The sequence below is a fragment of the Talpa europaea genome (assembly GCF_964194135.1).
Source record: "Talpa europaea genome assembly, chromosome: 16".
Classification (NCBI taxonomy): Eukaryota; Metazoa; Chordata; class Mammalia; order Eulipotyphla; family Talpidae; genus Talpa; species Talpa europaea.
In genome coordinates this window covers 46,730,750-46,867,353 of record NC_140084.1, presented here as the reverse complement: position 1 = coordinate 46,867,353, position 136,604 = coordinate 46,730,750, and the positions used below count along the sequence as shown (strand labels likewise).

Sequence of the window (136,604 nt, the reverse complement as noted above, 5' to 3'; positions counted from 1 at the left end):
TGACTTCCTTCAGTGATCTGTGCCCAACATGAGCCAGGCATATGGGAGCTCATGTGGGGTCAGCAGGGCTTGTAAGTCAACAGAGTCGACCTGTCAGGTCACCAGCTATTTATAGGCCCAGTGACTTGGGGCTTGGGGACAGTGGTGTCCCAAGCAGAGCGTCCCTCTTCCTGAAAACATAGGGAACAACAGATTTTATGTCCAGAGGGTCTGTAAGGGGTGGGCAGGGCAGGCAAAAGATCGAATGCCTAAGCCTGACCCAGGGAGAAAGGGTCTCAGAGAGGGTAAATAACAGAAGGAAGGGTGGAGGGCAAGGAGGGGCATCCCAGGAGCTCACCGAGCCGTACAGTGTCCCGTCAGGCCCCTGGCACAGGAACCTGGATGTCCTCACACCGAATATCTGAATGACCCCTGGCTTCAGGGCTTTCAGCTCCAGGAGACCTGAGGGGAGAAAGTGGCTGTGGACTCAGAGGCTCTTTTCCCAGCACCCTCTCCCCATCATCCTACAGTCCAGGCCTCCAGCTCCTCCTCCCTCAGACCCAGGAGTCCAGGTCCCAGCCCCTCCTCCCTCAGGGCCAGGTCCTGGCCCTTAACTCACTTTCGGCACTCCTGCGGGCAGCTCCCACCACTGTACCGTCGGCCCTGATCTCCAAGTGGGCCTCTACCTTCTGGGCGTCATCTGTGTAGAGGTACCGATGCCGGACTTGGCCTCCGAATTGGAGGAGGGGACTGGAGTCAGGGATGGGGTGTGCCTGGGAGGCTCCCAGCAGAAGGGCGACCAGCACAGGGACCCACAGTCCCTGGTGCTCAGACCTGGCCTCGGCCCAGCCCATCCGCAGGCAAGATCAGGGGTCTGAGCTTTGAAGTGCTCAGGGATATAGGTTCTATCAGCTCCTGTTTGGCTGGGAGAGCAGATTCACAGTGGCCGATCCGGTCACCTGGATGCCTGGGTCCTCCTGTATGTGGATTCCCAGCAGACAGTACACCCAAGTCTCTTGGGATGGATGCAGAAGTTCCAGAATTTATATCTAGACAGACCCGCCCAATCACCTTCTCCACGCCTGACCCATGATATTTGACCCACTTGGCAGGAGCTGGGATTCCACCGTGGCCAGGTCAACCTGAACGGATGATGCAATCAGGGGGTCCTTTCATCTGGGGACCTGGACTCTTGGCTCTGAGGGATCAGGGAAGGAGGATCTGATTAACCGGAACCAGAGAGAAAGTGACTGGGGGCCCAGAGTCCTGGTGTGAGGGAGGAGGAGGCTGGGATCTGAGAAAAGAGGGGGGTGGGGGCCTGGACTCCTGGGCCTGAGCAGGGAGGAGCTGGGGCCTGGACTCCCAGGTCTGAGAAAAGCCTCTACCTCTGAGGAGTGATGTAGATTGTGCCTCACTACTAGAATGTCTGAATCCCATTTTTTTTTTTAAAAGATTTATTTATTTACACATGCAAGAGCTGGGATACAAGCCAGAGATGCAGAGACAGAGTGGGGAGCAGAACAGGCAGACTGACTGAAATACACTGCTGAGGGGAGGGGAGGGTGAGTCAGGAGAGGTCTGCTGCGCCATGTGGGTTGCTCCCTGGCCGGCCGGGGATTGAACTCCTGCTGCAGAGGCTGGGATTGAACTCCTGCTGCAGAGGCCGTGGATTGCTTCATAGTGAAGTGCTTAACCCCTTGTGCCACCAGGGCGGCCCTGAATCCCATTCGAGTCAGACACTGAGGTCCCTGACGAGCAGGAAAGCAGCAACTCCACGTGACAGAAGAGCCCTCAAAGGAACACTGGTGTCCTGGCCTGTCAGCTTCTCACCTGACCAAGAATCAATCTCCACCTCACCCATCCCTGCCCCAGGGCCCAGAGACAGAATGTCCCAGCCTCTTCCTTCTCTCTGATACAGTCCTGTTCCTTTCACCGGAGAAGCTACTTCAGGCCCAGATAGTATCTCCCAAGATAGCCGGGGAGGGGGGAATGGGAAATTCTGACTCAGGGTTGGCAACTAGCCAGTCTTGGAGCAGGAGGTTAGACCCAGGTGTCCCGGGAACAAGAGGCTGGGCGCTTTCCTGGAATCCCTTAGAGTACACACTAGACAGCTGGCTTCGGTGAGGAGGGGGCCTGGACTCCCGGGTCTGAAGGAGGATGCCGGGGGCCTGGACTCCCCGGGCTGACAGAGGAGGCCGGGGCCTGGACTCCTGGGTCTGAGGGAGGAGGGCCTGGGGCCTTCAAAGTCCCGAGTCTCTACAATTTCTGGCCCAGTCAAATGCCTGCGTCTTTGACCTTGGCGTATGGAAAGACAATGACCAGACTTCGGGGCCGGGTTTGGGGTGGGACTGGGAAGCGTCCGCAATGGAAAGAACCTCGGGTCCGCCGAGAGCAGAGCGGAGGGCCCGGGCCGGGTAGGCAGCCTCGGGCCAGGCCGGGAGGATCAAGTCTCCTCCACTCGGGCTCCCTGAGCGCCCCCTCCCCTCCTCAGGCCAGGCAGCCTCCAGGAAGTGCCGGCCAGAGCGCAGCCGCCAGGCACTCGACCCTGGAGCCCCCCAAAAGAGAAGATGGGGTCGGGGCTCTGGATTTCGCGGGTGGACCCGCGAGAGGGGGGATCTGTCGCCCCTGGGGGGCTCGGGGCCGCCTTCGGGCTGGAGGCGCTCAGGCCCCGACCCTGCGCGCAGGGGGAGGCGCCTCCTCCGGGAGCGGCCAGGCAAACAGGTTGTGCCGCCCGTTCGCCGCGGCGGGCGCGAGGATCGCCCGCCCCCGCCCGGCCCCCGCCCGGCCCCCGCCCGCGCCCGGCCCGCGAGTCGCCCAGCGGCTGGGGCGGGGCGGGGCCCGGCGCGTCCAGGTACCGGGGCGCAGGTCCGGAGCGGGGAGGCCCGCGGACCCGGCTCCCGGGGCCCGGCCGGTCGCTGCGCTTCGGTCCGCAAGTTGGCGGCGGGATGCGGGCGCGAGGACCCCAGGCGGGCGGCGCCGGCGGAGCCTCCCCGGCCGGGGGCGCGGGGCGGGCGCGCGGAGGCGGGGGCCGGCCGCGGAGCTGCAGCTCTCCGGGGGGAGCCGCGGCGGGGGGAGGGGAGGAAGCTACCACCCTATCCCGGGGCGCCCCGGGCTCGGCGCCAGGGAAGGGGCGGGCCCAGCCGCGGAGTTACCTGGCTGGCCCGGGCAGGGCGGAGGCCGCGGATGCAGACCGCGCCCCTTTCCTTCCACCCCTCCGGGAGCCCTGGCGGCCGGTGGCGCGGGGCGGCCGCGGTCGAGCCAGGGATCCCCGGGCCTGGGGCTCCGGCGGCGGCCGGGGCGGGCTGCCCTTTGGGCTGCGCGCTGAGGGCGCGCCGAGCCGCACGTGGACCTGCTCCCCGTCTGCTCAGGTGAGTGGGGACTGCCCGTGCCTGGGCTCAGGAATCTCGGCCATCGGTTCCTGGAGGCCTCTCTCCAGCCTCTCACCTAAGGCGCTCGCGAGGCCCCTCCGCCCCCAGCCCCCAGCCCCTGCTCCTGAGTCACTTGGGGTCCCTCAGTCAATGCGGGGGCTCCCAGCCGCTCACGGTCTGCTCGGCCTGTAGCTTCCAGTGACCTGTGGAGGACTCTGCCCCTCCCACAGGGACTCCTGAGAAAGGAGCTGGTGGAACCGCGGCTTATTCCAGCGAGCCTCACAGGTGGGAAGAGATTCCAGGATGTGGGGAGCTGTGTGGCTCCTGGGATGTTGCACTATGGCAAACACCAGATTTCAGGGGGGGGGTGGTGCAAGGGGTTAAGTCTCAGCACTATGAAGCTATGGGCAGCCACTGCTGCAGCAAGAGTTCCATCCCCTGCCAGCTGACCCACACGGCGCAGCAGACCTCTCCTGTCTCCCCGCTGCTCCCCTCAGCAGTGGATTTCAGAAGATCCGCCTGTTCTGCTCCCCACTGTCTCTGGTGATTCCTCTCACCCCCTCCCCCACCTCTGGCCTACACCCCCCAGCTCTTGTATAAATAAATAAATAAAATATTTAAAAACAAAACAAAACACAGGTTGCATCCTCTGAAACAACAGGCCTCCTGCCTCTCCTCCCTCAGATCCAGGAGTCCTGAATACTGACCTCCTGTTCCCTGAGACCCTGCGTCCAAACCCTTGGCTTCCTCATTCCCCGGGAGCGAGCATCCTGGCCCCCAGGCTCCTGCTCCTGCCCTTCGTCTTAAGGGTCCTCCCTAGGCTCTGGAGAATCTGCTAATTTACCTTTCCTCCTCTGCAGCCATGTGGGCCCCCAGTCACCGGCGCCTGTGTCTGGCCTTCCTGCTAGTCTGTGTTCTCTCAGTTTTCTTCTTCCTCCACGTCCACGAAGCTCTCCTTTACAGTAGCCTGAACCTGTTCACCCTGTGTGCGTGTAGTGCGACAACCCGGGTGGCCATCTTCTGCCTGTCAGGCACACCGAAGGCAGCCAACACCTCTCTCTCCTGTCCCGAACACCCTGCGTCCCTCTCAGGCACCTGGACTATCCACCCAGACGGTCGGTTCGGTAATCAGATGGGACAGTACGCCACCCTGCTGGCCCTGGCCCAGCTCAACGGTCGCCGGGCCTTCATCCTGCCTGCCATGCACGCCACCCTGGCCCCCATGTTCCGCATCTCCCTGCCAGTGCTGGCGCCCGAGGTGGACAAGTCCACGCCCTGGCAGGAGCTGGAGCTCCACGACTGGATGTCGGAGGACTACGCCCACTTGACGCATCCCGTGCTGAAGCTCACTGGCTTCCCCTGCTCCTGGACCTTCTTCCACCACCTCCGGGAGCAGATCCGCAGCGAGTTCACCCTGCACAACCACGTGCGGGAGGAGGCCCAGGGTTTCCTGAGGCAGCTGCGCCTGGGCCGCACAGGAGACCGGCCACGCACCTTCGTGGGAGTCCACGTGCGCCGGGGAGACTATCTGCAAGTCATGCCCCAGCGCTGGAAGGGTGTGGTGGGTGACCGTGCCTACCTCCAGCAGGCCATGGACTGGTTCCGGGCACGGCACGAAGCCCCCATCTTTGTGGTCACCAGCAATGGCATGCAGTGGTGCCAAGAAAACATCGATACCTCCCGGGGGGATGTGGTCTTTGCTGGCAATGGCCATGAAGGATCCCCGGGGAAGGACTTTGCCCTGCTCACACAGTGTAACCACACCATCATGACCATTGGCACCTTTGGCTTCTGGGCTGCCTACCTGGCAGGTGGAGACACTGTGTACCTGGCCAACTTCACTCTGCCCACCTCCGAGTTCCTGAAGATCTTTAAGCCGGAGGCTGCCTTCCTCCCTGAGTGGGTGGGCATTAATGCAGACTTGTCTCCACTCCGCTTTAACCTTTCCTAGAGGAGATATTTCTTCTACCCTGGTTCCCACGGAACTCATAGATGTTGTAGAGCAAGGTGCCTTCTACCGATGCCCCGTCTGTATTTCTGGAGTGATTCTAGAAGGGGGATTTGCTCCACAGAGACTGGTTCAAATGCCTGTGAAGACCTCTGCAGGGTCCTTGTAGACCAGATGGGGTCTAGCTTACCAGATAGCTTCAGAAAAGAAATGTATGAAGGCACAGCCAAAATAAGCTCGGTGTTTCTCCATCGCCAGAAAGAGAGAGACATGAAAGGTAGACTCTGTAGCAAAGGAGCTGGGTGTGAGCAAGACTGTACAACTGTTTAACCCATGGGGGGAAAATCATAAAGACTTTTTGCAGGGAGAAGGATGGCTGCAGAAAGGCTGCCATCTCTGAAGCAAGACTTTCTAGAAATCCTGGGACACTTTGGCTTTTAACATCAAAAACTCAAGACGGTTGCATGTGTCAAAAATCACCAGAGACAGTTGGATGCTGCATATGTTGGCTCTGAGTTTGGGTTCTCTTTTCTCATGAAGGAAATTTCCTCCTGGACATTTAGACTGCTAGGAGGGTGGGGGGGTGGGTAGTAGGGGGAGTCATTTTCTAGAAGCTAGTTCCACAAATGTGTCCTCTGGGCTTGCAGAAAGTCACAGGTGCTCCTTGCCAACCATTGTCTGACTCTGAATTCATAGAAACCCTTCATGTGGCTTCTGACAAGTCAGGAATGAGAGGACCCAAAGGTATACAGACCCCAGAACTAGCCTCAAACCCAGGCAGGAGCACAGGGTCTGACCAAGAATTGGATTCTTGAGTCATTTCGGGAGTCCTTTGACATTTCTTAAGAGTGAAGGAAGATATGAAATAAAATATTAAAAAAAAAAAAAGTGAAGGAAGAGAGGTTTTTTTTTTTTTTTTTTTTCCATAGAAGAACTGGGGTGTAGGCCAGAGGTGCGGGGAAGGGAGGGATGAGAGGATTCACCGGAGACAGAATGGTGAACAGAACAGGTGGATCCACTGAAGCACACCAAGGGGAACAGTGGGTGAGATAGGAGAGGTCCGCCACAGCATACCTGGACCAGCTCCCCGGCTGGGGATTGAACCCAGGCTGCATAGGTGACAGTGCTGAGACTCAACTCCTAGGCCACCAGGGAGGCCCAGGAAGACACTTTTGTTACATCAACTGTCCTCGTCTTCCCTATATGCCCATCTAAAGAATATGAACCCCTTCATCTAGTCTTTGCAGGGCGTTTTGGGGAACCACTCCCCACTGGGCTCCCACAGATCAGGGGAGGAGGTATGCATTAAAACGGCCACAGACCAACCCTGTCTCTGCAGGTTTTTTGAGTCTTGTGTGCTTGTGTGAGTAAGAGGAAAGGTGTTCAATGTCCAGGGACTTGTTACTCATGTCTGCAGGTACTGGCCCAGCTCGGACCTGGCATCCTCTTGTGTGTGAGTAATTTTTCTAGTCACCTGTTTCAGTGTGCAGAAAGATAAAAAGAGAGAACATTTACGACTCAAAGCTCTGGAACCCAGTTCCTTTCGCTGGGACCCACCGTATCAGGCCCCTTTCCAATGGGATCTTGGCACCCAGCTCCATAAGCTGGGGAAAGAAGATGCAATAGGGAGTGAGCAAAGAGTATAATTCTTGAACTACATTTCCCGCAAAGTTATAGGGTTGCTGCTCTAATCTGGTGGGAACACCCCAAGGAGAGACCACGGGGTCTTCTGGGAGTCCTAGGGCTAGAAAGGACTACTCCCCACACCTTTGTGGCTGCACGCCAGGGTTTCCAAAGGGCCGTGGGCGTCTAGCCGGAAGCCTGGGTCCTCGCGCTCCGGCTGGGGAGGAAACCGAGGGTCCGAAGCCCGTCCCTCGGCTCTGGAAACCCGGAGCAGACAGGGTACTTCCCTGGGGTAGATGCTAGTAAAGTGCCAGCCTGAAAAGGCGACCCCACTCTGTGACATCAAGGAGCGATAGGCGGGTCCTCCCTTTGTTTTGGTCCAATCAGATTGAGAGTCGGGATTCTGGGCGGGGCCAAGGAAACCCAGGGGTTTTATCTCTCGGGAATTCGGGCTCCCCTCGGCATAGACGGTGGCGATCGTGGGAGGTTCTGGTACCCAGGCGAACTATGACCTGACCCCAGTGCAAAAGCTCTTTATACCGCGCAGCCAACCTCACCCTCGCCCCCAACAAAATCTTTAATTTTGGTCGGGGGAGAAAGCAGAAGTTAGCCCACGTCCTCTCCAAAAGCCGTCGGGACCTGGATTCGGCTCGCGAGCGAACCCTGGTGTTGGAAGGAACAACAGTCAGGATCAAGGTGGCTCAGCGGCTGTTGCAGGTGCACCAGGACTCCTGGGTTTGCTGGGGAGTAGGGGCCTGTGGTCACGGAGAAGAGCTTCTCTCCGTTTGGCATTCACCTCTCGATTTGGAGTCTGACGACCCTCCTTGGGGGGTCTGCACGGAGGCCACGCTCTGGCCGTCATGGGGCTGAGGCTTCCCCTTCTGGTGGCGGCGCTGGCCAGCTGCGTGCTTCCGGCCCCGGGCTGTGTCATTTGTGATCAAAGGGTGCAGCAGGCGATACTGTCCCTGGAGAGGGAGTACCTGCCTCGTCACCTGCCTCCAGTTAAACACAAACCATTTATGGACGACGTAAAGGAAATGCTGAGGGATTACAAGGACTGGCCAATCAACAAAAATGTCTCTATGAGGGCCATTGGTGAGTGAGAGCAGTTGCAAACTCGGACTCCCAGGTCCTGTCAAAGGAAGAATCTGGGACTAGGATGACTGGGTGCAGGGAGGAAAGCTGGAGGCCGAGGCTCCGGAGTTCTGGAATAGAGAGCTGGGATGCAAATTCCAGATTTCCCCAAGGCTAGCAAATTCTGTGTTATCTCTCCCCTTATTTGCAATTTTGTGTAATAAAACAGCAACTCCCAGAAGGGAACTGCTGGGTAATTCCTTAACAAGGCCTGTCCTTGCTAGTGACTCCATGGGAATTGTGGTTTCTAAGATTAGGTGCCTAGAAGACAGTAATGGTGGAATCTGGAGTTCTATCTCCCTCCACAGATGATGCCACACAGGAAAGGGCAGTTTTGATTTTCCTGAAGGATCTGAAAACCATCACAGACAGTGGCGCAAGTGGTAAATTCGTGGAAAGCGCGGGGGCGGGGTGGTGGTGATGGTGGTGTCCCAGAGCCTCCCAGGAAAGTGATTGCTGGTGATGCCTGGATGGTCTGGTGATGGTGAAGGCAGACTGCCTAGCTACAAAGTTCAGCTCTACCTCTTCCGACCTGGAGAGAGGGATTTCACGACTCCCTCATCTCGAAAATGACGATCATAGTGAACTGTCTTCATCCCACTTGTTGCTTCTACCCAGTGGCCAGCGCCCTGTGGTCATTCAATGGCACTGTCCTTTTGTGAGAAGGCTCTGCAGACAGGGCCAAACTCACTGTACCTGGGGTAGGGGTGGGGGGGCGCCTGCAATATCCTGCCTCTTCCCAGGCGAGCTCTTAACAAATGAAGTCACCTGGATGTTGGAGCTGGGAAAGGAAAACTTTGCCCGCCTTGCTATTCAGTTCCAAAATGAAGGTGAGGGAAGATGGGAGTCTGGGGCCTCGGTCCCCTTTTTCTACCACCCACGAGTCCCCGTCCCCAGCCCTTTGCCTTTCTGAGTTTGGTCCTTCATGTGTCACAACCCCTTCCTCCCTCAGACCCAGGGGTCCAGGCATCCAGGGCCTTCTTCCCTGAGACTTGTACGAGGACCCAGCTCTAGCCTTTCCCTTCAGCTCCTCTCTCATCCCCTTTAACTCAGAAATCTGATTCTCGTTTCTTTCTTTTTTCCGAGGCAGATTTTTGTCCCAACGAGTGTGGTGAGTTCGCATTTTGGTTCTCTGTCCCTCATCCTGACCCCGCTGAGTACCCAGCACGTGTCTTCCTCCTTTCGCGTCTCCGAGTCTCTTCATTCTAGTATTTCTTCTGCACTTCGCACTTCTTGGGGAGCAGGTCGTAGTCTCTTTGCACGCTTCACCGAGCTGGGTTCCATCCTGCTTTGCACCCCGCTTCGCCTAGAGCTGCCCCTGGGACTGACTTCCTCAGGATTCAGCCCCTGGCCGCTCCAACCAGCACTTGGCCCTGCCCTCCTTTTAGCCCCGCCTTTTAGTGGATGAGGCACAGCCTTGGCCCTGCCCCTTCAGGTCTCATGTTGCAGTCTCTGCTCTTGTGTGACACCTGCACGAAGAAACTTCAACTTTGCAAAAAGAAGGACTTTTGCGGGGGTGAGAGAGGGGTCTTGGCGCCAGAGGAATGGAGTCAGGGGAGGGCTGGAGGGATGCCAGAGGGACGGAGTCTAGAGAAGGGGGAGACTGGAGACCGCAGCAAGAAAAAGTGGGGTCGAGACCAAGTGGAACTGTTCCCCCAAAGCTAGACCTCGAGCTCCAGAGGTCACAGAGGCCTGGAGAATTCACAAGCTGGGGGAGGATCAAGAATGGTTGTCCCCCCTCCCCCTTCCCAGAGCGCAACGTCACTATCCATGAGATGGAAGACTTGATCCTGGACTGTGAGCTGAACTGGCATAAACTTTCTAAAGGCTTGACGAATTACAGATTTTTCAGGGTGGGGCCCTCCGACTCCTGTAACCCCAGAACTGCAAGTCCGGCAGGTCCCTGCCAGCCCCTGGCCCCTGTATCCACCTGCCTGCACCGCAGACCCCCCCATGACCCCATCACCTAGGTTGGCTTTTACTGGCCCCCCCCCAAATCCTGTGCCCTGACCCTTGCTCTCTGGACTCCCACCTCTCCCTACTGAGGCCCGTGATTTTCCCCTCCCTGTACACCACCCCCCCCTGAATTCCCCAGGCATCTGTGACCCCTTGAGCTTGGGTCTAGGTTACGCACGTCTACACTGAGAACTTCTTGTCCGAGGGGAAAAACCCCATTCTGACCAAGCCCATGGCGACAAAGAGTGATGCAGGTTATTACGTCTGCGATCTGGGCCTCAAGGGATATGGCCAGGCCACGTTCATGGGTTTTCGCGTCACAGGTCAGTGCTGGGGAGTTGAGAGAAGTTTGGGATCTAGGGTTCTGGGCGTTGGAGGCTGGGGTTCGCTCGGGGTCGTGGCCTCTTGGGGTGCAATTTACGGGTTCGAGGTGGTTTCAGGTCGGGGGTGTGGCTTCCCGCTCTGGGCGTGGCCTCAGGCCAGGTAACAGACTGCCTTTTCTGGGTGTCCCATCTTCACGCAATTGGAGGCATGACGAGGACCTGGAGGTCCTGGGTCCTGGGTCCTGGGGTGGGCGGCAGAGGACTTGCCTTGGACAGAGAGGCACCTTCGCCCCTCCTGGGACTGCTCCCTTTCCTCTTCATCAGTGTTGCCTAGAAGAGTCACCCCGGAGGTTCCGGTAGACATCGACTTGCCAAATGATGGGTTCCCGGATGGTGCGGGTAACCCCCAGCAGCCCAACACCACCACCGCCACCACCACCACCACCACCGCCCAGATCCCACCGACACCATCTTCGAAGAATATGCTGAAAGGCCGCTTGGTAGGGCTGCTGATCTGCGCCACTGTCGTGCTGATCGCCGGCATTGCGACCGCGTGAGCTGTCCTCTGAAGAAGGCAGGGCTAGCAGAGAGGGGCGGGCTTTCCCCTAACCACGTAAGGTGGAAGGGGTCTGGGAGCTCTGGAACACTGAGAGCTGGACTTCCATTCCGAACCAGACTTAGGAAACAAGGTGGGGCTTACTTCCAAGGGCGAAGCTTGGAGAATTGTTGAAGGTCAAATATAGGGGAGCTGGGAAGTTGTGTCTCTCCCTCGGCTGACACCTAATCTGGCTCCCCTATTTGTACCCCCAGGATACTTTACTTTCACTCTGGGAAGTTCATCGATTTCATAAAGACTTGCCAGTTTGGTGGTGGCAGTGAAGAGGATGATGAACCTGAGGTTTCAAAGAAAGAGTCAGAAGATTTAGGGGAAAAATAAAAATGTATCTAGTTAAGTAACTGACTCATTTTTCTAGACTGATTCTCACTTTTGTGTCCCCAAGAGGAGAGCTCTGGGGATGGTCTCCTTTCTGAAGGAGGAGGTGACAGGAACCAGGTCTCCCTCCCCAGGTCCTGGAAGGGACCAACTGGCTGTGACGTAATTCCAGAATCAAGGAGTAAGCAGGGCCAGCCCTACCCAGATCTCCTCCCCCAGGCCCAGTCCCCTCACAGGACGCCCCCTCCCCGCTCTTCCTGCCGGGTTTCCTCTTGCCTTTTCCTGTCCCCCACCCAGTGCTGGCAGCTGGGGCAGAGGCAAAGGCTGAACAGGAGCAGTGGGGTCGGGAAACCAGCCCAGGCCAACGGCGCCAGCCCCCTGGGTGCTGCTGGGACCTGAAGCAGGGTAAGAGCAGGGGGCCCCAAAGCCCACTCCTCCCTCAGACCGGGGAGTCCAGCTCCCCATCCTCTCCTCCACCCCGGCCTGGGAGTCTGGGCCCCTGCCCCTTCCTCCCTCTTACTCAGAAGCCAGGGTCACCTAGTAAGGCTGCTGATCTGGGGGGGCTCTATGGTGCTCAGGCCCCGATCCACCCACCCCCACCACTCCAGACTTCAGGAGTGGGGGGCTTCACCTATCTTCCCTTAGGGCCATGCTATCTGGTGAACGGAAAGAGGGCGGAAGCCCCCGCTTCGGGAAGCTCCATCTCCCGGTGGGTCTGTGGATCAATTCTCCCAGGAAGCAACTGGCCAAGCTGGGGCGGCGCTGGCCCAGCGCTGCCTCTGTCAAGTGAGTGCCCTCCTGCCCCGGCCCCACCTGTCCCTGCTGAGGACCCAGTTGATGAACTGGACAAGGCTAGGAACCCCCAGATGGTTGCCTCTGGCTCCCGCGGGAATGGGGCAAGGGAGCTGGTGAACGGGAGGAGACAGTGAACCACAGCAACACAGGACTGGAGGGGGGAGAGCTGGGCCTGGACATGGGCTTAGGCCGGACGGTGTCCGAGATGGAGACACCGAGGGACCAGGGGCTGAATCCACCTTCCTTCCTGTCCTCCCCGCTCACCTCCTGGAATTTCCTTCAGGGGGACCCGCCTTTACTTATTTTTTTCCCCTCTCTTTCTCTCTCTGCCTCTGCCCCTCCCCCCATCTCTGTCATTCCGTGTCTCGGAACCTTCTGGGGGGACCTGCCTCCCTCCTCTGGCTCTCCGCACCCCCTCTTTCTCTGGGCCTCTGTCCCCCTCTTTCTTCTCCCACCTCCCCCTCTCGCCCGGCGCGCGGCTCCCGGCGTGTCTGCCGCGCCTGCCCGCCGCGCCCTCCCAGGTCCTCGTCCTCCGACACGGGGAGCCGCAGCAGCGAGCCGCTGCCCCCGCCGCCGCCGCACGTGGAGCTGCGGCGAGTGGGCGCGGTCAAGGCGGCCGGGGGCGCCTCGGGGAGCCGCGCCAAGCGCATCTCCCAGCTCTTCCGGGGCTCCGGGACCGGCGCCGCGGGGTCCGGCGGCCCGGGCACCCCCGGGGCCGCGCAGCGCTGGGCCAGCGAGAAGAAGCTGCCGGAGCTGGCGGCGGGCGTGGCGCCCGAGCCCGCGCTGGCCACGCGCGCCGCGGCGCCCCCGGGGGTGCTCAAGATCTTCGGCGCGGGGCTGGCGTCGGGCGCCAACTACAAGAGCGTGCTGGCCACGGCGCGCTCCACGGCGCGCGAGCTGGTGGCCGAGGCGCTGGAGCGCTACGGGCTGGCGGGCGGCCCCGGCGGCGGCGCGGGCGACGGCGGCTGCGCGGACGCCTTCGCGCTGTGCGACGCGCTGGGCCGGCCCGCGGCGGGCGGCCTGGGCGGCGGCGAGTGGCGCGCGGAGCACCTGCGCGTGCTGGGCGACGCCGAGCGCCCGCTGCTGGTGCAGGAGCTGTGGCGCGCGCGGCCCGGCTGGGCGCGGCGCTTCGAGCTGCGCGGCCGCGAGGAGGCGCGCCGCCTGGAGCAGGAGGCCTTCGGCGCGGCGGACGGCGACGGTGAGCGGGGCGGGGCCGGGGCGGGGCCGGGGCGGGGCCGGCGGCTCGGGGGCGGGGCCGGGGCGGGCCCAGGCCTGCTGATTTGACAAACCCCAAATGGGCGGGAGGCAGGGCCCGAGGGACCCGCCGGGTGGGGCCTGTGAGGCCGGGGCCTCGCCTGAGGAATGGAGAAGCCCGGAGCCAGGGGTGTTGGATGGTGACAGGGGGTCGCCGGGCAGACGGACTCTCGGGGCAGTAAGGAGAAGCGGCTCGTGAGTGGCAGAGCCTAGTGTGAATGGCGCTTAGAAGTGAGAGACCTCGGGAACAAAGCTAGACCAGAACCGAAGAATGAACAGGTGGTTCTGCTCCCTGCTCTGGCTCGGGTGAATTCTCTCACCCTCCCGCACTTCTGACTGTACCCAGTGCTTGCATAAATAAATAAATAAATCTTAAAAAAAAAAAAAAAAAAGAACAGCTGGCCTTAGGCTGGGTTGGCCATGAAATGTTTGTGGGAGCTTGAGGGTAGCGCATGGGAAAGGAAGAGGTATCTGTAGAAGCTGCAGGAGGCCTGGTTTTGAGATCTGGCCTGGAACAGAAGGTGGTTTCCCTGATGAAAGGGCAAGTGCAGAGCAAGCCTGGTAGGGGGCGCCTCCAGCTGCTTTCCTGATTCTGAGTCATCCTTAGGGAGATAGAGTGATGTAACAGTTAAACTCGTGGGTTTTGAACTCAGGCTTGGATTCTGATCCATTCTGAGCCAGTTAAACGCAGCAAAATCCTAGGGGAAGCTAAGTGCAGCTCAGCCTCCCCAAGCAGGAGGAGCCCATTGTGTGTGACTGGGTGTCCCCTTCTCTCTGCTGGCATAGGCACTCCCATGGATATAAAAGATTATAGCACAAGGCGTGGCAGAAAGTAGGTGCTTAATGAAGAATGGCCATTGTAGCCATCATTGCCCTTCCTCCCCCAAGTGCATTCAGTGGGCACCGACCCAGGGCCACACATTATTTAGGATCCTTGGGGAATACAGTGGGGACATTAACAGGTGAGGCTCCTTTTCTCCTAGATTTTACAGTCTAGCAAGAAACATCATTCATCCATCTCATTTCCACAAGGCACCTACTATGTGCCAGGGCTGTTCTGGGTCCAGAGTGCCCAATGGTGTCATTCAACTTGGAATGTCAGGGAAGGGTATTCAGAAGGACGTGGTTTCTGCTTCTCTAAGAACAGGTCTTCTCTGCTCTCTGTGAAGTGTCCAGTGCCTAAAATATTACCTGGCACGTGGGAGGTGCTCAAAAAAAAAAAAAATACTGGTTGAAAGAATATATTTCTGAGTCGAAGTTGGCAAGATGGGTAGGAGTCAGGCAGGAAGTGTGTTCCACGCGTGGGATCAGCATATGCCAGAGCCCGTGTTTGGGGAGCACTCATCTCTCTGTAGCCAAGTCTTTGACTCTGTAATTCTAAGTCTGTCTCCGGTCTTTTCCAGTCGCAAACTCATGGAACTCCTTCCCTCTCTGCAGGCACGGGCGCCCCCTCTTGGCGGCCACAAAAGAACCGCTCCCGGGCTGCGTCTGGCGGGGCTGCGCTAGCCAGTCCTGGCCCAGGGTCCGGATCCGGGCCCCCAAGTGGGTCTGGGGGCAAGGAACGCTCAGAAAACTTGTCCTTACGGCGCAGCGTCTCAGAGCTCAGCTTGCAGGGTCGGAGGCGGCGGCAGCAGGAGCGCAGGCAGCAGGCACTGAGCATGGCCCCAGGGGCAGCTGACAACCAAATCGGACCTGTAGACCCAGGAGACTTCGATCAGTTGACCCAGTGCCTTATCCAGGCTCCTAACAATCGCCCCTACTTCCTGCTGCTCCAGGGCTATCAAGACGCCCAGGTAAGTGCAGCCTCTTCTACAAGAGACCCCTACGCCAAGTCCTATGCCTCCCTGTGGGCTGAAGCGTGCCAAAAAAGATAACTTCCAGAAGTCTCTGTGTCACGGTAGTCTCAAGTACGCTGGAAGACCAGCCTTGCCGGCCTCAGCAAGGCTCCAGAGTAGGAGATACCATTGTCAGAGATGAGGGGGAGCGGAGGACAGATGGCAGAAAAAGATATTAGTGGAGGGTCAAGTAAGGAACGGTGTATTTCATTCAAAGTTGGGAGGAAGAAAGCGCAGTGTTCCTCAAGGAGAATGGAAGAGTCTGTTGTGGTGAGCTCTTTGGCAGGGTCCATTTCTTGACAGGGAGTAATGGAAAAGTCTACCTTCTGGGGGATGATTGGATTGAAACCTAGGACCTTGTTCTGGGTAATCCTGTTTTCATGAGGTATGGGGACAGGGTACATTCGCTGTGAAAAGGGGTCTGCAATGTTGGAGAGTGAAAAGGTCTATTTGGAGAAGGTAGTCAAATTGGAAGGATCTATTCTGGAAGTGTAGCTGTGTGGGAAGACGGGGAAACATTGGAAACACCCATTCTTCAGGTGGGGTTCACAAGAAATTCCTTTCTTTTTTTTTTTTAAGATTTATTTAATTATGCATACAAGAGCTGGGGAACAGGCCATGTGTGGGATGAGAGAATTCACCAGAGACAGAGCGGGGAACAGATCAGGCAGACGGACTGAAATACACTGCTGAGGGGAGCATCGGGTGAGACAAGAATGGTCCGCCTCGCCACATGGGTTTCTCCCCGGCCAGCCGGGGATCAAACTCATGCTGCAGAGGCTGTGGATTGCCCCATAGTGTGGTGCTTAACCCCTTGCACCACCAGGGAGGCCCAGAAATTCCTTTCTTAGAAACAGGCTTCATGGGCCTCCCTGATGGCACAGAGGTTAAAGTCTCAGTGCTATCAAGCTATCTCCAGCCAGTGCAGTTTGAGTTCGATCCCCAACCAGGGAGCTAACCCAGACCTCTCCTGCCTCCCCGCTGCTCCCCTCAGCAGTATATTTCAGTCAGTCTGCCTGTTCTGCTCCCCACTTTGACTCTGTTGAATCTTCTCACCCCCTGCACCTCTGGCCTACACCCCTATTCTTGTATGCATAAATAAATATTAAAAAGAAACAGGTTCCATTAGACATGTCCATTCCTTGGAACAGAAGTACAAGGTGAATCTATTGTAGAAAGGAATTTGCTCTCATCTGTTCATGGATGGCGGTTACCCGACTGTTCATTATAGGTACTGTGAATGTATTCCTTCCTGGGTTAAGGAGCAGGAGAGCTCATTTTAGAAAGAGGCTTCATGTATTTTGGATCATTCCATTCTTCCAAATAGGGGAAATGGGGCCTCCCCGGTGGCGCAGCGGTTGAGCGCTGGGTTGCGAAGCTGCCCGCGGCCTCTGCGGTGCCGGTTTGATCCCCGGCTGCTCCCCGGCCACCGGAGGAGGGTCCCACATGGCGCGCAGACCCCTCCTGCCGCCCGCTGCTCCCCTCAGCAGTGTACTTCGGTCCTTCTGCCTCTTCTGCTCCCTGCTCTGGCTCTGGTGAATTCTCTCACCCTCCCGTGCTTCTGACTGTACCCAGTGCATGTGTAAACAAAACAAACAAACAAATAAATAAATAAAAACATGCCTCTGTTTAAAAAAAAAAAAAAAGAAAAAAAATAGGGGAAATGGGGGATCTACCTTTTGAAGATTGTCAGACTAGAAAGGTCCCTTTTTCCAGAGGCAGGTGAGAATCTCTTCCACTGCAGGAAAGGATCTCTTTGGACATGTCCATTTCTAGACACAGGGAGAATTCAGTGTAAGAAGGGAATTTATGTACATTTGGACAACTATTTCCTCACACAGAAATGGAGAACAGAAGAGTCTGCTTTAGAAATGGGGTCAGAAGGAGGTCCTCCATTTTATAGAAGAGATGGGAGAGTCCACTTTAGGAGGGGATTTTCTGGGATGTGTCTCTTCATTTGGCCTATGAAACAGGACACTCCAATATAAGAAAAGGTCTCCTTGAGAACATCTATTTACATGGGGTTACTGGAACTCACCATACTGACATCTCCTTGGAGGTGTTCTCTTGGGGGACAGGAATAAAGGGGGTCATTAAAGGAAGGGAGAGTGTCTTTAGAATCCTCCATCATGGGAACAGAAGTAATAGCTCAGTCCACTGTAGGACTGTCTCCGTGTCAGTAAGTCCAGCATGGGGTGGAAATAGTGGAAGTAATCTTTGTTCAAAGGGGATTTTCTTCAAAGGGACTGATTCCTTGCTTTGGGACTATTAAGAGAAATTATTTTGGAAAGGGCAAATGCCTTTGGAGGCCTCCATGGGGGTGGGGGTGAGGAAGGGACTAGTGGGGACAGGGGAAGGAGAATGGGAGAGTCCCTTAAAGAAGGGTTTGCTTGGAGGTCCATTCTTTGAGGGTGTGGTCCGTTCCTTGGAGCAGTCCATTTGGTAACAGAAGTGAGGTGTCCTTGGGAATACCAATTCTTTGAGCTGGACTATGGAAACTCACTGTAGGAAGAGATTACTTTGAAAGGGTTCATTCAGAGGCGAGAGCTCCTGAGAAGCATCTGTCCTTTGAGGGAGGGACGCCCTGTCAAGGAAGAGGTTTTCTTGTAAGTACCCAGTCTTCAGAGTGGTGCCATGGGACAGTGCACCATAGGGAGGGTCACTGCAGAGGCCACCCACAGAGGGGCACATGTAGTTGGAGAAGCCTTTGGGATCACAGGAGTTTTTGTTGGACGTGTTCCTTCAAGGGAGGTGTGGATGGGAGAGTCGATTGTGGAATGAGCTGTCTTTGGAAGCGTCTGGCGCATTTTGTGCATCTTCACTTTTCTGTCCAGGACTTTGTGGTGTATGTGATGACGCGAGAGCAGCATGTGTTTGGCCGCGGAGGGAACGCCTCCGCCCGTGGTGGATCCCCGGCCCCATACGTGGACACCTTTCTCAATGCCCCGGACATCCTGCCACGTCACTGCACAGTGCGCGCGGGCCCTGAGCCCCCAGCCATGGTGCGTCCATCCCGGGGAGCCCCGGTCACGCACAACGGGTGTCTCCTGCTGCGGGAGGCCGAGCTGCACCCGGGCGACCTCCTGGGGCTGGGTGAGCACTTCCTGTTCATGTACAAGGACCCCCGCAATGGGGGCTCCGGGCCGGCTCGGCCACCATGGTTGCCCGCGCGCCCTGGGGCCACGCCCCCAGGTCCGGGCTGGGCCTTCTCCTGCCGCCTGTGTGGCCGTGGCCTGCAGGAGCGCGGCGAGGCGCTGGCTGCCTACCTGGACGGCCGTGAGCCTGTGCTGCGTTTCCGGCCGCGCGAAGAAGAGGCGTTGCTGGGTGAGATCGTGCGCGCCGCGGCTGCTGGCGCCGGGGACCTGCCACCGCTCGGGCCCGCCACGCTGCTAGCGCTGTGCGTGCAGCACTCAGCCCGGGAACTGGAACTGGGCCACCTGCCGCGCCTGCTGGGCCGCCTGGCCCGTCTCATCAAAGAAGCAGTCTGGGTGAGAACCCAAACCCCGCAGCCCCACCTGCGCTCCAGTCCTTCCCTTTGCCACCGTCGACCCCGGTTTGGTAGTTGCGGGCGAGGAAACTATGTCTCCCAGGACGCCTCTGGAGGGGCCTCAAGGCATGCTGGGAGTGGGCTTTGCAGCTGTGGGTTTATGTTTTAGAAAGCACTGGAGGAGCTGGGCGGGGGGGGATCCTTCTGCATAAGAAATTGGAAGAGACGATTGGACAGGCGAGGCAGGCAGCCCACTGGGCTTGAAGATCGAGTACAGTGGCTGAGCCCATTCCTGCAGGGCGGCGAGAACAAACCTTCCTGGAAATGCCAGGAAGAACCCATTCAGAGTGGAGGGACAGCGGTTGAGCGCTGGGTTGCAAAGCTGCCCGCAGCCTCTGCAGCGCCGGTTCAATCCCCAGCTGCTCCCTGGCCACCGGAGGAGGATCCCTCATGGCGCACAGAGTGGAGGGAAAAGGTTTCATGCTATGGAAGACCTAGTTGGAGAGGTTTAGGGATTTTCTTAGGGGCAAGAAGAAAATATTTGAGCAGAAGCGGACCTGACGCTCCTAATCTTAGGGGTGTAGGTGTTTAAAAGTAAGAAGAGACCAATCGGGAGCTTGAGGATTAGATTTCATTTGAAAAGCAGGGAGAGTGTTTTCTGTCAAAAAGTTGCTTCGAGAAAAATACAGGGAGTTAAACCATAGGCTTCGCTCCCCCACTCCCTTATGTTGATTTTCATCTTATTGTTCCACAGGAAAAGATTAAGGAGATTGGAGACCGTCAGCCAGAGAAGTAAGAGAAATCCGGGGGAGAAAGGTCTACAGGAAGGCGGGGGCTGGAATTTGTAGTCAGTCCTGCCTTCACTCCATGTGTGTCTTGGCCTAAGCTTCTGCTCTTCCTTTGGACTCAACTGTAAAATGGGGGTTGAACTGGGCCTCCAGTTAGAGCCAGATCTCAGATGTGGATACTAGGTGGGCTCTGGGCAGGAATTACAAGTCCCTTTTTCTTTCCCAGCCACCCTGAGGGGGTCCCTGAGGTGCCCTTGACCCCTGAGGCTGTGTCTGTGGAGCTTCGGCCTCTCATGCTGTGGATGGCCAATACCACAGAGCTGCTGAGTTTTGTGCAAGAGAAGGTGCTAGAGATGGAAAAGGAGGCTGACCAGGAGGGTGAGCTCTGACCCAGGTCCAAGACTGTCCAAGCTCCTTGCCATTCCCTCCACCTGGGGACCTGCCTGCCAGCGTTTGATTCTCTCTCTCACCCCCAGGCCTGTCCTCAGACCTACAGCTCTGCAATGACTTGGAATTATGTGATGAGGCCATGGCCCTCCTGGATGAGGTCATCATGTGTACCTTCCAGCAGTCTGTCTACTACCTCACCAAGGTCAGCCTTGCTCCTTGTTTCCTGTTTGATATAACATCACTTCCTATTTTAACTACATCACCTTGCTCTGAAGTCACGTCCAATTTGACCTCACAAGATTTCCTGCTTCTCTGATGTCATTTCCCATTTCACCCCAATATTTTGCTATCCTGACACCACTTCCTGTTTTAGCTTGTATCACTTCCTCCCTCCCTTTCTGGCATCTTTTCCTATCTCTGAAACTCTCCCCTCTTGTCCAGCTGATTTCACCACCACTATCAAGCTCCACTTTTGTTAAGTTCACTCTTCTGTTACTGATAAGTTTACACATACATATATGTGTATTTATAGAGCAAGCAGTGCTAGTGGCTGTTATTTAAATTAAAGGTCCTCTTTAATCAATGCTTCACTTCCTGTTTCCTGATCTCATTTCCAAGAGCTCTGAGTTCACTTCCTTTTCTAAGCCACAGATCTTTTTCTCCCTAGATTGCCTGTCACATAGGACCTGCTTTCTGCCCCCAACACCACCCTTGACTTCAATATTGCTTCTTGGAATTCTCAGGGTTTCTGGCTTGTGGTAGGCCCAATTCCCTGTCTGTAAAACCAAGTGGGATCTTTTGAGATGGACAATCTCTGTGTTCCTGGAGTAACACTTATCCGTGAAGCCCTCGCCGCCAAGGCTTCACTTCCTGTACATCCCGGCCAACTGTGGTTTTACTTCTTTTCCGGCTCTGACCTCATTTCCTGTCCTTGCTCTGATCTCACTTTCCCTGGCTAAGTGCCACACCACTCCCACTTCCTGACTCTCCATTCTTCTCTTCCCTTCTGGAATTCTGGATAAATAATTTTTGATGAAGGGTTTCTCGTTGTTCTGTATTCTGTCCTCCTTAAGCTACCTCTATGGAGAATTACAAGTCCTGTAAGGTACCAGAGAGGGTCTTGACATGCCTGAGAAATTTCTAGAAAGGCTTTAAGACTTGAAGTGTCCCTGCTGAGCCTGATGCATACTAGAAATCCATCTGGAAAGTGGACATTTGCAAATGGAGACCATTAGGGCTTTGAAAGTGAAATGGACAACAACTCCCAAAAGGCTTTGGTGTAGCTCCCCATTATCGTCATGTCCTATCACCCTGAAGCTTTCTGGAAGTCATAGTCTGATCACTTGTTTGCTCTGTCTTCTCAGACTCTGTATTCAACACTGCCTGCTCTCCTGGATAGTAACCCTTTCACAGCTGGGGCAGAGCTGCCAGGGCCGGGGGCAGAACTGGGGGCCATGCCTCCAGGATTGAGACCTACACTGGGCGTGTTCCAGGCAGCCCTCGAACTGACCAGTCAGTGTGAGCTGCATCCAGACCTCGTGTCTCAGACTTTCGGCTACTTGTTCTTCTTCTCCAATGCATCTCTTCTCAACTCTCTGATGGAACGAGGTGAGGGTTGGAGGGGGAAGGAAGGGAAAGGAGGCAGGTGCCACTGAGACCCACATCAAATCAAATAAGCTCCGGAGCCCAGGCTGAAGGATAGAAGGGGTCCGGAAGGCAGGATCCACATACCTATTACCCCTCATGTTATTCCCCCACAGGTCAAGGCCGACCTTTCTATCAATGGTCCCGAGCTGTCCAAATCCGAACCAACCTGGACCTTGTCTTGGACTGGCTGCAGGGGGCTGGGCTGGGTGACATTGCCACAGAGTTCTTCAGGAAACTCTCTATGGCTGTGAACCTGCTCTGTGTGCCCCGTACCTCCCTGCTCAAGGTGATTCCTGACCCCTGACCTCTGGCTCCCCAATGCACTCAGCCATCATTTGTATTCAGTTTGCCTGTCCAACCTCCCCTTGGACTCCATGTTATCCCCAGTCCCAGGCCCACACTATGCGTTGGAGGCTACAAGAAAGTCAGCAATGATAGTGTCTGGCTGCATCTGAATCTTGATGTGACTATGTTGATTTAGGATGTTTGGTATGAGATCCAGGAAAGTGATAGGTTCATGGTCACTGAACACAAACTATATGCCAGATGCAGTGAATGTTGACAAAGCCCCATGGGGTAGGTGACGGAGGATTTTTTTTGTTCAGACGAGGAAGCCAAGAATCAGTTAAGATAGGTCACAGCTTCATCTATTTATTTTCACTTATCAAATTTTTACAGTGCATTAATAAGTACCAGGCAGTGTTCTCAGTGCTAAACAATCTTGTCATATATTGGGTTGTCAGAAAAGTTATGATGTCTTTTCTCTATGTTTTTCAAGCAAAAATGAATTATGACTTTGCCAACAGCCCAATAGAACCCACATAACAACTCTAGGGGATAGCTCCTGTTCTCCCCCACTTAGCAGGTGAAGAACTTGAGGCACAGTGACCAGAAGATAGTAAGTACCAAGTTGGGGTTTTTGAATGTAGGTAATCTGGGTCCAGAGTCTGATTTTAAACCTCACCAATGGTTCTGAGGTCAGCCAGATTCAGCATAGAAAATTTCAAATATAAAAAGCAGTGACAACATCACACCAGCTTCAACAATATAAATGAATGGCCTGTTTGGTTCTCTGCCCCGCCTACTCTTCTGTTTTCATTTGTTCTGAAGCAAATATACATTTTTTTTTTTAGAGATTTATTTGTCTATGCATACAAGAGCTGGGGTACAGGCCAGAGATGTGGGGGGTGAGAGGATCCACCAGAGACAGAGTGGGGAGTAGAACAGGCAGATCTACTGAAATGCACTGCTGAGGCGAGACAGGAGAGGTCTGCCTCGCCATGTGGGTTTCTCCCTGGCCCACCGGGGGATCAAATTCGTGTTGCAGTGGCTGTGGACTGCTCCACAGCGCAGTGCTCAACCTCTTGCGCCACCAGGGAGGCCCACAAATATACATTTTTTAAAGCTTAGAGCAAGTCCTTCCTCACCATCACTTTGGTGACAACCAGGCCTCCCAATGTCCAAAAGGCATCGCAGACTCCACTGTCCAGCACTAAAGCCACTCCCTTTATGGAGAACCTTCCACTTAGGATTGCTCGGCTTCCCCATAGCGACCGTGGCCTTGCCCCCTTTTTCCCCACCAGGCTTCATGGAGCAGCTTACGAACTGATCACCCCACACTGACCCCTGCACAGCTCCACCATCTACTCAGCCACTACCAGCTGGGTCCTGGGCGCGGGCCACCACCTGCCTGGGATCCTCCCCCTGCAGAGCGAGATGCTGTGGACACAGGTGAGGAGACATGGGGACGCCGGCGTTGGGCTGTCAGCTTTCTCCTGTCCTCACAACCTAGGAATCCAGGCCCTCCGGTCCCTCGCTTCTCCTGAGGCGGACCCCTAACCCCGTCCTCCCCCAGGCCCTCCGTGCGCCAGTCCCCATCGACCCCAGGGTACAGGGGTCGATGCTGCCAACTCGCTTTTCCCGCCAGGGTGCAAGCGCCCAGTCTCCTCCAGTGGTAAACTCACCTCTCTCACCTAGGAGACCAGGTTCCTCCCGCTGCCTTCCATTTTCTCCCTAACACAAGCGAGAACCCAGCTACATACCTGTTGCCCAGGCAACCGTGGCCTTCACAGATCAGATTTCCACGACGCGCTCCCGCCAGGAGGTGTTTGGGGTTGACGTTTTTCTTCTCCTTGGGAAGGATGCAGCCTCGGCTTCTCCCCGACACTCCTCCCGCCTCGCGCTCATTTTCAGGATTTAATTCTGTCTCCTTCGGTCTCACAGGGGATATCTTCGAAAACTTCTCTTCTCACCCTCCCCTCATCCTGCCCCTGGGCAGCTCCCGCCTGCGCCTCACGGGTCCCGTGACCGACGACGCTCTGCACCGTGAACTGCGCAGGCTCCGACGCCTCCTCTGGGATCTTGAGCAGCAGGAACTGCCGGCCAATCACCGTCACGGACCTCCCGTGGCCACGCCTCCCTGAAAGCCAATTACAAACGAGCGCGCGAACCTTGAAAATTCTTCGGCTTCGGCTCACTGGAGCCCGCCAGAGCGCAGAGTTTTCCGGGAGTTGTAGTTCTCTCCCCGCGCGGAATGCTGGGAGTTTGAGTTTTCGGGTGGCGGAGGATGGGATGGTGGGTAGAGGGGCTTGGGATTTGAGCGACAGGAGCAATAAAGGTCTCTGTGGTATTGACAGCACCTCATTTTTTCAAGACTCCGGAGAGCTAGTGATACGATTTTCTAGGTAATAAATCAGCAGGGCCCCTGCCTAGAGCATTGGGCTCTTGCGGACTCCAAGGAGGTATTTATAGCCATGGCCTTGTCGTGTCCTCTTGCCTGTAACCCAACCCAGGAGCACTGGGCCACCTCGCGCCTCCAGGTCAGAGCTCTAAGCATGCTCTGCTGGTGATCGGGCCCTCAGTTCTGCCGGTGGGAACCAGCCAACTCTCCCTTTGACCCCAAAAGTCCATTCTCCAGCCCCCTCCTCCCTCAGACTCAGGAGTCTGGATTTCAGACCCTTCTGGACCTTTTTGCCTGTCCGGCACAATATAGCACCCCACCACCTTTCATCCTTGTTCCTAGCATCCCTCCTCCCGCACACTGGAAGTCCGGCATCAACCCCCTCCTCCCTTAAACCCAGGAGCGCGGGCTTCTGCCCCTTTTGCTTCAAAACCAGGGATCCAGGCTCCCAGTTCTCTCCTCCCCCAGACCCAGAAATCAGGGCTCCAGTAAGAACTTTTCACTTCCCCGAATCTGACTCCTGTTGCTGCGTCAGGGAAAAAGTAAGCGACAGGTGGCACCTGCGTGCGGGGCCGGGACGCGATCACCTGCCGCTGCTGCTCACCCCGCGCCCCTCTCCCCGCACCTGCTGCTGTCAGTCCGCGCGCGGATACGGCCGGTTCCCGCAGCCCGGGGCGGGCGCGGAGGAGGAGCGAGCCAGGGAACCCCAACGCCCGCCCCGCCCCCGTCCCGCCCAGATGCTGCTCCCGCCTCTTCTCAGGGTCCCAGGCGGGGCTCCCGGCCCGCCCGCCTTGCTCCACGGGCTCCCAGCACGCCCCAGAAAGGGGGGTCTGAGGCGGTCCCAGGCGGGTAGGGCGGAGCCAGCGACCTCCAGCCCAGACCTCTGGACTCGATCCGCCCAGAGCCCCGCTGCGCAGACCCACCAGGTGAGAGCCCCAGGGATAGAGGGGTAGGGGAGATCCGCCCTGCCCTAACTCTTCCATCACCTCTGGTCCCGTTTCCTTCCCCTTGAAACCTTCGTTGCTGACACCTCACCCACTCCCTTCTCCAATGCAGGAGGCAGAGACCCTCATATTCCAGGGATCTGTCAACTCCCCTTACTCCCCTAGATCAAGGATGTAGGAATCTAGTACTCTGGAATGATTGCGTTCTGGCCTTTCGCCACCATCTTCTTCTGCTCCTTTCCTGGCTCCCGGCCTCCAGCGCCCTCCTCATAACCCAGAGGCCCCAGATCCCTCCTCTCCCAAGGTCCAGGAGTTGGGGCCTTCAGCCCCTCCTCCCTCAGACCCAGTAGCTGGCTCCCTAACCCCATTCTCTCTCTAACCCAGGAGTCTGGGCCTCCAGGCCCCTCCTTCCCCAGAATGCAGCATAAGTTCCCAAGGCCTCTCCTACCGCTAATGTCCTCAGGCCCTTTCCCTGCTTCTTTTGCATGAGGGGACAACCTCCTGACCTCCACTCTGACGCTGCCTCCTATGGGGACCCTCCCCTCTCCCAGTCCAGGTCCCCATTCCAGCCTTGGCAATGACCCTGGTGGCTTCCTCCCAGCGCTCCCAAATCATTCGCTCCAAATTCCGATCTGGTGAGAGACTTCTCTGCTTGTAGGGAAGGGATACTTGGGGTCCTGGGATACTCTAATTTGCAGAGCATGCATGGAGGGATACGGTGGCAGGGGGAGGCGTGTGTGGAGAGGTATGGTGGCTGTGGGAGGCATGTGTTTCTAGGCAAAAGGTCACTGGTGCATAAAGGTGGCCCCAGCGAAGGGGGCGAGTTGTGTGTGAGGAGTGGATGGCGAGGGGCAGGTGTGCAGAGGGTCAGACACTGCAGAGGAACAGGGGTTTAAGTGGACAGATGTGCAAAGTGGAGAAGCACCCAGAGCAGGGACATGGCATTGACCAGTGTGGGGGTGTCCATGAGGGGACCACAAAGCCTTTCAAGCATCCAAGGTTTTATTTTAGGTCTCAATGCAGGTAGAAAAAGTGTGTCAGTAGATAGAAATGGAGGTCAATTCCCGAGGAAGCAAAGGGTCCTTGATTGCATAAATGAGCGTGCTTACATGGTTGGGGGGTGCACAGACCCCAGTCACCCTGGAGCAAACAAAGAGTGCGCATGCATTCAAAGAGCGGAAGTACATACAGAGAGAGCCTTGCTTCACAGCTAGGGGCCAAATCCTGAGTGTGCAAATGAGTGTGTTAATGTGGCAGGGTGGGTGGAAAGAGAGTGAGCCAAGGGTGAACCCTATTGAGGGCACAAGTGCACGAAAGTAGCACACAGGCAAAACTAGAGCTAGAGACTTGAATATGTAAAAGGTGGGAGTGCAGGAGGCAATTACTACGGGGAGGCCCAGAGGTAGCACAAAAGGGAGTAAGTGGGTGCTAAGCGGGGTGCCCAGATAAAGAGAGACAAGGTTTAAATGGGCCAGGCTGCCAAGATGGCGATTGTGCAGAGTGGGGTGGGCACAGGCTGGTGCAGGGGGCAGGTGGTGCTGGGGGCAGGGCTGCCTCCTGCCTGAAGACTGGCTGGCTTCTAGCCCCAGAACATCTCTGGCCCTGGCGTAGTGCTGGCAGGAGCAGCTGGGAGGCCCGGGAAAGGGAGTGGGCTGCCTGCCCACTGCCTGCTCTGGGTGTGTAAGGGGGCTGGGCACATGTGTCCCGCCAACAACTGCAGCTCACTACGCCTGCCAGGCCAGGCTCCTGGACACTCCCTTCCCGCCTTCTCCTCCCACTTCTCTCATCCCTCCACAGTCCTCCAGCTTCGGATCCACAGAAGGTATCAGGACCCTAGTAAGTGTGGGCCCTGCCAGGGAGGGGAGGGCGGCCCCACTCCCCTGGGGCCCCCTGGAGAGCCACCAGATAGCCTGTGTTGGTTCCCAGTCTCAGTCCCTAGGCCCTGCTTTACATTGAAATCCTATCCCATCTGTCCTTTCCAGAGGCCCCAGGAGTATAGTTCTCCCCCACCCCACCCCCCGCCTCTCCTAGGAGCTCTACTTTTCCCCCTCAGCTTCTCCCACTGAAATGTAAGATGTGAAATGTATGAAGCTAGATCTTTGGAGTCAGACGTCCCAGTCTCTACACATCTGTCCTTCATCTAGGAGTCTTGGCATTGGGTCCCATGACTGGGGTTTTGCAGCCTGGGCCTCCCACATCGTGGGGGCTGGGGCCTCAGGGTCTTCTTCCCCAGAAACCTGGTCACCCACATCCCCTGCCTGGTTTGCTGCTTGCAGGCCTCTCAGGGTCCTTCAGCTCCTCTCTAGCCTCAAATCCAGATCCATGGATCTCAGCCTCAGGCCCAGCTCTGGCCCCAGCCCCGGCCTCGGGCCCTGCCCCTTTCCTCTTCAGCCCTGGGGTCCTGCTCCCTGAGCCAGAATACTGCCCTTGGAAGTCCCTGAAGAAGGTAAGTCTCCACTGGAGTGAGGGGAAGGCCTCCTGAGAGTCTAGCTTGGGTCTTCCTTGCTGCCGCCCTTTTTGCTTCTCTCTGGAAGTGCCAAGCTGATTCCATAGGTTGCATGAGGCTTTGGGGCAGCAAAGGGGAGCAGAGCTGGAAGCTAAGACATCACGCCTGCTTTTCCAGGAGTCTCCCAAGAACTCCCGACATTGGAGGGAGCCCACGCTTGAGGGAAACTTGACATACCACCAGTACATGCCCCCAGAGACAAGACAAGGGCCCAGGGCAGAGTCCCAGGCCCAAGGATCAGCCCTGGGTCCCCCGGGGCAACCTCTGTGGGAAGGGGCAAAGTCACAGCAGCCGCGTCCTAGGTATGATCCCCATTTTCTGTTCTATGGGAAGTTCACATTCCCAGCATCCTCTTCCCTCAAACCTAGAGTCTATGACCTGGGAAGGTGGTCCTCCTGCCCTGGGACTCAAAAGTCCAGGGCCCCAGTCCCTCTCTCTACAGTTCCCAGGAACCCTGGGCTCAGACTCAAGAGTGAGCCCCTAGCTCCTCCTCTCCGAAGCCCAGGAACTAGCCTTCTGGTTTGCTCCTGTGGCGACCAGAACTCTGGGCTCTCACTTTCCTGAATCTTGGCGTTCCTACCTTTGAGGGCAGAGTGCCTTTTCTCTGTCCCTACTAACCTGTCTCCCTCTGCCTATCGGCAGGATGAAGCCCACTCCCCTCACGCCCTCCCCACCAGGCGTCCCCAGCCCCTCGCCCCCTCCACACAAGCTGGAACTTCAGACCCTTAAACTGGAGGAGCTGACGGTGAGTTTGGGGATCAGCCTCCCAGCCTAGCCCAGCCCCTAACTTTCTCGGTGGGGTCCAGTCGTCTAACCCTGCAGCCTCTGTCCCATCGGAGATCAGTGGTGGGGTTCCCCGCCCCTTCTCTCTCGGTTTCCAAATGTCCAGTCCCGGTCTGGCCCCGGAGCCAGCCCAGCACGGCCTCTCCCCGCCCCCTACCCCAGGTCTCAGAGCTCCGGCAGCAGCTGCGCCTGCGGGGCCTCCCGGTGTCGGGGACCAAGTCGATGCTCCTGGAGCGCATGCGCGGCGGCGTCCCGCCCCGCGAGCGGCCGAGGTCGCGGCGTGAGGACAGTCCTGCGGGTGGTCCTTGGCCGCGACTCAGGCCCAAGGCCCTGGGAGCCGCCCGACGGCAGGGTTCGGTGAGGGCGGGGCCCCTCGCGTGTGGCCTAAAGCGGAGAAGACGCCGCGGAATGGGGTGGGAAGGCGATGGAAGGCAGCCAAAGTACAGAGGGGCGCGGTCTAGGGCGAGGGGCGGGGTCTTAAGGGAAGAGGAGCCAATGAAAGAATAGGGGGCGGGGCCGAAGGAGGCGGGGTTGGTGAGCGAAAGGCCTGAACCGGAAGGCAGGGGTGGGGCCACGGATCGCGAGTGGGAGGGGCTGCGCCCAGTGGGCGTGGTTTATAGGAACTTGCCTTCGCGGTTCCAGCGCAAGCCGAGTCCAGCATCTCGCTCGCCGCCTCGTCCACGTGCCGCGGAAGCCCTAGCGTCAGCTCCAGGCCGGGTTCCGGCCGAGACTGCGACGCCAGCGCCATCGCTGGCCCCTTCCTCAGCACCAGCCGCTGTGGCCCTGACTCTGGAGGAGGAGCTGCAGGAGGCGATCCGCAGGGCGCAGGTGAGAGGGAGCGAGCGGGCTGAGGGTTAAGAGCTCAGATTAGAATAGGGGCCGGCGCCCCAGGTTCACCCCGCTTCTGCCCGTCCGTCCGTAGTTGCTTCCGAACCGAAGCATCGACGACATCCTGGAGGTGGAGCCAGACGGTGAGTCGAACTCCTAGATTTTGGGTCCCTGGGGTCGAAGGGGTTGGGGGGGCAGAGTTTTGACTCCAGGCTCCGAAGGAGGCGTGGGCTTGGGTCCTGAACTCCCGGAAATGAAGAATAGGGGCCTGGGGTCCGCATCCCTGCCTTCTTAGCTCACACTCCGTTCCTTCCCCTGCAGACCCACTGCCCCCCATCCCTCTGGACTTCCCTGGCCCCTTCGACGTGCTGTCTCCCTCGCAGGATTCTGAAGGCCTCTCATCTGTCTTCTCGTCCTCGCTCCCCTCCCCCTCGAACTCTCCGTGCCCCTCTCCCAGGGCCCCCACTGACTCCTTGGACTGGCTGGAGGCTCTGAGTGGAGGTCCCCCGCTGGACTGTGGCCCCCCAGGTCCCAGTATCTTCTCTGCTGACTTATCTGACTCTAGTAGCACTAGGCTGTGGGACCTGCTGGAGGATCCGTGGTGATGGATTTCTGGGGTTTCCAGGGACTGAGAACTGGTGGGGGTGGAGGCCACATAAAGAGGCTCCCTGAGGGGTGGGGTGGGGTGGAATGACCAGCAGATCCCCTCCCACCAGAGTCAGCGAGTACCCTCATCCCCACTTGGCCCCTGAACTGCTGCTGACAGGCCACTTGCTTTGCCTGCCTGATCTCCATGGGACTCCCTCCATTTTGTGTGGGTGGGGGCAGGGAGGTCTCATTTGCTGCTGACCTGAGCAAACAAGCTGCTTGCTGCTTCCTTCAGAGTCCTTGCAGATGTTTTTGTTCCCACCTTCATCCCCCCACCCCACTGACCGTTGCCTATTGCTTGGGAATCTGGAAAGTGGTCTATCTGTTTTGGATTCAGAAGAGGGGCTTGGAAGAGTGGGAGGGAGAATAGGGAGCCAGACAACTGGCTTCCGGTCCAAGGTCAGTTTCTCTTGGAAGCAAAGGCTGAGGCAAAATTCATGTGCCCACGATTTAGTACAGAAAAGAAATGCTCCTAGGAGAGACCGATAAGGCAGTGGAGGGAACAGGACAGTGAAGAGGAGGATGGATAAGAGTGTAATGTTGGGTGAAGTCCCAACATCCTGATGGGTGCTCTGGAGGATCAAGTTGCACCAGGAGGTAAAGGAGGATCCCTGTTTGGGCTTATTATTGCTGAATGACAAGCTGTCCTAAAATTTGGAATCTTCAAACAATAACCACTACCACTCACAATTCCTTGGGTTGTCTGTGCTCAGCAAGCAGTTCTCCAGCTCCTGTGATATCAGTTAGGACTGAGGTCATCTGGGGACCCTGCTGAGCTAGAACAACGCGGCCCAATGTGTCTGGTCCCTGAGTTGGGGCCCACAGTAGCCTGGGCCCAAATGGGCCAGTCTAGTTTTCTCTTTCTCAGTGCTCTCTCTCCGTGTGGTCTCTCCCACAGGGCAGCTGGTAGCTCAGGGCTCCCAAAGTGAGCATTCCTAGGGCAGAAAGCAGAAATGGCCAGTCTCTTAAAGACTAAGCTTGGAACTGGCACAGTCTCATTTCTACCTCATTCTCTTGGTGAATACAAGTCAGGCCAGCCCACGTTAAATATGGAGGTACACAGAGGTGTGAATATCAGGGGCATGGTCACTGGGGCCATATTTGGAGACTTGCCACTACACCCCTCCAGTCTGTCATGGGCCAGGAGTCACAGTGGGGATGGGACACTTTGGGCCCAAGGAAGAAGGTCACAAAATAAAGCAAAGGGTTTTTTAAAATGTAGGTTTCTTTATAACTCAGGTATGGTGAGACCAACAGATTAGGAGTCAACTGCCATTAAAAAGACAGCTTGTTATACTCACAGATCCCAAGAGGGCGTAAGCACACCACCCAGGCGGGCCATACGGGGAAGCATCAGGGTCAGTCACGAGGCCAAGGAGAGAGGGGAACTGGGCATTAGAGTTTTCGTTGTGGTTTCCACAGGAAGGAATGGAGGAGGTGGGCTCAGCTGGCTTGGTACTGTCTAGTTTGAATAATTTCAGCAGGTTCTGAGACATGGGGGCTGCTCCTAGTTGTCTGAGCCCTGGCCGCTGGGTGATTAGGCAGAGGGATAGTGGCCTGGAGTATAAGCTCCACAGAGGAAGTGGTGGGGGTCTCTGGATTGGACGATTTTCATGTGAAAGGCATGCTCACAAGCGAGCCCTTTAGCATCTGTAGGAATTGGGAGGGACTATTCCTCCAAAGTCAGCTAGACTCCAGCCATCAAAGCACCAGGAATAGAGAAAATAAAAAGGCATGACGCATACACAGAGAACTCTGAAGTTGGGGCCTGGGTGCAGAGGACTGATGAAAGGAATCTGAGCGGATCTGGGTAGGCCCCCAAGAATGTCGAGGAAGAAAAGAATAGCAGTTCAGGAATATAAAGCAGGACTTAGAGCCAGTGATCGCCCCTTAACTTGTTGTCACGGTCCTCTTCTGTACCTACAGCTCATTGTGGATGAGAGTGTGTTAAGTGGCCCGCAGCGGCGCCTATGAGGTGTCCTGGTCCATGAATCACCATTATAACTGCTGGTTAACAATTCTGGTGCCTCTGTGTGTGCAAACTCTGGTGGACACGCAAGAGCCAGGATGAAAAGGAAAAGTAAGGGACAAGTGGGCCAGACCGGAAGCCAAGACAAGCCTATGCAAGGATTTGTCATCCTCTCTTCCCAGATGAGATCATGGGAGGCGAGAGACAGGGAGTGATAGGTTCGGTCTTCTGCAGAAAGGAGATGTTGGAATAAGGGCTGAACCCAATGCATCAGAGTCTACAGTCTGTGTCTTCAGAGTTGAAAAAAACAAAGAAACTCAACCTCTGCTCTGGCGAAGGTCATGCATTTGCAGTGAGAGAGTCCCAGGGCAGAGTGATGTGTATTTTCAAGTGGTAAAAGAGATTGGGAGGCCATGACTTCTAGAAAGTCCCAGAAGCTGTGGAGGAATGGGACAGAGTGGTCAGAGAGACAGAGAACCTACCTGCAAGGGCCCGCAGGTGTGAGTTTGGGGTACTGGAGCAAAAGTGAGTGGTGGGGCTGGAGAGGTGACCTCAGAACTGGGCTGCAGAAACTTCAATGTCAGGCTGAAAACTGGTGGGGGAGGGGCACAGGAAACAGCAGGAAAGCTTGTGGTGGGACTTCCTCTGTCTCCATTTACCTTCCAACCCTTCTACGCCCTTAGGACATTTGTATTGGATACATCGAAGATCATAAGTATCCAGAGCACATGGACCCAACTAGCTTTCTTTACTCTGTCTGCAATTAATTAAAAAAAAAATCTGGAGTATGGAAATGGTAACTAAAGTTATAGAAGGTCCAAGATTCAGAATAATTGCAGATGCAACTACTGTGTTTGCTGGACATCAAATTCTACACTAGGGCCTTCTGGGTGGGGCAGGGGTTAACGTTTCAGCTCTATCAAACTACTGCTAGCCACTGCGGCCTGAATTTGATCCCCAGCCAGGGAGCCCACCCTGATCTTTGGCTCTTTCATGCAGGCACACAAGACACCTGATAGATAATCTAATATAGAACTGGTTTTAAAAATTTGTTTTTATTAGTTTATGCATACAAGAACTGGAATATAGGCTAGAGGTGCTAGGGATTTACCAGAGACAGAGTAGTGAGCAGAACAGGTAGATCCACTGAAATACACTGCTGAGGGGAGCAGCAGGGAGACAGGAGAGGTCTGCTGTGCCATGTGGATCAGCTCCCTGGCTGGGGGATTGAACTCAGGGATCTAACTCATGCTGCAGTGGCTGGTAATAGTTTGTAGTACTGAGACTTTAACCCCTGTGCCACCAATAAGTCTCATTTATCTGTTCTTAAAACCTCTAGTCCAGGGCCTCCCTGGTGGTGCAAGGGGTTAAGACGCAACCTACGAAGCTGTCTACAGCCTCTGCAGCACAAGTTCGATCCCCAGCCGGCCAGGGAGCTACCCACAGGGAGCAGCAGACCTCTCCTGACTCGTCTGCTGCTCCTCTCAGCAGTGTATTTCAGTCAGTCTGCCTGTTCTGTTCCCCACTCTGTCTCTGGTGAATCCTCTCACCCTCCCCCCACCACACACACCTCTGGCCTGTACCCCAGTTCTTGTATGCATAAATAAATCTTTAAAAAAATACAAACCTCTACTCCAGTACTATCCAAGATGGCAGCTACCAGCCATGTGGGTCAATGGCATTTAAAGGAGAGCAAATGTCAGTCAATAAAAAAATTCAGTTTCTCAATCATTCTTGCCATATTTCACATGCCCAGCAGCTACATGTGGTGAGTGGCTACCAGTTTGGACAGTCTGGATGGGCACCATTTCCCACAATGAGAGTGTGTTAAAAGTGGCCCGACCAGGAAGAAACAGATCAGGGTAAGGAGACTGTCAAGTTACAGGACTTCACTGGTAGAAATCCCGTTCCTTCCTGGTTGCGCAGCAATTAAGTCTAGTCGCTAGAACTTACAGCCTGAGTTCGATCCCCGGCTAGGAAGCTGACCCACATGTCGCAGCAGACCTCTCCTGTCTCCTCGCTGCTCCCCTCAGCAGTGGATTTCAGTGGATCTGCCTGTTCTGCTCCCCACTCTGTCTCTGGTGAATCCTCTCACCTCCAGCACCTCTGGCCTACAACCCAATTCTTGTATGCATAAATAAAAATAAATCTTTAAAAATAATATCTCCTTTCACAAGCTGTTCTTCAACTACAAGGTAATCTTGTGGTTGCAGATAAAGAAGTCCAAAAGGGGCAGAGTGGAAGAAGGGGAGCCTGATGCAGAGTACCAGGTCTTCATTGGCATGGAAATGACACTCTCTAGGGCAGAGATTTCAAATACTAATGAACACAAAGCAGGAGAAGTCTTGCTGTGCCACTGCCCCTGCACAAAGAGGAGCCGCCCAGCAGGGCCACCTGCCAGGCCAAGCCTCCCCCAGGACTCCTTGTTCATAAAAGCGAAATGACAGGGCCTTCCTGGTGGCCCAGGAGTTAAGTCTTAGCACTATCAAGCTATTGCTAGTCACTGCAGCACAAGTTCTATCCCCAGCCAGCAGCAGACCTCTCCAGTCTCCCTGCTGCTCCCCTCAGCAGTGTATTTCATAAGTTCTGCCTGTTCTGCTCCCCACTCTGTCTTTGGTGAATCCTGTCACACCCCATACCTCTGTCCTACACTCCAGCTCTTGTATGCATAAATAAATAAAATAAATAAAAACGAAACTACACGTGTTCAGGGACGAAGTCCCTGCAGCCTGCTGCTCATACAGTAAATTCCTGTAACTTTACAGTCTTTACAGTCTCCTTATCCTGATCAGTTTCTTCCTGGTTGAGCCCCTTTTAACCCACTCTCATTGATGGAAATGGTGTCTATCCAGACTGTCCAGAATGGTAGCCACTCACTACATGTGTCTACTGGGCTTGTGAAATATGGCAAGAGTGATTGAGAAACAGAATTTTTTTTTAAAGATTTATTTATTTATTTACACAAGCACTGGGTACAGTCAGAAGCGCGGGAGGGTTCGAGAATTCACCAGAGCCAGAGAAGGGAGCAAAACAGGCAGACTGACGAAGTACACTGCTGAGGGGAGCAGCGGGTGGCAGGAGAAGTCTGTGCGCCAACAGAATTTTTTAAATAAAGATTTTTTTATGCATACAAGAACTGGACTATAGGCCAGAGGTGTAAGAGGTGAGAGGGTTCACCGGAGACAGAATGGGGAGCAGAACAGGCAAATCTACTGAAATACACTGCTGTGGGGAGTAGCGGGGAGACAGGAGAGGTCTGCTGTGCTATGTGGGTAGCTCCCTGGCTGGCGGGGGATAGAACTCATGCTGCAGTGGCTGTGAATAGCTTCACGGTGCTGAGACTTAACCCCTTGCGTCCACAAGCAGGCCCCCACTTAGCTCCTTGACCTACCATCATTGCTTCCTGGGAATAACAGAGTATCTTCTCGCTGTCCTTTTCACCTGCATCCTTACCCCTACAGCCCTTTCAACACATAACAGACACAGAAAACCAGGTCATGTCACTTCCTGATTAAGAACCTCTAAAGGCCTCACATTAGTCCTGGAAGATAACGCAAAGTCCTTGTCATGATCCACAGGGCCTTTCACCATCTGACCCTGTTAACTTCTCCACCTTCCTCTGGGTCCATGTGCTCCAGCCATGGATACGCTCCCATGTGTAACTACATATCTCATGTGTAACTCCCATATGTAACTACATAACTCATGCCACAGGGCCTTTGCATGATGGATCTCAAGTCACATGGGGAAGTTCATGTTGGCCTAATTCACGTCAAAGCCATGAAAGTTTCTGTAAATGCAGAGAATAATTTATTTTCTTTGTTGTAGTTATTCATGGTTGCATAGCCGACTACCCCCAAAACTCAATGGCATTAAATAATCATATTATTATGCTCCCAAAAATCTCTGAATCAGCTCAGATGCTGCTGCTCACTGAGGAGCCTCAGCTGGAACATCACTTTAATTGAACACCTGCAGAAACATCTGCAGCATTCTTCCCTCATATATCTCTTGGCTGGGCTGGAAGTTGACCTCAGCTCAGTCCATTCATCTGAGCACCTACACATGACCTCAGCGGGCTTGTGCTTTCTCACAGGAGAACTTCCTTACACCAGAGAGTTGGACTTCTCACATCTCAGTGATGACAGAGTATTCCAGCAAATAAGTTGAAAGCCATGTTGTTGAGGAAGCCAAGCCCAAGGCCTGCTGGGCAGGCCACGTAGTTGCAGATGCGCCATCTGAGCTCCACCAATTCAGTCAACATTGCATGTAGCAGAGAAGCACCTACTTACCCGCAGAATTGCAGGAAATACATCATTACAATTATAAGCTGCTATGTTCTGGGTGGCTTGTTAATAGAGCCCTTGGGAGCAGGGATCCTATATGTGAGGTTCAGTGCTGCACACATTTCCTGAGAGAATGAATGGCTTCTCAAGGTCACTGAGCCAGGCTGGTGATAACACCTGTGATCTCAACAATACACACCCCAGTTCCTAGGAAGCCAGAGCTGCAGAGGTAAGGGTTATGGTCTTGGACGTACAGGCACTAACCGACACGGTGCTTTTAAGAAAACAGGAAATAAAGATCTCCTGGCTAGCAAAAAGTGAGCCCTCTGGGTGGAGTAGTCCCAAGGACACATGACTTGGAGGGTGGACTGTGGGCTCTACATCAGCCTCAATTTTCCTCCGTGGTCTGGTGCCCTTGTGTAGTGACCGACCTGTACAAATCAGAGCTTCCAGGTTTTGTACTCCGCTGCCATTTCTGGGCAACGGCATAATCACCCGGGGCTCTGCCAGTCCTCTCAGGACCATGAGGGAGCTAATCTGAGAGAAGACAGCAATCAAGATCGGGGAGACTGGGGTCACTAACAATGTTGTTGAGTTGCTAAATTAACTAGCTTTGGAGATATGCCCTTCTGGCCTTACTGGGCAAAACACATGAGCGTTATTTAAATAAATAAGTGGGGCTTGTGTTACTTGGTAACAGCATCCAGGTTTGTTTGTTGGTATGTTTTTAAATGTGAATTACCATATCCTGCCAGAGGCTGGTCAGCTCCCCAGTTGTGGGGGCCAAAGATTTATGGATCTGAAACAAAGCCAATCTCAGTCTCATCTGAGTTGCTTCATGAAGCACGACAAGGGCATGCAACACACCTCTGTCAAGGACATAGAGGGGAAGTTTCTGCAGGGCTTTGGAAGGTTCCCCTTAGTCTTTAAAGGAACCCAAGATAAGAATAATCTCCACTGCCTTGGAAAGAGAGTGTCCACATGTGCCACCCGGGGCTCTGCCAGCCCTCTGGGGACCAGGAGGGAGCCCTCTGGAGACCATAAGAGAAGACGGCAATCGAGATGGGGGAGACTGGGGTCACTCAATGCTGTTGAGTTGCTAAATTAACTAGCTTTGGAGATGCGCCCTTCTGGTCGTATTGTGCAAAACACGCCAATGTTATTTAGATAAATTAGAGGGGCTTGTGTGACTTGCAGCCCGAAGCCTTCTGCTTGCAAGAGGGAAGGGTTCTGGTGATGTGACAAGGTATTCCTTGTGTTTTGGTGGAGCCGGAAAAGGAGGGGCTGCGGAGGACGGTTCCGGTCAGTGCTTGAGCAGTGGGGACAGGTCTGCTGCGATCCCAGTCCACTCCGGCAGGAAGGCTGCCTCTGGCTTAAAGAGTTTGAGGAAGGGAGAGTCTGGCAGGGTATAATTGGCCAGATAGATGGTCTCTCCACCTGCCAGGTAGGCGGCCCAGATCCCAAACGTCCCAATGGTCATGATGGTGTGGTTACACTGCGTGAGCAACGCAAAGTCCTTGGCAGGCGAGCCCTCATTGCCATTGCCAGCAAACACCACATCCCCCCGAGAGGCATCGATGTTCTGCTGACACCAGGCCATGCCGTTGCTGGACACCACAAAGATGGGGGAGCTGTAGCGAGTCCGGAACCAGTCCAGGGCCTGCTCTAGGTAATGCCGATCTGCCACCACGCCCTTCCACACATTGGGCATGACATGCACGTAGTCCCCGCGGCGCACGTGGACCCCCACGAAAGTGCTGGGCCGGCTGCCGTTCACCCGCAGGCCGCGCAGGAACCGCTGCGCCTCCTCCCGCACGTGGTCGTGCAGGGTGAACTCGCGGAGGATCTCATCGTGGAGGTGGTGGTAGAAGGTCCAGGAGCAGGGGTAGCCGGTGAGGCGCACGTAGTCGCCCTGGATGTGGCGGTACTGCTCCTCCATCCAGTCGTTCAGGTGGTAGTTCCGCCAGGGAATGCTGCTGGCCGTGGCGTCGTGCAGGACCGGCAGGCTGATCCTGAAGATGGGCGCCAGCGTGCGGTGCATCTGGGAGGGGATGAAGGCGGGCCGCCCGTTCATCTTGGCCAGGGCATACAGCGTGGCGTATTCGCCCATCTGGTTCCCCAGGCGCCCTATGGCATTGATCGTCCACATACCCCTGGCTGGGGGACTAGAGGAGCTTTTTGTGGGTGGGTGGCTAGTGGGGCTCCTGGTGGTTGCTGAGGCTGGCCTGTGTAACTCCTGTGTGGACTGGAGCGTTGCTATCCGCTGCTGAAGGTGAAAGATGGTGGAGACGGTGAAGACAAAGAGGATGAAGTGGACCATGGGGAAGGAGAATGGCATCTGAAAGCTGAGCATGGCTGCGAGGGGAGGGAGAGCAGGGAAGGTTAGGTCAGGGAAGGGCCAGAGCTGTGCAGCTGCGGTGAAGCAGCTATAGGTGCAGACACTGGGGGGCGGGGGGTATGTGCATGACCGTTTATCTGTGTGTACATGTGAGTGAGTGTGAGTGTCAAAAGTCGCCATCAGGTGTACAGGTCGTTCACTACACAAGTGGCTGGGGCAGGTCACATGCAGGCTGGAGCAGAGGGAGCCAGTGACCAGAAGATTCCTGAACAGACGTGCAAATTCTATAAGAGAACTTTACTCCCTGGCCAAGAAATGACAGGAACTCCCCTTACGTTTGAGCAAATATACAACCTGTTCTTGTCAACTCCGGACACAAAAGAAATCGATCCCAGGAGTGAGTGGTATGGGCCAGGACAGACCTTCAGAGAACAGGCGGGACTCACTGTGCTGCCAGAGGAGGTGAGGGACATTGAGAATTCGCCATCCTGGGGCATAAAACCTGAGCCTGTGGTTTGTAGAGCGATGAAGTTAATTCAGCTGTAACCTGAGCTTTCTTAGGAAAAATCAAAGCACCAAGAAGGATGTAACTTTGAAGATCTGGGTGCTGAACATAAGCAGAGAAATTGTAAGTTCATGAAAGCAGGAAATGAACTGGTCCTGACCCCCGTGAGGTGACTGGAAGCAGAAAATCAGTCCAATTATCTGTAGAAATGACCGATGTGTCATCCTGCAGTCTGCACTGACAGATTGTTGTGTCCCAACGACCGTGACGTGCAGCCCCAGCCAAATTCCAGGTGTGGCTGCTGACTATCAGAACTGAGCTCTGAGTGGTGGGAATGAGGTTGACTGGAAGGACCCAAGGGAAGGTGAACCTACTTTCAACTCTTCCAAAGACTGTCCCTGTCCTTCCTGTGACTGAGAGGCTCGCACCCATTCTGAAAATGCTTCCTCATCAGGTGACTTTAACCACAGCATATCCTGGAAACTACAAGAAGGTAGATCAGATACAAAGGTTTCGGTTGACCTGGTTCAAGACTTGTCTTCCGGGTCCAGGTATTGAACCCGGCCATTAAGAAGGGAACTTTGAGGCTCGATCTAGCAGGGTGTGATCTGATTCACCTGGGAAGTTTCCAGAAGCTATGCAGCTAGAAGCTTTTAGAATTATTTATGGCCCATTACGATTATGTGAGCACTGCCTTTGCAGAAGCAACTCAGGGTAACTAGACACTGGGACCTGCACTGAACCTACTCAGCTGGGGTCTGGGCCCACTGAGGCTGAGCCCAACTGGAAGTGACTCATGGGTGGAACCAAAGGGTAGCCCCCTTGGGCTTGAAAGGAAGCAGCCAGGCAGGCAGTGTTGGCTGAATTAGTTTGACATCCCAGCTAACCTGATGCTCATGAGATCAGCCTTATTGCTCACAGTCCCTCAATAAGGTCCCTTCCTCCAGGCCTCTGGAAATCAAGGCCCCTTCACTAAGTCCCACAAGGAATGTGCTTCACCAGGTGACTCTGCCAGGACGAGCTCTCTCTGGTTAAGTCCACACACTCTGGTCCTGGACTGCTGACTTCTGGCTCAATTCATTAGCTGTGTGTCCCTGGGCCAGTGTCTTCACCTCTCTGAGGATTCAAACACAATTGTGTGATACTATCAATAAATTTATTGATAGTCACACAAAGGTGTTGTTCTGTATGGGTGATGGGGCAGTGACAAGAATAGAAAGGCAAGAGGAGAGAGAGAAAGAGATGAGGGTGAGAAATAAGGCAGGCAGGAAGGCTCTGTTCTCTGTCCCATATCTAGCCCCTGCTCAGTCCCCATCTGTGTCTCAGTTCTCTTTCCCCCAGCCAGTCCCTTTGGGGCTCTCTCAGTCTCTGTCGTGGCTACACACACAGCTCAGTGAAGGGAGGGACACAGCCCCCTGTTCCCTGCGTATTGCCCACAGCCTTGGAAAGTGAGCCGCACATAACCTTTTTGTGTGTGCCTGCAGTTGAGTCTTATTGTAAGTCCCTTTTAAGCATGTGGGTGAGGACCCACAGTCAGGCAACCCATATCATACCCGGGTTGCCCTGTAACAGTTAAGTGCTAGGAGCTATAGAGATGATGCCCATTTCCTGACAAGCCACAGAAAGCCCCATCCAGGCCCCAGGCTCTGCACAGACTAGACTCGGGTCTGGGGCCTTAAATGTCCACATACCCCCCCTTAATTATCCTGCTGATGTGGCCACCCCCAATGGAAAGCTGTTAACATGTAGGACGCCTGGCTGAGTACAACCACCTGCCCCTCCTGGAAATACCCAAAGCTTCCCTGACTCGGTGCATATGTATCAGCTCTCCACAAATGACTAGGAATACACAGAACCTCCCCATCAGAACACAACATACCCTACCAGCCAAAGACCCAAAGGCTTGGGACCCAAAGATCACCTTGCTCCAGATTTGAGCGAGCCAACAAATCCCTTTCTGCGGACAGCCCTAAGGGTGTCTTTGTGTGCCCACTGGCAGCCACAAGAGATCAGGACTATCGTGGTTTTGTTGTGTGGGTTTTTGTGGGACCCGGGCTCTGAGGGAGGCAGCAGAGAGAGGAGAGGGCAGTGGGCCTCACAGGGGGAAGCCCCGAGTATGGGAGTCAGGGAGCCTTGCTAGAAGGTTCTGAAAGATTTAGGTTTGGAGAGAAGCTGCGTAGGGTACAGTCACCAGCCTCTGATGAACTCTGTGGCCTTGACCCTTCAGTGTGGTCATCCCCAAAATGGGCTAATAACAGCCTTTGCCTCCAGAGCCCACCGACCCCAAGATCAGTTACCCTGAAACACAGCTCGCCAACATCAAGTTTGAACTATGAGCCGTCTTGGTCCCTCCGCCCGACGCCCCAGCGTTGACTTACTGAATTTTAACCAGAGCTACGCAAACTAGAGCAAACGGAGCTCTCCGGAGTCTGGTCAGGGAGAGGGTGCGCGGCAAGCTTTGCAAAGGTGGGGCCTGGGGATGGGCGCTGGGGAAGCGAGTTGGGGCTGGGAGCGGGCTGTCCCTTGACAGAAGGCCCGCGGCCAGGGCAGAATCCGGGCCCCCACCCCACCCCACCCGTGGTCAGGGAACTGGGAGGCGCCTGCACCGCCCCAACCCGCCCCACCCCGTCCTGTCCCGCCCGCTGCAGCCACCACCCGCGGCTCGGAGGTCCGGGAGTGCATCTCTTATCAGCCTCAGCCTTTGTAGCCGCCTCCCGTGCCGCGGCCTAGGGGGCCTAGCAGGGAAGGGCAAGAGTCCAGGCCAAGGGGCCTTCCTCCATCCGGTGTCCTGCGGCTCACCACTGCGGGGGCGCAGCAGGCAACTGGAGCAGGAAGGAGCCCCCACTTGGAAGAAGAATCCAGCCTCCAGGTACCTCAGAAAAGCGGGGCGACCCGTATCCGCAGAGCATTTCTTTTAAATGTTGTCCCTCTCGTCCACTTCTCTGCGTCCCTGGCCGGCCTATTCCCGGCCGGAACCCTTGTCCCAACTTCCTAGCCACACCCCCCCCATCTGTCCCCCGATCTGCTGGCCTCATCTCTGCTCCCGGGGCTTCCCATTCCCCACCCCACGCCGCCCCCCTACACTGCGCCATCAGGCAAAGTCTGATGGCAAAGTCGGCGCAGAATGAATCCCCTCCGCCCCCTTTCCCAAGCCCGGTTTGGTCACACCCTACGATTTGCTGGTGTCTGCCCCAGCCCCGTCAAGGCCATCACCTCCTAAGATCAAGGTCTCAGTTCAGATCCCGCCCAGCTCTCAGCTTCCTTTCCTTCCCTTCCCGGGTCTCCCCCAATCTGCGCCAACACCACAGGTCTGGGGAAGAGCTTAAGCCAAAAAGTGAGGCCACCCCTATGAAATCCCCCACTTTATTCTCAGGATAGCGCCCAAGCAGTGACACGGTTGATATTAGAGATCTAGGGGCCAAGTGGCCTCCCCCCAGGCCCCTGGTGGGGGCCGAGGGTTAGGTGCAGCCTTCTGTTCCCAAGGTAGGGGAGCAGGCCTCAAGACCGGAACAGAAAATTCTGGTTACCACCGGCTGGGCCCAAGTCCTTTCTTTTAGCAAGTTCATTTTCAGGTTGGGTGGCACTGTGTGGGGAGGGCGGGAGGGAGGGAGGGAGGGAGCTGGTGGCCAGGTGTGCAGGAGTGCGCAGGTAAGCAAGGGTGTGGGGGTTCTAGTTACAGATCTGCAGGGAAGGGGTGAGGGGCTGGCTGGCTAGAGGGTGAGGTGGCACCCAGTGGGCGCTGTGCTAGGAAGCAGAGGAGGTCGGTGCCCACCTGATCTGCCAGGGATGGACTCTTGACTTCAGAACCCCCCACCAAGGCCTGGGATCGGGGAAGTGGAGAGTCAGCCAGTCATGTCTAGGTTTCCTAGAAATCTAACCCTAGACAAGACTGGCTGACTCTCCACTTCCCTGATCCCAGGTTTCTGTTTTTCCCCAGCTGTGGGCCCTGTGGGGTGTGTGTGTGTGTATCTGTCCGCGCGTGCTGTGGGTGTGAGGCACCCCCTCACCTGGTTCTGGCTGCAGGAAATCTGGGAGGTGGCTCAGTGGGCAGCTCAGTTGGCTCCCTCCCCTGGGGTCACACTCTTCACAAAGAAATCTCCTGAACTGTCCTACACCTGCAACAAGAAAACCCCGCCCAGGATCGACCTGGCTTTCCAGAGCCATGAGGGGTGGAGTAGCTGGGCTGCTCGAAGCTCCTCCTTTCTCCCCAGGTAACTACCTGGATGCAAGTCAGGTGGGAAGCCTGGAGGAAGGGGCAAGAGTTCAAATAGACCAGGTTCTTACTGACTCTGAGCCTTTTTTTATTTAGGTACTTCCCAGGCCTACTGACCTCATTCCATTTCCATAACAGAAGTAGTGAGGCCACCCCTCTGAAGTCCCCCACTTTATACAACAGTAGTCCTATTGTATAGATAAGTGAAGGAACTTGCCCAAGGTTACACAGCTTGAAAGTCACAGAAGCTGGATTGACAGCCAGGAAACACCAGATTTTCCCTTATTAAAAAAACATTCTCTTGGAGGCAAGCATTACTGCTGCCAAAATCAGGGGTGAGATTGGTGAGGACTTCTCCCTGGGGCTGGGCAGAGGGGGGCGCCTCCAGAGTGCCAACCATCCTAACACTGGGATCCCGCTTGGACCCCTGAGTGAGCCGCAGGAGTTCATGCACCATCTACAAATCTGCACCACCCTTTCCTCTCCTCCAAAATAACGTGAATCCCAGCAAGATTTTCACCAGTTTTCAGAAAACAGGAGGATACAGTTGTGGGGAGTCGATACCCCGTGGATCCAGGCGGCTGAGTGAGGAATATAGGGTGGTGCACAGCACAGGCGGCCTGTCCGCCCCATGAGTCCCCAGACGGCGTGATAGCAGCAAGGGGACCTCCTAACATAGGCAGAGCAGGTTCTGGCCTCAGAACTGGATAAACTGATTTATCGCCCAGCTGAATGCTTGACCTGAGGTTCAAAAGCCTGGGGATTCACGTATTTCCTCACTGTGTAGCTTTTAGCATCCCTGACCCCCAGACACTGAATGTGGTGCTAGTGACCGACAGGCATGTGGCAACAGAAAATCTCCCCTGCCCAGGATTCTAAACATGCCTGTGTGGGAGAACACATTCCATTGTTGGGGTGCCCTGGAGCCAGGTCTCTGAAGAAAAGCCTCTTCATGCTTCTCAATGCTCAATTCATACATGAATTCTCAATTAATGTGTGAATCGCCCTATAAGTAGCCCATGAGCGTCAGCCAAGTGCACGTTTCTTTGTCCTTTTCCCATACTTCATTTTTTAAAAAGATTTATTTATTTATGCATACAAAAATAAGAGCTGGGGTACAGGCCAGAGGTGCAGGGGGGGAGGTGAGAGGATTCACCAGAGACAGAATGGGAAGGAGAACAGGCAGATTGACTGAAATACACTGCTGAGGGGAGCAGCGGGGAGACAGGAGAGGTCTGCTGCGCCATGTGGGTAGCTCCCTGGCTGGGGATCGAACTCGTGCTGCAGTGGCTGTGGGTAGCTTCAAAGTGCTGCGTCTTAACCCCTTGCACCACCAGGGAGGCCCCTCGTTCCTTTTCTTAACCGAGAGGCAGATTTGAATTTTTCCTCCTAACTCCTTGTAATAAAATCCCTTCTCACAACTGGTGTCCTTGATGTAGGGCCCCTGGGAAAACATAGTTTTCTTAGAGTTTCTCAGACTGTTTTTCACCGTGACCTTCCAGCACAGGTGGCCTAGCAGATAACATGTAGCCTTGAGATGTGTCAGCCTGGGCAAGAGCAGCAAATACTATGTACCCTTGATGTACAGTTTCCCATGAGCTAAACATACTTGTGTAAACTAGGCCTAAACTTGGCCCTGTGCCGGCTTTATCTATAAATCCTATAAAGCTAAAAGCTAACAGGGCCCTGGGGATGGGCAGGGACTCTCCCTGTTGCCCTGTTGCCATTGCTGCTGGCACTGCTGCCTTTGCTGCTGCTGCTGGGGGAAGGGGGAAGGTGAGGAGGAAACTCAGGGGGCCTGGGGCCCAAGGAGCCTGCGACCACCAGGCTGTCATGGGCACAGGACTGCTGCCGCCTGAACCTCTGGGCGGGGTTGCTCCCACCGGGCCAGCCACACAAATAATGCTGTTGCCACCATGTGTGTCCTATTGCTGTAATAATAATAAAGATGTGAGCCTCCCTGGTGGCGCAAGGGGTTAAGCACGACACTATAAAGCTAGTTGCAGCCTCTGCAGCACAAGTTTGATCCCTGGCCGGCCAGGGAGCTACCCACATGGTGCAGCAGACCTCTCCTGTCTCACCTGCTGCACATGGTGCAGCAGACCTCTCCTGTCTCACCTGCTGCTCCCCTCAGCAGTGTATTTCAGTCAATCTGCCTGTTCTCCTTCCCATTCTGTCTCTGGTGAATCCTCTCACCTCCCCCCCTGCACCTCTGGCCTGCACCCCAGCTCTTATATGTATAAATAAATAAATCTTTAAAAAATAATAACAATAAAGACTTGTTTCTGCTCCCTACACATGGGCTTTGTGACCTGCTTTCTCGTCTGCCACCATCTAGAATAGGACAAGCTTGTAGCTGAGGCCCTGCGCTGACAGGGACTCGGAGGTGTCAGGCAGCTAACCCATCCCTGTGTGACAGAGACCTCAGACAACACCACACAGAGAGAATCACCAGGGCATCCATCTACCTGTGAGAAAGTGAACTCGCAGCTGAGTTGGCTTGTTACCTGGCATTAGCTCACCGAAACACCTCCCATTTCAGAGAGGACTCCTTGAAGGCAGGAACAGGTCTCTATTGTGAGTTCCCAGAGTTGATTTTTCCTTCTGGAATGCAAGTGCATGATTTAAGCATCCAACTCTAAGGTGGCTATCTTAAACTAACAAGCCAGACACACCCCTAGCTGAGAGTCAGGTTACACACACCCCTGCTGAGGTGCCTCTGCTGTACAGATCCTGTTTGATTTAGATATCTAATCATTTGGCACTGGTGTCTTTTTCCATTTTTCTGATTTTTCATTTTTTTTAAAAGATTTATTTATTTATTTATACAAGCACTGGGTACAGTCAGAAGCGCGGGAGGGTGAGAGAATTCACCAGAGCCAGAGCGGGGAGCAGAGCAGGCAGAAGGACCGAAGTACACTGCTGAGGGGAGCAGCGGGCGGCAGGAGAGGTCTGCGCGCCTTGTGGGACCCTCCTCCGGTGGCCGGGGAGCAGCCGGGGATCGAACCGGCGCTGCAGAGGCTGCGGGCAGCTTCGCAACCCAGCACTCAACCGCTGCGCCACTGGGGAGGCCCAGATTTTTTATTTTTTAACTTTATTTACTTATTTTTAATGGAGGTCTTATTTGGATACCCCCATCAGGTATTACCACTATAGGGCACTTACCACCATCCTTTTTCCTTTGTTTATCTCTCCCCAAGATTTAAATTCCTGCTCTTATGATTTAAATTCAACAATTAAGTGTGATCCTCTTGAGGTAGAATAGGAATTCAGCACAGAGGCTGCAGCTGAGGCTGTCCCCCACCCTCCCCCCCCCATCCCACCACATTCAGTAAGTGGGAAAAGCCCATGTACCTTCCACAGCAAAGTGACCCAAATCCTACTTTTTTTTTTTAAAGATTTATTTATTTATGCATACAAGAGCTGGGATGCAGCACAGAGGTGGGGGGGGGGTGTGTGTGAAAGGATTCACCAGAGGCAGAGTGGGGAGCAGAACAGGCAGATCTACCGAAGATATTCTGGCTCTCTCATGAATTCTTTCCTGCAAGAAAGTGAAGAACTTCCAGGGTCCTTTGGTACCACCCCATGCTCCATCACTGGGAAACCCTAAACTCACCCCATCTCAATCCCAATAAAAGCAGGAGCCCAGGCCCATGGGCACTTTCCCCCCTATTCCCTTGACTGCACTGTGGCCTGAGGGGTACTGAATCATTTCCAGATCTTATAGGTAATAAGCCTCATTTTTTATCCGTTTCATGATGATTTTTGCTGAAGTGCCTCTTGGAATCAGAAGAATCCTAAGGGTGGTCCCCAGGAAAAGGGGAGGTTCCAGGTTCCCTGCCCCACACAAGGGAGGGTGGAGCTGAGCAGGACAGAGAAGAAGCTGGAGAGGAGACTGGAGAAGGAAGGAAGCAGGATGGAGCCAGAAGGAGACCTGGAGGAGACACGTGGAGCAGAGACATGTGAAGAAGCTGAGCTTGCTTCCTGGTCCTGGACTGGGTGACACAGATGTGGGTGAGAGACCCATGGGGAGGTTAACAATCGCAGCTTTTATCTTGGTTTTGATTTTGCTCTTTCCCTCCCACACTTGCCTGGTTGTTTCTGATTCTTTTCTGTGGGTCCCCACCGGAAGGTGCTTTAGACTTGTGGCAGACTTTCGGGCCTTGCTTTGGGCCAACCCTGGTTAGCTGGACATTTACCCACGAGGGGATGGGTAACCTTGGGTGCTTGATTTGGAAACTATATTCTTGGTTCACTAATTGTATTAAAGTTCCTTTCCATTAAAGGTCTTACATGTTTTGTCTTGATGTGGCAGATGGCAGAACCTATTTAGAGGGGGCAGGTTTGGGAGTTCTGGGGTGCCCTTCTCCCTGTCCTGTAACAATAGTTTCTGTGTAAAGGAGGAAACATCCATCAGAAATTTACCTGTGTCCAGGTGAGTGGCCTTAGGCATCTCATTAGCATTATTATCAATAAGTTGAGACCAACATGAATAATGTCTATTTTGTTTCCTGCTATGTCCCCACTGCCTAGAATATTTCCTGGTAAACAGTAGGTGCTCTACACATATTTGTTGAACGAAGGAATGGAAGGATTTGCAGAACTCCGTGGCCTGAGATAATCTTCATGAAATGTAGGTAAAGCCAGTAATTGTCCACCAACCGCTATGTACATATCTGTAGTGTGTATGTAGGTAGAAGCCACTCATGAAATTTGAGATAGCCTAGCTAAAAGAAATTGTGAGGGCCTCCCTGGTGGTGCAAGGGGTTAAGTCTCAGCACTAAGAAGCTATCCACAGCCACTGCAGCACAAATTCAATCCCCCCACCAGGGAGCAGAACCACGTAGGGCAGCAGACCTCTCCTTTCTCCCCGCTGCTCCCCTCAGCAGTGTATTTCAGTGGATCTGCCTGTTCTGTTCCCCGCTCTGTCTCTGGTGAATCATCTCACCCCCCGCATCTCTGGCTTGCACCCCAGCTCTTATATGCAAAAACAAATAAATCTTTAAAAAAAAAAAATGGGCCTCCCTGGTGGTACAGGCGGTTGAGGCCACACTGTGAAGCTGTCCGCAACCTCGGTAGCATGGGTTCAATCCCGGCCGGCCGGAGAGAATCCCACATGGCACAGCAGACCTCTCCTGTCTCGCCCGCTGCTCCCCTCAGCAGTGTATTTCGTCAGTCTGCCTATTCTGTTCCCCACTCTGTCTCTGGTGAATCCTCTCACCCTCTCTTGCATCTGCCCTGTATCCCAGTTCTTGTATAAAAATAAATAAAATCTTTAAAAAAAAAAAGAATGAAACATTAGAAACTCCCTCCAACCTGGCCACCGTGGGCTCTGCCAGGTCAGGAGATACTGTGTTTTCAAGGACAATTTCCAATATTCTCCCAGCCTCCCTGTGAGGACAGGAGCCGCTCCCCCCATCAAGATTGCCTGGGGCCTCTGCCATCAGACTGGGGGTCCTTACTGGGTGGGTGAATCTTCACTCTCTCTGGGGTTTCTCAGACGTTCTCATGGTCTCTCCACTGCTGTCCTCCGCTCTCTGCCACACCATCCTCTGCTGCCCCGATGCGCTCAGTATCTGGCTCAGGTGTGCCCACTTACGCATGCTCTCACCACACTCCAGGTGTCCATCATCAGGCTTGCGTGCCCCAAGCCCATGCTCCCAAGTGTCTCCTACAGTCAAGGCCTCAAGTGATGGCCACAGAGGCCTGTGGGGCAAAAGGCTGAGTTGATCTTCCTTTACCCCACAGCAGAATTGTACTACAAAACCTCATTAACCCTTTGCTCAGCTTTCAACATGGTGCTAGTCTGGCTTTGTCTGCAACTTGCCTGGCTTTCTCATTCAATCTGTAGACATTTTGTATGTTTCCCCCACTGACAGGAATATTAAAAAATTGAAGATCAGCACCATGCTGTTACTAGCCCTATAGCAACCTCTGAATACCACATCATACGCAGCCTAAATTGTAATTTCACGGTAGCCCTCAAAGTTATCTCTTTTTCCTTTTAACCATAACCAATTCTCCCTTGTGAAAAAGTAGAAATCCACTGGCCCCTGCTCAAGAAATCACACATCACACCACCTTGTGATTTGCATAGGGTGGTAACTGCCACTCACTATCTGTATATGGGTGCTGCGTTCTTATTTTCTTCCTTCTTCTAATAACAGCTCTGTCATTGATTTTTTTTAAAGATTTTATTTATTCATGCATACAAGAGCTGAGGTGTAGGCCAGAGGTGCAGGGAAGGTGAGATGATTCACCAGAAACAGTGGGGAACAGAACAGGCAGATCCACCCAAATACACTGCTGAGGGGAACAGCAGGCGAGACAGGAGAGGTCTGCTGCACCATGTGGGTCAGCTCCTGGCAGGGATCGAACTCATGCCGCAGTGGCGCCGATAGCTTCATAGTGCTGACGCTTAACCCCTTGCGCCACTAGGGAGGCCCTGTTGTTGATTTTTTACTTCATAATCATAAACTTTGCAATCCAGCTAGACTTGGAAGGGGATAGGAAAGCATGGAGCCCATACTCCCTCTGTAGGGCGAGCACAAAGATGATTGGATATTTTGAGCAGATGAGAGTAAAGGGGAATGCTCTTGAGCTACAAAAAGAATGTTCTCGAGGTTAAGATAGAATATAAGTCAAATGTATTAGAATTGTCCTTGGTCAGCAATGACGATCTTGCTGGCCTTGCCATTCCTGGGCCCACAGTGCTCGCTGATGTTCACAGTGCTCACGGCTTCACTCACCTGGCCAAAGACCATGTGGTTGCCACATGGAGCAAGAGCCACTTGCTCTTGGCAATGCAGAGGAAAAACTGGGGACCCCTTGTGTTGGGTCCAGCATTTGCCATGGACAAGATTCTAGGACCTGTGTGCTTTTGGATGAAGCTGTCATCATTAACTATACCCCCACAGTTGGAGTTGCCACTGCTCTCGTTGTGGAATGGGAAGTGACCACCTGGCTCTCAAATCCTGGAGTCAGTCTGTGAAAGTAGGAACCTCCATAATCAAATCCTTTCTCCCCAGTGCTCAGAACAGGAAAGTTTTCTGCTGTCTTTGGAACTTTGGAAACAGTTCCAAGGAGATTGCACCCTAAGGCCTCACTGTCAACAGTGACATCCAAGAACAGGAAGTGGACCATCTGGCAGCTGCAGTGCTCCCTGGCCTTTAACAAGCTTTATTGATCTATAATTCAGATAGTATAAAATTCACCATTTAAAGGACAGTTGTCGGGGCCTCCCCAGTGGCACCAGGGGTTAAGTCACAGCACTATGAAGCTATCCCCACCACTGCAGCACGACTTCGATCCCCGGCCAGGGAGATACCCACATGGCACAGCAGACCTCTCCTGTCTCCCTGCTGCTCCCCTCAGCAGTGTATTTTAGTCAGTCTGCCTGTTCTGCTCCCCACTCTGTCTCTGGTGAATCCTCTCACGTCCCGCATCTCTGGCCTGTACCCCAGCTCTTGTATGCATAAACAACCATACCCAATTAAGGAGTCGCTCCCAATTTCTTTCAATGCTTCCCCCCAACCTGGTAACCACTAATCTGCTTTCTGTCTCTGTGAGTTGGCTTTTTCTGACCCTTTCATACAACATGTGGCTCTTCGTCCAGTCCCTGTTTGAATCCTTAGAGAGGTGAAGACACTGGCCCAGGTGTGGGTTCCTGGCTCTACCTGGAGCAAAGACCTCTGACCAAGCAGCCAGAAACCTGTCCTCTCTAATCTGCTTTTGAGCTAAATCAGAAGCACTGGCCGGGTGCCTACTTAATTCAATTAATACAGGTTAAACACTGTCATTTCCTGGGCCCTGCTGTGATAACATGGTGGGGAGTGGGTGGCTCAACACAGCTAATGAGTTGAACCAGAAGTCAGCAGTCTGGGACCAGAGCGTGTGAACTTAACAGAGCGTGTCCTGCTGAGTCACCTGGTGAAGCACATTCCTTCAGGGGCTTGGTGAAGGGCCTTAATTTCCAGAGGCCTGGAGGAAGGGACTTTATCGAGGGGCTGTGAGCAACAAGGCCGATCTCCTCATGAGCATCGGGTTAGCTGTGAAGTCAAACTAATTCAGCCAACACTGCCTGCCTGGCTGCTTCCTTTCAAGCCCAAGGGTGTTGGAGGGTGAGGTATCAGGAGTCACTTCCAGTTGGGCTCAGCATCAGGGGGGCTCAGCCCCCAGCTGCGTGGGTTCAGAGCGGGTCCAAGTGTCTAGTTTCTTCTGCAAGGTAATGCTCGCGCAACCATAATGGGCTCAGGGTGTTACTTGTTACAGGTTTCGCATGACCTATACCTTTCTAGCTTCTAGAAGCTTCCTAGGAGTGAGCAGGTCACATCCTGCTTGATTTACCACATTCTCCTCTCAGTGGCCCCTGGGTTCCCGGCTCTACCAGGAACAAAGACTTCTGGCCAAGCAGCCAGAAACCCGTCCTCTCTAATCTGCTTATGAGCTAAATCAGAAGCACTGGCCGGGTGCCTACTTAATTCAATTAATACTGGTTAAACACTGTCATTTCTTGGGCCCTGCTGTGATAACATGCTGGGGACTGGGTGGCTCAAAACAATACAAAGTTATTTTCTCATAGTTCTGGAGGCTCAAAGTTAGTTTCTGCCTCTGTCATTACAAGACTGAGTCACTGGCAGGATGGATTAGGACGCACCCCACTCTAGGGCACCCTCATTTTACCTCATTGCATCTGTGAAGAGCACTGTCCTAGTACATTTCAGGTACTAGGGCTTGGGATTTCAACATATCTTTGGGGGCACAATTCAACCCACATATACCTACAATGTACTTGGATGCTGTCTGAGGAGCGGCCAGCCCTTGAGCAATGTCATTTTATTCAAGGTCATTTTATTCTTTTTTAAAAAAGATTTGTTTATTTATGCATACAAGAACTGTGGTACAGGCCAGAGGTGCAGGCGGGTGAGAGCATTCACCAGAGACAGTGCGGAAGGGGTTAAGACTCAACCTATGGAGCTATCCAAAGCTTCTGTAGCATGAGTTCAATCCTGGCTGGCCAGGGAGCTACCCACATGGCGCAGCAGACCTCTCCTGTTTCATCCGCTGCTCCCCTCAGCAGTGTATTTCAGTCAATCTGCCTGTTCTGTTCCCCACTCTGTCTCTGGTGAATCCTCTCACCCCCCCCCCACCCTGCACCTCTGGCCTGTACCCCAATTCTTATATGCATAAATAAATAAATTTACCCAAAAAAAAGAATTTGACTCTTACTTGTATCAATAGCCTATGTCAAGGTGGTTTCGTTAGACATAGGTTTGCTTAAGTTGCAGTTTCCAAGAACCAAGGTATTAGTGCGGACTTGGCCGACTGGGTGAGGTACCGGATTCCAAGATACCGGACTTCCTTGTGTCGCCTCTGGGGAGAAGCAGGGGAAGGTCTTTGAAGGGCTACATTTTCTGCTCTGAACTTGCAACCTCATCAAAGAGCTCAGCAAATATTTGTTGAATGAATTGGTGCCATTTGTGGTTGATAGCTGGCTAACTCCTACTTTAGAGCTGTCACCTTCCTTTTCTAAACACAGTAAGCAAGGCACTTTGAAGACAGGAAACAGCACTAGGTAGTGTTAGTGTTATAGAGCAACCCCGATATTAAACGGGTTCCTGGCTGTGGGTCCTCACCCGCGCGCTTTAAAGGGACTTATGAATACTCTACTACAGACACACACAAAAGGGTTAATAAAAGGTTTATTTACAAGAGGAAAGGATATAAGGAAAATGTACAACTCAGGGAGAAAATAGGGAAATAAAGTCTTTAATGCGTCCTACCCGATCCGACGACCTAGAAACCCAAAGTCACTCTCAGAGCTGGCCGGACACTGCGAGCTGGCGGAGAGCCCAAAATGGGGTCCCCCAAAGCCCACGTGTCTGCCTTTTCTATCCACCTGGCTGCTTAACCCCACCCTCAGGTCCCAGCCACCTTCCCTTGGGTGGTGTTGGGATTTGGAGTTCCCAGTGTCTTTGGCTTTGACCTGGGGTGGGGGTGGAGTCCACAAAGCCTATATGGAAATAGCTTTGGCACATCCTTTTCTTCCTAACATTAGCATTTAAACAGAACTAATTGTAATATACCTGTGCTACCCAGCCAGCTCCCAGGAGCCAGCCCAGCTCGGTCCACCAGGGGGTCTTCCTCTGGGTGGGGACCTATTGGGAGACATTGTAGGAGGGTGGCTATGAGGATGGGTCTTCTGAATCTCCCACCCCTTTCCAGGACCTGCATCACTCCCAGGATGTTTTGCGGGGAGAGGGAAGCCCAGGGGTGATGGCTGATGTGGGACAATTCACTTGAGAATGAATTCAACAAAGTGCCTCTAACCAGAGCAAACAGCGTGTTTATTATGAAAAAGAGAACTTTGTATAGACACAAGTTGGACCATTGCATTTGGAAAGCCAGGTTTATAAAGAGAAAAGGACATTTGCATAGACACACACGGGCAAAGCGCTGTTTTTAAAAGGACTGGGGTGGACTTTCATATTGTTCTAGGTGGAATTTCTCACTCTTTTTTGTTCTTCACATTTTAAAATGACAGGTTTATTAGGCAAAGGAGAAATAGGAGAGGCACCAGCAGTCACAGGCCGGCAGGAGAGGTGTGTTGCCAGTGCAGAAATTGTACTGATAGAGGGTTCTTCTTTTGGAGAGTTCATGCCTTTGTGTGATTGTTCCCTGTTGTTCAATTCCTTCTAGGGTGTGATTAGGTTGATCCGTAAGGGCCAAGGATTCTGTATAAAAGCCCTCAATCTCCATATCCCACTTCTGGTCTGCCCCCTCTGGATACTTTCTGTTGCAGCCTGACACTTGCTAGAGCGGTTGGCGCCTAAAGAGTTTTCATTTCTAAAGCTGGTTTAACAACTATGGTTATCACTTCTACCCCCACCTCCAGTGCCTGGTGTTGTGATGCCTCCATCCTCAATTTTCTGCTCTTAGCCTGGGTTGGTATCCACGTCCTTCCTCTCTGGGATTCCTAGACTGTGCTTCCAGTGACCCAGCCAACAGGAAGTCTCAGGGCGAGGGAGCTCACCGATCCTCAGTCTGTTTGGGCTGTTACCATAAAAATGTGAGAGATGGGGTGGCTTAAACAACAGAAAACTCTTCCTCCCAGTTCAGAAGCCTGGGAATCCGTGAGCAAGGCGCCTGCTCCTTTGGTCTGTGGTGAGAGACTGCTTTCCCGGCGCGCACACCTTCCTGGTGTGACCTCTCGAGGAGGAGGGAGAAAGAATCACTCTTGCATCTCTTCTTCTTTTCATTCGTGAGGGCTCCACCTTCATGACACCTGACAGCGACCTTCTACTTGGACACCCCAAGGTGAAGCCCCTGTAAAGCCGCTCTCCAACTCCTGATCCACAGAAAGTGGAAGACAGAATAAATGCTTGTCGTTTTAAGCTGTTGTCTGGGGATAATTCATTACATAGCAGGAGTGCCCTAACCCAGAGGCCCCTCCCCGCCTCTGTTTTCTTGAACACCCCCTCCCTCATCTCCACACCCATGATGACTGCATCGAGGAGGTAAGGAAGTAGACTATGCGGAGACAACTCTGGGAATATGCAGTATTGTTTGTTTTTTTTTAGACTATTTTTTTTAAGATTTATTTTTATTTATTTATACAAGCACTGGGTACAGTCAGAAGCGCGGGAGGGTGAGAGAATTCACCAGAACCAGAGTGGGGAGCAGAACAGGCAGGCTGAAGTACACTGCTGAGGGGAGCAGCGGGCGGCAGGAGAGGTCTGCGCGCCATGTGGGACCCTCCTCCAGTGGCCGGGGAGCAGCCGGGGATTGAACGGGCGCTGCAGAAGCTGCGGGCAACTTCGCAACCCAGCGCTCAACCGCTGCGCCACCGGGGAGGCCCAATATGCAGTATTGTTAACACGCGATAGAAAAGGTGTGCAAGCTCAGTAGCCGCCCCGGAAATGGGGCTTCAAATAAGCAAGACACTTGGAAAGAACTGAAAACAAATGACAAGCTGCCATTGAAATGTCTTCTAAACCAGCACACCTATGTTGAGTGGACATTTTGAATACACATAAATGACCACATTCTAAAGAGTTTTTGCAAATATATAGATCCCAAAGGAGGATTACACTGAAACAGAGCGCGGGCATCTCTGTGGGTCTGCTAGACTTAAGCAGCCTGTTCAGCCACCATTCTCTGTTACCTGCAGTTCTGCATTCCTGGACAAGGCCAGAACTGTCTGGCCAATCAGCCATAGGATCCTAACCTTACAAGGTGCCTTTCCAATCAATCAGAGCAGAAAGCTTGATCACCCTGGGAAGGGTGTGCATCACCAGATGTGACTGGGAACGCCCTGGGGGCCGAGGACCAATGTATGACATGGAACCCCAGAAGGTGATCAGTGGAATGCCTTGTTGATAAGATTGGAACCATGGCCACGGGTCTGGGGTTTGGTTTTTTTTTTAACATTTATTTATGCATACAAGAACTGGGGTACAGGCCAGAGGTGGGGTGTGTGTAAGAGGATTCACCAGAGACAGAGTGGGGAACAGAACAGGCAGACTGACTGAAACACACTGCTGAGGGGAGCAGCGGGCGAGACAGGAGAGGTCTGCATCACCATGTGGGTCACCTCCCTGGTCAGGGATCGAACTTGTGCTGCAGTGACTGCGGATAGCTTCATAGTGCTAAGACTTAACCTCTTGACCCCTTGCGCCACCAGGGAGGCCCCTCTGGGGTATGGTTTTGATGGTTGTCAAGCAGCTAAGAATTATCTGGTCAGCAGGCTCATGTCCCCCCAAGCCCTACATGACAAAAACACATTCTTTGGTGTCACTCATCTTTTTCTCCTTGTCCTCCTGCCCCACGTATCTGATGCCATGTGATTATTCTATCAATGAGAAGGCCAGGATCTTGTGTGTGCAGCAGCATTCTGCACCTTGCAGCCTGCTCCACGCCTCCTGGTTATCAGTGTGGTGTTGCCCACGCCACATATCTCTACACTTGAAAATACACTTAACACAAGACAACCACTTTGTCATGCCTTAATCCAATTTTGGCCCATACTGGGCTTTCTCATGTCACCATTAGAACCCAGGGTGCAGGAGGTCAGTCTGTCCAAACTTCCTGGTCTCTGTTACCCCTTGGGGATAGCTGGCTGCTCCCTCACTGATGGCCTGTGGGTGAGTAGACAGAGAGTCAGTGTCACCGTGAGGCCCTCTCTGCCCCCGCAGGCTGCCTGGGCTCAATACCTGTCTCCTCAGTTTTAGGGATGTGCCCCTCCCCCCCAGGTTCATCCCCTATATTCATTCAGGATAAGGTCTCATGTACCCCAAAGCCTGAATTCTTAGCTACTAAACACACACACTGAGTTCCCCTTCACCTGAGGACAGGGAACCTGCCTCTGGACCTACAAAGGAGAGGACAAAAGCACCTTAAAGCAATGAAAAGGTTCAGGGTGCACCAGCCCCACGTGGGCCAGTACCCCCCCATACACACAACGAGTGCCACTAAGCCAATTCCTCTGGTGCTCCCAAGAGCTGAGTAAGCAAGTTCTCTGTGAGGTTCACTTTTCAGGGGGCAGAGTAAGCACAAAGAGGTTAAGCCAGTTGTCAGAGGTCACCAGGTGGGCAGCAGAAGAATCTGGCTTTAAATTCAAGAATCTTGATCCCGGGCCCAGGCGCTGCATGCCCCTCACCCCAACTCTCTGCCTGTGTGGGCGGGGGTGAGGAGGGGCTTGGGGGGCCAGAGGAGTCTATCTCCCGCCAGGCCTAGGTCAGCCGCGATGCCCACCCACTCTGGCAGGAAGGCCGCTTCCGGCCTGAAGATCCAGCGGAAGGGGGAGTCGGGCAAAGTGTAATTGGCCAGGTAGACGGTGTGCCCACCCGTCAGGTAGGCCGCCCAGATGCCGAAGGTGCCCACGGTGATGACGCTGTGGTTGCACTGCGTGAGCAGGGCGAAGTCCCTGGCGGGCGAGCCCTGGCGGCCGCTGCCCGCGAGCACTACGTCCCGGAGGGAGCGGTCGATGTTCCGGCGGCACCAGGGCATGTCGTCGCTGGAGACCACGAAGACCGCGGCGCGGTAGCGCGCCCGGAACCAGGCCAGGGCCCGCCGCAGGTAGCCCGGATCCGCCACCACGCCCTTCCACACCCTGGGCATGACCTGCACGTAGTCCCCGCGGCGCACGTGGACCCCCACGAAGGTGCTGGGCCGGCTGCCGTTCACCCGCAGGCCGCGCAGGAACCGCTGCGCCTCCTCCCGCACGTGGTCGTGCAGGGTGAACTCGCGGAGGATCTCATCGTGGAGGTGGTGGTAGAAGGTCCAGGAGCAGGGGTAGCCGGTGAGGCGCACGTAGTCGCCCTGGATGTGGCGGTACTGCTCCTCCATCCAGTCGTTCAGGTGGTAGTTCCGCCAGGGGATGCTGCTGGCCGTGGCGTCGTGCAGGACCGGCAGGCTGATCCTGAAGATGGGCGCCAGCGTGCGGTGCATCTGGGCCGGGATGAAGGCGGGCCGCCCGTTCGTCTTGGCCAGGGCGTACAGCGTGGCATACTGGCCCATCTGGTTCCCCAGGCGCCCTCTGGAATTGATGGTGAACATGCCCTCCTGGGCCAGGTATCTGGGGACCAGGGCCACACGGGCCGGGGAGGCCCAGGGGCTGGGCACCTGAGCCAGGCGCTGGTGGCAGTGGAAGAGAGTGGACATCAGGAAGATGAAGATGAGGAAGCAGACAGAGGACCGGCAGGTGGCCCAGAATCTCAGGCCTGCTGTGGAGAGGAAAAAGGCAAATAAGACAGGAGAAACCCAGTTTCCTCAAGTTTGAGGTAGGGATGATCAGGTGGAACCTTATAGAAGTGCCAACCCTGGATTGCATTTTACCAGCAGGAACAGTCATGCCTGTGGCCCAGCCCTTCAGAATTACCTCATAGGATTACAGAGGTAACTTCTGTAACATTCTTGGGATAGCAGGGTCAAGTGTCTGAATAAATCCTTCTAGGGTATCTATTCCTTCAGCCTTGCCCAGGGAGTGCAGTCTATGAGGGTGGCACAGTGTGAGCGGAGGATGAGAGCTCCAGGTCTGAGGCGGGACAGCCCAGGCTCTGCCTCCTGCTGGCTGGGCAATCCCTGGGCCTCAGCGTCCTCTTCTGTAAAATAGGGTTGACCTTAGCACCAGCCATGGAAAGGGCTAGGTGATAGTCAGTGGCAGTGGTGGACCCCACACAGTCTTTGGTGCTTTTTCTCTGGAATCGGGGCAGGCCTGTGGCTGCCATCCATGGGCAGAAATGACCTGTGTCCTCTGGACCAAGGACAGGCCATTCCAGTGTGCCTCTGAGACATCCTCTCTGCGCTGCCATATGTGCAACTATAGTTTTTTATTTTAAAGAATTTTTTTAAATTTATGCATACAAGAACTGGGGTGCAGGCCAGAGGTGCAGGAGGTAAGAGGATTCACCAGAGACAGAGTGGTGAACAGAACAGGCAGACTGATGAAATACACTGCTGAGGGGAGCAGCGGGGAGACAGGAGAGGTCTGCTGCACCATGTGGGTCACCTCCCTGGCTGGGGATGGAACTCATGCTGCAGCGGCTGGTGGTAGCTTCATAGTGCTGTGACTTAAACCCTGCGCCACCAGGGAGGCCCTAGTTTTTTATCTTTAGGCCTTCCGTGTACCCTTCTTTTTGGAAGGGGCACCCACAACATTTAGAGATGAATTTAAACGTCATACAATTCACTCATGTAACATCTACAAGTGAGTGGTTTTTAGTCTACTTAGCGCTGTGCCACCCTCAATTAATCCTGGGAGATGCTTATCACCCCCACCCCAAAGAAACCCTGCACCCCACCCCTCAGCTGTCCTTCCCCCAACCTTCCCATCCTCCCCACCGCCTCCCTCCAACAGGCCCATTTCTGTCTCCGTGGGTTGGTCTCTGTGTCTGCTTCGCAGAAACGGATTCTGGCCTGGTGCTCTTGGGACTGGCTGGCTGCTTCCACACAGCTCAGTTTCCGGGCTCACCGCCCCGCGGCTCAGCTCAGTCCGCCACTGACCGCTCTGCCTGTCCCACTGACATTCCTTGTGTGGATGCCTCCTTCTGCCCATCAGTTTGTCGGATGGAAGACATTTGGGCCGGCTCTGCTTTCGGGCTGCGGCGAGCGTGGCTGCTGTGAGCAGTGTGCACAGATATCCTTGTGGACCTGTGGGCCCGTGAGTGGAACTGAGGATCTTGGGCACGTCTAGGCTCTGCAGCCCCAGGAACTGCAGGCCCCTGTCCATAGCAGCCACCTCCTTCCCTGCCCACCTACAGCACAGGCAGGGCCTGGCTCATCTGTCTCCTGACAACCGTGCCGAGGTCTGCGTTTGTGGTCACAGTGGGTGCCAGTGGCACCTCAGCCTGGAGCCTACACACCGGAGGCCCACCCAGGTCATCTCCGCGTCTGGCCAGCTCCTCCGGGCTCTCATCAATCTCCCCTTCCTGGTCAGGTGGGGTCAGCCCCTTCGAGGACTGCTTCCCTCTGAGTGTTCCCAGAAGTGGCCTTTTCAGTCTACGCTGGTCTCTGATGCCTCCTGTCCAACCTTCTCCTCTCCTCTGCCCCAGTCTCCACCATCCATCTGTGGGTTTCCTGAGGCCAGTGCAGTGGCGGCAGCTCAGGAGTCCCAAGGCTCATGCAGAAATGCTGCGTGGACCCTACTCTCCCTCATCAGGCCTCCCCTCCAGGTCCCCACTTTCCCCTTCCCTTTAAACATTCGGGTTCTGTGGGCCTTGCCTCAGCTCTCCTCCTCCTCCATCCCAGAGTTCCTCACTTTATTCCTCTGCCCTCTTTGGGCGCCCCTTGAATGCGACATGTTTAACACAGGTCCCCAGGGAGGCCCGCTGGCTCTTGCCACCTGAGGACTTAGTACAACATCTCATTTCCTGTCCAGGAGCACAAGAAAGGTCCTAATGCTTTAGTTTCTGAAGAGCAAATGCAGTCTGCCTCTGAGTCCCGCTTCTCACTGGGCTGGGAACAGTCCTGTGCCCACAGTTTTCATGTCGCCTGCCCAGCCCAGGTCCTGTCTGGGCTGCTGCATGAAGGACTTGGGCTTCAGTGTCTGGCCAGTTCACTCCACCCAGAGGAGCCCCAGGCAGGTCCCAAAGCTGGGGCAGGGCCTGGGCTACAGTGCTAAGTTCCATGTCACCAAGGTTAGACTGACAGTTTGGCCTCTCCCAGAGAAGGAATTTTAAAACCGGTCTATGATGAAGTTGTGATCTTTGAGGTAACCTACCTGCCAGACCCCTGTCCGCCCCTTGTCCCCACCAACCTGCCAGTTGTTACTTTAGCTTCCTTGTTCCTGCTTCCTTCCGCCCTAGAAACACCTTTCATTTCCTGCAGCGTTTGTGGCTCCTTTCTACCTGCTAGAGGGAGGAGAGGCTGCCTGATGCATGATCGACTGAGGAAAAGAGTAAGATCTTGAGCATTTGCTCAGTTGAATTTTGTCTTTTTTGACAGGACCGCCCTGCAGCGCCACCTCCGTGCAGTCCCATGAGGCACGCTCAAAAGGGCCCAGCGCTAGGCTTAATGCTCTGTTCTAGAAAGTCTCAATCCGTTTGAACAGGGCACCCACCGGGCCATTTTGCACTCAGCTGCTCTGTGAATCAAGCTCTGACCCTGCCTCGCTGCGTCCGGGAGCCTCGCAGGCTCCCTCTGCTGGCCCTCCATGGCCTAACCAAGTAAAATGCCAAGAGCTAGATCCAGGCTGACCTTCCTCCCTTTCCTCCCGCCTCAGGCCAGGCTTCCCCTTCCGCTCCACAATTCTTTATGGGCCGTCTTGCTAAAGACAGGAGTCTAACCCAAGCTGAATTTGTAGGCTTGGTTTCTGTTTGTGTGAGCGCCTGGGTGTTTTGCTGCAGAGACAAGGATGCTGCCCAGACTCCACCAGCGGGTGGGGAAGCCGTTTCCTAATATGTGGACTCGTTACCCACAATGCCAAAATATAGACAGAAGGTTCTAAAACACCTCTAGCCAAAAGAGTTCCTTTCAGACATGAGACTGTAGGTCTGTCTTTGCTCATTGAGTTCTCAAGAGAATGTGAGGAAAACAGTCTTTTAGGTTCATAAAACAGACAAGGAACCTAAGGCACAGAGATGTTAAGACACTAGCTTTAGGTCACACAGCAAGGAGAGAGGTGGAGGCTGGGTCTGCACCCAGGCAGTGTGGTTCTGAAATCTGAGCTCTCAATTACTGTCCTGGACTTTTCAAGACTGTCCTGAGGGAGCGCACTCTCCATCCAGTTCCACATGGGGTTGGGCCTGCCCGGCTCCATGGGGCCTCTGTAATTGCTGGGTTGTGGGGGTGGGGATAAAGAATCCCTGGAAGCCTGGAGCTGTGAGTCCTACTCTGCTGAGCTCACCTCAGAGAGGTACCACCCCTCAGAGGTCCTGGCTCTTTTCTAGAGCATTGTGAGGGTGAAGGTGGCCAATATTTGAGGAACACTGTGCCACCCCCCACCCCCACTATCCTCCTGGCAAAAATGAAAGTCTCCTTACAAGAAAAAAAAAATTGGGGGCCTCCCCGGTGGCGCAGCGGTTGAGCGAAGCCCACGGTCTCTGCAGCACCAGTTCGATCCCTGGCTGCTCCCGTGCCACCAGAGGAGGGTCCCACATGGCGTGCAGACCTCTCCTGCCGCCCGCTGCTCCCCTCAGCAGTGTACTTCGGTCCTTCTGCCTGTTCTGCTCCCCGCTCTGGCGAATTCTCTCACCCTCCCGCGCTTCTGACTGTACCCAGTGCCGGTATAAACAAAACAAACAAACAAACAAACAAATAAATAAATAAAAACATGCCTCTATAAAAAAGAAAAAAAATTGGATTTTTTCCCCTCAGCTGCAATATCTCCTACCCCACCATTCCTTGCTCCCCAGGTATCTTTGGGGTGTTAATTGCCCCAGGGAGCTCAGGCTATTAAGAACAGAAGTGAAGAATAGGACCTCCCCTGGTGGCTCAGCAGTTGAGCACTGGGCTGTGAAGCTGCCCGCAGCCTCTGCAGCACCAGTTTGATCCCCCGCCACCCACTGGGTGAGGGTCCCACATGGCGTGCGCAGACCTCTCCTGCCGCCTGCTGCTCCCCTCAGCAGTGTACTTCGGTCCTTCTGCCTGCTCTGCTCCCCGCTCTGGCTCTGGTGAATTCTCTCACCCTCCCGCGCTTCTGACTGTACCCAGTGCTTGTATAAATAAATAAATAAATAAATAAATATTTGAAAAAAAAAAGAAAGAAAGAAGTGAAGAACAACACTCCCCGCTGGGTATCATTAGCTTAAGAATCTTCTAGTCCCAGGAGGGGGGGGGGGATGGTGGGGATGGTGGGGAATACCGCCAGACAGAAACTTCCTTTCTGAATTTTCTCTGGCAATAAAACTAACCCCTGCTCTGGCTGTCCCCTCTGCCTAGGTCGCTCGCCAGGCTCATCCTTATCTCCCCACTCCTGCAGCATCCTGCACCCATGCACTTCCCTATCAGCTTATTTCATCACTTGTGACTTCTTTTGAGGCGATATCCCCTGGTTTTGCCCCACCAGCACGGGGATCCCATATACCCCTCTGATTTGGGGGTGTCTCTCTGCCCCCCAATCCCTTTCTTTTGCTGTTAATTACTCCTCGTGGCTTATTTTCAAAGCCATGTCCCTGTCCTGGTTCTCACCAGGCTGGCCCCCCACCCCAATATGCAAGCAGAAGCCTTGGCTGTGCTCCCCTACACCCGCCCCCAACACACACACCCCCTCAAAGCTCCGGGCAGTGGGTCCCCAAGTGCTTGCCAGGATCGGTCCTTGTCTGAAAATACAAGCACTCAAGGCCACAGCAGCAAACATTGTGCCCCCTCCTCCCGCAGCCCTGGCTTTACTCAGTGAGAAGAGATGGAAAAACATGATTTTTTTGAGTCAAAACTACTGGGGAGCGTGACAGATCTGACAGGGACATTCTTGTGAAAATTTCTTGATTGAGGTATTGTCGGCCATGGGAAACGGGCCATGAGAAGACTAGCTTTGAGCTTCTCCCTAATGGGGATCCCAGCTTTCTCCCTGCAGCCCTGGAACTACGGAGGTCCTAGGAATTCTTGCCACCTCCTTCCTCACCACCTTAGGAAGTGCCCCCAAGCTATAAGCTTCCTGGGGAGGTGGGACCCTTCCAAGAGCAGAGTGTTACAGCGAGGGACTGACCTTGACGCTTGGTTAAGTCACAGTCGATAGAAGGTTCCAGAAGGGTGAAGGGGCAGACTGGGGTCCCACAGCCAGTGGCCAAGTGCCACCTCAGTGTGAGCAGTCCCGACTGCCTGGGCAGGTCAGCCCCTGCCCGATCAGCAGCTGCTGGTGGGGGAGCTCGGAGCTGGGAGTGGGTGGGGCAGTGGTGTGAGTGCGAGCATGAGCCGAGTGGGATCCCAGACCCAGAAGCCCATCCGGCCCTTGTCCAGTCCTACCTGCCTTCATCCTCCTGGGCCAGGCTGCTTGGGGCTGTCTGGCTGCGGGCCCCCCGGGGGCTCCGGCTCTCAAGTCCCACCCGGTTGGGGGTAGTGTGACTGGCAGGGGTCCCTGCAGAGAGAGCAGGCTGCTGTTGGTGAGGGGATTGGGGGTGGGGGGCGCCCTGGTGGTGTTGGATTCTTCAGGCTCTGCTCGGAGCTCCCGCCCAGAACCCCCACGAGCCTGGGGCCTGAGAGCAGCCACTCGCCACGCACGCCCCAGAGCCCACACTGCCGCTGGCTCCTGCGGGAGGGCAGGACTTGCTTCCACTCGAGGAACTGATTCCAGAGGACGCTCTCTTCTTGGGCACAGGTTTGGCCCAGTTTAGGGGTGAATGGTGGGTGGGGTGCATGCCCAAAAGCTGGGGAAAGGAGCCTGGTTCCCATGTGGACCCCCATGCTACCCAGGCACCGGGCCTCACTGCGGGTTTGGTGGGAGCACAGGCAGTTCTGCTTCTTAAAGGGGGCTTGGAGTAGAGGGGCTCCAGTCCCCAGAAGGGCGGAGGCTGGGGACACGTCTCCGGGTTCCCCAGTGGCAAGGGCCGACTTCTGGGTTCCCCAGGAAGGCTGGGAGACTCGGTCGAGTCAGCCAAGGTATTAAGGGCCAGAAAGTGGTGCCCCAAGGAGTCACTTAGGCTGGAAGGGAGGAGTGGGGATGGGGGCCGCTCACTAACCAGGGTGGTGCTGAGGGCGCCTGGAAATGCCCGCCACGGGAGCGCAAAATGGCGCCCTGGGCTCCTGGGGAGGGGCGAGGGCTATGCCCTTCCTCTGGATCAGGAGGAGGCGGTCTCTGCACAGGGCAACTGCAGTGGGGACACCGGGGTCTGAGTGGTCAGACTAGGGGAGTATGGGGCCCCACCTTGCACCCCCAGGTGCCTCATGCACTCCCAGTTCCCGGTGGGGCTGCGTTCCAGCTTCAGAGCCAGGGGCCTGGGCACCGGGGACCAGAATGACGTGAGGCTCCCAGGCCTGAATGAGCTCCTTCTCAGGGCTGAGGCCCAAGGGGAGGGCCATTTCAGTGGCAGTCCTTCCTGGCTCCTGCCACCCCGGGTTCCGGTCTTCTGGCCCCCGTACGTCTGGGCTCCTGGCTCTCCCTGTCCTGCCTGCTTCGCTCCTCTCTCAACAGCTGCCACCCCCAGTATCTGTTCTTCTGTCTTCTCTGGGGACCTGTGAATGGGTACATAAAGTGGGGGCTCTGATCCCTAGGGAGAAGCCTAGAGTGGCAGGCAGGGGACTGAATTACGAGAAATCTAAGCACACAGCCCACAGGGACCCTGTACCCAGCACCCGCTGCCCAGGCCCACAGGGACTCTGTACCCACTCCCCAGCCGTCCTCAGGCTCCCAGCACCCCCAAATCCCTATCTGGTCCCTTAGCATGGCTCTCCGGGCTTTGTACCCGGGTGGGAAAGGGTTAAAGGCGGGTGGGGTTGGGGGTGGGTGGCAGGGAGGCTGGCTGTTTGGTGATAATCCCCTCCGTGCCCTGGGTGTGGAGAACAAGGTTAGGCCCCCACGTGGGAAAGGGCCTCGCTCTGATCCGGGTGGGCCGGGGCCTGGCCTCCAGCTTCTGATCCGCCGCCGGGCAACCCACTTAGCCCTTCCCCTCTGCCCCCCCACCCCCGCCCCACTCCCAGCCTGCCAGGCCCTGCTTTCTGCGTCTGTTCTCTTTCTGCTCCCCAGGGCGTCTCTGCGCCCACCTGCCTGATAGTCTGGACCCCATCCCCCCAAAGCCTGTGGACGCTGGGTGTGCTGCCTCTATTTGTCTCAGCCTCCCAGCCTCCCTGGCCACCCCTCTGGCATCATGGTTCCTTCCCTTGCCTGGCCCTGGCCCTGGCCCTGCTTGTGCTGCTTCTTCTCCCTTTGTCTGTCTTTGCTGTCTGGACTTTGGCCCTTTTTCTATTTCTTTGCGGCCGGTCTTCATCTGTCTCTACCTCCCCCTCCAGGGCCCAGGCCCGCTCTCTGCCCCCCCCCCTTGTGTCCTCTCTAGGCTTCCCCAACTGTCCCCCAGGTCTCCCCAGGGCCCCCTGCCCCTCGACACTGAAGGAGAGCTCTGGGGTGTTAAGCTGCGGATTAGTTCAGGCAAAATTCTCAATTTTGCTTGCGTTCTTTCCCCTCTGGGTTATGTAAACAGTAATTCTCCCCAGATGGAACTATTTTCCTCGCTTAGAAGCAGCCGGGGAGGGGGCCTGGCAGGGCTGGGGTGGAACAGGGTTCCTCAAGGAGCCTCGGAGAGGGGTGGAGCCTCCGCATGCAGCCCGACCCCAGCCACTGCTCTCCTCTGCAGGTATACTGGCCTCTGTTGGGACCATGCCCGTGACCTTTGCTCTCTTGCTCCTCCTGAGCCAGGCCACCGCTGACCCCTGTTACCATCCAGGGGGCCGCCCCCGCTTCTGCCTCCCACCAGTGACCCAGCTGGCAGGCCTGGTGGCCTCCTGTCCCCAGGCTTGCACTCTCTCCCTGGGGACAGACCCTGGTCTCCGGCCCACCTGCAATGGCAGCCTGACCCTGGCTCTGGGTGACCCCTTCCTCGTGACATCCGTCAGTCTGCGCTTCTGTACCCCAGGACCCCCAGCCCTTATCCTCTCTGCTGCCTGGGCCACCAGAGGTCCCTGGAGATCACTGTGGCGCAGACCCGCCTGGCCTGGGGCCTTGGGGGGCCCTGAGCGGGTGACCTTCCGAGTCCCTCCAGGCCCTAAGGCCAGCGTGGTGGCCAGTCACCTCCGTGTGGAGTTTGGGGGCCCAGCAGGGCTGGCGGCAGCTGGAGTGAGAGGCCGCTGCCAGTGCCATGGTCACGCAGCTCGCTGTGCTGCCCGCGCCCAGCCCCCCCGCTGCCGCTGCCGTCACCACACCACAGGCCCCGGGTGCGAGAGCTGCCGCCCTTCCCATCGCGACTGGCCCTGGCGGCCCGCCACGCCCCGGCACCCTCACCCTTGTCTGCGTGAGTCCTGGGCCCCGCTCAATGCCTCTCCCCACAATGGTGCTCCAGACCAGAGCTTTCCCATCTTCCAGCAGCCCCTTGTCGGGTCAGTCCTGCCTCTGCTCCCACCTCCAGCAGCAGCCCTTGGTGTAGGGGCCTACTGAGTCACCAGGTCCTAGAGGCAACTTTACTGCATGGACAGATAAGCGTGCATGCGTGCGTGTACACACACACACACACACACACTCACACACTCTGTTCCTCTCTCTCTCTCTCTCTCTCTCACACACACACACACTCTCTGTTCTTCTCTCTCCTCCCACACCCCTCCTCCTCCTCTACTTCCTGCAATGTCACAGTCACTAACTTGTACCCCAGCCCACTGCCTCCCCACTCTGTCCTCATTCCCATGGAGTCTTCTCTGGAGGCCACCATCCTCCTGGGGCCCCTGCTCCACCACCATGGGGCCTCTCGGTTTGGTGGCCCATTCCCACAGCCAGATTGGATGCCCTGTAGGGAGGAGGGGAGACTCACGTGGCCTGCGGGTTGGGTGGGGTTCATCCTGGAGCTGGACAGGGTGTGGGGGTGGGGATCGCCGTCCCTCAGGGACCAGCACACGCCCTCTGCACCTGGGTAAGACGCCAGCAGAGTTGTGATGGGGAAGGGTCTGGGCAGATGGGGGAAGCTGTGGGCTTTGCAGACCTGGCAGTCTGAAGCCTTCCCCCAACCTGGTTTCCAGAGGGGAAGTGGTTCTTCTTGGTCAGAAAGAATCCCAAGTGTGACTCTCCCCACAAATCTCAAGCTGAGTAGCACTGCCACCTTGGACGGACACCATCAACACCCTGGAGGAAACAGTCCTCACTGCAGGAGAAAACTGCAGCTCAGAGAGGGGGTTATTTTCTGCTGACTCAGTCCCAGGCCTCCCCACGATCCTCTGGGCTCTCAAGACCTCCCATTCTGGGCCTCTCAAACTTCTTGAGCCAAAAGTCTCCTCAAATCTCTCCAAAGAATGAACCCCCTAAGCACATCTCTCTCTGGACACTGGCTAGACAGACAGATCCCTGGGCCCAGCAGAAGCCTGCGGGTGAGCCAGAATCTGTGATGTTCTCAGATGTTCTAGGTGGTTCTAGTAGGTGGGAAGGCTTGAGAGCAGCCTGCTTAGAAAACCTGATCAGTGTTCTCCAGGAAAATGTGCTCACTATCTAATCCTCATTCGAGAACCATGAGAAACATTGCTGAGTGCAGCTTGCAGTCAGGAGGCCTCCCTCCCATCTGGCCCCTGCCCACCCTTAGCTGTATTACCTTGGGCAGGTGACTTCACCTCTCTGCGTCTCACTGTTTGTGTCTGTAAAATGGGGGTGTGGGTAGCCCATTTCACACAGTGCAGGGATGGCGAACCACTTCAAGGTCCCTGGCCTGGCCAGCGGAAGCTCTAAGCCAGCAGGCACATGGTGTGTCAGGCCCTGGGTCACTTTCTATTCAGTTTCATTTAAACCTCATGAAGAGACTGTTATAAATGTCACTTGCAACAAAGGAAATGAGCTAAGGAAAGAAGGTACTTGCCCCAGGAACACAGACAAGACGTGCACTCAGGGTTCTGACCACACCCCAGACCCCCTCTGCTTAAGCAACCCCCCGTCTCACATTCACTCAGGAGGCTCATCATTCCCCAGGGCTGACCCCACTTCAGGGCTGTGCACCCATGTTAAAGTTGAGGATGAAGAGGTTTTGGGACCCAGGCTGACCCAGGGCCCCCACAGCCTCTCACACTGTACCCCACTTCACTTCCTTTCCTGAGAGAGTGGGGAGAAAGCTGGGACCCTGGGAAGGGAAAGCCCAGGCCTGATGTGACCCCACTCCATTTTGCTCCCAGCCTGCTCCTGCAACCAGCATGCCCGCCGCTGCAGGTTCAACTCTGAGCTGTTTAGGCTGTCTGGGGGCCGGAGTGGGGGCATTTGTGAGAGGTGCCGGCACCACACAGCTGGGCGGCACTGCCACTACTGCCAGCCAGGCTTCTGGAGGGATCCTAGTCAGCCCATCACCAGCCCCAAGGCTTGCAGGGGTGAGTGCAACCTGAAGGCTGATTTAGGGAACAGGAGGCAGGACCAGAGACTGGGGTTTGGGGGAGGAAGGGGTGGAGCTTGGACTTCTGGCCTGAGGGAGGAGGGGCTGGGGGCCTAGACTGGGGTGGGGGACCCTGAGGGAGAAGGGGCTGGGGAATTGGGTGGGAGTACCTGAGGTCCAGCCACCCACATTCCCAGCTCCTCTCCTCACATAGCCTGCCAGTGCCACCCTATAGGGGCAATAGGAGGCACCTGCAATCAGACCAGCGGACAATGCTCCTGTAAGTTGGGGGTCACCGGCCTAACCTGCAACCGCTGTGGTCCTGGCTACGAGCAGAGCCGCTCCCCCAGGATGCCCTGCCAGAGTGAGTCCTGAGGGTCACAAGTCCTAAGGGGGCAGGAAGGAGGCATGCCAGGCCTGCGGGGGTTGGGGGGGGGCTGTAGGTTGAGTGCTTGGTCCCTGAGACATGGCAGCATGAGGCTGGAGCCAAATTCTGGTTGGTTCAGTACCACCCTTCCCAGGTGGGACTGAAATTCCGGACTCCTCAGTCTTGGGGAGAAAGAGGCTAGGGGCCTGGACTCTTGGGTCCGAGAGAGGAGGCTTGGCCTGGACGCCTCTTCTAGGTCTGAGATAAGCAGCAGCCAGGGACCGGACTCCATATCTGGGAGAGGAGCGGGACAGTGTTTGCCTTAAGAGACTAGACACTTGGGGTTCAGATGCCTGGATACCCTGGGGGAGGGGTGGGTGTGTGGGGTGGGGGGTGAGGTTCAGTTTCTCCTTTGGTCTCTCACAGGAATTCCAGAGGCAACCACCACCCTTGCCACAACCCCTGGTGCTTACAGCACTGGTAAGTCAGGGCTAGCTGGAGACCCCTGCTAGCAAAGGAGAGGGAAGGTGGGGTGACTGGGGTCCCAGGTAGGGGACACCAATGGAAATGGCCCGTTGAGCTCAGTGATGGCAGTTTGGGCCTCCCAGCTGATTTAGGGGATGGGCAGGGGCAGGGCTCTGCGGCCCAGGGCTCAGGAGCCCGCCACAGACAGCCTGACCCTCTCCAGACCCTCAGTGTCACAACTACTGCAATATCTCGGACACCAGGATACACATGAGCCTCCGGAGGTACTGCCAGCAGGACTATGGTGAGTGAAGGGAGAAAGGGCTGCACTCTAGATGACTCTGGCCTTCAGTTTTCTCATTTTACATGGGAAAAGATTTTGGACTCTGAAGGGCCCTTCCCAATCTGGAATCTAATGGGACAGAAGACAAATGGGGAGCAGGGGCTTTGGGGAGGGGTGTTCATTACCTTCCTATATCTCCTGTTTCCTCATGTTCTTGCAGTTTCACTCTCTTGTGCTTTTGTGACGGAGGGAGGTAACCTCCTGGGGGTGGGAGAAAGGGGAACGGGAGAATGAAATGGGCCCTGCCCTCTCCTGCCCCTCTTGGACACTTTTATTCCACCTTCAGGGTCCCAGATATCTGAAACTTAGCCCCACTCCCACAGAGCCTCCCTAATTCCTCAGCCCACACCAGTGCCATGATCCCCAGACCTGTGAGCTCAGATATCTCAGCTCTCTCTGGAGGTCAGCCCAACCCATGAAGTCAAACCAAGCCGCTACTCCCCTCGATGGTACAGGATCCCGTGACCGCTCCTCCCTGTGGAGCATCATGTGGCGACTAGTGTCCTAGGCCTTGCATTGTGGAGCCTTCTCCCCACACCTCCCACTGAGGTCTGCTCCATAAACCCAGCTTGCTAGCCAGAGTCCTGCCCCCAACACATCTTACCTCACTTCCCTCAGTGGTACATTTTTCTGAATCACTATTAGTAGGACCTCAAATCTTGGGTTCTAGGGACTGGATGCCTTCTGGTCTCCCCCAATCTATCCCCAAATCCTACCTCCACAGCACCCCTCTTTTCTAAGGGCTCTGTTCCTAACATGTTCTGACCCTGCCATATTAAAGACCCCTGGGTCAGCATGTTCTGCTTTCCACACACCTGCTCCCCATGGGTCCCCCTAGTCACTCCCACTTTAATTAAGTCCTGCTTCCATCAATTCTATTTATGATGACCCCCCCCCCCATGGCTCCTTTTTGCACCACCTGACAGATCTTAGGCTCCTGGGCCCCTCCTCTGGAGGAGACTCCCATTGCTCCCCTGTCCCAATCACAAGTCCCCACTTCACTCTCACAATCCCACCGTCCTTCCCTTGACAATGTCTCCTCCAGCAGGCCCGTCCATCTGCACACCCTCAGAGGCCAGACTCTCAGCCTCTCACCCCCAAAGGTGCAAGGTCTGTCTCTTTACTGACACCAACCCGGAAGGCCACCCTCAGGTCCCCGGCCCTTCCCCGACAGGACTGACACCACCAGGATCCCCACCGCCCAGTCCTGACATTTCCCTCCTGCAGTTCTCCGCGCCCAGGTGCTGGCATCCGAGGTGGCAGGCCCTGCGTGGTGGCGGCTGGCCTTGCGCGTAATGGCCGTGTACAAGCAGCGGGCGTGGCCCGTCCGCCGTGGCAGCCAGGACGTCTGGGTGCCAGGCGCCGACTTGGCCTGTGGCTGCTTGCGCCTGCGGCCCGGCGCCGACTACCTACTCTTGGGCAGCTCGGCCGGCGGTCCTGACCCCAGGCGCCTAGTCCTTGACCGCCATGGCCTGGCGCTACCCTGGAGGCCGAGCTGGGCCCAGCCGCTGCGGCGGTGGCAGCGGGAGGCGCACGCTGGAGGCTGCCGCGTGACACCAAGCCCGGAGCTGGAGCCGAAGCACCAAGGCCGCAGCTCGGCGGCCTCCAATGCCAGTCAAAGCACTTGGACGGGACCGTGAGCGCAGCCTGCTCACTCGATGGCGCGTCCGGGAGAGCCAGTGAGAGGGCGCAGAGCCCCGACGTCACGCTCATGCGCCAACATCCTGCCTCACCAGGGATAGTTAGCCAAAGGCCGCACACCTCAAGCAGGACCTTTGGTTCCTGACTAGGACAATTGGCCCGTTGAGCCATGTAGCTTTTTCCCCTCAATAAAGTCTTAAATCTTGAGGAATTTTGTCCACAGAGCCCTGGTTTGTGCTGACTGAGTCTCTGAGAGGCAAACGGAGGCCTTGAGTCCATCGCAGAGTCCAAGTATGGCAGTGCTCCCTGACAAATGGCCAGTCCAATGAAAGCGCAGATTCGTGTTGCCCGACGATCGGTCAAAAGCCTGAGGCATCAGGTGGCTAGAAAAAGCGGGGAATATACCAAAAGGAAGGATAGCACTACCAGGCTTCCAGAAAGTTCCAGATTTTGGACCGTTTGGTTCCTACTGAGGCTCAGGGTGGTCTCTGAGAAAAGAATAAAGATTCTTTTTTTAAAAAAAACCTTTATTTATTTTTATACAAGAATTGGGGTACAGGCCAGAGATGCAGGGACGGGGGGGGGGGGGGGTTTGAGAGGATTCACCAGAGACAGAGCCGGGAACAGAACAGGCAGATAGACCGAAGTACACGGCTGAGGGGAGCAGCGGGCGAGACAGGAGGGGTCTGTCCCGCCATGTGGGTTTCTCCCTGGCAAGCCGGGAATCGAACTCGTGCTGCAGTGGCTGCGGATTGCTTCATAGGTTGTGTCTTAACCCCTGCGCCACCAAGGAGGCCCAAGAATAAAGATTCTTGAAGTAAATTTGAGAGTTATAACTGGCATTCACCTGGTTTTGAAGCATAGCCTTAACACTTTCCTGAGAGAATAGCCAATTTGGAGATACAGAGTGGAATGACAGCATTTGATGCAGAGCAGAACTCTATTCCCACTCAATAGTTGGTTAGCAACAGGCCAGAGGTGTGGGGCTAAAAAGGCAGGAAGCTGTAATAAGTGCTATGAAATGGAAGATTGGGGAGGCCTTGCACCTTTCTTGTTTCCCTGACCTCTGCTTCCTGTACTTATAATCAACAACACAGTTTTAAATTTGGGTGACCTTGGTAGAATCATTGAGAGAGTACTTTGAGGGAGTCTCAAAGGAAGGGATATGAGTTAAGGTCCATTTGGGTGGACAGAAAAATGGGCCTCAATGGGGAGTCAGAGCCTCATTGGGTACTGGGAAGAGAGATCTGTGCCCTGCAGGAAATAAGTGTTCTGGGTAAACTCCTGATAGGACTGAAAAAGGCAGTAAATAGCCTTTAGGCGGTGGCTGACTCCCAAGCTACCAATAACATCTTATATCTAGAGAAGCTTGCCTTTGGTGTCAGTTGGGTGGAGGCAACTCTGAAGCAGGACTTAGGAGTCTTCAAGGGATTTTATGAGAAGTGTTCTCTAGTCCATCAAAACTCTATTCCTTTGCTCTTTCCATCCTTTCTGGAAGCTAGTTCAATTAGGCATCGACTCCATCACTCTGCCCTCACATCCAGTCCAACAGCAAACTGTGTACTGTTAAATATGTTCATAATTCTACCATTTTTACCATCTCCATTACTACCACCTTGGTCCAAGCCATCACCACTATTTGCCTCTTTTATTGCAGTAGTCTGCACACCACTCTCCCTGCTACCCCCTTACAGTCTTCTTTGGAGACAGGATAAGGGCTTTAAAACCTAAGCCAGAGGGCCTCCCCGGTGGCGCAGCGGTAGAGCGCTGGGTTGCGAAGCTGCGCGCGGCCTCTGCGGCGCCGGTTCGATCCCCGGCTGCTCCCCGGCCACCGGAGGAGGGTCCCACATGGCGCGCAGACCTCTCCTGCCGCCCGCTGCTCCCCTCAGCAGTGTACTTCGGTCCTTCTGCCTGCTCTGCTCCCTGCTCTGGCTCTGGTGAATTCTCTCACCCTCCCGCGCTTCTGACTGTACCCGTGCATGTATAAACAAAACAAACAAACAAACAAATAAATAAAAACATGCCTCTATAAAAAAAAAAATAAAACCTAAGCCAGGGCCTTCCTGGTGGTGCAGGGGTTAAAGACAGTGCTATCAAGCTATTGCCAGTCACTGCAGCATGAATTCAATCCCCAGCCGTCCAGGGAGCAACCCACATGGTGCAGCAGACCTCTCCTGTCTCACCCGCTGCTCCCCTCAGCAGTGTATTTCAGTAGATCTGCCTGTTCTGCTCCCTGCTCTCTCTGGTGTATCCTCTTACCCCCCACACCTCTGGCTTACACCCCAGTTCTTGTATGCATAAATAAATAAATCTCTAAAAAAAAAAACCTAACCCAGATCATGAAAGTAGTATGCTCAAAACTGTTGACTTCCCTTCTCTCTCAGAATAAAATCCAAAGTCTCTACTTTGCTCTACAAAGTCCCACAAGATCCACTCCTATCATGTAACTGGCCTTACCTCCTGCAAGCTTCCTTCAAATAATAGCAAGCTAGTTCCATACTTCATTGAAGCTCTCCCTTAGTCAGGGTAGGCTAGCTCTGTTGATTTAACACAATGAAAGTTGATTCCTTGCTTAGGTATATGTCCCGAACAAGTCAGCAAGAAGTGGTTTTCCACAAAGTTGTACAAGGACCCAGGCTAAGAGGCATCTAACATCTTGCTACTACACCAATTGCATCTACTGGTATTCTTGATCATTGTGACAGGGAAAGAGAGAGCACACAAGAAATTGATGGCTTGACTCAGGAGTGACTCCGGCCCTTCTAGTCACAGCTCATTATTCAAGTGGTTCCACCCAATGGCATGAAGGAGGGGAAGAAACATCTGTATATTAGTTTTCTATTGCTACCATAACCAATTACCACAAAGGTAACAACCAAAACAACGAATTATCTTACAGTTCTAAAGGTCAAGCACCCAATACTAGTTTTACAGAGCAAAAATCAAAATGTCAACAAGGCTAAATTGCTCCCAGCCTCTAGGAGAGAATGTCTCCTTCCCATTCTCAATTTCTAGAAACCACCCACATTTCTTGGCTCATGATCCCTTCCACAGTCTTCAAAGCCAGCAGTGGCATATCAAGTCTCTTTCACACTTCAAATTTCTCCTGCCTCTTCTCCTGTCCTTACATCTTTTTCTGACTGCAGCTGGAAGAAGTTCTCAACTTTTAAATATCCATGTATCAAATGGGTCCCACTTAGATAATCTAGAATAGTCTTTCCATCTCAAGTTAAAAAAATCACAGGCCTCCCTGGTAGCACAGGGGTTAAGTCTCAGTGATATCAAGTTATTGCCAGCCACTGTGGCATGAGTTTGATCCCCAGACAGGGAACTGACCCACATGGCTCAGCAGAACCTCTCCTGTCTCACCTGCTGCTCCCCTCTGCAGTGTATTTCAATAGATCCTCCTGTTCTGCTCCTGACTCTGTCTCTGGTGAATCCTCTCACCTTCCCACTCCTCTGGCCTACACTCCAGTTCTTGTATGCATAAATAAATAAATCTTAAAAAAAAAAAGAAAGGTCTGGAGATAATCAAGCTATCAGGAACCTTCTAGCTTTCCTCTCCACCATGAACTGTTCTTGTGGTCCAAAACAGCAGCAAATGCTCCAGCCATCATATGAGTATCCAATCAGCAAGATGGAGAAGGCCAAATAAAAAGGCGAAAAAGCCCCCATAGTTGTCTTATAGGGATGTATTCCAAATGCTGCTACACAACCTCTCTGTTTTTATTGGCCAGAATTTAGTCACATGACCTGACCTAGCTGCAAGTGGGGGCGGCTATATTGTCTTTAATTTTGGACTGTCTTGGATCCAGTTAAACAGGGTGTTTTGGTATCAAGGAAAAAGAAGAAAAAGCCATGAGGGTGGAAATTAGCTGATCTGCCTTGATGTCAGACCCTCAGCCAATCAGAATCCAGAGTAAACTATGACATCATGAGATGCTTAGCAGAGCAGCCTTATAGGCTTTCTAGGAATAGAGAGGCTGAGACTGGAAATAGTTAGTGTCTTGGCCATGGCATTCCCTTCCACCTCCTGCAGCCCTGACCTTGGATTTATGTGTGTTTTGTTCAATGCTTTTATCCCAGGTACTAGGACATAATATGTACTCAATAAATATTTATTGAATAAATAGGTGTTATTATTTATTCATTATTTTTGAATATTATTTTGACTACCATTATTGAATAATAGTTGTTATTATGTCCATTATACAGATGAAGAAACTGATGGGGGCTCTACTTCAAGGTGGGGGCAGAGATTCAAACTCAGTTTGGGGGGCCTCCCTGGTGGTGCAGGGGCTAAAGACACAGTGCTATCAAGCTATTGGCAGCCACTGCAACATGAATTCGATCCCCGACCAGGATCTATCTCATCTGCTGCTTCCCTCAGCAGTTTATTTCAGTAGATCTGCCTGTTCTGGTCCCCACTCTACCGCTGGTGAATCCTCTTGCCCCTCCCCCCCACCTCTGGCCTACACCCCAGTTTTGGTATGTATGCATACATAAAAATAAATCTTTAAAAAAAGTAAAGAAACTCAGTTTGGGTTGGGCCAGAATACTTAATCACCTTTTCAGTAAAGAAACTGCCACTCAGAGAGACAGGGAGACTTAGCAACAGACACAACAAGATATTCAAATTTTGTTCTCTAGAGCTGAGCTGCCAATACTGTAACTACTGGCTGCAAGAACTATTTGAATTTAAATTGATTAATATGGAAACAAATATAAAGTTTCTCATTTGCGTTACACATTTCAAGTATATTGAACAGAGCAGATATAGACATTTCCACCACGGTAGAAAGTTCTATAGGATGGTACTGCTCAAACATGAGGAATCAGGGGCCTCCATGGTGGTACAAGGAGTTAAGACAAAACCTATGAAACTATCTGCAGCCTCTACAGCACGAGTTTGATCCCCAGCCAGGGAGCCACTCACATGGCACAGCAGGACTCTCCTGACTGGCCCGCTGCTCCCCTCAGCAGTGAATTTTGGTCGATCTGCCTGTTCTGTTCCCCACTCTGTCTCTGGTGAATCCTCTCACCTCCCCCCTGCTGCACCTCTGGCCTGTACCCCAGTTCTTACATGCATAAATAAATAAATCTTAAAAAAATTAAAAAAAAAAAAAAGAATGAGGAATCAAGTCAAGGAACAGTCTCCAGAGAGCTCTGGGGAAACTGTCCAAATTCTAAGCCTCACCAGGAGAATTTTACGCACTCTGCAAGGAAAACATTTTACATTTTTAAGGATTGATATAGGGAACAAATTTTCCCTATACATTTTTACATTTTCAAGGATTTGTCTGGGCAATTATCGGGTCAATGTATCTATCCAATGTTGAGGAAAACAAGGAAGTTTGTTAATATTTTACCTGCCTCTTTAGAGCCTTGTTTACTGGGGACTGGGAGTTTTAGCAATGCCATAAGCCTTAAAGTCTGTCTTTATTTGAGGGTACTGATTTGCCCAGTGGAAGCTTTTTTCTTACTGTTGATGCAGCTTCTTCACAAAACCAGTCCACAGCTGTGGCATTTTTTTCTTTGTACCTCTTAGCTGAAACCAGGGTGAGAGGTATCCTTTTAATTGTTAACTGTAGTTCACAAGGGCATTTTCAAGAAAAATCTGAATTCTGGAGTCAGATTGCCTGCCTGGATTCAAATCCCTCTGTGTCCCTTAATTCTCTCATCTGTAAACTGGGGATGATGATGTGGATGATAACAATAGGAAGTAACCCACAGGACCTATTATGAGGATTAAAGGAGTTATTGTGTATATGGACGGGGTTGAGAACACTGTCTGGCACAGAGTTAGGGTCATTTAAGTTTGCTGTTATTGGACAAATCTCCATGGGAAGAGACAGAGCACTGAAGGAGAACAGAGACCAGGAAGATTTTGCTGGGCTCCCAGAAGGAGTGGGAGTTGGCAGCAGGGACAGCAGGTTAAGGAGGCCAAGAGGGCTATGGGAACCAGCCAGGCCTGGAGAGTCCAGGCCCTGTTGTCTCCCACCCAGGGGCCAGGGAGGTAGGAGATGAAAGTGAAGAGCGTGGCAAGCCCCATATGTTCCTTAGGACCCAAACTTTGTTTCTAGTGCCCGAGACAAATAGGCATGAAATTCACATCTGGGACCCACCTCCGGCCTGGCTGTGGCCTCCGCCTCTGGGCACCAAGCCCAGTCTGTGCTCTCTAATGGAGGCAGCACAGGTGGCTTCCAGAGCCCAGGGGAGGACCTTGTCCACCTCAGAACTGCCGACAGCTTCCTGGAAGAGCAGACTCCTGAAGCACACAGGAGTCCAAATAGGAATTTGTCCAGCAGGAAAGGGGGCGGGGGATGGGGGAGAGAAAGCCTCAGTTAGAGGGGCTTGTGCCCTTCTAATTCCGGGCCTTGTACAAAGGTCCAGAGTCCAGAGGGCCTTGAGTAATAAGAGAGTATTATAGAAAACCCAAGTGATTCCCAGGAGGCATATGGCAGGGGACCAGAATCTCTAGGGAAAGACAGCAGGAGCTTCATCTCATTCAGTCATGCCTGATTTCTCTCCTCAGGACAGCTAAGTGCCTGCCTGCATGGGGCAATGCTGGCGGCTCAGAGATGGGCTGTCCTCGCGGGAGGATACACAAGTACACAATGCCTTACTAGTAAGATCAATGGGCCAATGAAGGCGGAACAGGGCATTGAAAACTTCCCCAGATGACTGCAGCCCTGGCCAAGGACTTAACCGGGCAGGAGCCCCTGAGCCAGAGCCCTCCAACTAAATGACTCCCAAATTCCTAACCCTGACAAACCTTGAGGGTTTGGCTTGTTGCATTACACCATTATGCTTTTTGTAATTTGTTGCACAGCAGTGGACAATTAAACACACAACTTTCTTGTGTTTTCTGTGTGTCCATCTCTGTTTGCCATCCCCTGGGCGCCGCCACCCCCATGTCTAGAAGCTTGAATGTCCATTTCCAACTGTCTGTCTCTGGATGCGTCTGTAGTTTCTCCCTTGATGTCAGCTGGCGTCTCTCTGGGTCTCTCTACCGCTCTCCTCTCCCTCTCGAAGGAGATCTTTCTCTGCATGAATGTCTCTATTTATAGATGCTCGCGCGCACGCCTCTCCGCGTCCCGGGCTCTCGGCGTCTCCCCTCCAGCTCTCAGTGCGCTCGCGTCGGCCCCTCCGGCCCCCCATCTCTTGACCCGCCCGCGGGCCCGCCCAGCCTCCCGCCCTCGGGGGCTCCCGGTCCCCTCCGCCTCTGCAGTTCTCCGACCTCACCTCTGGCTCTCGCGCGCCCCGACTTTCCCAGCCGCTCCTCCCTCCTCCTCGCTGTCTGTCTCCCTCTCCAGGCCTCTGCTTCCCTCTCCTGGCCAGCCGCTCTCACCGCACCCCGGTCTCCCAGGGGATCCCTCAGCCGCGTTAAGGCAGCTCCCTGCGGGGACCCAGCAGAGCACTGGATGGGGGCTGCAGGCGCTAGTGGGGCTCCCACCCGGCCTCGCGGAGCCGGGGCTCCCCGGACCTTCGGCGCCAGCATCCCTGCGCGCGGGGACCTCCCAGCACGCTCCCAGCGCCACCTTAAGCGCCCCCCCTTCCTCTCCTGCGGAGGATGGGCCCCGCCGGCTCCGGCCCCAGGTGTCGGGCCCCCCCGCCCCCACGGCCCCGGCGCCGCCGGGAGCGGGGTCCAGCCCCCCGGAGCCTCCAGCCCGCCCCGGGGCCACCCCGCCGCCGCCACACACGCCAGGCTCAGGAGTTTTAGTGCTGCCAGAGCACCGCCCCCTCCCCAACAGCCACGACAAAAAAAAAATTAAATAACACCAAGAGAGGAGGAAAGAGAGGAGGGGAGGAGGGAGGAGGGACAGAGGAACACGGAGAAGAGGCAGAAGGGGGGGGAGAGAGGGAGAGAGAGAGGGAGAGGCTGGGAGCGGAGGAGGAAAGAGGGAGACGGGAGGAGGTGGAGAAGCGGAGTAGGGAGGAGCGCGGGGGGCGGTGGGGAGGAGGGGGGCAGCATGGAGACATGGAGTTAGGTGGCTCGGGGGAGCTTAGTGAAGAGGGCGCGGAGAGGGGGTTGTGGCTAGAAGCCGAAAGGTAACCCGGGGGAGCAGCAGCAGGCGGGGAGAGGAGGAGGAGGGTTGGGAGGCAGAGGGAGGCCGGGAAAGAGAGGGACCGACGGGGAGTGGAGAGGGTCTTGGGGAGCTTTCGGTCCCAGCTGCCAGAGTGTTGAGGGAACAGGGACTCCCTGGGGAGGAGAGCGAGGCGGGCCGTCCTGGAGGGACAGGTCCCACCGAGAGGGGAGAGAGGAGCTAAGAGTGGTGACAAGGGGTGCAGGGCTTCAGGCAGGGATCTTTAGAGGCCCCCAGGGGATGGGGGGTGCAGTTCGTTTGAGCGTCCCTGGAGCGCTGGTACTCTGGGCTGCAATGGGGGCGGCAGGTAAGGCCTGGGGGGGGGCGGGCAGGGAGTGGGTTGGGGCAGGAGAGGTGGGGGGGGGCCAAGGAAAGGGGTTCAGGTTACTCTCTCCCCAGCTCACATTGGACCAGCACCTGACCCCGAGGACTGGTGGAGCTACAAGGATAATCTCCAGGGAAACTTCGTGCCAGGTGCAGCCCGGGTGGGGACCCAGGAGTCCAGGACACGGGGGGGGGGGGGCCTCCTCGCTCAGACCCAGGAACCTTTCCTCCTCCCCACCCCAGGACCCAGGAGTTCCAGGCCCTTCCTCCCTCCCGCGGGACTGGGCCCAGCCTCTGAACCCCAGCGGCTCACCACGGGACATTATACATGCGCATTTCAAGTAGTGAGTGGGAGTAGTGGAAGGAAAGAGTGTGGGGGTGGAAGATGGAGCTTGTGTGTGCCTTTGCAGGGAAAAAAGCAGGTAGATCCCGGGCTCCTGCTGAGAAAGAGGCTCAGTGACCCCGCCCCCCAATTTCTCCAGCATTCTCTTGGCAACTCCTCTCTCCAAAGCATTCATTATCCAGCTGTGGGACAAGGGAGACTGAAAGAACTACAACTCCCATGGGCTCTGGCACAGGCAGGCAGTGGATGGGGAGGCTGGCAGCTCTGGGGCCTGCTGGGACTTGTAGTTCCGTCTCCAATGGCTTAGGTCTGATCAAAGAGCAGCTTGGAGGTGTTAGAGGGTCTTAGAAAATTCCTCCAAGGTTCTCCTAGGACCTGAACTTTGAATCCAAGCCCCTTCCTCACTCAGACCCCAAAGACCAGGTGCCCAGCCCTTGCTCTTCTGAGATCTAGAAATGCAGACCATAGCCTTCTTAGCAGGTCCCAGCATTGGGGTCCAGCTCCTATTTCTGACACCCTTTCCTCCCTGCCACACCTCTGCCCCCCAGGGCCGCCCTTCTGGGGCCTGGTGAATGCAGCCTGGAGTTTGTGTGCTGTGGGGAAGCGGCAGAGCCCCGTGGATGTAGAGCTGAAGAGGGTCCTTTATGACCCCTTTCTGCCCCCACTGAGGCTCAGCACTGGGGGAGAAAAGGTAAGAGGCTTGGTGGGATTTGGGGTTACCAAAACCACTGGGGATGGGCATGAGTGGGGATTGGGAGTGGGGTGCTGAGGTGGGAGGTCAACCTTGGAGGAGGAAGGGTACGCACTGGATGGGGAATGGCTTCTTTCACTTTAAAAATGGATCACCTGTTCTTCCTTTCCCAAATATGGCTCCCTAGTGTCCCTACCTCTGTAGAAGCAATGATCAAACAGATCATTTTCACTTTTAAAAGTCTGATCTCTATCCTCTGTCCTCACAGCACCCCCTTGAAATAGGCGCTATTATTTTATGGATGTAGAACCCCAGGCACAGACAGGTTAAGTTACTTGCTGAGGCCACAGCTAGAGAGTGCCAGCACTGGGGTTCAAACGCAGGCAGTGTGGTACCACTATTCTTGCTCTGGCCCACTGTGCAAAACCATTTTTTGTAAAAGCCCACACCACTCTTTATTCAGCTCCCCCAGCCTGAAGGCAGAGATCTCTACCCTGTCCTGTGCCTTCCCTTGCTCGCATTTCCAGTCCATGTCCTTTCTATTCTCCCTGCTAAATACCATTCAGATCTTTCCAAATTCTCACCGCCATCCTCTTGTACTGCAAGAGGATGTCATGGCTTCTTCACAGGTCTGCCTCTTTCCTCCTGCAATCCATTCACCACTCCCCAGTCAGAGAGATGTTTAAAAACACGAACTAGATGTTACCACTCCCCTGCTCAAAATGTTTCCATTAGGTTAAATAATAATAGTAAACATTAGTGTAGCATTTACCATGTGTGTCAGCAATAGCTTGGAGCAATCTCCCTCTCTCTCTATATATGTATACATATACACTTAATTATTTAAATAAAAATACAAAACACCCATCCTTCCCCCACTAGATCCTGCACCATCTGGCTCCAGCATCACTCCTTTGTTCACTGGGTGCTGTTCTCACTGGCCTCTTAGCTGTCACTAAAACAGACCATTCCAGGACCTTTGTACTTGCTATTACAACTTACCTCCCCGAATGCCCTTCTCCCTGCTCTTGCAACTAACCCTGACATAATATCCTTCAAGTCTCCATTCAAATGGCACTTCCTCATGGAAGTCTTTCTGAGCTCACTGCTGCCCTCCACCCCCCCAACCTCACACTCCCAATCTAGGCCAGGTTTTCCATTGCATTTTCTCAGAGCTGCCAGTTCTTCCCAGTAGGAGCTGGATGTTGTTAATTCAGCAGTTACTGATGTGATTTAGTATTTATTGTCTCCTCCATTAGAACATAAGCTCCATGGGGCCCAGGATTTCTGTCTACTTGCTCGTTGCTCTCTTACTGACCTCCATGGCACAGAATAACAGTTTAATATATATAAATAATATAAATATATAAAAATATATATAATAGTTTAATTAAATGGATTCGCCAATAATGAGCACTTGCCACAGACCAGCACAGAGTGTGGAAGGTGCTGGTGTCCAAACTCTGCAGGGAGATGAAGTGATTGTTGGCAGTGTGAAAGGTGGGAGGGGAAAACAGGAGGAAAGAAATCTTTCCATGTCCCAGTGACAGCTTCCACCTCTCCCACAGCTCCGGGGAACCCTGTACAACACTGGTCGCCATGTCTCCTTCCTGCCTGCCTCCCGGCCTGTGGTCAATGTGTCTGGGGGTCCCCTCCTTTATAGCCACCGACTCAGTGAACTGCGGCTACTATTTGGAGCACGTGATGGGGCTGGCTCTGAGCACCAGATCAACCACCAGGGTTTCTCTGCTGAGGTGGTGGCCATGGACCTCTGACCCTTGACTTTTGCCCTAAGTCAACCCAACTCTTCCTCACCCTCCTCTTTTTTTTTTTTTTTTAAAGATTTATTTATTTATTTATGCAAGCACTGGGTACAGTCAGAAGTGCGGGAGGGTGAGAGGATTCACCAGAGCGGGGAGCAGAACAGGCAGACTGAGGAAGTACACTGCTGAGGGGAGCAGCGGGTGGCAGGAGAGGTCTGCGCGCCATGTGGGACCCTCCTCTGGTGGCCAGGGAGCAACCGGGAATCGAACCGGCGCTGCAGAGGCTGCGGGCAGCTTCGCAGCCCAGCGCTCAACTGCTACGCCACCAGGGGAGGCCCCTCACCCTCCTCTTAAGGCCTCACCCCTATTGTCCTCCATAGCACTGCCCGCCCCCACTAATCCTTGACCTGACTTGGGACCCCCCAAAAGCCCTTCTCTCCTTCCCTTCTGCTGGGGGACCCCCACTCTTTGTGCTCCCCTCAGGTGCAGCTCATCCATTTCAACCAAGAACTCTACGGGAACTTCAGCGCCGCTTCCCGGAGCCCCAATGGCCTGGCTATTCTCAGCCTCTTTGTCAATGTGAGCCCAGGCAAGATTCAGAGGGTGGGAGGTTCTGGGTACTGGGAATCTGGGGTCTGAGGAAGAGCAAGGCTGGGAGGCCCAGATGCCAGGGTTCTGGCGGGGGAGGCAGGGATTGGGGGCTTGAACTTGTGGGCTCCGGCTTCTTCATGTCGTCCTCCAATACAGGTGGCTGGCAGCTCAAACCCATTCCTCAGCCGCCTCCTTAACCGTGACACCATCACCCGCATCTCTTATAAGAGTAAGTCCCTGCTGGGTTGTCGGGAAGGGCACATGAAGCATCCCTGTTCACTCTGGCCTGGTATTCCCACAGACGATGCCTACTTTCTTCAAGACCTGAGCCTGGAGCTCCTGTTCCCCGAATCCTTTGGCTTCATCACCTATCAGGGCTCTCTCAGCACCCCGCCCTGCTCAGAGACCGTCACCTGGATCCTCATTGACCGGGCCCTCAATATCACTTCCCTCCAGGTGACACCTGTGTGCCCCCACCTCCTGGCTTGGTCAACAGGCCTGGGGATCTTCTTGCCTTACCTACCCTCCTTCCCCCACACTGACCCCACTCGAGGGGCAAAGAGGGTCACCCTGGAAGGTGGGAGGAATCTGAGCAAGGCTCTGCCCAGATGCCCCAGAGGCAGGACTCCAGGACCTTGCATTATTCACTCCCAGTTTCCCACCCCCCTTCCCTGGCAGATGCACTCCCTGAGACTCCTGAGCCAGAATCCTCCATCCCAGATCTTCCAGAGTCTCAGCGGTAACGGCAGGCCCCTGCAGCCCTTGGCTCACAGGGCCTTGAGGGGCAACAGGGATCCCAGGCACCCCGAGAGGCGCTGCCGAGGCCCCAACTACCGCCTGCATGGTATGGTCCAGTCGGAACCCCTTCCACGTCTTGGTCTAACCCGCCTGTGTGTCTCCCCTTGATGTCTGAATACCATACAGTCCGACCCCTTCCCTCCCCGCCTCACTTGCTGCTTCTGCACTTGCTGCTTCCAGCCTCCTGGGTCCTCACTGCTTCTTTCTCCCTTATCCCCGGGTCATCGCGGTTCAGTCCACCTCCCCGCCTTAGGTCATTGCTGGTCCTTGATTTGCCTTTCCTCTTCGCTGCTTACAACTTTCAACTTGGAGTATAACCCGAACCCCCTGACTTTCTCCTTGCTATTGTTATGACGTTATGGTACAGTCCGTGCCGTTTCCTTGTTGCCATGGGTACAACCCTATGCTGCCCCCGCCCCCCCTTACTGAGAATCAACTTGGTACAACGTCCTTCCCACCCTCCTGCCTCCTGGGATTCAGCCCAGGGATCTAAGCCCCCTCTCCGGCTTCTCCACTTGGTACAGCCCAGGCAGCACCCCGCCCCACGCCGCCTCCCGGAGTAACTTCACTTGGTTCAGCCCGATGCTGTCACCCGATGTCCCTATTCCACCCTCCTGCGGCCTCTCTATGGTTCAGTCCAGGGCCATCCCGAATTCATTGCTCCCTCCCCCGTTTCTCATCCTAGTACATTCCGGTTCCCCCTTGGCAGCCTCCCTTGGTCGCGCCCTACGCGGCCCAGCTCCCGCCCCCTGCACGCCCCTTGCCTCCCCCCTGCACGCCCCTTCCTCTCGGGCCTACATTAACGCCCCCCCTCCAGCCACCGCAGCGGTGTCTTCTGTCTTACAGTGGATGGAACCCCTCAAGGTCGCTGAGACGCCCCATCGAGGACTGCGCCTGCTCTTCCCAAGCCTACCCGCAGGGGAGGGGACTCACCCCCAAAACAAAGCTATTAAAGGGACCGAATACTTCCTGTTTCTCAGTGGTCTGATTCTAGGCGCGGCGGGGAAGCATTAGGGGATTAAGAATAGCAGCTTTCTTCTGGAAGCCAGTCTCCCACATCCTAAACCGCACGACTGGGATTTTTAGCCTCCTGCTACCCACAACAATCATTTGGGTACGCGGCTCCTTTAAGCGGCGTTACCCTCCCCCCGCCCATACCCACCCTCCGCGTCAGGCAGCACGCGCTGAGCCATGTGCTTCCCCCTCCCGCCTGCCTCATTGGCCCGAACTGGGTCACTGTCCCGCCCCCAGCGCCTTCTCCCATTGGGCAAATGTAGGTCAGGGTCCCGCCTCCCTCCCAAAGACTAGGCAACTTCTCGCATAGCCCCTCACGCGCCCTCCCGGGCTTTGGCGGATCCAGGGGTCCCATTGGCTGTGTGTCTCGAGGGGTCGAGACGCGATTGGCCGGCGCTTTCAACCTAGGCACGCGGCTGGGGTGCAGGGCCCTAGAGGCGGGCGGGGCAGGGTGAGTGCGGGAGGGGACCGAAGGGAGGGGTGCGCGCTGTGGCGTCGGGTGTTTTGGTTTGGCTTTTTTTTTTTTTTTTTCCGCGAAAGAAGTTTGCTTTGGCCACGCCTCAAGGCGGCCGCCTCCTCCTGCCCCCCTCCCCCGCCCCTTTGAGCACACCTCTTGGTGCAGATTGCAAAGCGCCTTCGGTGGAGAGAGCTGCAGATTTTGCAAGAGCCAGGCTCGCCCACCTGGTGAAGAAGCGCCTAATATTCCCTTGAACCTTCGTTGCAAAGAGCCGATCGCCTGATTTGATCACCCCCTCACCCAAGACTGCATGATATACGGGGACCCTCTTGAGTTGCACGTTTCTGCGCGGAGGACTCCAAATCCCCGGCGCTCCCAGGACTGGCGGTGTGCTGATACTGGAGGTTTGCAAGATCCGCTCGCCCGGCCCTGGGCAAACACTCGCCAGAACCACAGAAGTGTACCGCTGACCGACCGGCCAGCCCTTCGCTGCTCCATGTACCCGTGAGCCGGCGGGCAGGTGCCCGACCATGGCGCGGCCCGTGAGCGACAGGACCCCGGCCCCCCTGCTGCTGGGCGGCCCCGCCGGGGCCCCCCCTGGAGGAGGGGCGCTGCTTGGGCTGCGGAGCCTGCTGCAGGGGACCAGCAAGCCCAAAGAGCCAGCCAGCTGTGAGTTCTAGCCCTCACCTCGCCCGGCTCAGACCTCCCCTCACTCCCTTCGGGATTTAAGTACTAGGAGGGGAGGGGGGTATCCACAGCGCCCTCCTCCGTGCCGAGACTTACATTTCCCAACCTTTATCTACCCGATCACTCCGGTGTGTAGGCCTCTAGCTCTCCCAGCTCCCAGCACACCAGGGTACGTGGTTCTCAAGCCCGTTTACCCCAAGGTCCCAGGAACCCAGGTTCCCTCTTCCTCCTCCCTCAGGACCCCGGAGGCTCGGTGCCCGCCCCCTCTTCGGTGGTTCCATCAGTCTGGACCCCCGATGTCCAGGGAGGAGGGAGGGGGCGTGTCGGATGCTCACACGGTGGTGACACGGGCCTAGGCGGGGCCTCCTGGGGTCACATGGCGTCGAGGGATGAGGAATGTGCCCCAGGAATAGAGCCCCTTCCTGCCCCTTATCGAGTGTGGGGGCGGGGAAAAGGGGTACAGTGCGCAGGGAGTGGGGGGGTAGGTTACAGAGGAATTACAGAGCTGTCATTTTTTCTCTCACCTGTCCAACCCTCCACCTCCCCTGTGTCTGAACTTCCGTCCCCCTCCATGTCAATGTCCCTTCCCGGGTCTCTACCCCCCTCTCTCTGCGCTGCCCTCCTCTCTCTGCATCTCTGTCCTCTCCTCTTTCTGAGTCGCTGTCCCTCTCTCGGTCTCTGACTCCCCTGTCCCTTTACTTTTGCTCTGGGTCTCTCTCTCTGGGTCCTTGCCTTCCCTCTTTGGTCTCTCTCCTGCGGTCTGTCCCCTCTTTCTCTGGATCTCCGTCGTGTGGGTCTCCAACCCCCCCCCCGCCCCGTCTGACTCGGGGTCTTCTCTCCCTGTCTCTCTTCCTCTCCCTCTCCACTCTGCCCGGTCTTTCCCTGGCCCGCAGGTCTCCTGAAGGAAAAGGAGCGCAAGGCGGCTCCGCCCGCAGCCACGGTCTCCGGGCCGGGCCTGGAGACGGCGGGCCCCGCGGATGCCCCAGCTGGGGCGGTGGTGGGCGGCGGGTCCCCGCGGGGGCGCCCAGGGGCCGCGCCCGGCCCGGCTCTGTTGGCGCCGCTGCTGTGGGAGCGGACGCTGCCTTTCGGCGACGTGGAGTACGTGGACCTGGACGCCTTCCTGCTGGAGCACGGGCTCCCGCCCAGCCCGCCGCCCCCCGGCGGCCCGTCACCGGCGCCCTCGCCCGTGCGCACGCCCGCACCCTCCCCGGGGCCCGGCTCCTGCAGCTCGGCTTCCCCCCGCTCCTCGCCGGGGCACGCCCCGGCTCGGGCTGCCCTCGGGGCCGCCGGCGGCCACCGCGCAGGTGCGGCGGCGGGGGCGGGGCGGGGCCTAGCCGCCAGGGGGCGGGGCCTAGCCGCCAGGGGGCGGGGCCTGCGGCACGGGGGCCGGGACGTTGGGACGGGGCTGGGCGCCCGAATTCGGGGTCTTCTGGATTCATAGGAGAGGAGGGACTTGGGACCCCACATTCCAGCAACCTGCCCAGTGGGGAGGTGGCGTGGACTTTCTCTGTGGGACGTGGGGGCAAAGGGTCCGGACGCTGGCAGAACCGGGACGGGGAGCCCCTAACATCGGGGTTTTTTACCGGGGAGTGGACTGGGCCCCACGATGCCGGCCTGGGATCGGCGGCGCTGGACAGGCTTGGAACTCCTAGGCCTCCTCCAGGGAACAAGGCGCGCCCTGACAGACGTGGGCTCTCCCCGAGCGGAAGGGACGGCAGCCCCGGTGGCCGGGTGCTCGCGGAGGCTGGGGTCCTGGAGTCCTCCGCGGGGGAGACGCCCCGACATGTGTCCAGGGTCTTTCACCGGAGCTAGGGCCCATCTTCTTCTATTCCTGGGAGAGGAGGGGCTCGGGAGCCCCGAATCGCATGTGCCCTGGTGGCGTGGGGCTGGGACCCCGGTCGAGACCCTTCTGCGGTGTTCCCCGGAGGGGGGGGGGGCTGGACCCATAAAGAGATTTGATCTGAGGGGCCCGGGGGAGCCAGACCAAAGATGTGCTCCCCGAGCACCTTCGGGTCTCCCGGGGCGGACTGCAAGTCCGGAATTCCTGGTCTTGGATGCCCGGGGGTCGGCCCTTGGGGGAGAACCGGAGCCCCACACTCCCCAGCCGCACATTCCCGCGCCACGTGAGTCCTCGCCGCCCTCCTCGGTGCTCGGCGCTCTGCGCACGCGCGGTCACGAGGAAGGGGGCGGGGCCTGGGGGAACGTGCGGGCGCCGGGGGTGGGGGCAGGAAAAAAAAAAAAAAAAGCAGGCGCCGGCACGTGACTCGGCCCTGAACCTGTGTCCTCAGCTGGCCCCGGCTTGCTCGCTCTTAAAGGCACAGGCCGCTACTGTTACTGAACTCATCTGAAACCACAGAGCCATTCCCTCTTCTCTCTCCTCAATTTTGGAAGCTAGTAGGTCTTAAGGGTCTAACTTGAATTTTTTTCAGTGTGGTAAATTCTTTTTCCCTGAAAGCCTCGGGTCTAGACTTTGGCCCGGGACTCTGTAAGAAGGATTCTGGCTCGAATGGGAAGGAAGCTAGTGCTGCATCTGAAGGTCTGAGATTTTACAAGCAATAGCTCTAGTTGTGTTGCTTAGGGCAAGTCAAATATGATTGGGCCTCAGTTTCCCTACTTGTAAAAGTAGAGTTGGTTCCATGATTTCTAAGCATCCTTGGGGCTTAAGGACCTTTCATATTTCTAGAAGGGAGTTTGAGTCCTGGTAGGCTTTATGTTAGACTGCAGAACTGCCTGCTAGGTGGTAGATGAGGGATGACTGTAGCAGGGAACCCCTTCTGGGAACCTCTTCTCCCCAACATAAACACAGACTCAAGTGACACATTCTGTTTCCCCAAGGCCTGACCTCTCGGGACACACCCAGCCCTGTGGACCCAGACACAGTGGAGGTGCTGATGACCTTTGAACCCGACCCAGCTGATTTAGCCCTGTCAAGCATTCCAGGCCATGAGACCTTTGACCCTCGGAGACATCGCTTCTCAGAGGAGGAACTTAAACCCCAGCCCATCATGAAGAAGGCTAGGAAGATCCAGGTGCCAGAGGAGCAGAAGGTGAGCACTGCCGGATCGAGGCCACCAGCTTGGCTGGCATACACCCAGCAGCCATGGCTTGCCCTTTCCTCACAGTCGGACCTGGGATTTTTACTGGGATTGGCTCTTAGTTTCTCCTGGCCTACCGCCAAGGATCTGTCCTCCTTGGCCATGGTCAAGGGATGGAGGTCGGGGCTTGAGATTTATGGAGATGGGTACTCAGCCAGTCCTACTGGGTCCAGTGGAACAGGCTTTAAGCATCTCTATCAGTTGGACCCAAAACCCTCACTGGAACACATATCAGGATCTCTTGGGCCCAGCTAAGGATAGCATTTGTCAGCAACGGGGCATCATCCTGCCTCTGAGAAGCACCCATGCAGACTGGGGCCGGTGCTTTGACCTCTGATTTGGCCCTTTTAAGAGCACTGGGTGGTCTCTGTTAACAAGCACTGGTCCTCAGCAATCATATTCCAGGGCTGGAGAACCCTGGGCATTATCATGTGGGGACGTCTCAGGCTAGTCTCCTTTGCTCAGGAACAGCTCTTATAGCAACCAGGGCCTCTTGGGAAGGAGGTAACTCCCTGGCCTCTGGGTCAGAGATTGGCTGCAGTCTGGGGACTATTTAGACCTCACATTTGTTTGCTGAGGAGTGATGAATTGCCTTGGCAACCAGGTCACTAGGACCCAGCTTTGGGAGGGTTTTATGGGACACCAAAAGCTATCACTAGGGAGTCTAGACTTTCCTTAGCAACCAGGATCAGCGTAGGTGATATATAGGGCTGTGCTTTTCACTGAGGGAAGTCCTGAGCCTCCGAAGGCCCTATTGCTAGAGAGTCAGCATCCTCAGCTACCAGGAGCTGACTGCAGTCAAGTGAGGAGGGCTGCTGGGGTCTGCTTTGCACAGGGGGAGACTTGAAACCCAGTTGCTTGGGGAACTCTCATGCCTTAGCTGTTGCTAGGGGCCTACTTTACTTCACAGTCGGCACTGCAAGGGCAGGTCCTTGAATATCCACCCAAGGGAAGGCCCAGTACCCTCATAGGTCCCGCTGCTGGGCAAAAAGCATTCCTGGAGGTCTCTTAGGTGGTCCTTGAAGGCATAAGCAAACCAGCTCCTCCCAGCCCTTCTGGACTTCAGTGCCTTCCTACTCCTTGCCCTCAGGACGAGAAGTATTGGAGCCGGCGGTACAAGAATAACGAGGCAGCCAAGCGGTCCCGAGATGCCCGGCGACTCAAGGAAAACCAGATATCCGTCCGGGCGGCCTTCCTGGAGAAGGAGAATGCCCTGCTGCGGCAGGAGGTGGTGGCTGTGCGCCAGGAACTGTCCCACTACCGCGCTGTCCTTTCTCGCTACCAGGCTCAGCACGGAGCCCTGTGAGGCAGCCCCCTCACTCCCACCCGGCGGAGCTCTCCTCCACCTCGCTGAGACTCGTGCCCTCTTCCCTCCCCGCCCTGTGGCCCACAGGCCGGCCAGCTGGGTGCCCCAGGGACGTGATGATACAGATAAATACATTTATATTTTTAAGAAAAAGCGAGCCTCCCCCCTCCCTCGCGGGGGTGGGGAGGGTCCTCTATGTGTGCTCCCCCCCGCCCCCCCGGCACGTCGGGGACCCCATCTTTCCACCGCCTCCGTTAACAAGATCCTGAATAAATCTTGAGAACCCCAGAGCCAGCTGTTGTGGGGGAGGAGGCAGCTTCCTGGCCCAGGTTCACGGCCAGCGGGTCACACTGGCCGCAGTCACTGGGCAGGTTTGGGCATCGGGCCAGAAAAGGCAGGCGCTGCAGGAAGTGCCCAGAGCCCGACCCCTCCCGTGGGCCGCCGGATTGAAGGGCGAGGGTCAGAGAGGGATGAAGCGACTGCCTTTATTGCATAGACCTTTTCAATTGCTTTGAAGACGGGTCGGGGGACGCACAGGAGACAAGATACGAGGATTTCCTGGCCCCACCTGGGGGGTTGGAACAGTAGTGCAATATCGGAGCGCCAGCCCCGGGGAACCCGCCCCTCCTGGGCTGATCGGCCAATAAGTGGAGGCACCGGAGTGGATAGGGTGAGACCCGGGCCCTGCCTGGCCAATTAGTGAAGGCCTCCCCCAACCCTTACATTCCAGGTCTCGTCACTGGACGACGCGCAAGACAGGCTCCGCCCTCAGCCGACCTGGGCGTCTACAAGGCGGAGGTCAGGGCTTGCTCTGAGACCTGTGCTCAGTGGTCAGGCACTGCCCTCGATCCGGGCCTATTTGTCTCTGAGGACCCCCGACCCCGGAACTAGAGCCATCCTCCAGCATCACCTCTGGTACTGAGGGTGGGCACAGTCCGGAGACCCGGCCAGGGCCCCTGTGAGGCCCCAGGCCTAACTCAGCCAGCACCCCTTGGAATGTAGGCCCGGCACCTGGCGGGCTCCAATTCTTGTAAGGTTCAGGGCTCCCGCGCAGGGCCACCCGGAGGCCCCGTGATTAGCGTACCAAGACCTGGATGCAACTGCGCTTGCAGCGGCCCGTACTCCACCTGCTCCCCGTCCACCGTGAGCACTCCGCGGGGCGTAAGTGGCTCGAGGCGGAAGGCACGGACAGAGGCATAGCCCAGCTGCGGACAGCCCTGGCTGAAGTGGTTACCCCGCTCCATAGCCAGGAAAAGGCGCAGCAGTGCTGCCCTCGAGATGCCACTGCGCACCCAGCACAGGTGTACCAGGCCGTCGTCAAAGCGCGCATGGGGAGCTGCCACCAGGTCAGCCCCCAGGTGGCTGGGTGAGATGGCCAATATGAGCACAAAGTCCCCCTCCAGCGTCACCCAGCCTGGGGGTAGTGGGGTGCCTAGAGGAGGAAGCAGGTGGTCTGCTAGACCACAGGTAGAGTCAGCTATAGGGACATCAGGGGTAGGAGGTGGGGGCCCAGATGCTGTCATTTCTGGGGTCCCCTCGGTGATGGGTGAGAGTAGAGCTGCCTTGGGGGAGCCAGGGGGTGAGAGCAGCAGTGGATCAGGGGACAGTGGGGCATCCCCAGCCCCACCCCAGTCACCTACCAGCTCTGGGCCCCCACCATTGAGTGACAGGATGGGCAGGGGCTCAGGTGACCCAGGGGAAGTCAGGGAAGGCTGGGGCAGGGGCAGGGGCAGGTCAGACACTGAGCGATGCAAGGGGGAATGGGCCACTGGCGGGGCTGGGGCTGGGGCAAGGGTCAGCTCTGACTTGGCACGGGGCAGGCCGTGGGCAGGGGTGGGTGAGGCTGATTCCACAGTGGCAGGGAGGTAGGAGAGGCGTCCTCGGTAGGTGTGCAGTGTGGCCAGGCCCAGCACCGTGCCCAGTGTGAACCGGGCACTGCCCAGGGCCCTGAAGCGTTCGCTCTGGATGTCCACATCTGACACAAACCCCCAGGCCACAGACAGGAAGGAGAAACAGCGGGCCCCCGAGGCCAGTGTCACAGAGAGCAGGTCCAGTGGGTGGTGGTTGCCCCGGCAGAGCAGCAGTGAACAGTTGAGCAGCAGGTCAAGGCCCAGGGCCTGCTCAAAGCTTCAGAGCCAGAGAGGAACGGATGGTGGGAAAGAGCAAAGGGAGTTGGTGAGAGACAGACCTTGTAGGGGAGAGGACAGGTTTAGGCTGCTCGGAAATTGGGCAGGCCACGTCCCTGGCCCTGTAACATTCTAGCTGCCCTCAGATGGACTCTCCTTACTGGGCCATGTTCCTTGTCACTTTTTTCCTGCCACAGGCATTCAGAGAATGCCCCCCGCATGCCAGCCAGTTCTAGGCACTAGGGATACGGTGGGGGCATAAGACAGACAAAATGTCCAGGCAGCAGGGAGCACCCATGTGGCTGACAGAGGACTGGCTGAGGGGAAGATGTGGAGGGAGTTGTGCCAGGTCTCGCTTATGCCAGGAGAGCTCACCCCTCCCTCCCCTAGTGCATCCTTAGGCGCGCCTGATGCAGGAGTGCCAACCTACCCCCCGTGCTGGTTCACGGCGCCAGCCAATGCGTTGCCTGAGCCACAGGGGAGGATGCCCACAGGTGTCTTCACGGCCTCCTCCCAGTCAGGGCGATCGAGGAGTCCATTCAGCACCTGTAGTGTGAAAGACCAAATGCCTGCAGCCAGCCTCCAGTCACCCTGGGCCCTGAGCTCGGGGGTGGGGCACTCCTACCCTACCTCGTACATCAGCCCATCTCCAGAGACTGTTACGATGCCATCCCACTCGCTCAGACACAGTCCCTGGACCAGCTCCCGGGCGTGGTTCTGTCGTTCTAATGTGAGGAATCAGGACATGGAGCAGGCTGGTTGACGCCGCCTGCCTTCCCGGCAATGGCAGGAGTCCCAGTCTCCAAGGCCCAGCTCTGGCCCAACACCGTCCTCACCTGTACGGATGAGGTTGAAGGACAGCCCAGCCTCGGCGATCATGGGCAGCACATGGTTCTTACACCACTGCCAGGCCAAGCCTCGCCCCCCAAAGGGATTGACCAATAGGAGCAATCGGGGTGGCTTGGGCAGGAGCTCAGGGCTAATTTCTGCAGAGAGAGGAGAAGGTGTCTACAGAGGCCAGACACCCAGGCACCTTGTCTCAGGAATAGTTAACTGCCAGCAGCCCTCAATGAAATTTGGGGAGGGCTGGTACCTGGAGCTTCCTGGGAGTTCTGTTTTTTCTCCCAAACCCAGGTGGGCAACCCCCCCCACCCCCGCCCCAGGTGCAAAGACAAAGACAGGGCTTGAGGCGCTAATCCCAGTGCCCTTTAGATCCAGGTGTAGGAGGAAGGTCAAGTGTGGTTTCCACAGTGCTCACCCCATACCCCTGGAACCCGGGATCAGGTTACTCCACTGTATGAGGCACTCACTGTCACCAGCCCTTAGGGACCCCAAGTAGCCAGCAGGACCCTGGAGGACCAAGGAAGCCCCACCAGATGGGGATCCTGGGTGGGGGCCTCTGCCTGAAAAAGCCCTCTCTGGCTTTCCCCCCTCTTCCCCACCCTCCCGCAGACTGGATTAGATGCCACCTCTGGGCACCTGGGAAGCCCTGAGATACTTGTGTGAGTGCCCAGCACCCTGGGTGGTGACTGCTCATGTTTCAGTCTGTTGCTCTCACCCAGAGTAAGCCTCTGAGTCAGTCATCTGTGGTCAAGGCCCACAGAAAGGGGAAGAGAACAGCAGACAAAACACTTTTCTCTGCCTGTGATTTTGCCCCTTTGCCCTGTCTATGTCACACTCTTCCAAGACAGACACAGACAGGTCACACAAAGAGTCACACAGAACAGCAGAGACAACGATGCCCACAGAGGGAGATCCAGAGACACGAAGGTGGCCCTAGGACAAAGGAGATGCCCAGTGCCTCACCCCCATCCCCAGGAAGTGGCAGTCCACGGAGCAGACACGTGAGGGCAGTGGCCCAACGCTGGGCCTCAGCACGGTTCTCCTCATAGGTGGCCGCCCCATCAGCCTGGAAGGTGCGTGTGGCTCTGCGCCGGGCCCCACGCCGGCCCCGAGGGTAGGTGTAGATGCAGAGGTAGGCGGCTGAGTCCGAGGGGCTGCGGCTCCGCAGGGTGCAGCAGCCTGAGACCTCAGCCAACAGGACCAGGCCGCCCCGGGGCCGGGCTTCAGGCTTTGGGCGCAGCCGCTGTATGTGCAGGGCCTGTGGTGTGAGAGTGAGGGCGAAGCGTGAGCCTCGGGCTGGGTATGAGCCAAACTCGCCATGCAGGAGTGGGGTGCTGGCGGCCAGTGGCAGCGGCAGTGGCAGCGGTGGGGCCATGGCCTCGGCCCTATCCAGGGCGCTCCTAGGCCAGTGGCCCCAGCTCCAGGTCACCTCCTGGTCCGGCCTCTGTGGGGAGGGAGGAGGGGCAGGAGTCAGAGTCTAGGACCCCGGTGGCAGGTGGAGGGAGGCAGGGACAGGGCCTAGGGACAGGAAGAGACAAGAAGGTGAAGTGACAGGTGAGATGGGAACACCAGAGACAGGCTCAGACAAGTGTGGGGAGAGCCTGAGGAGGCAGAGCAGAGTTCAGTGGGAGAGTAGGGCAGGCATTCTAGAGTGTCTACATCCAGGCACGCAGTCATTCATCTGTTCCCCAAATGTCATTCGGTGCCCTCTATATGCTGATCACGGCATTAGGCCCAGCAAACAAAGCAGGAAACAAACTAGACAAATTTCCCCACCAGTGTGGAGTTGCAAAATAAAGAAGTAAAATATGTAATGTGCTGGATGATGGGACAGGCTCTAGGGAAAAATAAGGTAGAGGAGAGGGACTGGGATGGTGGAGATATGTGCAAAATAAATATGTAACAAAAGAGAAAACACACACACACACACAGTAGGAATCTTCTCCAGATGGAGAGAGCAGGGGAGAAATAAAGACAAAGAAAAACACATTTATAGAGAAAAGAGAGTTTCAGTGAGATAAAACCTAGGATGAAGAAAGAGAGGCCAGGAACAGGTTAAGGGTGTCAGGTTCTTTGAGGGTCAGGAAGACAAAGAGAAGGGAGAGAAGGAGCAGATCAGAGAGGCAAGAGACAGGGGAGGCGGACAGCTACAGAGACTGAGAAAGGGATGTGACACAGGGGGCCCCAGGGGCCAGGGAGCCACATGCAGGCACCTGCAAGGGACAGGGGCCAAGAGATGGACCCCAAACACTGACCTGGACGTCTGGCCTCCTAATCTCCAGGGACCGGGTGGGAGCTAGGACAGGTGTCCCCTTCCCAGAAGCCCTCCCCCTGCCCTCTGCCCAGCCTTTGCCTCCTTTCTGTTCACCTTTGTACCCCACTGCCCCGCCCACCCAGCCACCTGTGAGTTCTGCCCCTTACCTTGCCTCACCCAGACCTGCTCCAGATACAACCCTCAGGAGCCACCTCTGCTCCTGCCCTGGGCAAGCTGCCTCAGGCCCCACCCCCGAACTTGCACTGGTCCCTTTGCTGCTGGTCACGTTTGGGCACAGAGCCCTAAATCTCTGTCAGTCCTGGGTCTGACCCTGTCCCTATCCCCAGTCTCTTGCCTGGTGTCCATTCTCTCCACCCCTCAGATACCACAGACTAGACTTGGGTCTGGGTCTCCATCCATTGGTCCGAATCCACAGAGGTGAGTCTCAGTCTCTGGGTCACCCTATCCCCGACCTACATCCTCTCCCCAATTTCAAAGCTCAGTCCCAGGGCCAAGGTTTCCATTCCTGTACCCCTCAGCCCAGGTTCTGGCTCTCCATCACCACTCCCCACCCCTGGTACCCCAGTCCCGGGACTCCGTTCCTCTTGGTCCTTCGCCCCTCAGACTCAGGTCTCTGCCGCGACCCCCACCCCCACCAACCCTCCTCACAGGCCAGATCCTCTTCCAGGCGGCCCCTCAAGTCGGCACCAACCGCCCCCATCAGACCTAGGGGTGGGGGGAGGGTGTGCAAGTCCCCAGCCAATGGCCGAGCGCCGGGCCAAAGTCGCACCAATGAGGGCGCGGGGGGGCGGGGCCAGCCAGCTGGCGAGTTTGGCGCAGGGACCGACTGCGGGCGAACTGGGCGGGGCATCGCGAGGCTCCAGAGCAGCCGCCATGGTAGATGAGGGCAGAAGCGCAGCAGAGGGGGCCTCACAGTCCCACGATCAGCGCCCCTGCCGCCACTTTTGTTGAGGGCAAGTGAGCTAGTCCTATCCACTGAGTTTATCAGGAGCAAAGGGGAAGGTCTTTAGCTACTGATGGAGAGGGGGGCGTCAGAGGTAATAACCCCCCAGACAAATATATAGGGAGTTAGTCAAGGAAAACCAGAGAAGCAGCGCAAGAGGCGGTGGGAGACTTGTAGACAGTTTGTGATCTTTTTTCAGTTACAGAGAAAGAGACACAGTAAAGCAAAGATGGTGGAACTGAGAACGTTTAAAGTAAGGTGGCAAGAAAACTCTAAAAATGACGGACACAGAGATGGGGACAGACACTTTTGAAATGAAAAGGAGGGAGGAAAGTTTCAAAACTCACTGAGTATTTATCTTGGGGACAAACTAGAGTGGAGACCACATGACATACGACCCGCCCACTGAGTGACCTGGTCACACAGCAAGACAGTCTCTGAGAAATCCAGGTCTGTCTCAAGGTGTGGGAGGGGGAGGATGGAGGAGGCCCAGAGGCTGGGAGGAACTGAGATCAAGAGACAGAATAAAAGATGCTGACAAAGCAACAGAGAGTCAAAGACATGGTGAAATTGAAAAAAAGCAAGAAGATCAGACAAAACACATATTGTAGAAAGACGTGGAGAAGAATATTGTAACAGAGCTTGCTAAAAAGAGAGATAAATGTCAGAAGTTCATTATTGCCAAACAATGTACCTTGTGTTTAACCCTGTGCAACAACAGCACCAGATAATGGGCCAAAGAATGATGGGGGGGGGGGGGCAACAGAAACTAAAACAGGGAAATGGGGCGCCAGGGAAAGTCAGACAGACATACCAGCCAGAGAAGCTGCCTAGAGACAAGACAACAGGCACTAGGAGGAAGTAGGTAAAATAGCATCCTATGGTATAGTGATCTTTACTTTCAAATGGACACTTACCTGGTCCTGCTGCTCCACTGCTTCAAGGTGTCCATTCATCTACCGGTCTTCTGCTGTGTTTCATCAGGAGGACCCTAGTCCTGGGTTGGAGGCCATGGAAGAGTGGTATGGAGTTCTCACGGTCCGGACCGGGACTTTGACTCTGTGGAGCAGAGTCAGGAACATAAAGAGTAGATGATAGAATGCCAGATGGGATGTGCTGGAGACCCAAGGGGCAGGGCCTGGCTGAGGAAGGAGAAAAGAGGCCAGAGGTCAGATAAATTACTGCCCCAGCCAGTCCATCTGGTCCTATTGAGTAAAGACTAATGACTGGAACGGAGGCTAATTTTATTAAGCTCTTATTCTGTGCAAAACGCTGTCCTAAGCACTTATACTAATTTATATAATCTTGGAATCCAGTCTGTGTGCCAGTCCTATTATTATGCCCTTTTTTTGTAAATAAGGAAACACAGAGTGAAGCACTTGATTCGCCCAAGGTAACAATGTTAGCAAGTAGCAGAACCAGTATTTGAATTTGGCTACAACTGGAACACCCCCATCTCACATTCTTTTTTTGTCTCTGCTTCTCCCTGATTCTGTTAGGGGGAAAAGGATGTCCCAAAGTAAATTTTATATATAAAACCCGTTTAATATCGGGGTTGCTCTATAACAATTCTACCAAGGGCTAATAACAGCAGTGGAGGCTAATTTTTATTGAGCAAGTACTATGTGCCAAACTCCCTCCTAAGCATTTCTGCTAACTTATATAATCCTGGAAAACATCATATATGCCAGGCCTGTTATCATCCTCTTCTTGCATAATAGCAAAGTAAGGCACAGGGAGGTACTTGACTTGCCCAAGGTCACAGTTAGTGAGCAGCAGAACCAAGATCTGAAGGTGACTACAGCTCGCAAAGCCTCCTCTCACCATCTGTCTTTGTCTCTGCTTCTCCCTGGATCTCCATCTTCCCCCCTTTTTCTAGGTCTCTCCTCAAGCCTTCGGTCTCTGTCCACTCTCCCTGAGTCTCCCTTCTTCCCTCTGTATCTCTGCCTACCTCTCTTTTAAGTCTTGCTTCCCCTCTCGTTCAGGAGCTTTTTACCCATCCCGTCTTCTTCACCCCATCTTCCCAGGCCTCAGTTTGCCTCCTCTGTGCTCCAGTACCGGGCACATCCCTCACACCCAACCCGCTAGGCCACTAGCATATCTCAGGCTGGGAAAAGCAACACCCAAATGGCAAAGGCTGGGGAAGGGTCAGAGAAGGGCAATCTGGGAGCAGGTGAAGAAGCGGAACCTAAAAGGCGGAAATACAGGATGCTATAGACTGGGCTGCAGTAAGATCTCGGGTTAGACCTCAAGTAGGACTATCGGAGCTACGGCCGCGCCAAGACAGCGTGGTACGAGACAAGGCAGAGGAGAGCCTGATAAGGAAACGCCCGGGCCGAGCGGTCAGAGGTCCCAGACTAGCCCCGCCAGCCCCGCCTCCTCACCTCCAACTCCTGGCCTGTCGGGTCCTCCGGGAACCACAGAGAGGCCGTCGGCGTCGGGCTAGAGCGTCATAGCGCGACGTGTCCTCCTAGCCTCGCGCGACATCTCTCTCGCTCCCAGAGCCCTTGCTTCCGGAAGACCATCGAGAACAGGGCCAGTGTAGGGCTAGAGAGACACCGACGTGCGAGCCCTCTCCGACTTGACGTAGGACTTGCTCCCCTTTGTTGTTCCTCTACCCAATTCCGGAATCACCCCTCTAGCCCTCCGATTCATCATAGAAAAATCCCAGTCACCGTAAGCGCCGGGTCGCGCGCTTGTGACGTCACGCAGGCGCCACTCACTGACGGCTTTCCCCTCCCACTCTCACTCTGTTCTCTCTTTCCGGACCTGGCCGAGCAGGAGACGCCATCATGGTGAGCGCGCCTTGCTGTCTTCTGAGCTCGATCATCTACCGCCATCCGCCGCGATCTTGCGCTGGGGGAGTGCCAGAACGAGGCAGGGGTTCCGGGGGGTGTCCGAAGGAGGGGATCCCCTCCTTGAGGGTGTGCTATTAGAGGAATCCCACGAGCAGAATGGTCAGTCATAATCAGCCTCCGATCCTTCACACACCGCTGTATTATATAGCTCCATTAAATAGATAAACACATTGAGGTGCAAGAAGGCTGAATGATATGATCGGGCTGACAATATCAGGAAATGGTGGAGCCAGGATTCGGACCCTGGCCCCAAGCTCCTCTTAACGTCTCTCGCTGCTTCTTGAGACCTGTCACTCCTCTTGGGGAAGCTGTGTTCTGGAGGATGTCGAGCGTCCAGTGCCCGCTTTAGCAGTTAGGAAGGCCTTCATTCACGTCTCAGCTCCCTGGCCACCCTGTGGTAGACCTCACTTTTCCTGATCTGTGCTTCAGTTCCTTCTATTCATTGGGGATACAGTAATTACTCTGCTCATTGAGTTTGGGGAAGACGTAAGTCATAAGTGCTCGCCCCAGATTTCTTGCCATACATTAAGTGTTGAATAAATGGGAGCTCTTAATATCTAAGGAGCTTTTTTGCAGATAATAATAACATAGTCTTAAGAAGTTTTAGTAGTCAAAAAAGAAGGGGGGAGTGCACTGGAAGTCGTGGGCTTCTCTCTGTTTTCTTAGCTCTAAGGTGAGAAACTACCAGAAAAGTTCGTTGAATTCAGGAGCTAATGCTTGAAAGGTCGTGTTAAGATGGGTTCTGTACAAAGTTATAAATAAAGGTTCATTTTGTTATCATTATGAGCCTGCCTTTGGTTTTGATCACGTTCCATGCTTGGGAACAAGTTCTGGGGACTTCAATAACTAGAGATTTTGTGTTAACAACTGTTGACATCTCTCAGGGTGCTGTGTGTCATGTTTTGAAGGCTTTGCATCCACCCCTTTTTTAAACAGAGGAGTTCTTTGAGACCCAGAGCATTTAAGTGTGTTTCCCAGGGGTTTCCCAGTGGCGGGTTTGGGATTTGTTGTCTCTCCAGAGCTGGGCCCTATAGCTTTTGTCTCAGAGATAAGTAACAATTGAGGGTGTTATAATGAACGAGCTACCAAAATCTGTTTTGTGCATGGTCTCTCCCTTCACCACCACCCCCCCCCACCCCAGGGAGTCGACATTCGCCACAATAAGGACCGAAAGGTTCGACGCAAGGAGCCCAAGAGCCAGGATATCTACTTGAGGCTGTTGGTCAAGGTGAGACTGGGACCTGAGATCCCTGGACAGGGGTCCCTGGACTGCCCTGGGATGGTAACTTGTAAACCTCCATTGTGGTGTTGGTACCAGAGGCCTGCAGGGCAGGCTCACATCTCTGACTCTATCCAGGAATTTCTGGAGGTTCAGTGTTTTCAGTCTCTGGATCAGGATGAGGGGGGAGTAGTTTTCTGGGTCCCTGCCCCAAAGGAACCTGGGCCAGTTCTCTGCCAGGGACTCAGTGGGAGGAAAGAGAACCATAGAAACTGCTGCCAGACTGAACTGTCATTTGTCTGCTCCTTCGTTGGAAAAAAAAAAGTGCGGGCTGCCCCAGGCTCTCATTCTTCCTTGCCTTTCTCCAGCTATACAGGTTTCTGGCCAGACGGACCAACTCCACCTTCAACCAGGTCGTGCTGAAGAGATTGTTCATGAGTCGAACCAACCGGCCGCCTTTGTCCCTTTCCCGTATGGTGAGGCTGGTGCTTGGGAACACAGCTGAGCAGACCTGGGGAATGGCAGGCTTAGAGCTCTATGGGGGCAGTCTGGCTGTCAGCTGGGGCTGGGGGAGCGCAGAGCTCTGATACGCCCACTAAAAAGGAATAACTGGGTTTTCAGCTGCCGTTGGCCTCTTGGAGTATGTTGCCTCCTCATTGTGAGTTGGGGTGGCTGTAGCGGCTTTATGAGAGATATCTGAGACTTCGAGCCATATAACCTGGCAGGGTGTATGATAGTCTGCGTGTAGCCTCTCATCTGGAGCTCTTCCAGGCTAGAGCTGAGATTGTGCTTATGCCAGTGTGGGGTGTGGCACGGGCACAAACTCTCCTGGTCCTTGGGCAGGAGGACTGCTGGTGCAGTGGCTTTGGATTTAACACCAGGAAGGGCTTCTTCATAGTACATCCATTTCTCCTCCCCCAAAGATCCGGAAGATGAAGCTTCCTGGCCGGGAAGGCAAGACAGCTGTGGTTGTAGGAACTATAACAGATGATGTGCGCATCCAGGAGGTGCCCAAACTGAAGGTGAATGCAGTGGTTGGCTCAAACCTTGTCTGCTGTGGTGCTGTCAGTCTTGGTGATTCAGGGTACAGGGGATTTGGGGAGGGGGGGGACTGCCATTGTCATGAGAGACGGGGCTGCCCCTGGGTAGTACCCTTCTGAAGCCCTGTTGACAGTTGCCGCTTGGCCTAGTTCAAGTATAGATTTCTCTGCCACAGTATCGCTTCTGGACTCAGTGCTGGATATCTCCTTGCCTCGGTTTTCTTACTCAAAATAACTTTGGCTGTTGCCCTCTTAGGAGCTCCTAGAGGTCAAGTGGGGAGAGCTGTTGTCCATTGGGCAGGCTCTCCTTTTATTGGTGCTGTTGGGTCATCGGGCTGGGCTAGCGCATTGGGCTGTAAGACCCAGCAGCTCCTGTGGGGTTATTCAGGGGTTTCTGACACCCCCTTCCTGTTCCATGTGCAGGTGTGCGCACTGCGGGTGACCAGCCATGCTCGCAGCCGCATCCTCAAGGCTGGGGGCAAGATCCTCACCTTTGACCAGCTGGCCCTGGACTCCCCCAAGGGCTGTGGCACCGTCCTGCTGTCTGGTGAGTAATGCCCAGTGGCTTCCCTGTCTAGGACCCAGATGAGGACTGGGGGAGGGGGTCTTGCCTGGCCAGTGTGAGCAGTGACACCTTTATCTTCCCTCCCTGGAAGGTCAGTGATCTCCCCCTACCAAACCGCAACCCTGGAGGGTGACATCTGAGGTGGTGTAGGTTCTGGGCCCCACCTCATCCCCTCCTTTTTTTCCCAGGTCCTCGAAAGGGCCGAGAGGTGTACAGGCATTTCGGCAAGGCCCCAGGCACCCCGCACAGCCACACCAAGTAAGTATAACCAGCCCTGCCCCTGCCCTGACTGCCTGCACCCCACCCTGCAGGCCTTGGGTCGCCATGCTCCAGGGTCTTTTTCACATCCCTCCAACCCAGCACCTCCCTATAACTCCCCGCCTCCTCTCCTCACCTTTCTCTTCAAGAGGCAGCTGAAAGCTATGCCGGAGTTGTTAAGGTCTCAGTACATCCTGCATCCGGGTCTTAAGATGGGGTGGGGGCAGCATCTCCAGGTGGGATCTGGTGGATCCCTTGTGGACCCCTCCTGCCGTCACCTGTGCTGCTGTTTGTTCCAGTGAACATTGCTGTTTTGAGTCTCTCCGGTGCCCGGGCTTTCTAGCGGGGCACTCACGTCTCCTCTCCCCACAGGCCCTACGTGCGCTCCAAAGGCCGGAAGTTCGAGCGTGCCAGAGGACGGCGGGCCAGCCGCGGCTACAAAAACTAACCCTGGATCCTGCTTTGATATTAAAAAGATTTTGGATGCTGGCTGCCTGTGTATTATTTGGGTGAGGGAGGTGTTGGCGCCTGCGGGTGAGGCCAAATAGGGTTTGGCAGCCACCAGCTCCCTGGAGCCCTGCGCGGAGAAGCCCTTATGGTGGGTGGCGGTGTTGCCGCGCGATCGCCCTCTGGCGGTCGCGGCGCGTGTCGGGCCCATGTAGCCTAGGCCCAAAGTCCCGCCCCCTTCTCAAGTACCCGTGTCAGGTGTTTCAGCACCTGCTTCGGCGGTTAGCCACACCCGCCCCTCTTAAAGGACCCAAGTTCCCTGGCGCCAGGTAAGGTGCAGTCGGGTCTGGGCAGGGATCAAGAGAGGTGCAAGGAGGAGGTGCATGGGAACAGGGTGAGGCGCTTACCTGGAACCGGGAAGGTAGTCTGGTGGGCCACTGTACCTGGGTGAGAGATCGGTGAGGTGAGTGCTCCTGTAGCTGGGACCTTCCAGGACCCAAGTCCCAGGCCTCCAGAAGAGGGCCCTACCTCTTCTGCTGAGGGTGTCACTGGGAATCAGTCCTGCCAAATACTCAGGGGTCAGCTGGTTGTGCTATGGGACAGGGTTAGACGGGCAGCCCATTCTGCCTTTCAGTACAGACGTTTGGGTGGCAGAGATGGGCAGACCGCCTACCTCTGTTTACACAAGGGGCTGGGTTTCCCGGATCCCAGGCTGAAGCCTGATGAATGAGGAGAGGCGGAAGAAGAGGTGCAGAAACAAAAGAGGGTCAACAGAACCCCCTGGTCTAACCATCTTCTGAAAAGGCAGGAACAGGTATAGACACCCCAATGCATTGGGGAGCTGGGACCCAGGGAGGAAGAGGGAACCTTGGTATTACTCCTCTCCCTTCTCTGCAGGGCTTGGAGCTGTGATCTGGAGGCAGGGTGGGGGGCTGGAGAGGAGGGGCTGGCTGCTGGTTTGCAGTGTTGAGTCCAAAGACCAGAGGCTGGGCCAGGAGTCTCAAAAGGGGCAGCTTGGGAGGGAGATGGACTAGGTGTGTGTGGTCCTTGTCCAGTTAGAGTCGGACAGCCAACTTGCATGAGCTAGTGGGACTGGGGCAGAAATCCTGACCTGCATCGGGATAGCCCGAGACAACTCAGTGGCAGGGAAGACGGGAGGGGCAGCCAGTCTGAAGGACAGTGGCTAGTCAGTTGGGTCTCAAACTACAGGGCTGCTGAAATCATGGGTCTGTTCTCTCAGTATGAAAACCCCTATTTTGCTCCCTACCTTCAGCTGTAGCTTAAGCAGCTCTGAAGCCCCAGGAACAGAGTCCTGGCGGGTGGGGTGGTGGGGGATGCCAAGGCTCAGAGAAATGGGGACATTCTTCCAAAGCTGAGCCAGCAGATCCATAGGGTAGGTGCCTACATGGGCTACCTGTGAGTGTGGGCGAGCCAGAGAAGTGGTGACCAGGAGGGCCCCAGGTGCTCACTGCTGGTCAGATGCGGAGGGTGTCACTGGGAATCAGCCCCTCTGCCAGATTTTCGAAGGGAAGGGTCAGTCAGCTGTCCTATGGGACAGGGGTAGACGGGCAGCCCACTCTGCCTTTCAGTACAGACGTTTGGGTGGCAGAGATAGGCAGACCGCCTATGGCCTAGGGTTGGTCAGGGAGTTGGCTGGATCTTTGGCTGGGATAGGGGGCTGCTAAGTCTGGCCCCTTGGGAAGCAGTCCAAACTCACTTGGGGCCTTGTGCTGGCCAGCATGGTGAAGGCAAGATGAACTGCTAATGGGCCACATAGTGGGGGGCTGTGTCTGAGGGTCTACCTGACCCCCACACAGGGCCTATCAGACAGAGACCCCGGGGTGACTGGAGGCCAGCTGACTGCTGGCCCAAGCGGACAGTCATTTGAGCAATCTTACCCTGAGGTTGCTGTCAAGGACAGTGAAGGGCTTTCTTAGGCTGTCCTGGAAGTCTTGTGGGACTGCATAGAGTGCCTGTCAGAAGAGCCCCGTAGTCAAAACCTCGACACCCAGCCTCGTCCTCCCTGCTGAGCTGCCCAATGGCAGCCTCCCAGCTGGCAGCGCTGGAAGGAATGGAGTCGAGGACCAGGGAGCTGCCCCTGAGTGAGGGCAGCCCCAGCTGCCTGTATTCCGAGGGCCAGCGGCTGGCCCTGGAGGCGCTGCTGAGCGATGGCACAGAGGCCTTCCAGGCGTGCATGCAGCGTGAGGGGCTGCGGCCCTTCCTGAGCAGCGAGGAGCTCCATGACCTGGCAGTGGCAGCTGAAGACTGGACAACAACCAAGCAGGAGCCCAGCAGGGCAGCCGAGGGAGCCAGGACCACCTCCACCGAGGGGGACTCGGACAGCCTGACTTACTGGCCTGGACAGTCAGACGAAACGGTGCCCATGCTGCGGCTGGGCTGGCCAGACGATTCTGCCTGGAAGGGGATCACCCGAGCACAGCTGTTCACACAGCCCCCTGGCGAGGGCCATCCACCCCTCAAGGACCTGGTGCGTCAGGAAATCCACGCTGCCCACAAGGTGGGGACCTCGGGCACTTGGTGTCCATTCCCTGGACTGGGACAGCCCCATGTGCCAGCCGCCATACCCCAGGACCCGGGCTTTGTCACCCACGCCCTCCAAGGGCTTGCAAACCCACACCCCTATCTGACCCCCAGACTCACATCCCTGGAACCCTGACATCCATACCTCCCATCCTATTAGGCTGGGGGCTCTCCACCCGCTCCCCAAGACCTCAGGCACCTATGCCCACTGGACTCAGTCATCATTGCATATCCCCCCTGGCCCCACCCACCAAGAAAGCATCTCCATCCCCACCCACCCACCCAGGCCTAGACATTTCCCTTGCACACCCATGCCCCATGGACACCCCATTTTTTGGTGAAGTTTTAAAATTAGGACTCCTGAGGGTTTTATTGGAAAATCTAGGACACGTGTCACATTTACTATAAGAACACTTCCCTGTCCCCCGGTTTACCCACTCTCTTTCCCACTTCCCTAGTGACACCCCCACCCCCACCACTGGCACCACAGTCCAGAGGTTTCGTTGTATTTTGATCATCCGTTGGCTTGTTTTCTCTTCAACCCACCCGTGAGGGAGACCATGAATGCTTGTATTTCTCGGGCTGCCTGGACAGCCTCTTTATTTGTGTGCCTGCCGGGCTTCCTTGCCAAGTGCTTTCTTTAATGGTTAATGCACGTCATCCTCATGAGGACCCAGTGAAGCAGGGACGTGGAATGCCCTCTAGAGGTGGGGAAATGAGAAGAGGGGGGTTAAGTCTCTCACTTGTAAGTGTCTGGGCAAGGACTTGAAGCAAACCCGTCTGACCCTTGAGTTGGCCACTGCTACATTTTCTGCCGTAGCACCCCCTAGCTCTGGCTGGTGGCCTAGGTCAGCCTTCCCACCCCAGGCACCCCCGGCACCCCCAGGGATGCAGGCTTGTGGTTGCCCACAGAGCTGGGCAAGAACACCCACCCACTGACCCAGGGCCACAGCTCAGGACACCAGTCCCCACTGTGGACAAATGATGACAAGTTCCCAGCAGCCGTAGGCAGGACTTTCAGGAAGGGCTGTCTCTTCAGGAGCTGCTGGCTGAGTAGCAGTGTGTGTCTGGTGGCGGGGAGTCCCCTCAACCCTTCTGAAAAACCACAGAGGCCAGGTGTTTAAACTCCAAGCCCCAAAGCCCCTCACCCACGTCTCCACCCTGGGGGTACCCCCATGCCCCAGCACCACCATGGCCCCTCTCCCCACGCGCAGCTGGTGGCAGTGGTCATGGACATCTTCACTGACCCAGACCTGCTTTTGGACCTGGTGGATGCCGCCACTCACCGCTGGGTGCCCGTCTATCTGCTCCTGGACCGCCTGAAGCTGCCTGCCTTCCTGACACTGGCCCAGCAGCTGGGGGTGAACCCCTGGGCCACTGAGGTAAGGGCCTGGGTGGAGAGACCCCTGATTTCCCTGGCACTGGGGTAGCAGAGGCAGACCCTCTGGGATCCTGAATCACTGGGGTGAATGCAGCTGAGAGAGCCCCCTGAGATCTGACATGCACAATGTTGGGGGAAGTAGGCTTGGACCTTCCCTGGAGGCACTCTGAGTTAGGGGCACCTCCAGGAGACTCCTGAGACCTGACAGTGGGGGGTTGCAGAGACACCTGCTCCCATGGAGTCCAGGTAGAACCAGCCCATTGGAGCGCTGAGCCCCTGGCACTGAGCAGAGATCTGCGGGGTGGGCCTGAGCTGGGTGGGGTGTGTCCCCCCAGAACCTGGATATCCGCGTGGTGCGGGGCTGCAGTTTCCAGAGCCGCCGGTGCCGCCAGGTGAGTGGCAGCGTGCGGGAGAAGTTTGTGCTGCTGGATGGAGACAGAGTCATCTCGGGATCCTACAGGTAACCCCCGGCCTACCTCATCCTCTTACCCTGCCGTGTCCCATCCCCACATCTCCCTCGTGTCCAGGAGGCACTTGGCCTCCTCGCTCCGGGTCTGTCTCTCCTCATCTGTAAAATGGGTCAACACAGCCTTCTCAGAAGAGGTGGCTTCCTTTGATGATAAGGGGTTGGGGTGGGAGCCTGATGCCAACTCTGGCCCTGCAAGGGGCTTCATTAGTGGTCTGGGGTGAGTTCTCACCTTTTTTTTTTTTTTAAAGATTTATTTATTTATATAAGCACTGGGAATAGTCAGAAGCGTGGGAGGGTGAGAGAAGTCACCAGAGCCAGAGCGGGGAGCAGAACAGATAGACTGATGAAATACACTGCTGAGGGGAGCAGCGGGTGGCAGGAGAGGTCTGTGCACCATATGGGACCCTCTCCCGGTGGCCGGGGATCGAACCGGCGCTGTAGAGGGTGTGGGCAGCTTCGCAACCCAGCGCTCAACCGCTGCGCCACAGGGGAGGCCCCGAGTTCTCACCTTTTTGACTGTGTATTTCCGCATCTGGAAAACTGGGGCTACAGTTTGTGTGGGAGAGTTTCGATCCAGGAGGACCCAGCTCTGCCTTGTGACAATCACAGCTCTCCAAGAGTCTATCATTCATCAGTGTGAGATGCCCCCCTCTCCCAGAGTCAACTTTTCACTCTGTGACTCTGGGAAGTGCCTCTGGCGCCCCAAACCTCAGTTTCCCCTCAGTGCAAAGAATGACAGCACCCACCTTAAAGAGTCCCACATCTGGGTTGGGGGTTGGGGTAGCATGCAGATTCTGGGACCAGACAGCTTGGATTCTAATCCCAGCTCTGCCAGATATAAGCTGTGTGTGATTTTAGACAACTAACTTCACCTCTCTGGGCCTCTGCCAGATGGGATGATATGGTTCGTGCCTCTAGGGCAAAAGATTTCTGGACAGTGGTACAGCTCACATTTAGGGACGGGGCATTCTGTATTGTGGGGGGCTCTGCAATGCTGGATGTTGGATGGCCTCTACCCCATAGGGCCGTCTGGAGCGTGCCCCATCCTTACTTAGAACCACCCAAAATTTTTCCTGCCATTGCCAGATGCCCCCTGGGGGCCAGAGTTCCCAGTTGACAACCCTGGGTATGGACTAGTGATCTTCAACCTGAGTCACGTCAGGAAACTGGAGGACTGGTTAACACAGACTTAGGGGCCCCAACCCCCATTCGTCAGCCAGGCTGGGGCTGCATTTCCAGCCAGTTTTTGTGGGATGTCTTTGCTGCTGCTCTGGGGGCCACATTTTGGCATGCCGAGACTAGAATGTTTCTGAGAGAACCTACCTTCCTAGCTCTGCTTGAGCATTCATGGATCTGGGGGCCTGGCACGGAATATAAGAAATACTTCATCGACATCAGTTCTCGTTTATTAGTAATTTTTTTTAAATCATATTTCATGGACCCTAAGGTGCCACAGATGACAAGAAGCGTCCTGATCAAAGTGAGAAAGTGTTGCGTCTTAGAACTAATGAAACAGAGTAGGGCCGTCGCATCCACCGGCCGTGGCACCCCTGGGCCTGGGCAAGTGTGGCCGAGCCCTGGGGCGGGCTTCTGGTAGACAGCCCCAGAATGGATGACATCAGGGCCACAAGAGGTTGTCTGGGGCCTCTGGCCATTTAATAGGGAGGGAGGGGTGGAGGCGGGGGGCACGCAAGGGAGCCGCGGAGCCCGATCCCGGGCCCTGCACTCTGAGTGGGTCACAGCAAATACCGGAGCAGCAGCGCATCCAGCACCAGGATGGCGTGGCCCCACGCTCTCCCGCTGCCCGTGGGGCTGGCGGCCCCATTACACATGTGGGTGTAACAGCAGGTGCTGGTGAGGCTGTAGGTGACGCCCATGTAGTGGACGGGCTCCTCGCGGCCACACTTGGTGGACTGCACACAGCCCTTGCTGGTGACGGTCCCGGCGCCCGGGGCCACCCCGTGGCCGATGAAGCACTCCTCGTCATCACCGCAGCGCATGCGGACGCCAGGGCAGTTCATGGAGTCAGTCAACTCACAGAAGAGGCAGTCCTTGGCTCCTGTGGCACCCCAGGGCACAGCCATCACCAGAAGCAGCAGCCAGCCGAGGACCATGGTGGCCTGGCGGCGGTGATGATGCCCCAGCCAGGCCGTGGGCTTCCTGGGCCTCCCCGGACTGCCGAATGATGCGCTTTGCACTGTCGAGACTTTTGTCCCCGGTCCTCAGCTCTCCCAGAGTCAGCTCCTGGGGTGGACAGTGGTACAGCTGGGGTGGACAGTGCTACCTCAGTTCCCAGCACTCCGTGTCCCTTTCAGGAGCTCTGTTGTGACCACAGCTTTGGCGTCCTCGGCTCTCAGACGCTTCCCCGGGGATGAACAAGAGCCAGCGGCTGCTGCCAGAGTGTCTCTGTGGAGTGGAATGGGGTGACCTCACAGAACCCCCTCAGGATTCCCACTGGCCACTCTAGGGCTGAGGTCATAGGTGGGGGGAGGGGGTGTCACAATCTGAGTGAGGGGCAGCCTGGCCCGCCAATCTGTGGGGGAGCCAGGGCACTGCCACCCCACCAGGGTCAGGATACTCCCCTCGCCCTCCTGTGTGAGAACTCGGTATCCCTTCTGCTGGTGTGGGGGGCTGCACCCAAAGGGAGTGGACAGCCTCAGTGATCCCATTTTTCAGATGAGCAAACTGAGGCTCACACGGGGAAAGTGATGGGTCCAGGCTACCTCTCATTGTCAGTAGAGCCCAGGTCCAGGTAATTCATAGAGCGCATGTACTGACCCCCTGCTGTATGCAGAGAACTTAGGGAACACCTGCGGTGATAATAGGAACAGGAAGGTCATGTGCTGGGCACCAGGCAGGTGCTGGACATGTTCTCTTACCTTTATACTTTGGCTCGGTGTTGCAGATAAGTAAACTGAGGCATGCCCAGAGTCTGACACACAGCAAGTGCTTAATAAATGGAGGTTGTGATAGGAAGCAGCTACATTTTATTTTTATTTTTTTTAAAGGTTTATTTATTTATTAATACAAGCACTGGGTACAGTCAGAAGCATTGGACTGTGACAGAATTCACCAGAGCCAGAGCGGGGAACAGAACAGGCAGAAGGACTGAAGTACACTGCTGAGGGGAGCAGCGGGCAGCAGGAGAGGTCTGCGTGCCATGTGGGACACTTGCCCGGCGGCCGGGGATCGAACCGGCGCTGCAGAGGCTGCGGGCAGCTTCGCAATCCAGTGCTCAACCGCTGCACCACCGGGGAGGCCTGCAGCTACATTTTAGAAATAGTTCCCATGGGTGTCAGAAAGCTAACCCTGTCTCTTTCCAGAGGGGGATGCTGAGGCATGGAGGCGTTCCCTGTTGAGGGTGGGGCAGAGTCCAGATTGTTTTTGTTTTCTTTTTGTGCAAAAAAATCTTTAAGAAAGCCCAGGTTTAAATTCAAGTCTGATTCCAGGTGACAATTTAAATATTTTCACTCGAGGTGTGCTTGCAGCCACCCTTGGGGTGGGTTCGTCTTCCTTTCCAGTCTACAAGAGGGATGTTGAGGTTGGAGAGGAGGTAGGACTTGCCTGAGGTCATGCAGCCTGTGCTGGGGCCAGGTTGGGGCCCGGCCAGGCCCCTGGGGCTGCACAGAGGTCCTGACCCCTCACTCTGTGTCCCCAGTTTCACCTGGAGCGACTCCCGCCTACACCGCGGCCTGGTCACCCTGCTGACTGGGGAGATCGCTGACGCTTTCAGTCATGAGTTCCGGGCACTGTACGCGGCCTCCCGGCCACTTCCTCCGGCGCCCACCCCAGGCCCCTTCGTCGGCACCCTGGGGGGGCTGCGGCTGGCCCACAGCCCACACCGCGTGGTTCACCGCCGCTCTGTGGCCCCTGTGTCGCCACCACCGCTGCCTGACACCTCACTGGCCCAGCGCTTGGCCGCCTGCAGAGTGGAGGGGAACAGGCAGGAGACTCGGGCCACCCCATGCCCCGCGCTCAGTGACATCCTGAGGAATGTGCAGCGTACCCGGACCACCAGCGGTCCCCCTGCCCGGCCCAGCCGATCCCTGTGGGACCTGAGCCGCCTGTCCCAGGGGTCGGGCTCCAGTGATGGTGACAACAATGAGGTGAGACCCGGTGGCTGGTCAGGAGAGCAGAAGGCTGTGAAGGCCCAGAGAGGGCAGGGAGCTGGCCTGAGGGCCTAGAATCCGAGATTCCCAGAGCAGGAAGTGTTTTCTGTGTGTGCCCAGCCCCTGGGGGTGGGGAAAGCAAAGCAGCTAATTGCATCATCCATTTCCTGTACCCCTACTGTGTGGGGGGCTGGGGCAGAGTTCCCAGGGCTCTGGGGTGCATCCTGACACGCCATAGCTTCAGTGAATGCCCAGGGGCCAGGGACTCTCCTCTAATGCATTATCATGAGGACATGGGCTGAGTAATTTTCCTGTGCCCAGTTTTGTTGGAAACAAAATCAGTAAGAAGGAAGGACACAGGATCAAGCCATGATTACATCCTTCCCACATGGAATTTATTTCTTTTTTGTCACTGCATCCCCAGCACCCCAGGTCCGTGAGGCAATCCTTTTACCATGCTCCTTTGCACAGATGGGAAGGCCCAGGCTCAGAGAGGTTAAGTAACTTGCCCAAGGTTGAACAGTGATCTTTTGCAGGCACCTTGCCACGTGCCAGGCCCTATATGAAGTGCTTTTACAGAGGTAGCAAAATCCAACTTAAAAAAAAAAAAAATTATTTATTTATGCATACAAGAACTGGGGTGTAGGCCAGAGATATGGGGCGTGAGAGGATTCACCAGAGACAGAGTGGGGAGCAGAACAGGCAGATTGACACTGCTGAGGGGAGCAGTGGGCAAGACAGGACATGTCTGCTGCGCCATGTGGGTCAGCTCCCTGGGCGGGCATTGAACTCATGCAGCAGTGGCTAGCAATAGCTTGATAGTGCTGAGAATTTAACCCCTGTGCCACCAGTGAGGCCCCCAGAAATCCAACTTTTGCCCCCAGCCCAGGGTGTTGCTACAGCTCTCCACGCACCCATTTTACAGATGGGAAAATGGAGGCACTGGGCAGGAATTAGCACTCAGACCTGGCTGTCTCCTAGGAGGGGCTTTTAAATTCTCTGCTTGTTGATGGCCTGTATTCCAGTTTTGGGGATGTGGTGTGGTTAGGGGTGCTCAGGGGGATCTCTGCCAGCAGTGCCTGCCCAGTTCCCTGGCCTGTGTCCTCGGCTATGAAGCAGGTTATTGAAAGTGTAAGCACAGAGGCTGGTAAGAGAAACAGATGGTTTTATTGGGAGGCAGGCAAGCCCGTCAGGCCCTCTGGAAGCTGTGCCCCCACTTAGCCCCAGTTTCCCCATCTACCATGCGGAAGCTGGAGGCCACTCTGGGGGAAGGGGGCGGTGAGGGAGATTTGTCCCAGGCATTGTTTTCCTCAGCCCCAGTCCACCAGGGGAGAGGAGATAGGTGGGGCCGGAGCAAGGTTCTCACCTCCGCCCAGTCCCCAGCTGCCCTCCTCCATCATCCCTTCCCTTGGCAAATATTTGCTCCCTCCAGACACCTTCTGGCTCCTTCTTGTTCTCCTCAACTGCAAAGCTGCAGAAGCAAGATGGCGCCTTACCCCCTCTGTCGTTCTGGGGGTTCCTTCCCTCAGAGTTTCCTGCCGTCACTCCTTCACCACCTTTCTCCCCTTGACCCAGCCCCCTGGGAGTCTCAGTCACCTCTCTTTCTTTCCCTCTGCAGCTCAAGAAGTCCTGGGGCTCCAAGGACACCCCAGCCAAGGCCTTGATGAGGCAACGGGGCACTGGAGGGGGCCCCTGGGGTGAGGCCGACTCCCGTCCACTGTCCTGGGGCGGCCTGCACCCCCTGACACCTACCGGCCGCCGCCTCTATCTGCCGTCCACCCGAAGGAGGTTTGGTGAAGATGCTGTGTTCCAGCGCTCAGAACCCAGGGGCATTCAGCATCTGGACTGGACACCACGGGCAGGACCTAGGGGGCAACCTTGACCAGCCCCCCAGTGAGGATTCCAGGATAACCCAAGTGCGAAGCTCCCTACCTTGCTCTTGTGCCTTGGCCAAGGTTTCTGAACTCAGGGTGGGGGGAAACAAGGGATTTTCCCTACTTGACCTAGAACTTGGGACAATCCACTGCAGACCTCAGGGTACTGCGAGGAGCAGGGCCCATCTTGGTCAAGCCTGCTCAAAGCTTTTCTGCTGGCCCACCTGGCTGAGTGGACCTCTGCTGGGAGTATATATGGGGAGTCCTTCAGACAAAAGGGGAGACTTCTGCACCCACATGCTGGGGAGCTGTGGGTAAACTGAGCTTGGCCAGAGAGAGACCCCGAACATGTTGGGAGGGCTGAATAATGAGGGACTGGAAATGTGGGGGGACGTGCTCAGGGCCACAGAGAGGCCAGTTGGGTGATCTGTTGTTACTTCTGCTCAGAATTAAGTAGCTTCATGCCAGCAACTTGCTTTCCACAGCCTAAAGCCACAGGACACTCAGGGGTCCAGGACCCCCCAGGCTACCCTCCCCAAGAACCCAGGAGTTGGGGCACAGCCCTCCTGGCTTGGGGGAGCCAGGTGCCCAGTGCTGGCCTCCCGGCAGCACCTTTGCCTCTGGGCAGGGCTTCTGAGTCACCGACCCCCTCGGCGTGCCGGATGGCGAAGCCGACCTCGCCCTCGAGACGCCAGGGGTGCGGTCCAGGCCTCCTCCGCCGCCTGCGGGGGGCGCCACGCCCGTCCTCTCCAGACCCTGCAGCTGGCTGCGGCGCCCCCACCCACGCGGCGCATCAAGGAGTGGGCTGGAGAGAAGCGTTTATTATCAGGGTCACGGCTGGGGGGACTCTGAGGCCTGTCCTGGGCTGGGGCTGGGGCTGGGGCTGGGGCTGGGGCTGGGGCTGGCCTCGGGTTCCGGGCTGGTGTCCTCAGAGGCCTCGTCCCAGGGGAAGGGCGGCAGCCCCCGCATCTGCTCGCGGTAGACTCGGTCGAAGGCTTCGCTCTGCGCCACCGTGAAGTGGTTCTTCCAGTCACCACAGACCCCTGCAGGGAAGGGAGAGCGGCAGGGTGGGCTGGCGTGTGTGGGAGAGGCGCTTCCAGCCTGGTCTTCCTGCCCTCAGCGTCTAGACACCCTCTTTCCACCTGCTGCCCTTAGGCCTTCGCTGCCCCTCTCCTTTACCTCTTATAGTGAGTGACGGACTCACCCACAACTCACCTGGCCAGACCATGGGCACCATTCTTGCCTCTTGGGTTCCCAGCGTGCTCTAGCCCCTTCAGCTGACTTCTCAGCCTTCCTGGGATTAGCCCCTTAAATCTCCTGAGAACATCCGTCTCCCCCCCAGCATTCAGCCACAGCCTGGACAGCCCCAGTGCCACTTTCTGCCACCTGTCCCTAAGCTCTTGAGGCAGCACCCCCTGTGCTCTGGGCACCCTGTACCACCTCCATCATGGCTCCGACATTGGGCACGGGTGCCAGGCCTTCCTCAAGGCTTGCCCAGCGATCACTAGCTCGTAAACCCTCAGAGCAGGTGAGCAGGCTGGCAGGCTGGGGGCGCGACACTGCTCGTCCCCATATGGGCGTGTGGAGGACTGGGGGGCTGGCCTGGATTCCGCCCAGGCCTGCAGCTTCAGTTTTCCATCCCCCCACCCCCCAGCCTCTTGTTTCTTATCTCATCTTGGGCACCAGCCTGGGACACCACCCTTTTCCTGAGATCCTGGGGCCTGTATCATTTGGATCCCGATCCTTTTTATTTTCACAAGGGCACACGTCACTCCCTTAGGAAGATCACCCTGTGGGAGGTTGAACAATGACATCCCCTCCCCCAAGATGTGCACATTCCTAATCCCTTTGGACCTATGAATACGTGAGCATTCATGGCAAAGGCTTTGCCGTGAATGTGCTTGCAGTTGTGATTACGGATCTTAAGGTGGGAAAATGATCTTGGTGGACCCAATTCAATCACAACTGTCCTTATAAGAGCAGGCTTGGGAACGGGCGGGGGTCAGAGTCAGATGCCACCCTGCATTGAGCCAAGGAATGCCGGCGGGTCTACAAACCCAAAAGGCAGGAGATGGATTCTCCCTTAGAGCCTCCAGAAGGAACATGCTCCTTCTACAGTGATTTGAGCCTAGTGAGGCCGACGTGGGCCTTCCGACCTCTAGCACCACAGGAAAATAAAATGTGCGCCGTTGCAAGCCACTAAGTTGGTATTTTGTTTCAGGAAACGAAGGCGTTTTGTTTCACCAGACACATATTTCTGCGGTGAACAGGAATGCTAGGAAGGAATCTCAGAGATTCTAAACAGTCTCCTAGTGGTTTGAAGAGGTGCATAGGTGTGTCTGTGTAGGTCTCTGGCCAGGAGTGGGAAGGCTGGGTGGGTAGGGACACCCCAGCAGCTGCTGGGAGCCAGCCCTTGTGTGGGGCCCATCCCGGGTCCACAGTGACCCTGGGAAGGCTTCTATGCAGAGCACCGCCATGTGACAGCTGGGGAAACTGAGGCCCAGAGAGGTTAAGTAACTTGCCTAAGCCACACAGCCAGGCAGTGAACTAGTGGAGCTTTGAATCCCAGAACCCTCGCACCTTTCCGGAGGAACTTTCCCTGGCTCTGGTCCAGCAGGCTCGTGGGCAGCAGCGTGTAGTTGGACATCTTGTTGGCCTTCATGGCCTCGAAGGTTGAATGGGCTATGACAGAGCCCAGGGCCTCCTCATCCAGTGGCCGGTCCAGGAACTGGCAGATGCGCTTCAAGCAGCCGTGGAGATCCTGGGAGCAGGGGAGGGGGTCAGTGGGGGGAGGGGTCAGTGGGGGAAGGGGTCAGTGGGGAGAGTGGTCAGTGGGGGAGGGGACCCTTTGAGAAAGGAGCATCAGACCGAAAGTTTGGATGTCTGAGTCCCAACCCAGAGCTATCTGGGTGACTGCCCCCTTGCCTCAGTTTCCCCAACCTCTAAGTCAAAGGCTTAGATCATGACTTCTGAGGGTTTTGCAATTTGGATTTTTGGAGAGTTCTGCAGGTGGGAGGGAAGGGACAGGGTTAGGTCAGAGGTCACAGCAGGGGACAGTCCATAGGCATTATAGGTAGAATCACACCCCCTGCAGGGTCAAAAGAGCATCAGCCAGGTCCTCTCCCAGGTCCCAGACCCAGATTCCCACCTGGCTTCCTTCCCTCCCTGGCCCTTCACACCCCTGTCCATCATCCTGCCTGTCTTTCCCTGCCCCCCACCCTTTGTCTGTATAGCCCTGGTGCTGGTCCGACCTGCGCTTCTCCCCCCTGGGCTCTTGCACCTGCCTCCTCCCCTGCCTCCTCATGGCTTCCCTGCCTCCCATCTGTCTCACCCTGCAGTCCTTCTCCTACACTCAGAGCTGACAGTGTCTGGAATCTCCCATCCCTGCTGTGGCTCCCCAGTACCCCAGGGCAGGAGTCCCAGCTCCCAGGCCTGGCTTTCAAGAACTGGTATGGTCTGCTCTCTCTTCCCTCGCTCCCTCCCCCCAATCTCTCCCCTTTAGGGCCCCATGCCCTGCCCCTCCCCTCCCTGCAGGCCTTGATTACCCTTCTCTACCTGGCAAACCTCCCTCATTACAATGATAGGTCATGTGACTGTGGATTGAGTGCTTACCGTGTACCAAGCTCTGGCCCAAGCCCTCCCTCCCACATATATCGTGTCAGCCCTACTAAAAGGCTTGCGGAGAGATGGCATTGTGCTAATTGGTTAACAGAGGCCCAGAGAGGGGAAGACACCTGCCCAGGGTCACACAGCCGGGGAGGAGCTCAGCCTCTGATATCCCCAAAGCCCGCCTCCCCTGACAGAACCAGCCTTCTCTTCAGCTGCCCCAACCCCACGGTCCCAATTTTCCAGGTCATCCTGGTTTCATAACTCTCTACTCCTTTATTCTCTTGAACCACTGACGTGTCCCAGAAATTTGAACATGTTAGCAGTTCCTCACACCCAGGGGCAGCCTAGAAGCTCTGTCAGGCTGCCTGGCCCAGTTTTGGGTTTGGAGAATAAAGCTGGGCTGAAAAGAAGGGGGGGGGGTGGGGAGGCCGGAAACTTTTCTGGATCTTTCCATCTAAAGAAATTTATCAGAGTGTGTGTGTGGTGGGGGGAGCCCACTATGGGGCCTGAGTGAGAGTGAAGCGCTGTGCGTCAGGCAAGTCCTCACTCTCCTGGGACTATAACCTCCCATCTCCTTCCTCTCTAAAATGGGGGCCATAACAATATGGGGAGCAAACCATATAAAATTACCATTTTTTTGTAGTTCAAAACTGGTCAAATATCAGCCATTTCCTGTGGTTCAATCTAATGTGTAGCTCACCGTGGGTACTTTGTGTGGATTAAGTAAGATAATACGTGGGCACCCTTGGGTGCCTGGCTTGTCGTCCTTCTGGGAACCTTTGTTATTCTTGCCCTTATAGCCATGCCTTGCTTAATGCTGTTTGGGTCAAGGACAGACCACGTAGATGAGGCGGCCCCCACATGCCCCCATCCAGTCAAGGTGAGCAGCAGACGGTCCCACCAAGTCCCACCTAGCAAGTCCCCTCCATGACGTTGGCACCGCACCAGATCACCCCAGGACTCATCTCTCAGGACACATCCCCGTCGTGAAGTGACGCATGATTCTAACCAGATAGACCCTGGCTTCAAAGTGGATTGCTCACTTTACACACTGTCAGATGGTTGCAACACGCCGATGCCAGGTAGCCTGGCAGCCACCCTAGAAGCCAATTTTAGGATTTGTCATCTGGGACTCAGACTTGAAGAGGATGTTAACTGCTTTCTTTGGACACCAAAATCCAGGCTCTTTCCACGAGGACTGACAGAAAGGAATATAGAAAATGGGAGATGCGCACAGGTCTTTGTGAAGGGAACTGTATTGGGGTTTGCCGAGTTCCCTGCCTCCCGGAACAGATCTTCCTTAAGAACCTAGAATAGCTGGGCATGTTCCCTGTGGATTTTTCCATCTAGAAACCTGGGCTTCTCTTGTAGCCAGTTAAAGCCAGAGGCCTTCTCAAGGCCCCTTCTTCCAGGGAGCCTTCCCGGATTGCCCCATCTTGAAGCTGTCTCTCTCTAAGATGCCTCCCTTCCCCTGGGACATCTACCACCAAGGCTGTTTCCTGCCACAGCTTCCCCTGCCTTTCTGTTCATGACTGTCATGGACGCTCATTGTTTCACAGGCTCTCATTGATTTTACCGCCTCCCTGCCTCTGAGCCCACTCAGGGCTCCCACCTACTCAGAGAAAATTCCAGCCACTCCCTGTGGCTCATGCTTCTTCCCTACCCTCATTTCTCATTTCTACCCATAGGTGCTAGCTCTGGGCTCTCCTTGAAGCACAATGAATACGTTCTCACCGCAGGGCCTTTGCACAGGCTGTTCCTGCCACTCGGGATCCTCTCTGCCAGACATCCCGTGTGGTTCTCTCTCACCTTCAGGTCTTTGCTTCAGCATTACTTTCTTCTGGGGGCCTCCTCTCTGACCACCCCACTGAAATTTGCCCCCACATACATTCCTTGTTCTCCCTTTCTCTTCCCCCTTCCTCGTTGACTTTTTGCACCAGCTGTGCTCTGCTTTTATCGTTTCTTCTTTGGTCCATCTGCTGCTCAGGCCTCAACATCTGTTCTGTTGAGAACCTGGTTTGCTGGGTTGCGGGGTGCCCAGATGGGGAGGGAAGAGCAGGGTGTGAGCAGGCAGGGTGATGGAGAGACCGCGGGCGAAGTGAAGTGGGAGTCACCTGCTTAAGCTCCTCGTAAGTGATGAACAGAAAGTTCTCTTTGCCCTGCATCTGAATCCAGCCCTTAATGTGGTCGAACCAGGAACCGAATGGCACTGCGGGCAGAGGGCCAGACATGGTGAGGGCTGGGCCTCAGAAGGGCTAGCTACCCCCACCTACACCCCAGGCCTGGCCCCCCCTGGGGGACACCTCCCCTTACGCCCCCAGTGTCCCCCTATCTCCCTGTATCTCTCTCATGCCATCTCTCTGTTTCTGTGTCTTTCTCGTTCTCTGTGTCTCATTCTCTCTTTGTCTCTGTGCCCGCTTATTCTTTGTATCTCTGTCTCTTATCCTGTCTCTATGCCTTTCACTCTTTTTATGTCTCCTTCTACCTCTCTCTGTCTCTCCCTGATTGTATCTCTCTCTTTCTTTGTGCTTCTCCACCTGTATCTCTCTGTCTCTGTGGCTCTCATTCTCAGTATCTCTAGCTCTGTCATTCTTCTTCTGGCTCTGTGTCTCTGACTCCCTGTCTCTGTGTCTCTCACCCTCTGTCTCTGTGCCTAAAAAGAGACCCCTGCCAGTACCTTCCATGCTCTGTCTCTCTGTCTCCATGGCTCCTATTCCCTGTCCCTCTCTGTTTCTCATTCCCTGTGTCTGTCCCTCTCTGCATTGTGTTCTCCGTGCCTGCCGCTTTACGGCAGGTGTAGAATACCACCGTTGAATCCAATATCATTTTGTTATAACACTGATGAGAAAAAGAAAACGCCTGCCTGCCTGCCTGCCAGCCTTTAACAAAACGATGTTACTCCAGGACCTGGTTTCCTTACACGTCCTTTCACTTAAAGTCACAGTTTTCGAAAGCCTTTCGATGCCGCTAAGTGAGGCCTTACTGCATTTCTTTCTCAGTCTTTAACTGTGTCTTTCTGTCTCTATTTTTGTCTCTGTTTCCTTTTCTCTGTCCCTCGTTTACTCTGTGTCTCTCACCACACTCTGGTTCCTTCTCGGTATCTGTCTCTCCCCGTTTCTGCATCCCTCACTGTCTATTTCTGTCCGTGTCCTGGCCTTTCCCTGGTCTCTCACTCTCTGCTTCTCTGCATCGCTCTGTCTCCATTGCCTGACAATGCCCTGTCAGCTGCCTCGCCCCTCCCCCCCTCATCCGCCCCCCCCCCCATCCCTGGTCCCATCTGAGTCCTCTAGGAGCCCCCGCCCCCACTTACTTCCCCACTCCTCACCTTTGCCTTTGAGGAAGCGCTGCAGGAACTGGTCAGGCGTGCCAGGGTCCTTCAAATGCCCAGAGATCTTGGAATAATGATAAAATGAGACCAACACATCCCGGGGGTCCCGGGCCACGTAGATCACCTGCGTGTGGATGTTGCAGAAGGGAATAAGGTATCAGACAAGGGCAGGACCCCCAGCTCCTGAGGTTATGTGCCCTTGAATCCCCTCTTTTCTGATCCTGCAGCAGGAAGGACTGAGGGTAGACTTCTCAAGGGACTTCCCCGTAATGGAAGTGCAGATCAGTTCACCTCATCCCGGAGGATGGAGAGAGCTCCTGCTAACCACATTCTAGGAGGAGGGAGGGAGTGTTTCTGGACCAGGTGGAGGGGCAGTTAGGGAATAAATGGCAGAAGAGAGACATGGGGTTCAGGATGGGAGAGATCAGGTGAGGTTACTGATGCAGAGAGAAGAGAAACCAGCCCTTCCTTCCTAGTCCCACAGTTGAGGTTCCAGCCTTGTCTCCTCCTGCTGGACCTTTGCTGCAGCCTCCTCCCTGGCTGCCCAACCTCCACAGGTCCCCAAAGGGTATAGACCCAGAGCTGATCATTCCATCCTTGGTTCTCCGGTGCCTCAGGATGGAGTCCCAGCTCCTGGACCCGGCGTTCACGGCCCCAGTTAATCATCACCGTTCTGTTTCCTGGTTCACATTCCACAACCAACCCCACTTCCAGCCTCATCAGATATGTCCTTCCTGGCAACCCTCGCCTTCCTCAAGACTAAGCTCAGTCACCTGGGCAATCAGCCACATCTACATGACCAACCTCCAATAAAAATCCCAGACGGCGAGGTTTGGGGACGCTTCCCCGGCCAGCAACCCTGTGTGCGTGTTGGTGGATGTCACTGACTGGGAGGATTACGCGAGTGTTGTCCATGCAAGCCCGTGGGGAGAGGTGACTCTCCCGGGCCCACACTGGGTCTCTCCTGGACTCTGCCCCATGTTCTTTTCCCTTGGTTGGTTTTAATCTCTAGTTTTCATGTCATAAACTCTAATGAGGAGTGCAACCACTTTGCTGGGTTTTGAGAGTTCTTAGTCTGTCTAGTGCATCGTTGAGCCTGTGGGCAGGCTTGAGGCCCTCTCAGACTATAGTCCCCATTTCTTCTCTGTTTCTACTCACTTCCTTTGTGAGCCAGTCTCCTGGCTTTCATTACCCACCCCCCCTTTCTTACCCATACATACTAAAGTAAGAGTGATTTGTTCTGACCAAGAGTCTATCTGATTAGTGATCATAGTAACATGCGGTCATAAGCCACAACGCCACCCCTCTGGTGGTGGCCCCTTATGCAGCCTAGGTGTATCGTGGGTCGTATCAGCTACGTTTGTGTGATTACGTTCCAGGACATTCACACAAGAAAGAAATCACCTAAGGATGCATTTCTCAGAAGGTTTTCCCAAACAGTGACTTGTGACCGTATGTGTAGCAACAGATCGCCGACAGATGAGGCCAACCCAGATCGTTCCTGTCAAATCCCGATTTGTTTACCTCACTGCCCACTGGTGACCTCCATCTGGACATGGGGAGACCACAGTCCCCCGGCCCCACCCAACCTGCTCCTCCAAATTTTTGCCATCTCAGTTAATGGCAGCCCCAGCCTCCCAGTCACTTAAGGCAACCTTGACTCATCTCTCACACCCACATCCAATCTGTCAGTAAATCCTCCTCATTCCATTTTCAAAGCACACTGAAACCCAGCACTTCTTCCTCACCTCCCTGGCCATTACCCAGTCTGGGCCCACAAGTTTACCTCCCCCTCTCCCCTCTGGATAGTGGCAGGGCGGATTCCAGGGATCTGTCCCTCACCTTGTGCCAGAGGGTGCTGGTAAAAACCTAAGTGTGCTCTGGCCTGCCCCACCACCTGCTTCACTCACAATACAAGCAAAGATCCTAGCAGTTGACGCTGCCCTGCGCCTTTTGGACCCTCTCTGACCTCATATCCACTCCTCTGTCCTCTTTCACTCGGTTCCAGCTGCACAAGCCTCCATGTACCTCAGGGCCTTTGCACCGGCTCTTCCTGCTGCTTGGAATATTCTTTCCCCAAACCCCCAAGGCTCCTTCCTTCACCTGCCATGTCTTTATTTGGATGACTGATTCAGGGGCTGTAATCAGATTTGTAATGGCACCTTCTCACGGGATCCTCCCTTGATGATTTTATTTGTTGTCACACTAGCTCTCTGTCCCCAACCCTCTCCTTCCTGGTGTGAATTTATCACTTGGACATATTAAATATTTTTCCTTGTGTATTCTGTCTATTCTCTGCCTTGTTCCCCTTTAAAACATGAGCTCATGGGGCAGGTATTTTTGTGTGTTTACTTAGTATGGTTATAGATCTGGGCCAGGCAAATAGTAGGTGTTCAATAAAGATGTGCTGAATTAATCCATTCTTTATGCTCCCTCCCCCATTCCTGCCCTACTCCCCCCTCCTCCTGCACCTTAGCCTTGGATTTGAAGAAAGACTTGGTGAAGAGCTGGATGGGGAGGTGGGAACTCATGAGGCGGGGACCAGAGGAGTCCAGGATTTTGAAGGCGCTCAGCAGGACCTCACACCAGGGTGCCCGATTCCAGATGGGCTCAGAGTGGATCCAGGAGGGATCTCCATTCTTTAGGATTAAGCTGAGGATCTCAATCATCCAGTTGGTCCCTGTGGGAAGAAATGGGACAAGTTAATCAGAGGTGGGGAGGGGCAAAGAGGGGGCTACCATCAGATTTGTAAAGGCTGCGTGTATGGCATAATGGGCTACATACACACAGTTATGTGTCTCTTAACTACAGAGACACGTTCTGAGAAATGTGGTGAGGTGATCTCCTGTGCACTTCACAGGCTAGCTCTTGTGCATGTTACTTCACAGACCTAGGCAGAGCAACCCATACCACACCAAGGTTGGATGGTACAGCATGTCAGATCCGATGTTGAGCCAAATGTCTTTAAGTGATATGTGACTACATTTTATTACACAGACTCCTCACAACCAGTGGAGAAGGTATGGTTGATTTCCCTTAATTTCAGAGCAGGAAACTGAGGCTCAGAGAAAAAGTCACTCACTAAGATGGCAGAGCAAAGCAGGGGAGTGTTATGGAGACGGGCATTTTCCTATCTGCAATAACATGCATTTTTCTAGCCTCTCCTGGAGCTACCTGTGGGTCACGTGACAGTGCTGGGTGAGGCAGTGTGGGTGGGAGCACTGTGCAGCTGCTCCCAGGCTGGCCTAGAAACATTTCCATGTGACCACGTCCTCACCCTCATCCATTCCCGAGAGGCCGGATGCAGCCTCCAGTGGAGGGTCCTGTCCTGAGCATGGCAGAGCCACAGAATAGAAGGATCCAGCGTGCCCGAGACTATGTGGGTTTCCCCCACTTTCCTCCACCCATCCACCTCTGATTGGAGTGTACAGGAGGAAGAAATAAACTTAGGTGGATTAAGCTACAAAGATGCTGGGGCTTGGGTAGTCAGGGTACCAGCACACCGTGAACACACAGAGGACGCTAGAATCGAATCCAGGTGCCTGGACTTAAAATTTCAGCTCTTTGGGCCTCCCTGGTGGTGGAAGGGGTTAAGCACCGCACTATGAAGCAATTCATAGCCTCTGCAGCATGAGTTTGATCCTTGGCCGGCCAGTGAGCAACCCACATGGCACAGCAGACCTCTCCTGTCTCCCTGCTGCTCCCCTCAGCAGTGTATTTCAGTCAGTCTGCCTGTTCTGCTCCCCACTCTGTCTCTGGTGAATCCTCTCACCCCCCACATCGCTGGCCTGTACCTCAGTTCTTGTATGCATAAGTAAATAAATCTTAAAAAAAAAATTTCAGCTCTTTTCATTCCCCCTTTTGGGAGTAACCCCCTAATTTCTGGGGAGCCACAGAATATCACATAGTAGGAAAGGTTTATCAATCACCCTGCTCATTGGTCCAGATTCCAGGAGACCACAGGTAAGTCAGATGAGGACAATTATAACGTTCACAGTCTATTATGATGATGTCTTGGATTCTAACAAGTACCCTGTCCACTTCTCCGTGTATTGTCTCCTGGCTCCAAATCCACTCTTCCTTGCCCTGTTTGATTTTTTTATAAGATCTTTATTTATTTATGCATACCAGGCCAAGGGGTGTAGGCCAGAGGTGCAGGGGTTGAGAGGATTCACCAGAGACAGAGTGGGGAACAGAACAGGTGGGTCTACTGAAACACACTGCTGAAGGGAGCAGCGGGGAGTCAAGAGAGGTCTGTGGCACCATCTGGGTCAGCTCCCTGGCTGGGGATTGAACTCGCGCTGCAGTGGTGATAGTGCTGAGACTAACACCTAGGCCACCAAGGAGTGCTGCAGGAGGCCTTGATGCCCCAGCCTGATAAGACACTGGCAAGCAGCGAAAGTAAAGGGCCTCACACCGTGGGGCCGAAGGTAAAGGGCCTCACACCATGGGGCTGAAGATTCCTTGTGCCTCACACCATGGGGCTGAAGATCTAATATTCCTTCATTTTATTATATGTATCAGCAGACTGCAAGCAATTGGCACGGAAAATTACCTGTTTAGAAATTAGTTACTACACAATTTGGCCCAATTAACAATGGGAGACAATTTATTGTATATATCTGACAAGCAATCCAGCATAGCAATTATAGTATATCCTTCTTTTGTTTTTTAGAAGTTCCTTTTTATTTAGAAGTTTCTTAGGAAAGTTTTTTTTTGTTTTTTAATTTTTAATTTTTTAATTTTTCTAGAGGCATGTTTTATTTATTTATTTGTTTGTTTGTTTTGTTTATACAAGCACTGGGTACAGTCAGAAGCGCGGGAGGGTGAGAGAATTCACCAGAGCCAGAGCGGGGAGCAGAGCAGGCAGAAGGACCGAAGTACACTGCTGAGGGGAGCAGCGGGCGGCAGGAGAGGTCTGTGCGCCATGCGGGAAGCAGCCGGGGATCGAACTGGCGCCTCCGAGGCCGCGGGCAGCTTCTCAACCCAGTGCTCAACCGCTGCGCCACAGGGGAGGCCCTCTTAGGAAAGTTTTTAAATGAAGTTGACTGTATTAAGAAGTTTGTAGGTAGAAAAAGTTCTGATAGCTGAGCAGCTATGAATAAAATAGTGTTAGGTTTGGTTTTTTATCTATTAACCTTGAAGGCTACCGTCTAGCTGGGACCTGTAGGAACCAGTAGTCCATGGGAATAAAATACACTAATTGTTTCTGCTTTACACATGACAATGTATTTTTTTTTTTCTGCTTACTAAAAATGAATAAATAAAGACTCGGCAGGAGTCTTGGCAGGAGATACTAGCACCTCACCAAGTGTCAGTGTCTCCTCATTCTACCTCATCCCCTTCCCCTCAGCCCTTTCGTTTTTGCCGATGCCGTCTCATCCTTCCAGGAACCCCTGACACGACATTTTGCCGGAGGCTGGTCCCGGCAAAGGAGGCCCCAATAATTTAACTTTTCTAAGGTGTGCAGCTCAGTGGCATTAGGTACATTCACCTATTGTCCAAACCTCACACCATTTCATCTCCAAAGCTGTTTCATCTTGTAAAACTGAAAGGCTCTTCCCAGCAAAAAGTTGCTCCCTGATCCCCGTTCCTCCAGCCCTCTGGTGACTGCAATTCTACTCTACGTCTTTATGAATCTGACTATTCCAGGGCCCTCGTGTTAAGTGGACTCATACAGAGTTTGTCCTTTTTGTGTCTGGCTTATTTCACTTAATGTCTTTAAGGTTCGCTTATGTTGTGGCATGGATCAGAATTTCCTTTTTTTAAGGCTTGGATTGCCTTAAAGTATTGCCTTGGATGCAAATGCCACCTTGATTAACCCATTCATGGACTGGAGGCCATAGAGCTGCTATGGCCAGGGATAACAGAAAGGCCTCTTTGAGACTTTGCTTTCAATTCTTTTGGACTTACACCCAGAAGTAGAGTTTCTGAGTCAGATGGAAATCTTGGTTTAAATTTTTTTTTTCCCCCCAGAAACGCCATACTGTCTTCCACAGTGGCTTCACAATCATACACTCCCACCAACAGTGCACAAATGTGCCCCCTCCAACATTTGTTGTTTTCTGGTTTTTTGACACTAGTTATCTTAATGGGTGCAAATAATTTGTGTATTACATTTTTTTTTCCTCTTCAAATGACTGTGTGGTTTCACTGTCTGTCTGGATCTGACTGATACTCCCCTCAGGAGGTCATGGAGGAGAGACACTGAATATCCTCACAATTCATTCTTTCTTTATGCCAGAGTCAGAATTTTAAGATTTTTAAAAATTTTTTTAAATGCATAATTTTCAAATTTTATTATAATTAACATAAATATGAGTATATGTAATATATACATATTTTATTTTATTATTTTTTGGGTAGCAAACTTTTATTGAAATCTTACATAATTCAAGCTTTATAAAAAGCCAACATAATTGAAAATTTGGTTTTCTCTCTAAATCCTTAAGTAGAATTTTAAGATTTTTTTTTAACATCTTAAAAGGACAGGCTATCAGGGAAAAGAGAAAAAGAGAGACACTTGCATAGTCAGGAGAGTTGCAGGAGAGTTGCAGAATTTTGGGGCAGGAGAGTTGCAGAATTTTAAGATTTAGCTAAGCATGTTGGCATCCAGCTAGAGACTCTATCCCCAAGACACCTTTGCAGCAAAGGGTGGTCATGTGGCTAACCTCTGGCCAATTACAGTCCATACCATTCAAGTCACAATCATAGTATGATATGGTCTGTCCAGAGATATCTCAAGGGGCCTCCCTGGTGGCACAAGGGGTTAAGACACAATCAGTCTGTGTGCAGCTACTGCAGCAATAATTCGATCCCCAACCAGGGAGCTACCCACATGGTGTAGCAGATCTCTCCTGACTTGCCCACTGCTCCCCTCAGCAGTGTATTTCAGTCAATCTGCCTGTTCTGCTCCCCACTCTGTCTCTGGTGAATCCTGTCACACCCCACACCTCTGGCCTGTACCCCAGTTCTTGTTTGCATAAGTAAATCTTTAAAAAATAAGGTATCTTAAATTAAGACATCAACTAGAAAAGACAGATATTCATTTCATGATATAATTTTTTAAAAATAGACTGGGAAAACTATTATGAACAGTGTTCATAGTCAGTAAAAAAAGCTAATATTATCTAGGGAAACTTACTTACAAGTCATAACACATACACACTCACAAAGGGTTAAGTTCACTAATATGTAAAGAGCTCTATGAATCAATAAACCACCAGCAATTCAATAGGGAGGAAAAAGCAGGGGTAAGAACAGACAGACTATAGGGAAGGAAAGATAAGTAGTTCTTTAAGAATCTAAAAATTTGCTCAACTTTACCAATAACAACAGAAGGATAAATGAAAGCAAAATCAGAGTTCCATTTTTCAACTTTGAGCTAGCAAAGACCAAAAAATCCTTGTAAATAAACAAGGAAACTCTATTTATAGTGCTAAGATGGGATGGTGTCACATAATTTTATTTTCAAAAAATAAATGATATCAAAATGCAAAAACGGTATATCTATAGCGCTAAATTTTGTGAGAGGAAGTTAAAAATATATTTATGTACATTTCTGCTTGTACATGCAAATTCTGCAAGAATACACAGAGTTATTATTGGTGGCCGCAAAAGTAGAACTTTCAGTATAAGCCCTTTTTACCTCTTGAATTTTGAACTATGAAATCATTGCTTTTAAAGCGAGAAATTAATACACTTTAAATTTTAAAGAAAAGTTAGAGTAATTGGACATCCATGCAAAGCACCTCTACCTATGCCATTTATAAAAAGTAGCTCAAAATGGCTCCAAGATTTAAATATAAAATCTAAAACTAGAAACTTTCTAGGAGAAAACACAAAGGGCATATTTGTAACCTTGGATTAGGCAAAGGTTTCTTACCTATGACATCAAAAGTTTGATCTTTTAAAGAACAAACTGACAGGTTGGATTTCACGAAAATTAAAAATGTACACTTCGAGAAGACACTTAAAAAGTGAATGAAGGCCTCCCTGGTGATGCAGGGATTAAGTTTCAGTGCTATCAAGCTATCGCCAGCCATTGCAACACGAGTTTGATCCCCAGCCAGGGAAGTGACACACAGCGCAGCAGACCCCTCCAGTCTTGCCCACTGCTTCCCTCAGCAGTGTATTTCAGTGGATCTGCCTGTTCTGCTCCCCACTCAGTGTCTGTTGAATCCTCGTACACTTCTATACCTCTGGCCTACACCCCAGTTCTTTTATGCATAAATAAATAAGTAAATCCTTTAAAAAAATCTTTTAAAAAAAAGTGAATGAAAAGACAAGCCACAGCCTGTGAGAGAAAACGTTTATAGAATGATGAAGGGTTTATACTCCAATGATACAGAAAACCCTGAAAACTCAACAAAAATGAATAAATAATTTCTAAATAAATAATATGAAAACAACTTGGCTAAAACAAAAGGGGGGGAACTGAACAGCCACTTTATGGAAGAAGATACATATGATGGCTCATGAGCACCCGAAAATATGCCCAACATCATTAATCATTAGGGAAATGCAAATTCAAACCACAAGAAGATACCAGTCTAACCTGTTAGTATGGCTTAAAGAAAACATTTGACAATATCAAGTGGTGGCAAGGAAGTAGAACAACTGGAGCTCACCTATGTTGCTAGTGGGAGTGCAAAATGGGAAAGCCACTTTGGAAAAACAGTTTGGCATTTTCTCATAAAGTTAAATATACACACTTCCCACTGACACAGCAATCCCACATCTCAGTTTTTATCCAAGATAAACAACAGCACATTTCCATGCACAGATGTATACACAAAACTACACAACAGCTGTGTTCATACTCACCCCACACTGGAAACAACCCAAAGCTTTTTCAATAGATGAATGGATAAACCAATGATAGTCCATCTGTACAATGGACTATTCTTCAGCAATTAAATATACATGCACAGACACACACCTTGGATGAATCTGAAGTGCATTATGTTGAGTAAAAGAAGTCAGTCTCAAAGGCTCTATATGGTATGACTCCATTTATGTGACATCCTGAACTAGGGGCTGGGGGTGTGGGAGAATCTGACTACAAAAGAATGTAAGAGGAGTTTTCTGTGGTGATGAAACTGTTCTATAGCTTGATTGTGGCTGTGGTTATATGGCTATATATGTCTACCAAAACTCATAGAACTCAGAGAGAAAGTAAAACATTGCCTACATAGGGAACATTCTAAGAAACATGACTTGTAAAAGCCAAAGAGTTCAAACAACCCAAATGTTTACCAACTAACAAATGTATAAACACAATGGGTCCATCCAGACTAGGAATAGTATTTGGCCATTAAGAGGGATGAAGCACTGATCCAAACTACAGCATGGATGAAGTTTGAAAACATGATGCTAAGTGAAATAGGCCAGAAAGAAAATGTCATGCGTTGTGTGATTCCACTGGTAAGAAATATTCAGAATGGGTGGGTCCATAGAGATAAGAAGTAGATTAAAGGTTGCCCAAGATTGGAGGAAGTGGTGATTGGGAGGTGATGACTATTGGGTACTGGGCTGCTTGTAGGAGTGCTGAAAATGTTCTAAATTTGTGGTATTGTTAGGGGGAAATAATGTCCTAAAATAATCCCATACAGGCTTTGTGGACCCCACCCCCACTCCAGACTAAAGCCATCAGGACATTGGGAAAGACAAATCCCATCACCACCAAGGGGAGGGTGGCTGGGACCTGAGGGTGGAGTTGGGCAGCCAGGTTGGATATAAAAACCAAACACGTGGGCCTTGGGGTCTCTCTGGCTATTGCTCGCCTCTCGGCTTCACGACTCCTGGCTGGTGGCCAACTCTGAGAGCGCCATTTTGGGATTCCTGATCGGCGGATCGGGTAGGACTCATTTAAAACTTTGTCTCCCACTTTTCTCCCAGAGCTGTACATTTCCTCATTTCCCCTTCCCTTGTAAATAAACCTTTTATGAACATTTCACGTGTGCCTGCAGTAGAGCATTGCTAAGTCCTTTTAAGCGCGCGGGTGAGGACCCACAGTCAGGCACCCCGTTTTGTATCGGGGTTGCTCTACAACAGTATGGGTGCATGATTGTGGCTATACCCCCAATTGTAGAATTGCATGCTTTAAAATGGGTAAATTGTATTTTAAGTGAATTATATCAAAACTGCTATTAAAAAAAAACCCACTTTCATAGAACTAAATTTTAAAAAGGGTGAAAAACTTCAAACCCATGTATAAAAAGTTAAAGAAGTTAACCAGATTAACCCCATTATTTTAAAGAAGAAAAAGTTGACGTTCATCTGCTCTCTCACCAAAACCTCCCCAGGGTTCACTTTGCAGTTTGGAGTAAAGTTGCCACAGACCCTCATCCAGAGGGGTGTTTCCTCAGTCTGTGTTCCTTCCAGCCTCATTCCTCAGCCTCATCTACCTTCTCTAGCTCCCTCAAACTCAGCCCCCTACCTCGGGGCCTTTGCACACACCATTCCCCTGCCTACAACACACTTTACCTTCAATCTCCTTTGCATCTTCTGCATGAACATCGTCTCCCCAGGAGGCCTGCCCTCATTCCCAGACCAATATTTCTATCTACCTTCAATACTCTCTTGGGGGGACCCACCCCAATTCTATATCATAATATCAGAAGTGACACATTTAAATAAAAAGTGTCTCTTCCAACAAATTGAGATGTCTCTTATTCACAGCTGTGTCTCTCAATGTAAATGCTTGAATGGAGAAAATGCAGTTTCTCTCCTCACCCTTTTTCCTTCCTTCCTTCCCTTAACAAATATTCACCCAATACTTATTGTGTGCTAAGCACTGCCCAATATTTATTGTGTGCCAGGCACTGTTGTGGCCTCCAAAAACACAGCAGCAATCAAGACAAGCTAAAATGTCTGTCCTCATTGACCTCCCATTTGTAAGGTCGAGGCTGGGGCAAAATTGGGGGGCCGGGGGAGGGGCTTGAAACTGCTGCCACCTGCATTCCCTGAGTGGCTCTACCAGGTTTGCACTGTGCCTGATAAGCAGCCATGAAAGAAACATAAGTTCCAAGAGCGAACAACTACTTTGAAGAGCAACATCACTCCACCTTCCACCAAGGCCAGACCCCGCCCTATAAAAGATTACCCTCATCCCCCAAGGGGCATGACTTCTCTGACCTCTGTGGGGGTTGGAGAACCACGCCCAAGGCGCAATAAACTTTCTGCCTGTGAGAAACGTAGCCTGGCTTTCCTCTTCTTTACCACACCAATCCTTTCATCTTGGTGAGACAGACGCTAAAGAGAGAAACAGAACAGCAACAGAAGGCTGGCCAGGGCTTGTCAGGGCCCTGGCCATTTCATCCGTTTCATCTGCTTTGTTGTTTCCTCATGTCACCTCCAAAGAGAGTCTGATTGGTGTCCCTTACAATGAACTCTGGCCACCTTGGCTGGCAGCTGGAAGGCCTCAAGCAGTTTGAAAATAAGTTTGCGTTAATGATAGGAGATCCTTTGGTGGAGAGAAAACCACATTCCTGCCAGATGGCCACATGGCTGTGAGTATTAGGAAAGCATATTTAGAATCAGTATATATAGTGACCCTTATTCCCTGTGAGAGAGTGAGTGCTCGGGTGAGCATGATAAGTTCAGCTTTTTGTGACTAGGTCCCTTCAGGAAGTGGACTGGCCCGGATGACCTGGTGTTCAGTCACCACGGCATAGGCAGCCCTGCGCTTCCCTTGAGGATCTACGCAGGAGCTGCCATCTACGAACAGGACGTTATCTGCATGTAGTGTCAGAGAGTCCTGGGTGAGGGGACGGCAATTCCTCCAGAACCCCAGCACACACGTAGCCAGGCTACGTTTCTCACAGGCAGACAGGGGAGACTCAGGTTTTGGTAACAGAGTAGCTGGGTTTAAAACAGGAGATTGGGACAAAGTGACCAGAGGGTTTTTGATAAAGAGGGTGTGAAAGTCAAACAACTTAGCCTGGCTTTCCTTTTCTTTATCACGCCAATCCTTTCACCATTCTAGCAGAGAAGCCAGAGAGTAAATCGGCCAAATATCACACACGCACACGCACATGCAGAGGTGGCATTGATAAATACTAAGAAGCAAAGATGGAGACAGCATGGGGCATGATGGGCTTGCTGTTTGATCCTGGAAGTTCGGTCAGGGGAGGGAGCAAGATGTGGGGGGTGTGGGAGCAGGTGCTCCCTGTGGAGGGACCCAATGGTGCAAAGGCCAAGTTCACCCTGGGTGCCCTCGTCACCTGCTCCTCCCCATTCTCCTTGGCCCTGGCCCCCATCCTGCGCCCCACCCTTTCCACCCCCGTCCCAGCAGGTACCTGACTTGGGGTAGGTAATGATGAAAATGTCGTCATCCCGGACACTGGCAGTGTTCTCTGCGAAGCTGATGCTTTCGGGGGTATAGAGGCCCGAGGGGAAGAGGATGCCCTTGTAGCTGAAGTAATCCTTCGGTAACAAGTTTCTGTAAGAGGGCGGGGAAACACCATGAGAATGGGGTACAGGCTAGAACCAGGACACCCCTGTAAATTTGGGGGCAGCAGGGGCCAGCTTTTGAGCATTTTCTGCAGTCATGGTTGGGGGAGAGGATCCACTTTTACAGCTGAGGCCTCTGTGACGCATGGAGGGAAGTGGCAGAGGAATCTCTCAGGCAGGCGAGGGGGGATGAGGAGGGGCACCCCATCTGCCTAGTGGAACCCTGGTAAGAAGCTTTCTCCTTTTCCTAATAAACCTGCCCTTTAAAAATGTAACTGGGCTTCCTCGGCAGCACAGTGGATTGAGCAAAGTGCTGTGAAGCTGTCTGCAGCTTCTGCAGTGCTGGTTCAATTCCTGCCCGGCCAGGGAGAGTCCCACATGGCATGGCAGACCTCTCCTGTCTCACCCGCTGCCCCCCTTGTCAGTGTATTTCTGTCCTTCTGCCTGTTCTGCTCCCCGCTCTGTCTCTGGTGAATTCTCTCACCCTCCCGCGCCTCTGGCTTGTACCCCAGTGCTTGTATAAATAAATAAATCTTACAAAAAAATAATGTAACGTTCACCTGCCTGTGCTGTGCAAGCAAACGTCTTCATCTCCTGGGTAAACTCACCATGTGCCACTGAAAGGGGAACTCTGCCGAAACTTCTCAGAGAGACCCCAAAGACCCCACTCACTGAGCAACCAAAAGGTGAGTGAAGGGTGGGGACCGAGAGGGCATCCTGAGCCCCTGCTTACAATTATGCGAAGTTCAAGCACAGGAAAAAGTAACCCGTGGTGCTAGAAGATGGGCTGGATTCTGGAGAGAGGGAACAGAGGATGGGGCTGTGCAGGGTTTGGGGGAGGCAGAGAGGGCTGGGTGTACAGCTTGACCACTTTGCAAAGCTCATCAACCGCTGCAATGAGTTTGAATTTTACATTTCACCAGCTGTGCAGCCTGGGGCAAGTCACTCATCCATTCCGGCCTCGGGTTTTTTTATCCACCAAATGGAAGCTCATGATAACAGTTCCTTCATAGGGTTGTGAGCATGGTGAAAAAATTGCTTAGCGTGCAATAAGCAGCATGCACATGTTTGCTAAAGGTTTAAAAATAAGGACAGAGCACAGAAACGTCTCATTGTCTACAGTCACGAAACCTGGACTAAGCTATTCTTGTTATTATACGCAGCAATAGACACGGCAGGGGGCTGCCAGGGTGTAGCGAGGGTGCACAGAAGCTTAGGGTGACAGCAGCTCCCTGCGGCAGGCTGTGGAATCTGTGATGTCACTGGTTGCCAGGCAGATTTAGCCAGGAGCTCTGAGGTCATCAGCTACCAGGCAGATTAGCATTTAGGTGCCTGGGACCAGGCTGGCTTCCTTGGGTCACGTGTATCCTCTCTGTGTCCTGGGCAGTGGATCTCTCCTCTCTGAGCCTCAGTTTCCTCCTCTGTCACATGAGGGTAACAGTCATCTCTACCTCAGGGTTTTTTGTTGTTGTTGCTGTTTTACAAGTGAAAGGGACAGGTTTATTAGGAAAAGGAGAAAGAGGCCTCCCTGGTGGTGCAAGGGGCTAAGTCTCAACACTATGAAGCTACCCGCAGCCACTGCAGCACCAATTCCATCCCTGGCCAGGGGGCTACCCACATGGCGCTGCAGACCTCTCCTGTCTCCCCACTGCTCCCCTCAGCAGTGTATTTCAGTGGATCTGCCTGTTTTGCTCCCCACTCTGTCTCTGGTGAATCCTCTCACCCCCACACCTCTGGCCTGTACCCCAGTTCTTGTATGCATGAATAAATAAATCTTTTTTTAAAAGGTTTATTTATTTATGCATATAAGAGCTGGGGTAGAGGCCAGAGATGCGGGGGTGGGGGGGTGAGAAGACCCACCAGAGACAGAGTGGGGAACAGAACAGGCGGATTGACTGAAGTGCACTGCTGAGGGGAGCAGCGGGAGAGTCAGGATAGGTCTGCTGCACCATGTGGGTAGCTCCCTGGCTGGCCGGGGATCGAACACGTGCTGCAGGGGTTGCAGATTGCTTCATAGTGCGGTGCTTAACCCCTTGCGCCACCAGGGAGGCCCCTAAATAAATCTTTTTTTTTTTTTAAAGAAGGAAAAGAGAGCCATCTGCATAGTCATAGGTGGGCAGAGAGCTGCCTCCACCTCAGGGTTTTAATCCTACCTGAAGATTAAAAGGGATCAGATAAACTAAGACCCAGGAAATGGGTGCTCTCTTTACAGCATTATTTCAGTCTTCTCTCCCAACAGTTACTTGAGGGGGGATATTTCCTCCTGATGGCACAGAAAAGGGACACAGAGATGCCAACAAGGAAAACCTCCTGTGCCCTTGAAATATTCTGTGAATGAATAAGTGTGAGGGTGTCCCCCCCCCTCAACACCCTCAGCACTTACCCCCAAATCAGAGTCCAAGTCCCATTCCAAGTCATCCCAGGAATGAAACCCCTAGTGCTGGGACATAATTGCCGCTCAACCAGTATTTGACTGAATGAATGACTGTGTCGATGTACGAATGTGTGAATGAATGAAAGGGGTTGCACCCAGAATAGAAGGAAAGTCAAATACTCCTAATGTGGTTCTCCCCTGAGCGCTTCCCCTTGAAAGCCTCCCAAAGCCTGGTTCATCCCCAGCCCACAGCCCCACCCACTTATGGAGGCAGAGTGGAGTAGAACTTGGGTCTCCTCGCCTGTCAGGAAACTACAGATGAGAAGCTGGAAGGAGGGGAGACAATTTGGCCAAATACCAAGCAGAGCTGGGATTTGAACCTGGGCCCTGAGAAATCCCATCCCCTCCTTCCTGCTGTGCTCCAGACTCCATCTGAAGCTTCCAAAGACCTCAGCACTAGTCCCAGCCATGGGTCGCTGTATCTGCTGTTCCTGCTACGAATGTCATCTGCCTTTTTCTCCCAGCTTTAGCTTTGGAGGCTAAGTTGTTCCTCCCTCCACTTCCCAGTCCCACCACCATTATCTGGATCCTGCTTGGCTGGATTCTTACTGCATGTCCTGAGGCAGGTGGTGCCCTGTGCCTTCTCACCCCACTTGGTAAATCAAATCTGGCCCTCAGGTGACCTCTGCTGCAAGCCCATTCCATTCCCAGGCTACTTTCAGAGCTGGGCATGCTGTGATCGCTCAATTAAAGCAGAGGAATGAGGATGACAACAGAGCTGGGTCAGAGTCACTGCAGACGAAGGGGGGCAGATGGAGCTACAGCTGATGTGGTGGCGACTAGCTGAGAACTTGCTCGCCTCCCAGAAGTTTCATGGCCTGGTCTGCCCAGGGGGCCCTGAGACTCTGAGAATGGCTCAATGTGTGCAACTTCTTGCCTCCCACCCTTCTCCTTCTCCACTGCTGGGGGGTCCAGCTCAAGTCTCCTGCTCACTCCTGCATCCTCAACCCACCGTCTACCCCAGCCCCTCCCATCCATTCGCTCCTCTGGCAGCACTTAGGCCCAGAACTCAAAGGCCTACTTAGCCTGGGCGTGCCCATTCCTCAGCCTCCTCAAACCTCAGAGACCTCAGTCTGTATTTCCTCTGACCCCAGGGGGTGGGAGTGGGGGCCAGGGGAATCCCCACATATGGCACTTACCAAGGACAAGCTTTATCACAGATTCTCCCTGAACCCCATGAGGTGGGTATTGAGAACATCAGGTTATGCCAGAATAAATGGAGGCTCAGAGAGCTTTATCTATTCCCCCAGGTCACACAGTACCCTTCAGAGCAGGCCC

The 136,604-nt window shown here is 54.5% G+C and overlaps 14 protein-coding genes across 22 annotated transcripts in view; 9 read left to right on the top strand and 5 right to left on the bottom strand.

The window, feature by feature from the left end:
- Positions 1–833, bottom strand: part of FGF21 (fibroblast growth factor 21) — a gene marked incomplete at its 5' end in the record, with an annotated part of 1,601 nt that extends 768 nt beyond the window's left edge. The window contains 2 exons of the mRNA XM_084257393.1: positions 338–441; positions 599–833. Coding sequence (XP_084113519.1) covers positions 338–441; positions 599–833 — 339 coding nt within the window. The remainder of the gene's footprint in view (positions 1–337; positions 442–598) is intronic.
- A 3,339-nt stretch (positions 834–4,172) lies between these two features.
- On the top strand, positions 4,173–5,298 carry FUT1 (fucosyltransferase 1 (H blood group); the record flags this gene model as incomplete). Its single annotated transcript, XM_084256975.1, has 1 exon — positions 4,173–5,298. Exon 1 carries the CDS (start codon positions 4,210–4,212, stop codon positions 5,296–5,298), a length of 1,089 nt encoding a protein of 362 aa, XP_084113101.1. The 5' UTR covers positions 4,173–4,209.
- Positions 5,299–7,778: 2,480 nt separating this feature from the next.
- Positions 7,779–10,888, top strand: IZUMO1 (izumo sperm-oocyte fusion 1; the record flags this gene model as incomplete). Its single annotated transcript, XM_084256974.1, has 5 exons — positions 7,779–8,013; positions 8,796–8,882; positions 9,805–9,905; positions 10,178–10,331; positions 10,656–10,888. The coding sequence occupies 5 exons, from the start codon at positions 7,779–7,781 to the stop codon at positions 10,886–10,888; spliced, it is 810 nt and encodes a 269-aa protein (XP_084113100.1).
- A 1,026-nt stretch (positions 10,889–11,914) lies between these two features.
- On the top strand, positions 11,915–23,884 carry RASIP1 (Ras interacting protein 1; the record flags this gene model as incomplete). Of its 2 annotated transcripts, none has more annotated exons than XM_084257827.1 (11): positions 11,915–12,051; positions 12,582–13,258; positions 14,752–15,107; positions 17,984–18,637; positions 19,391–19,428; positions 19,651–19,802; positions 19,913–20,016; positions 21,179–21,422; positions 21,575–21,747; positions 23,045–23,192; positions 23,685–23,884. In XM_084257827.1, the coding sequence occupies 11 exons, from the start codon at positions 11,915–11,917 to the stop codon at positions 23,882–23,884; spliced, it is 2,883 nt and encodes a 960-aa protein (XP_084113953.1). The 2 variants fall into 2 exon arrangements, with proteins under 2 accessions (XP_084113953.1, XP_084113952.1); XM_084257826.1 differs by having other exon boundaries at positions 19,901–20,016.
- A 1,778-nt stretch (positions 23,885–25,662) lies between these two features.
- On the top strand, positions 25,663–29,807 carry MAMSTR (MEF2 activating motif and SAP domain containing transcriptional regulator; the record flags this gene model as incomplete). 4 transcript variants are annotated; one of them, XM_084257391.1, is made up of 9 exons in its annotated part: positions 25,663–25,720; positions 26,883–26,921; positions 27,404–27,531; positions 27,709–27,893; positions 28,234–28,336; positions 28,537–28,731; positions 29,017–29,202; positions 29,297–29,345; positions 29,524–29,807. In XM_084257391.1, the coding sequence occupies 9 exons, from the start codon at positions 25,663–25,665 to the stop codon at positions 29,805–29,807; spliced, it is 1,227 nt and encodes a 408-aa protein (XP_084113517.1). The 4 variants fall into 4 exon arrangements, with proteins under 4 accessions (XP_084113517.1, XP_084113516.1, XP_084113515.1 ...); XM_084257390.1 differs by having other exon boundaries at positions 27,392–27,531; XM_084257389.1 differs by having other exon boundaries at positions 27,362–27,531; positions 27,712–27,893.
- Positions 29,808–37,408: 7,601 nt separating this feature from the next.
- On the bottom strand, positions 37,409–38,458 carry LOC311186240 (galactoside alpha-(1,2)-fucosyltransferase 2-like; the record flags this gene model as incomplete). The annotated part of the gene is made up of 1 exon (XM_084257125.1): positions 37,409–38,458. One exon carries the CDS (start codon positions 38,456–38,458, stop codon positions 37,409–37,411), a length of 1,050 nt encoding a protein of 349 aa, XP_084113251.1.
- Positions 38,459–56,814: 18,356 nt separating this feature from the next.
- LOC311186085 (galactoside 2-alpha-L-fucosyltransferase SEC1-like) lies at positions 56,815–65,318 on the bottom strand (the record flags this gene model as incomplete). The annotated part of the gene is made up of 5 exons (XM_084256973.1): positions 56,815–57,884; positions 59,311–59,414; positions 63,562–63,673; positions 64,460–64,530; positions 65,296–65,318. The coding sequence occupies 5 exons, from the start codon at positions 65,316–65,318 to the stop codon at positions 56,815–56,817; spliced, it is 1,380 nt and encodes a 459-aa protein (XP_084113099.1).
- Positions 65,319–65,905: 587 nt separating this feature from the next.
- NTN5 (netrin 5) lies at positions 65,906–71,394 on the top strand (the record flags this gene model as incomplete). The annotated part of the gene is made up of 6 exons (XM_084256972.1): positions 65,906–66,536; positions 68,389–68,577; positions 68,794–68,943; positions 69,373–69,426; positions 69,635–69,715; positions 70,982–71,394. The coding sequence occupies 6 exons, from the start codon at positions 65,906–65,908 to the stop codon at positions 71,392–71,394; spliced, it is 1,518 nt and encodes a 505-aa protein (XP_084113098.1).
- An 8,328-nt stretch (positions 71,395–79,722) lies between these two features.
- Positions 79,723–85,035, top strand: CA11 (carbonic anhydrase 11; the record flags this gene model as incomplete). The annotated part of the gene is made up of 9 exons (XM_084257278.1): positions 79,723–79,789; positions 79,882–79,956; positions 80,698–80,840; positions 82,409–82,594; positions 83,087–83,182; positions 83,351–83,423; positions 83,496–83,650; positions 83,873–84,038; positions 84,839–85,035. 9 exons carry the CDS (start codon positions 79,723–79,725, stop codon positions 84,862–84,864), a joined length of 987 nt encoding a protein of 328 aa, XP_084113404.1. The 3' UTR covers positions 84,865–85,035.
- Positions 85,036–85,993: 958 nt separating this feature from the next.
- DBP (D-box binding PAR bZIP transcription factor) lies at positions 85,994–90,665 on the top strand (the record flags this gene model as incomplete). 2 transcript variants are annotated; one of them, XM_084257226.1, is made up of 4 exons in its annotated part: positions 85,994–86,132; positions 87,044–87,454; positions 88,986–89,197; positions 90,336–90,665. In XM_084257226.1, 4 exons carry the CDS (start codon positions 85,994–85,996, stop codon positions 90,549–90,551), a joined length of 978 nt encoding a protein of 325 aa, XP_084113352.1. In that variant the 3' UTR covers positions 90,552–90,665. The 2 variants fall into 2 exon arrangements, with proteins under 2 accessions (XP_084113352.1, XP_084113353.1); XM_084257227.1 differs by lacking the exon at positions 87,044–87,454.
- Positions 90,666–91,588: 923 nt separating this feature from the next.
- SPHK2 (sphingosine kinase 2) lies at positions 91,589–97,694 on the bottom strand (the record flags this gene model as incomplete). Of its 4 annotated transcripts, none has more annotated exons than XM_084256810.1 (6): positions 91,589–92,678; positions 93,108–93,223; positions 93,308–93,402; positions 93,514–93,663; positions 94,484–94,964; positions 97,656–97,694. In XM_084256810.1, the coding sequence occupies 6 exons, from the start codon at positions 97,692–97,694 to the stop codon at positions 91,589–91,591; spliced, it is 1,971 nt and encodes a 656-aa protein (XP_084112936.1). The 4 variants fall into 4 exon arrangements, with proteins under 4 accessions (XP_084112936.1, XP_084112937.1, XP_084112935.1 ...); XM_084256811.1 differs by having other exon boundaries at positions 94,484–94,778; XM_084256809.1 differs by having other exon boundaries at positions 94,484–95,038; positions 97,656–97,690.
- A 1,818-nt stretch (positions 97,695–99,512) lies between these two features.
- Positions 99,513–103,167, top strand: RPL18 (ribosomal protein L18). Its single transcript, XM_084257715.1, has 7 exons — positions 99,513–99,533; positions 100,738–100,824; positions 101,184–101,291; positions 101,739–101,837; positions 102,279–102,402; positions 102,609–102,678; positions 103,051–103,167. The coding sequence occupies exons 1-7, from the start codon at positions 99,531–99,533 to the stop codon at positions 103,124–103,126; spliced, it is 567 nt and encodes a 188-aa protein (XP_084113841.1). The 5' UTR covers positions 99,513–99,530; the 3' UTR covers positions 103,127–103,167.
- Positions 103,168–105,163: 1,996 nt separating this feature from the next.
- Positions 105,164–113,507, top strand: FAM83E (family with sequence similarity 83 member E; the record flags this gene model as incomplete). The annotated part of the gene is made up of 5 exons (XM_084257685.1): positions 105,164–105,643; positions 106,881–107,048; positions 107,383–107,507; positions 111,175–111,622; positions 113,244–113,507. The coding sequence occupies 5 exons, from the start codon at positions 105,164–105,166 to the stop codon at positions 113,505–113,507; spliced, it is 1,485 nt and encodes a 494-aa protein (XP_084113811.1).
- Positions 113,508–114,330: 823 nt separating this feature from the next.
- SULT2B1 (sulfotransferase family 2B member 1) lies at positions 114,331–123,116 on the bottom strand (the record flags this gene model as incomplete). Its single annotated transcript, XM_084257225.1, has 5 exons — positions 122,908–123,116; positions 120,434–120,560; positions 119,223–119,317; positions 116,080–116,260; positions 114,331–114,542 (listed from the first exon to the last, which is right to left on the bottom strand). The coding sequence occupies exons 1-5, from the start codon at positions 123,103–123,105 to the stop codon at positions 114,331–114,333; spliced, it is 813 nt and encodes a 270-aa protein (XP_084113351.1). The 5' UTR covers positions 123,106–123,116.
- Positions 123,117–136,604: the final 13,488 nt, after the last annotated feature.

Bases quoted from the DNA above. Each gene is read 5' to 3' on its own strand.
- RPL18 (XM_084257715.1), top strand. The intron at 101,292-101,738 runs GTGAGGCTGGTG...CCTCCCCCAAAG, and splicing joins CTTTGTCCCTTTCCCGTATG to ATCCGGAAGATGAAGCTTCC. The intron at 101,838-102,278 runs GTGAATGCAGTG...TTCCATGTGCAG, and splicing joins AGGAGGTGCCCAAACTGAAG to GTGTGCGCACTGCGGGTGAC.